Source organism: Myripristis murdjan, chromosome 24, assembly GCF_902150065.1.
Source record: "Myripristis murdjan chromosome 24, fMyrMur1.1, whole genome shotgun sequence".
NCBI lineage: Eukaryota > Metazoa > Chordata > Actinopteri > Holocentriformes > Holocentridae > Myripristis > Myripristis murdjan.
In genome coordinates this window covers 31,689,586-31,811,157 of record NC_044003.1, presented here as the reverse complement: position 1 = coordinate 31,811,157, position 121,572 = coordinate 31,689,586, and the positions used below count along the sequence as shown (strand labels likewise).

The 121,572-nt window shown below is 41.5% G+C and overlaps 3 protein-coding genes across 4 annotated transcripts in view; 2 read left to right on the top strand and 1 right to left on the bottom strand.

Moving 5' to 3' along the window:
- Positions 1–6,603: 6,603 nt before the first annotated feature.
- On the bottom strand, positions 6,604–79,364 carry xkr6b (XK, Kell blood group complex subunit-related family, member 6b). The gene is made up of 3 exons (XM_030047315.1): positions 78,708–79,364; positions 8,506–8,702; positions 6,604–7,574 (listed from the first exon to the last, which is right to left on the bottom strand). The coding sequence occupies exons 1-3, from the start codon at positions 79,274–79,276 to the stop codon at positions 6,604–6,606; spliced, it is 1,737 nt and encodes a 578-aa protein (XP_029903175.1). The 5' UTR covers positions 79,277–79,364.
- A 13,256-nt stretch (positions 79,365–92,620) lies between these two features.
- On the top strand, positions 92,621–114,072 carry mtmr9 (myotubularin related protein 9). Its single transcript, XM_030047547.1, has 11 exons — positions 92,621–92,685; positions 94,587–94,786; positions 95,168–95,276; positions 95,456–95,581; positions 95,848–96,021; positions 96,262–96,479; positions 97,188–97,349; positions 97,923–98,064; positions 99,056–99,276; positions 99,789–99,940; positions 111,317–114,072. The coding sequence occupies exons 2-11, from the start codon at positions 94,605–94,607 to the stop codon at positions 111,478–111,480; spliced, it is 1,650 nt and encodes a 549-aa protein (XP_029903407.1). The 5' UTR covers positions 92,621–92,685; positions 94,587–94,604; the 3' UTR covers positions 111,481–114,072.
- Positions 114,073–118,064: 3,992 nt separating this feature from the next.
- tdh (L-threonine dehydrogenase) overlaps positions 118,065–121,572 on the top strand; it is an 8,708-nt gene continuing 5,200 nt past the window's right edge. Inside the window, exons 1-4 of one of the 2 annotated variants that reach the window (XM_030047514.1) lie at positions 118,065–118,209; positions 120,676–120,870; positions 121,281–121,323; positions 121,530–121,572. The exon at positions 121,530–121,572 is cut by the window's right edge and continues 28 nt beyond it. In XM_030047514.1, the coding sequence (XP_029903374.1) occupies positions 120,684–120,870; positions 121,281–121,323; positions 121,530–121,572 (273 nt within the window). In that variant the 5' untranslated portion in view covers positions 118,065–118,209; positions 120,676–120,683. Of the gene's footprint in view, positions 118,210–119,760; positions 119,781–120,675; positions 120,871–121,280; positions 121,324–121,529 lie in introns of those variants that run through there. The other variant, XM_030047513.1, reaches the window with a different exon arrangement.

Here is a 121,572-nt window from a genome sequence, read left to right as displayed (position 1 = left end):
GGTAACTTGACAGAAATAACTCTCTGTAGAGGATTTGTTTGTGACCTTGTAAGTGGTATAAAGTTTGACAGACTGAGTGCTATACCATACAGTATCGAAACAGCTGCCACCCGCTCTCTCATATAGCTTGAAACCCGTGTATATTCTGAAGTAACAAACTGTAACAGAAAATTTTTCACTCATTACCTGTCTGCTAGCTAATGCTTGTTACTGGATTTGTGGCAAAATGATAACTGCACCATAGAAATGTGTAAAATACTTATATTTGTCATAAAATCAGTTGACAAATTAAGTGACATGGTCAAGACTCAGACTTGCATGAAGAAATGTTAGTTCAGTTGAAATCAATCAATCAGTTAATTATCATTACTAATTTTGTAATGACAGTAAGCTGTAAGCATGAATGCTCTGAATATCATGTGACGTTAAGCACCACTACATGAAACGCAACAGAGTAGTATGTGATTTTTTCATGCTATATAATACCATATAGTACCAAAAATGAATGAATCACAGTGTATCTGCACCTGATTTTGACATGTGTCCATGTCTGGAAAAGGTCGATGGTATTCAGAAAAGGATGCACCGAATGCCAGGCAGCCAACTACCACAAAAAACATGCCTCCCCCCCAAAGAATTCATGTATGTAAGAATGAGTAATATCTCACAGGAAAATAAAATGTGCAAACTATAATTTAGTGGTGCTATCCCAGCCGACAGGTGTGGTCTAGGATGCAGTACGAAAAGGACAAAACGGAGACCCTTGAGGACATGCCTGGGGATGAGAACTGCATTGAGACACCCCTGAGTCAGCTGGTTCAGTGGTCTTATTTGTTGGTCCTGAGGAACCCCTGTATTGGCTGTTTAGTTAAGTTTAAATTTTCTTAGTTTGACAATAGTTATTAATTATTCATTCATTCATTGACTAACTACGAACATGGCTGTTCATTCACTATGATAGAGAGGAACTACTCTGGCTACTATGGTAAACAATGAACAAGTTGGTTGTTTGCATACACGTGTATCTATACAGATGGTGTGTTAAATGTTTGCTCCACTCAAGCTGACCCAACAGTTCTCAATTACTCAGGGCTGAACATCGCTTTAAGCTGAAGGGTGGCGGACCCTGGATGTTGAAGCTCTTGGTTATGGCAGTGTACCTCATTGCATGTTCTCATGTCAGGATCTCCAGTTGTTCAGCCTCAACCCCATTGTTCAGTTACCAGAGAGTGAGTGTTTCACAGGGAATATACCAGAGCCCCAGCACTCTAGAGATGGGCAAGAGGGCGGAGCAGCAACCGGGGATGGAGCGGAACATTCGGCGAGAGAACAGAGCTCTGTGACAGGGTTGAGGAGACAGACACGCAAACAAGCGCAGACAAAAATAAAACACACAAACACACTCCAACATGCACTTAGATCTCCAACCTATACGTACTGCAGGCCGAACCGTACATGCTGATAGGTGAACACGTGTCTTTCTCACACGAGCACATGGGGAAACACACAACTCACGCCCTTTCACAGAATCTGTCCTCGTGTTCTTTTCCAACCCTGGCAAAAACCCCCTCGCCCCTTTAGCCCGGCCCTACGTGGCGTCTGCCTTTTACAGTACGATGTTAGCAGGCACACAGGGCCACAGCTAAGCAGAACGCCAGTGAGCCGGGAAAAGGTACCTCCGTTTCGCGTAGGGCTCTTGGGCATCCCTTGTTGGGCGCATTTGTACTAATGCCTCATACTAAAGTCATGCCAAACACTACAATGTAAAAAACGCACGTTATATATTCAGATGAATCATCGAGTATATAGATAAAATCAGAGTATGAAATGCATTCATTTTTCACATGGATTGTTCAGTAGCCCTCTCTGGAAATTTTAGTCAAGCTCCTTTGACATAGAAGGCATTTTTTTAAATCATGGGTGAATACAGTGGTCAACCCCATGGTGGACAGCTCCCACAGATTCAGCTAGGAGCTATACTGTATGTGTCAATGTATAATTGCTGCACAGCAGGCCGAGAGATGGCACACCTTTTGCATTGCCTCATTCTACTGTTTGAAGGGGGCAAAGAAATAGGAGAGACAGTACTGCAAGACATGTGATTTGGCTTTGTTTAAACTGCACTAGCAGGTGCCAGAACAGTTGCCCCTGTACACCCATGTAAGAGTATAGCCTCTTTGAGGGCACACTAATTTGAAGAAGTATACCTTTTTAACACTGCAACATGTTTTGTTATGTAAAAAAGTATGCTCTGGCAAAATATAGTTATGTAAATGAGTATAAATGTGGGAAACAAATATGTACTGAAGTATAATAGCATATAAATAGCTTCAGATTTGTCATGATTTTGTTTTTTTTTTAAGAAGTTATGACAAGTCTTTGCACCATTAAGCATATATTAATCAACCTAAAACCTTTGTTCTAAAAGAAAGAGGGGGGGGGGAGTATAGGGAAGGTGGAAAAGGGAGTACTTTCTAGGATTCAGAAGGGAATGGTGGAGGATTTCTTAAAGGCCGTCTTTGCACTACACAAAAAATTTGTGCAAGTGTGTTGTTAGCCTCAACACAATCATATCCCTCTCCCCTTTACTAAACTCATACGATCTTACAAAAAAAAGTCTTTGGAATGTTTTTACTGTGATTTCTGTTTGATAATTCATTCCCCTTGCTTAAAAAGGCTGATTTAGAGGGCTTTGTGCTCCTTTAAACTCCATTCTACTTTATGATTTCTTAGTTGTGGGGAGAAAGAACGCTAGAATAGAGTGTTTTGTCACCTCAAGAGGTTATCTGCTGTGCTCTAATCTTTTGTGCTGTCACAACTATGGGTAAAAAAAAAATCCAAACAAGGCATGCTATTAGAACTTGCCACCATCAGAGGGCAGTCTATATTTAAAAAACTGAGTGGTAAATATCTGGGTGGAACTGATTGAAGGTCAGTGAGCATCTTTTTCTTCTAGACATGTATGGGATAAATAAGATGTCATAATTTGAAACAGTAAAACAGGCTTTGAAAGGTTGAAACAGTGTTTCAAAACTTGCAATCTAATAAAAAAAAAAAGGCATTGCAAGATTAAAATTAGGTTTTGAAGGTGTGCATAACATTTTCAAAAAATGAAAAAAAAAAAAAAAAAGTCAGATCTCTGCAAACATGATTTTGTAATTGAGCTTCACAGTGTTCCTCCAACACATTATCAGAGTTAAAAATGTGTCACTGTTCCTCTGGTGCAGTCGTTTGTTTTGCATGTTTGAGACCTTGTAAATGGTTTGTAAATGGTGGATTTGAAATGTAAATGGTGATCAGAAAACTGGTGCACATATGTTAGGGGGAAAAAAGTTTTGAAATGTTGTAGCTTGGGTTTTAAAAATTTAATCTTTGCAGATGTACATTTGCACTGTTCTTTCAGAGCTGAGTTGAAAACAGTCACTTTTCAGAGATCTGCCTGCACAGTTGCACGCTTGTGAATCCCGTGGTTTATCAGAGCTTTGTCACTGGTCTGAAACAAACAAAAAAAAAAAAAAAGGCTGGACCTTGGAGGTAGGAGAATTTGCTCCTCAGCAATTGTTTGTTCTCTGTTGAAGTACATTCCAATCACATGTCTTGTTAACTAGGTAGATTATTAGCCTTTATCAGTCATTAATTAGTCTTTTTTATTTTTTAATCTGTTTTTGTCATTTACATTTTCTTGTCCTTTTTTCTGATTGCCTCAGGCACTCATCTTTGTTATAGAACACTAAATTTTGAGTGATGTCACTGCAAAGTGGCGTAGACCTACTGGCTAAACCACTGGTCTAGGGGAAATACTGTTGGCAGTTAAAAGCCAGCGGCAGAGTGAGTTTTCTTTTATTCTTATGAAATGCCTGTAATATGTGTCATATATATCATATGTCAATGTACAATTGTCCATCTTGTTACAGTAGTCACATTTTAAAATGTCCCTCTCTGAGAAGAGATTCACCTTGCACTGACAAATTGGCATTGTGCCAGCAGTAGTCTTCAGTGGCTCATCTACAACATAAAGCAGACAAAGTGATGTAAGTGATCACGCTTTCATAAACAGTGATTCCCAAAATGATATAAAATAAAATAATAGAATAATAGTAAAATAATAGTCTATACTTTACTTTTCATGAGGGAATATGATGAATTAGCGTGCATTAACACACTGTATTACCTTTAGGCCAACACGTTTTTTCAACACTTTACCTATGGTTCTACATATAAAATTTATGTATTTAGGCTAGATGATACATTTTAGTCAAAGTAGATAGTTATTTAAGCCATCCATCAAATTGTTTGTACATTTAGCATATCCTGTGGCGATGAGATTTATTTCCATTTGGCTGTGTGAGCACAGACAAATATGAAAATACTGAGAAGCCTACAGCAAATATACTGGAAAGGTGTCCACTGTCTCTGCCTAAACTAAGCTCTACAGCATCAGAGGTATTGCATGTAAACGCCCTCTGCTGGCACAATGCAAATTTGTCAGTGTGAGGTGAATGTTAACAGATGTGGCAACTTCGCGGCAGTGAGACGGCAATCTTTCAGTGTGACTACTGCACCATGATGGCAAATTATAACCAGACAGATACACTCAGAGTCCACCTGTACAATCGAATGCAGTTCAGGTAAACAGCTCTGCCATAGATTCTACCTTTTAAGAAAGTATATATATATATATATATATAATGTTCAGCTTTTGTTGACATTGTCAATTCTGTTCTAATTCTCTGTTTATTATTGTGGTTGTAGTTTGCAGAGGTCTTGTACTGGACTACATTATACTGAGAGGTGTTTCTAATTTTTTGTCCTCCCTATTTATATACATGTGGGGGACAGAATATTAGAAACAGCTCTCAGTAAAATGCAGTCCACCACCACTAACTATGACCTAACATAAGATTGAATGAAAACCTCTGTTACTGTGACAAAAAGAAAAGCTGAGCATTACAGGCAGCAGGAAAGTAAACTTTATGGCAGATTTATGGATTGGATTGCATTAGCCTGTGCAGGTGTAATAAAGAGGCCACTGAGAGTATATGATAGGCATTTCATAAGGTTAAAGAAAACATGCTAATGGTGACAGAAAAACAGATAAAACAACAAAAAAGACAAATAAATGACTGATAAAGGCTAATAATCTAGGCCATTGGTGGAGCAGTCTGTCAATCCAGACATGTGACTGGACTGTGCTTCAGCAAAGAGCAAACAATAGGTGAAGAGAAAATGCACCTGACTCCAAGGTCCCAGCTTTTTTCCTTTCTTTTCTTTTCGACTTTGGAGTGTCAGACCAGCGCTGTGAGACGGCACTGCCATGAATCATGTGACTCGCAAGCTTATAACTGCATGGTCAGATCTCTGAAAAGTGGGTGGTATAAACTCAACTCTGAAAAAACAGTCTGCACAACAAGTGTAAATGTACATCTGCAAAGATTCTCAATAAAGATTCGACCTTTTGAAACCCAGCTTTCAACGTTGCAAAAGTTTTTTCCCCAACATATTCAAACCAGTTTTCAGATCAACATTTACAAGGCTTCAAACCTGGAAAACAAACGAATACACCGGGAGTACGGTGACAAAATGGAAACTCTGCTCATATGTTAGAGAAACCATGTAAAAACAGTGCTGCAGTTGTGAAGAATGAAAGCTCAAAATGATGTTTGCAGAGATTTTACTTTTTTCAGGCTATGAAAATGTTATGCACACCTTCAAAACCTAATTTCAATCTTGCAAAACCATTTTTTAAAATTAGATTTCAAATTTTCAAACACTGATTCAACCTTTGTTTCAACTGTTTCAATCATTCAATGCTTTTTTTGCAGTTTCGAATTATGACATCATATGTATCCCATAGACATGACACAATTATGATTTCATATTTTGTACAGAAGTAGTACAGCTAGCATACGCATGCTCACAGAGGGAAAAGCCATTTCAAATTGCTCCTCTTTGCTGACATTTGTGATTTCATAATCTACAGTATGCCCATGTAGTAATTTCAGTGCTCTTTACTCATGGGCTACCGACTTGGTAAACAATGTTGTACATTTCAATGATTTACATAAAGAATGGCAGTAAATGTTGAGATGTGCAAAGACCTGCCCACTCTGGAACTCTCCTCCATCATTCCCATCGGGCTTTCGCCAGTCCCTTGTCACAGGGACATACAATATGCCCTTCACAAGTATTCACAGGTTGAATCACCAATACAGTATAATGCATTAAACACATTTCATAGTGAAACATTCATACGTTATCTACACACTCATACAGAACCATCCTCTAAGAATGTAGAGGGGTTTATATTAGATTCTTGTATATGTCACATAGGATAGATTCATAATTTTTCTCTGTACTGTATGTTTTTTTCCCAAAAATAAATCATGACTGTGTGTTTAGACTGTCTTGACAGATTTTCAGTTGACAAAACACACATCTCCTGCAGGAAAATTGAATGATCATGAGGGAGAGAAAGAGAGAGCGAAGTGTCAAATGGAGAGATATCATATCCACAAGCGAAGAGGGGCAGAATGAAAGACAGAGAAAAGGTGTGTGTATTATTATGTGAAAGAGAGGGTGACAGAGCTGTGGAAGAGAATGCCTTCACAGGGAGGACTCGTACTGCAGGAGTTCATAAAGAAGTGGACCGTCCCTATACCTGATGCCCACCGCATTAGGGCTAATGTACTGCAGCACATTTATGGTCCTGCGCAGGCGCCGATCCACAAAGTGCGCGTCCCAGGCTGGGTAGCGCTTTCTAGGCATGTCTATCTTGATGAGAGGCCCTTCAGGCCGGATGGGCCTGCCTGCCGCATCCACAGGCTCGGTGGACCTCACCTGGAAAACCGGAAGGCAGGTGTCCGTGGCTGTTTCATCTGACTCCACATATTCCCCTGCCAGGCCCCGCGTGGGAGTGGCCTGGGAGCCTCGAGGGCCAGGTGTGGGAGCCATGGGCTCAGCCTCAGGGGGTAACGGAAGGCCCCACAGCAACTCAGCACAGCACGAGCTGGCCAGCACTCTAAGCCGGGGGCCCATGGGGTGTAGCACCCCATAATAAAGAACCATACAGGCCACACCTGAGGCAAAGCACAGGAAGACGCCACAGAGGGCAGAAGAGGCATAGGCGTCAGTGGTAGCCGGGTCACGGTAGGCATACCAAAGGGAGCTGAGGATGGCGTTCTCCAGCAGCACCACTGTGTAATAGGCCACCATTCTGTACCGCGTCCGACCCTCGCGTACGTTGAACCAGCAGAAGACGTAGACCACGCCGACCACCATGTTGAACAGTACCTCTTCCCACTTGGACATGCAGAAGTCGGTGCCGCCATGGATGACCCAGAAAGCCATGGCGCACCAGTGGAGCACCACAAAAATGCCAAAGTAGATGTGGAAAACGGAGGCAAATAGGGCAAAGGAGAGCACCCGTGAGGAGATGGTAAAGAGGCGCCAGAACAAATGCACCAGGGCACCTCGGTAACTCATGCTCTTCTTGTCGTCACGTGAGTCACGCAGGAGTTTGTGGTAAGAAGCTAGCACCCAGGCCAGGGACAGGAGGGAGGACAGAGCAGAAACACCTAGAGATGTGGAGAGAGAGTGTGAGAGAGAGAGAGAGCGAGAGAGAGAGACAGGAAGGAAAGAGAGAAAGCAGTCAAAGTTTAAGTATGGCACAAGTGGAGGGGTTTGTGGAAAGCAAAAAGAGCAATGATAGTTTGTGTTGTTAAAAGGCTAGAGGAACTGGAAAAAAGGATCAAATTTATTTAAAAAGGCTGCAATGCAGTAACTAAAGAGCAAGTTTACTGGCTTTATTTTATTATTATTTTTTTTTACACAAAGGATTGATTTGCAATTGATTTGCTTTCTCACCCCAAAAATATAGGGGTCTTTCCACAACAGTCACATATGTTGTACTTTGGGCAAAGCAACTGATCAAATTCTTGAAAATCACAGTATTATCATCATTATGCCTAAGTGCATTATTCAGTCACAGCAGTCAACATTTACTACACCATTATGGTTTTCTTAACAAATGTATGATTGTAGAGACAACGGTTATGTCAGTGCAGTATCCTGCAGAATGAAAAATGACAGAGCACTATCTGCAGAGCAGCAGCATAGTGCCCCTCAGCAAATGCATTGATGGTATTTCTACAGGCACCCAGATAGACAGGGGTACCACTTATTGTTGTGGAACTGCCTTGGGGGAATTGTATTGCATGGAGGAACTGTAAAAGACAATTCAATACTTGGAGTGATAAATGTCGGATTTTTTTAAGATACTGGCACACAGTGTTATATACAGAGTAAATAAAGAGATATGTGAACCTTAGGAACTTGATGGATAGGTAAAATCCACTCAAAATCCAATACTGACCCATGTCCTGTGTGGTAACAGAAATAAAAGTAGGGGAAATGAATGCGAAAAAAAGACAATGAAATGTGAGATGACCTCAAATACAGGCAAATAAATTCAGTGGTCCCAGTATAGAGCCTTAGGGAACCCCTTACACTGCAGCCACTCAGCCCTGTTGCTCTGGATCATGATGCAGAGCTGCAGCACCAGCTGAGGGGCACTTTCTAAGAAGGTCTCCAGCAGCCGCAGCATGTTGACATCGGCATATTCATACATCATGGCCCAGTAAAAACGTCGCTGATTCTCCTTCTGCCGGTGGCTTTGTATGCCAAGGTACATGGTCCGGATGTACCTGCAAAGAGAGAAATGATGGGTAGTTAGACACTTTGAAGCATTGCTTAAACTGCCTTTTGCTCTTTTATATCACATGCCTTTTTCTGTAATAGACACTTCACTGTGGTGATAAGTAGGCATTGTTGATCATTTGACATCAACAATGCCTCTAACTGGATGGTCTTTGCTATCCACAGACATGCAGGAATTCCCTGTTCAGCACACCTACACATGATTGTGTCTCAACACTAGGGGGCATATTTAGCTTCAGTCTTTCACATACAGTAAAATGTGTCCTCCATTCATAAGTTTATCATAGTGTTCTGAATTGGTGGAAGGGAATTTGTTAAATGTATTTAAATACCTGGTCTTATGATGAAAAAAGTATGTGAAAGTTGGAAGTTCCATGAAATGAACAGCACTTACAAAACAATGCCATTCATTGTTCTATTACAGATGTATGGTCTATGAATGCCAAATCATTATTCGTGAACACGGACAAAACACAGACATGTCATGAGAGATGCTAAAATACATCAGTAGGATCATAAAATACCGTGATAAAAAATATTATAATACAAAATGAAGAGAGAGAAAAAACACAAAGGTATATAGATGAGATTTCTAAGAAAACTTCAAAGATAAAAATGCTTTTTCATCACTTTACGCGCAACTAGCAAAAAGTCAACAACAATCACCACTGAGTGCACAGTAGCTCCCCTGAGGACAGAGCAACAGCAGGCATACCTTTGATGCTTTAGCGTACAGTATAACTGCCTTGTGTAAAGCAACACTGGGAATGACATCACTGGTATGGTGTGATTAAAATATTTTTCAGTCTTCTCTAGGGTCATTGATATTGTGGTCATCACATTCTAGAGTTTATACAGTCATCACCTGTCTATGCATAATGAAAGTTTTTGGGGGAAATGACTATGGTAAAGCCAGGTAGAGCTAAAGGTGTCAGCTGATTGAATCAAGCTCCTCTTGTAATCAAAACTATTCCATTTTGAAAAGGACAAGGCATTGAGGCTCACTCTGTGCTGTTGAGGGAGATGTAACGTGTAGCTCAGGGCTGTGATAATCATCTTTTGGGGTTTGCTGTGAAATGTAATGCTGCAATAAAAGATGCCAATTACCATGTGCAGAAGGCAACAACAAACAATGTCAAAATGATGTTATTTGATGGAAGCCTTGGATGGGAATAACTCACTGCACACTTTTGAAAATGCACCCTAAAACAATCAGTCGCTTCCATAAAAGAAAAACAAGTGAACAAAAGGGAAGTGCGCTGTAGTCTGGTAGAAACATGGTGGTGCTTTCATCCTTTCCTCCTGGTAAACACACTCGAGTTCCTCAAACATACTGTTAACCCAAGTCTGGCTGTAGAGAAAACAATCACTGAAACCACCACAGCAGTTATAGTGGTTTATAGTTGCTTTAACAGTGAGTTCAACCAATGCATATTGGGTAGTAGCTGCAGGGTCTATCTGCCTGAGCTGACAGAGTGGCCAAATAAATCTACCACTTGATGTGAAGGCAGTCAACCGAGGACAATAGCGTAGCAAGGACAGAAATAGAATAGACAGTAGCACTCCCCAAAACAAATTGAGAGGCAATGGATCTAAATTCCATCCTTAAAGGTATGACATCAATTCACTGCAGTTTAACAAACAAAATGAGACGAGTGCTCATAAGTGTTTTTAGGTATAGTTAGCCTTTTAGGAATGAGAAAAAGGATTGCTGTTACGTTTGATATTGAGTTGTGTGCAGTGCCACGTAAAGACTACAAGGACATGTGGGGTCCACTTCCCTGTGGTTATTGCTGTGGCAAATATTCAGACATTTTAAAGCCTCTGTTCTTCATATGATCATCTCTGAACACCTCACTCGGCTAAAACCTGGTCAAACAACATAACAGAACATACATCTGATACAAACCATGATTATGTCTGCAATCTGTTTGAAGCATGGCTATTTCTGTTGAAACAACAAACATCAGTCATTTTAATTGTTGTTTCTTTAGATAAGTTACAGAAATCATTGCCATTCCAAGGGACCTAGTCGCTGGCCAGCTATACACACAGAATATGTGAGAGTGGATGTGGAGAGGATGTGAAGAGTGTGCCGACACCCTTCATGGTCCAGTCAGTCAATTAGCTAAACTGGAAAGACAGCCCAAGATTCCTAAAAGGACGGGTAGGAACTATGAGGGGATGAGACAATGTTTTGCACAAAAACCTCAGAAAACAACAGCTATTGCTATAAAATGACAGTATGGATTCTGAGACACAGGCTGTGCAAGGTAGGTGAAATGTTAGAAGCTGATAGCACATGGAAGAAGACATGGAGAGGGATGTTCATGTGAAGATCTAGGCGGTCGCTGACATAAATGTGCAGTGAAACAATGTCACCCAGGCTCAGATATTTAGACATAGCTGGGCTGGCCGATATATCAATATATCAATACTGTGAATCTGGATATTGTAATATGATATGGTGTAAGTGTTGTCTTTTCCTGGTTTTAAAGGCTGCATTACAGTAAAGAGATGCAATTTTCTGAACTTATTAGACTATTCTAGCTGTTGTGTTATTTGCTTGGTCATCATATCCACATTACTAATGACTGTTCACCAAAAATCTGGTGTGTGTAAATATCTCACAAAAACACCAACAGTCTCCCTACAATATTGTCACCATATCAATATTGATATTGATATTTGATTTTGGTCATATTGCTCAGTCCTCTTTAGAAGATTATTTGTCGCTATGTCATCTGGGGCATGATGATGGTGGCCCCTGAATGAACTGTTAGTCTTGCCACGGACTTGCAGAGGACTGCTGAAGCATGGAGGGATCAAATGTAAAACACATGCGGATAAAGGTCTGCCATCTCAGGGAATGCAGAAGCGGTCTGTCTTAGGACATTGGGCCGGAGAACAGGAAAAAGGGGAAAATGGACAAAAGTTTTTTTTGGGATCAATAGCTCTGGGCTGTGAGAGGCACCATTATATCCAGAGGTAAAGTCTGGCATTCCGTGACATTTCCAGTTGGACTGGTAAATGTCAGATGGAACAAGTCAACCCCCTCCCTCACTAATGACATGCCACAGAGACATACACAGACCCTTTGTCTCTGTCCCCCTATTTCCATTAGCCTGTATTCCACTGTTACTCCTCACTGGTCCGTAGTACCTCTGTCAGAAATTGCACTACTGTGATCTCAGCAGCCGTCTCGCTTAGGAATGCACGGAAAATGTAATTGCTGTGGATGGTATAACATGGCAACTGGTTTGATATTTCAGCAACACTGACTTAATATGCATCAGAAGTGTTCACTCCTATGTAACTGTGTGCCGTTGATAACGCGGATTATCATTCATTTTCTACTGGTATGTTCAATACCCCGCACTTCAATCTTGATAGGCATCCAGAAATAAGAGTTATCAGTGCAGAGATTCACACCCACCCCTTTCCTGTCTGGTAATACTGCTTGTTAGTTCATATTCCCTTGGTTTCAGCAAAAAAACTTGTACAGTTAAACACTTTGGGTTTCACGGCTGTCAGAAAAATCTGAACTCACTCCATCACGTCTCAAACACACACAGAGCTCATGCCTTCACAGGAATCTCACACACATTCCGGAATTGTGATGCACGCTGTTAACACTCCCACTGTGCCTTTTCAGATGTAGTAACACAACAACGCCTTAAATATATGCAGGCACACACACACACACACAGACACATACACACACCCATACACAGTCACAAGCATACTTGTCAGCGTTATAGGTAGTCGGGGATTTCCTTTCTATTCCAGACACATTTGTCAGATATTATGGATTTCACTCCCCGTCTCGCTCCCTCTCTCCCTCTCCTCAGTTACTCTGTGGTCCAGTCCGCTAGGCTTTCCTCTCCCTTGTCCTTTTAGCTCAATAGCGCCTCTACACGGCTCCTCATGAATTATTTGTGTCGAGATCATAGCAATCGCTCATGGCTCGTTAAGCAGCGTACGCGTGGCCTAATAGCTCGACGCTGTGCCGGGTCGTGTTCCAAGCCCAGCCGTCTGCCATTGCTGCAGACACACAGACAGGCAACCATTACTCCCCCCACCTCACCCCCCCCACCCCACCCACCTCACTCCCTCAACCCATTCCACTCCACACACTCACACACACATACACACACACCATCTTAATCACTTAAGAGAGGCAGGGTACACTAGCCTGCATCCCTAATCGACCAACTAGACTGCTGTAAAGCCCAGATAGAGATCTGAAACTGTAATTACAAGGGCTGCATGAGTAAGCTCCATGAGATCTGAGTACAAGCTATTGTGAGGGGCAGGTGGAATGACATGGGCACTATGGGTGGGAATCACCGGGTAACTCACAATACGATACTATCACCGTATTTTACCCACAATAACAATAATCTCATGATACAGGCGACCTTTTCTTGTTATTTTTATTTTCACATTACAATTTTTTTTTACAGTGGATTCAGTGAGTCCAAGAAACAAAACACCAAGCAACAGCAGCATAGGACACTGGTATACACTACATGTCAGCTTAAAATTGTGTGTGCATGTTTGTGTGTGTGAGTGTGCATGTCAGATTAAGTGCAGCTATATTTGGACAGGTGTTGTTCAGTTCATTGAGGGCATATGGCAATATATGCAGAAGAAAAAGACATTTTAGTAATAAATATAAATGAACATAAGTCATCATCATCATCATCAACCTTTATTTGACTAGGCGAGTTAATTAAGAGCAAACTCTTATTTGCAATAACGGCCTAGGTGGGGGTAGTGGCCCCCTGGGGAGGGGTTTGGGGATTCAAATAAAATAAAAATAATAATAACAATAAGTGACAGGATTGGTGATGCCAGCAACGATAATTCAGAAATATGCATTTAATAAAAAATGTAAGCAAATATGTAAATAGTGAACAATAAAAAATATATAATACATAGCCCATAAATGGAAATGGGGAAGAAAAAAATGATGGGGGACAAAATTAATTAATTAATTAATTAATTAATTAATGGGAGAAAAAACAAATATTTTAATACTTTTGCATCATCACACAAAACATTTGTGTGATGAGATTTTTTTCCTTCGTTCCATTATTTTTTCTCTTGTATGTAATTTTTTTTTCTCCTCTATGTCCCTTTAGGGGCTCTGTAATAAAGTCTTACAGGAGGAAATACCGCCATATATGGCATTGTCAATTTATTGTCCTACACCTGATAGGTACACACTCACACACGCACATAAACAATGTGGGGGACTGACTGCTTGGCCATGTTGTTCCTCCCTCTCCTCCAAAATCATTGACCGATGAGTCATCCAGCCACCCTTACACTAATCCCTTAAGTGGGTGGTTGGTAGGATCAGCAACACACACACACACACACACACACACACACACACACACACACACACCTAGCTAAGTTTAACAGCATCTCTCATCAAAGGTAGGCTTGTGGGAGGGCTTAGGTGCTCAGACTGCATTCATGAGCTGATTCATAATAAAGTCACAAATACTATTACAAAGGCTACAGGAATGCATGAACCAGGCCTCACACACTTCCCGTAACAGGTGGAATTCAGCACTAAGCATGGGGGACACATAACATACGCAAGGCCTGGGGGAGGTGGGTGGGCGGGGGGTTGAAAATGTGAGTTGTGCGTATGCGTGTGTGTGTGTGTAAGGTAGAGGCCGTGAGATGCCAGCTGCGATGAGTCACACCCTGAGTCACTCAGAGGACTTTCATAGGGGGCTGCACATCGACTAACAATGAGGTTTAACCCTCCTCTCGTCGGGGAGGTTTTCACTCTCTCCCCAGCTTCCTCTGCTGCTCGGTGCCCCTGTTTCTCCGTCTGCCTCGCTCTCCTCTCACAGGAAGAAACAACTCTTGCTACCACACACCACCTCCCCTGCCAAGAAAGAATCCAATTTGTGTTTGGGGGTTTCATTTCTTTTGCAATGCAGTTTTTTTTTTTTTTTTTTTTGAGAGAGGAAGTGGTGTGGTGTGTATGTGTTGGGGGGTGGGGGGTGTGTGTGTGTGTATGTGGGGGGGTAAGTACAGCAGGTACTGTTTGCCTATTCATATCCTCAGAAGCTTCAAACTCTGTTCTCTCTCTCTCCCGATGTTGTTTTTCCTCTGTCTCCACCCCTTCAGTGTTTTGCATCATCTCCTCTCCCTCCTTATTGCCCTATTTAGAATATAATAGCAACTAAAAAAAGTATCCATCCTGTAATGAATGGAATTTCGCCACAAAGAAAAATACCGCATGACTTTGACTTGAGATTTTTATAACTCCTTTTACTGCGTGTAATTTAGTGGGCGCTTGGTGTCCACTGCTTTTATGGTCTAGTCCTCTATGTTTCCCTTATCTTTCTGTTCTCCTGGTATATTGTTCTTATTGTAAAATGTTGAGAAGTGTCATGTGTTATTTCCTTCCCTGTCATTCGGCTCAGCCCTTTGTGTGCCAAACCCTGTCCGACCACTTCACCCAGTTACTGTGACCCTCAATCTCTGCAAATTTAAGGCCCTCACATTTATTCCAAATTGACAGAATTCATTTGTTGTAGTGATCATCCTCAGTAAATACAGAAAACACACACAGTCCAATCCCTTCTTTCTGTGCAGCTTTGCTCTACTTAGCCACATCTTTTCATGATGCCAACACACATACATTAAATGTGTGTGCACACATAATGTCTTTTTGAGTTCGGCTTTGGCTTCCTATCCAAGTATGACAAGGACAGATTAGAGGAGTCCTCCTCCCCTGGAGTGGTCCAGAAAGTGTGTGTTACATCACTGGGATGGCAGCTGCAGGAAACACAAAAATGCCTCCCACCGGGCCAGATAGCTGTGTTTGTATGGCCAATAAGGGACATTTTTTGTCATACTCTATTGATCCACAAAGGAGAAATTCATCTTTTCACCCCCCCTCACCTTCCACTGGGAGGTCAAAGTGCAGGGTCACCAACAGAACCGCAGCTGTGGAGCTGATGGGGATTTGGTGTCTTTCTCAAGGACACTGCAATGTTTTCTGCTTTCTGTCACAAGGGACTGAAGCCGGCGCCTTCTAGTTGAAAGACGGCCTCCTAAACACCATCCTGCTGTTGTTTACAATAGATGGAGGTACAGAAGGTAGGGAATAGACCTTACAGGGACTGCTCATCCATTTTGAAAAAAATTATAGTATTTCACTTCCCTCCTAGCTGTTATGTAGGACAGTAGTGATGTTATCTTCCTCTCATTGTTACTGAGTGCTGGATACTGGCTGGATGCTCCAAATGCTAACTGTTAGCCTCCTGCCATTGAAGTAGACTCCCCTAGTTAACGTTCTTGAAAATATCCGCCTTAATCCACTCAAAGAAAGTTTAACAAAATTTTACAAGTGCTGCTTTGCCACACTAACATGTACATGCAATTACTGAGTGCTAACAGATGATAGTTTTGTTCATTTAATTTTTATGACTGTATATTTGCCTTTATCAACATCTGGAAAGATATGATAACTTCTGCAATTCCCATATCACTCCATGCCAAAGACTGTTTGTTTTCTTCAATGAACACATGTACACATGTTGGAGGGCAAAAATAACTTTCTCCAGAGTACTAAAAGATGTAATGTTGCGGCTAGCTTCTTCTTTTCCTCCACTTCCCCCTGTCCCACGCATTTCAAGTACCTTTTGGGTACCATTGAATCTGTCGAAAATGTCAAAATTCTGCTACACATCGTCAAACCAACCATTAATTCCAACTTTGTCTATTTAATAATCTAGGCGGATTAAGGCTGTTAGTTTTAAGAATGTTGTTGTGTGCTGAGGGGCACAGGATAAAAAAAAAAAGAAGAGAAGGCGGAGGAGGAAGTATGAAGCAGAACTTAAAACTTTATTGCAGTTTTAACAAGAGCCATTTTCTTAACTGTCCCTGTCCACACGGGGACAACACCAACACACCACCACAACCAGACAGGGCTAGGGGCTTAACACATGACCTCAGAACTCATGGAATATGTGGTCCCAGTCACAATACATCTCCACTTTTTCTTATTAATACACAAAATTCTTCCCCGGAAAACTTTAGAACCTCTCTTAACTCACATAAACCAAATAATTGTGCTTAAAGTCACACATTTGTTGCATTTCTTTACTTTTTTAAATCAACAATAACCACTGAACATTTTTTTTTTTTTTTTTAATTTTCACCTCTTTTTTCCCTAACCTTCCACCATGTTTATCAGTTCTACAGTTTTTTTTTTTTTTTTTTTTTTTTTTATCCATATACTGGTTGAGTCATTCAGGAGCTTGCCTGACACATGTGGTCTGGAGTACTGTGGCTCAGTAACACAGTCATTCAATTCACTTCCTGCCGGCTCAAAACCAGGTACAATCTCAGCTCGGGGTGTGACATACAAGTGTTCAGCAATGTCCACCTTCTCTGAGTTTTTGATTACCTCAACTGTCTGATCAGCCATTAGCTGATCAATGACTTTCTTGCTTATGTGTCCATCTACATTGACCAAATAAGTTACTGGACCTAATACTTGCTCAATTACACCTAGTTTCCATCCATTTCCTCCCCAGAATCCTTAACCAACACTGCCTGATTTGGTTGCAAGGTTCAGAGATGGGGCTGACTGTTTTGTATAGAGGCTTGTTTTTCCTGCATCTGCACAGAGGATTTTGGTGTGACCTGTGACATCCTAGTTCTGACCGACTTGAATTCCCTTCCATACAAGTAATCCCTGAATTTAAGTACACCAAAGTTGATGCCTAATGCTTCTTTCTCAATTTGGGGGTAGTTTAACTCAGTCTTACTTAGTGTACGTGATGCCTAGGCTATCGGTCTTCCACTACTGTGTGGCATCTTGTGTGATATCACCGCTCCAAGTCCATAGGCACTTGCATCACAAGCCAACATGACTGGCATCTGTGGATCAAAGTGAGAAAGAACAGTAGAAGATGACAACTGCACTTTGGCATTCTCAAAGGCTGCTTGACAACTAGCAGGCCAGTTCCATACACTGCCTTTGTAACAATATATAATATAATATATAATAATATACCAGTAATACCAAAAAAGCTTGTGGCTCAGTGACATACTTTGGGACTGGAGCATTTGTGATTGCTTCCACTTTTCCTGGTATTGGGCGTAACCCGTCACAGTCAATTTTATGTCCCAAGTACATTAAACTGGGTTGACAGAAGGCACATTTTTCACCGTTCACTCTAATGCCTCTGTCTTGCAGTCTTTGCAACACCAGTGCAACAATTTTCCAGTGTTCGCTTTCTGATTCCCTGTGATCAGTATGTTATCAAAATAACAGTAACACCCGATCCATAATGCGTTGGAATATGACTGCTGCAATGGCTATGCCATGGGGCAACCTATTCACCCGAATTCAACCTGTTGATAGGCTTGAGTTAGATCTAGTTTTGCAAAGTCTGACTTCACCATTTGTTTTTGGGATGCATGCAAGTGGAGTAGCTCATTCACTGCACTCTACTGGCGTCAAAACTCCTTCCTCTTGTAGCTTCGTCAGTTACCTGTAAACTACTGAATTCAAGGCATAGGGTGCTGATCCAGTCTTGTAAAATGTAGAAGTTGGATCTTTAGCCACCTGGAGCTTTGTTTTATCTACTGAGATAACTCCTCTGTCTGCATTAAACACCTAAGAGTATTTCACACACATCTCAGTCAAAGGATCTGCTATGGGCACATAATTCACTCTATACCAGTATAGGCACAGAGACCTGATCCAATTCCTACCCATTAGCATTGGACCCCTTCCTTTTGACACCTGCAAGCTTAGTTGTTCTGTTTCACTACCACACTGTACTTACCATATATGGCTTTACATACGCACTGGCACCTTTTACGGTAAACAGTCCATAGTCTTTTGCAGTCTCTGCAGTTTCAATGGCTGTACCGTTGGCTGGTGCTGCTGACCTGTGCCTATCCCCCATAGCGCTTGGTCCTTTGTCGGCTGGTTCCCTCATGACGTAGTGGGTCTCTTGCTCAGCTGCGGTGCTTTTCATGGCAGAGCGCGGTCTGCAGTAACTTCCAATGGCGTTGGCCATCTACTTCCAACACGTTTGCACTAGATGTCCTTTCTTCTTGCAGGCTCCCTGGAAGACGTCCCTGTACTTGCATGTGGCAGCGAAATGGCCCTCTCCAAGGCACCTGTAGCACTTGTTCTCCTCCCTGTCGCCTCGCATTTTCTTCTGTTGGCCGCCCTCTCTGCCATCTCATGAGCATGAGCATGTCCTGTGATACTGCTCACCTTGTCTGTTCTCAGCAGGGTTTGCTAAAACATCCTCAAACTTGTAGTTGTGCGCTCGAAATTATTCACAATGTCCATTACTTGTGCCCAGCTCAGTGGCTCTCCATAAGCCGTGCTCAACAGCTTGGCTCTTAGCACCTTACTGCTGATGCCATACACAAGCTGGTCCCTTAACTGTTCTTCTAGCTTTTTCCAAACTCACACGAGGCTGGAAGCCCTTTTAGTGCGGCTACATATTCTGCTAGAGACTCTCCTGTTTGTTGTTTGCATGCACGGAAGATAGAGTGCATTCAGAAAGTAGTCTTTTTTTTTCACTTTTGTTTGTTGCAGTCTGATGCTACAAACGTCTAAATTCATTTTTTCTCTCATTAATCTACACTAAGTACCCTATAATGACAAAGTGAAAACAGAATTTTAGACGTTTTTGTAAATTTATTAAAAGGAAAACCTGAAATATCACATTGACATAAGTATTTAGACCCTTTACTCTGTACTTAGTTGAAGCACCTTTGACAGCAATTACAGCCTTGAGTCTTTTTTGGGTATGACGCAACAAGCTTTGCACACCTGGATTGGGGGATTTTCTGCCATTCTTTTTTGCAAATCCTCTCAAGCTTGGTCAAGTTGGATGTGGACCATCCAGCCATTTTCAGGTCTCTCCAGAGATCTTGGATAGGGTTCAAGTCAGGGCTCTGGCTGGGTCGCTCTAAACCACTCCTTAGGGTTCTTAGGGTCATTGTCATGTTGGACGGTGAACCTTCAGCCCAGTCTGAGGTCCTGAGCACCTCAGACTGTTTTCATTGAGGATATCTCTGTACTTTGTTCCATTTATCTTCCCCTGGTTTCCTCCAGACATAACGTTTGGAACTAAGGCCAAACAGTTCAATCTTGGTTTCATCAGACCAGAGAATCTTGTCTCTCACAGTCTGAAAGTCCTTCAGGTGCTTTTTTGCAAACTCCAAGCAGGCTTTCATGTGTTTTGCACTGAGGAGAGGCTTCCGTCTAGCCACTCTGCCATAAAGCCCATATCAGTGGAGTGCCACAGGGATGGCTGTCCTTCTGGAACTTTGTCCCATCTCCACACAGGATCTCTGGAGCTCAGTCGAGTGACCATCGGCTTCTTGGTAACCTTTCTTACTAAGGCCCTTCTCCCACGATTGCTCAATTTGGCCGGAGGACCAGCTCTTGGAAGAGTCCTGGTTGTGCCAAACTTCTTCCATTTGAGAATTATGGAGGTCACTGTGCTCTTGGGAACCTTCAGTGCAGCAGAATTTTTTTTGTAGCTTTCCCCAGATCTGTGCCTTGCAACAATCCTGTCTCTGAGCTCTGCAGGCAGTTCCTTTGACCTCATGGTTTGGTTTTTGCTCTGATATGCATTGTCAGCTGTGAGGCCTTCTACAGAGAGGTGTGTGCCTTTCCAAATCATGTCCAATCAATTTACCACAGGTGGACTCTAATCAAGGTGTAGAAACATCTCAGCAACGATCAAGAGTAATGGGAGGAACCTGAGCTAAATTTCAAGTCTTGTTGCAAAGGGTCTGAATACTTATGTTAATGTGATATTTCAGTTTTTCTTTTTAAATAAAATTGCAAAAAATTCTAAAATTCTGTTTTCACTTTCAGGTACTGTACTTAGTGTAGATTAATGAGAGAAAAAATAAATTTGTAGCATGAGACTGAAACATAACAAAAGTGAAAAAAAATGAAGGGGGTCTGAATACTTTCTGAATGTACTGTATATCGTTCACTTAGGACATTTTTCTTCCGCGCATTAAAGTGTCTCAACACTTTCAAAATGTTGGCCAGGAGTGTTTCAGATGGTTTTTTCGGTGCTATCAGATCGCTCAGTAATGAGAATGTCTTTGTACCTACCATGGGTTAGGGTTAGGAAAAATAGGAAAAATGCCCATTGTTTTTCCTCTGAAATTCTGTTGGTTTCAGTAAACTGTGCAAAACTTTCTGTGCAAAAAAAGCACAAGCCCAACTCAATGGCTAGCTTTATGTCCATGCTCTCATCTTCTCTCCACTTCCAAAAAATTTTCGTGGTAAACGAATCCACACCTCGTCACCAGTTTGTTGTGTCCTGAGGGGCACAGGGTAAGAAAAAAGAGAAGGGGGAGTAGGAAGTGTGAAGCAGAACTTAAAACTTTATTACAGATTTAACAAGACCCATTTTCATAATTGCCCCTGTCCACACGGGAACAACACCAACACACCACCACAACCAGACAGGGGGAGGGACTCAACACATGACCCCTGAACTCATGGAATATGTAGTCTCACTCACAATACATCTCCACTTTTTCTTATTAATACACAACAAATGTTGGTGAGGGAGGTCCATCTCCAAAGCAGGAGGCTAATAGTTAGCATTTAGAGCATCCAGCCAGTATCCAGCACTCAGCAACGATGAGAGGAAGATAGCACCAGTACTATCCTACAGAACAACTAAAGGGCAAGTGAAATAATTTCAAATTTCTTTATGTGAGCTATTGAGCAGAGTTACGTTAATCACTATTTAACAGAGCAACAATACAGAGATCCTTTTAAATCAAGTTGGGAATAGGTGTTTTACATAGCTTTTAAGTGTTTTAACTCACAGCAATGGTTTTCACATTTTCCAGAAAGACTTTGATACTCATTCAGCCACTGACATTCTATCAGATATCTCTTTATGCTAATTATGGCAACAAACAGCCCTAGATGAAAGCGTGGTTGAGCTGAGGTCTGAGCCCCACAGGTGAGTCAGATATACAAATACAAACACACAACAATGTGTGACCAGTGCCTTTGAGCGATTTGTACACCAGGAGCTGTTGGAAAGTTGAGGGGAGACCAGGTTGACATGATGCAAGCTGAAAGCAATGGGGAGCGGCAAGCCGAGATGAGGGATGCTGTGTCAACTCTGCTCCGCCCTGTCAGTTCCTGGAATGTGCACTAGTCAAGTACAACTGACATCTGGACTAAATATTATCACTGTAATCATAACACTTCATAAATACACACAATTTTATGCGGTTGGTTACAAAGGGCAATTTATGATGTCAAAGGCTGTAAAAAACGGTGAAAAAAAATGTAACATAAGCTCAATGTAAATCTGTTATAATATTATTATGCAGCGCTATTTAACGTTTGTGGTTTTGTGATGCACTGGATATCATCAGGAAGTAAATGATTTAATTTCAAGTGAATTCAGCTCACTTGCTGATTAATCAGTATCGCTTTTACATGTAGTCTCATCAATAAGCTGTCTCTTCCCCCCCCTTTTCATATCTGCACACAGAGCACAAACACTGACCCCCAGCATGTAGAGTAGCTCCCTTCTCTGCTACTCCCTCTCCTCCTCCTCCTCCTGTACAGCCACAGTCATTTGTCACCATTAGCAACAGTCCTCAGGTACCCCAACCCATTGAGCTGCGATCATGTGACCGTGAGCTCACATTAAGACGAGAGGAGAGCAGAGAGGAGAGGGAGAAATGGAAAGGGGGGAAAACAATGGAGGGAAGAGAGGACAGGGATGGATAAGAGAAAGGTCAAGAGAGTTGAAGGGAGAGAGACTGGGGGGAGGGGGAGGAGGAAAGGAGAGGTGTGTGTCATGTGATCTCTCTGCCTTCAGATGGACACAAGCCAGAGATCAAGGCTGATCTAAGATAATTTGGGGTCATTTGGCAATAATGGACTCAAACATGATAAGGATTAAGAGGCACAGATTCCATATCAGTGCTGAAGAGAAGGGCTGCCTCCCTGCCTTCCAGATACAGAATGCTATTAAACACATTAGCAGCTATCAACACCAGTGTGGCTGTGCTATCTGGTATCCACATGGGTTATCATATAAAAGGCAAGCTAAATGAATTTATTGGTTTTATTCAACAATTTAAATTGAAAATACACAATGGTGTGCTGACTAGTGGTAACTTTATCTACTGGATATTACACAGAGGCAGACAGCTCAAATTAGTCGCTCCCACATATCACAAACGTACAGCAACTCTAGAAAGCTGTGAACCAAAAGTGAAGCGGTTCAAGAATAGGAATAGAATGTTTGTTCCTCAAAACCATTTGTGTATGTGTGTGTTTTTTAGATTCATAATTCCATCTAATCCCGTCATCTATGGTTTGTTTCACTGTTAATGGAGTTATTGATGCCACTGATTGGTGAGATACCTCTGCTGCTCACCTAATGAACCTGGGTTCAACAAGATGACAAAGATTCTGGTACTAAAGTACAGATACAACAAAACAAAGAAACAAACAAAAAAAAAACATCACTCCATGTACCCTCACCCCTATACCAGGACTTCCTAGGGCAGGCCAATATGGACAAAATCAAATATTACAATATTTTTTGACAAAATACCTTGATCTTGCAGTGATATTGTGGGATGACTCTTGGTGCTTTCACAAAATGACAAAAGTTTTGACAGTCATTTGTCATGTGGATGTGATGACCAAACAGAAGGCAAATAACAGAGCAGCTACAACAGTCTAATAGGTCCAGAAAATAGCATCCCTTTACTGTGATGCAGTAAAGCAAAAACCAGAAAGATCAGACAAAGACATCACTTCTACCATATCATGATATTACAATATCCAAAGTCCCTGATGATATATAGTCTTCGATCACAATAAGAGTCCAGATTGGGCCGCAAATTTTGTCCAAACACGACCCGGGACAGGAGCATTTATCCCCTGGACGGCCAGTAGGTCCATCATTTTTATGTATTTTACACTAAAATAAAGCCCACACTCTAATCACAGAATCAATATAAAATATATTGATATATTATATCAATATCTATTGATATATACATCGCCCAGGTGGACAACTTCCCCAGCTCTTTGACACCAAACTGCATCCAAGAAATGCATTCAAAACGTCTCAAACCATCCCAAAACCAGCATAACTGCCACCCCAGGATATATGAGGTAATAGTGCTCAGAGGAATGTTGGTATGTTTTCAAAACCATAGCTGTGTCCCAATTCAGGGTCTGCATCCTTCGAAGTCCGCATTTGATGGCCAGTTACGTCACAACACTGCGCGAAGGCCTGTCCCAATTCATCCAAAGCCGAAGGATCCTTCAAATGCGCACTTCAAATGCGGCCTCCTTTTCAGCCGTTGGTAGCCGATTCGGAGGCTGCACCGCGACTATCCTTCTCGGCCTCCCGTATCCCAAAATGCTTTGCGTGCTGCTGCTCAGTCAGAGAAAAGTTCAGATTTCACATTATAAATATTCGTTTTTTACTAATTTGAACATCCAACGCCATATATGTTAAGCCAAAACCCCTGTTCTGTCTTGTCTGACAGAAAGAAACGTTATATTTCGGTCTGCGGAGTTTGTTGTCATGGAAACGGCAGTAACGGCGGTTACGCAACCAGGAAATACTCCGAAGGCTAGACCGTCCCATTTCGTTGCCGTTAGTTGACGGGGGAGGATGCTTCGGTTGAAGTCCGGGTCCTCTGAAGGACCCGGACCATGTAACAGATGTAACAGATAATTCCATGTAAAGAACATCTAAACAACAGGGCTCTAGACTAACTTTTCCACTGGTAGCACTGGTGCAACCAAATTTCTCAGTTGGTCGCACCAGCACATGATTGCACCCTTATTTTAAAAAAAAATAAATCTTTTTTTGGTATAGCCCAGACTGAAGCATGGATTCTCACTGACGGCTTGCTATCTAGTCTATTTTTTCTGTGCCTCGTGGGTGAATTTCACAAGAGAAACGCACCAAAAATACATCATAAATGGTCAAATCTGTATCTCATGCTTGCCAACTCCTCTGATTTTCCTGACCCTATGATTCTAGTCTGAACAGCCAGGCTCTTGTACACGCACGAATTTACGCTTTGCGGTGCATCCGGTCTGAACACGCCATCAGCCCGCCGCCATCAGCCCGCCGCCCCCTGCCCGCGATTTCATCATCGGCGGAGTCATCGTCATGGCCAGTCGGAGCCGCTCGTTGGCTCTCCCTCCCCACCGGCCTCCTGCACACTGTGTTGAATCAGGCTGTGGCTAATTGTGGAGAAATGGCACCACTGCATGCTCGCTTTCCAGCCAATGAGAAGTGTGGCCCGCGTTGCCAAAGACCGCTCCATTTGGGTGGTAAAGGCTGAATGGCGCCAAGGGCAGCTTCTGTTGACCGATTAGCTGCATGAGGGTGATGCATAAACATGTAGCATACAACTTAACTCAGCTTTGTGCCCTATATTCTGCCCTACACTGCAAAAATGCAAAATCTTACCAAGATTATTTGTCTTATTTCAAGTCAAAAATGTCTTATTTCTAGTCAAAATATCTCATTACACTTAAAATAAGATATGATCACCTCAGAAGTAAATTGTTTTTAGACAATTTTTAGACAAAATGTGCTTGTTTCATTGGCAAAATTTGCCAGTGGAAAAAGTGAAACTTCACTTGAAATAAGTGAAAATTAGCTAGAAACAAGAAACAAATTTTGCCAATGAAACAAGCAAATTTTCACTTGTTTCAAGCAAATTTTCACTTGAAACAAGAGACAAATGTCTAAAAACAAGTTACTTCTGAGGTGATCATGTCTTATTTTAAGTGTAATGAGATATTTTGACTAGTAATAAGACATTTTTGACTTGAAATAAGACAAATAATCTTGGTAAGATTTTTGAGTTTTTGCAGTGTATCTACATTCTGTTCAGCTGCGGCCAGCAATATCTTTTACATTTGTTGCTTCTTTTTTTTAAGGGTAAATGTTTCAGCTGGAATGATCTTTCTAAATAACTTTTTCCTGTTCAAACATATATCACAGTTGGTTACACCGCTCTTCGTCTCAAATGTACTGTATTATTTTTACCTTAGGCGCACACGCATGAAATATGTTGTTCTGCTGTACGATCTGGCATGGAGCGGAATTCTACAAGCTCAAGGCGGTGTTGGCTATTTCAAAGAGGCGGAGAGGCGAAAATGTGACTGAAAACATGGCACATATGGAAAATCATAATGCGCCCGTCGGTGCAAGTTACAAGATGGATTCTGTAAGAAATGACGAGCGATATTAGTCGTGATAGAAGACTTGAGAGGAGATGCCGTGCTGATTCCTAAAATGCAAGCAGACCTGAGTTCAGAGCGAGCGGCGTTATCACAGCAACAGCAATTTGTTACTCCATGGCTCTCTGTCGCCTTAAAAGACCTTTAGGCTGCGCTGACTTTGACGGTGCAGTCTCCACTGAAATCCCCCTCTCTCTCTCTCTCTCTCTCTCTCACTCTCACTTGCTCGCCACTTCTCCCTCCCTCCCTCCCTCCCTACTGTGGTGTTTTGAGGCTGCTCTTCAACCAGACGAAGGGCCAGATTATGTACGGATTAAGAAGAAAAGGCTTGACCCACTTGCTTTTCAAAGAGCGCCACACCGAAAAGGGCTGTGCCGAGGCTGCCTTCCATTCAGTGTCAGCACTTCTGTTGTGCTGTGAGAGACACTTGAAGCTGAAGTTTACCGCACTTAAGACTATAATTAGCAGCAGCGGCTTATGGTGTTAAATATTCTTCCCCGACTTCCTGACTGATCGAGAGAGTTCTGTGTGAATCTCCTTGAGCTCTTGCTGCTATCATAACCCCCCTCCAAAAAAAAAAAAAAAAAAAAAAAAAAAGAAAACAACAACAACAACATAATCACTTTACACCACAGGTTTTTTTTTTTTTTTTCTCTCCCCCAGGTTTGATGGGCTCGCTTGCCGGTGAGGTGGCATCACGCGTTTTTCAAGCCCCAAAGATAACACGAGAACGGAGGCGAGAGCCAAGTCAGCACACAAGGAGGAGAGAAAAAAAAAAGAAAAAAGAGGGAGGGAGGGGAAGTGAGACAGAGATAGAGAGGAGAGAGAGGCAGGGGAGATAACCGCCAAGAAAGTGGAGGAGGGCGAGCGAGCAAGAGAGGGGGAGAAAAGAGAGAAGTGACAGTGTGATGTAGTGACAGAGGAAGTGGAAGGAGGGGAGAGAGACAACAGCGAGACAAAGACACGAGGAAAACGATAGGGGAGAGGAGACAGGGGCTACTGGAGAGAGAAAGACCTGGGGAGTGCGAGGAGAGTGAGAGGAGGGGAGTGAGAGAGAATGAGGCCCAGGAGGTAAACTAATCACCGAGCACGCAATGCAATTTTCTGGCTCTGTGCCTCCACTCCGCCACACTCCTCCCTCCCTCGCTCGCTCCGTTCCTCCCACCCTCCACCCCCTCTCCGTCTCGGGGGCTCTTTTTACTATTCCACTCACACACACAGTCTCTCGCTCCTCTATCTATCAGGCTGTACCATTTGAGCACACCCCTCTCCTCCCTGGTGCTACCCGGTAATCTCCCCCCCCTGGCTCCGAAAAATGGATTCAGCCATTCTGGCCATCAGCATCAAAAAACTGGGAGAGTTTTAAAGCAGAGGTATTGGTAATACTGTTTTTTTTTTGTTTTTTTTTTTTGTAGCGGTGGATGATGTTCCTTCAGGGATGCTCTTGTGGACGGCTGAGTGCTGGTGCATATGTGTTTTAGTGTGAGAGAAGGCAAAACAAATGGACAGGAGGAACTATAACAGCGCTCAGCAAAGGGAAAGAAAAAAAATATAATATAACAGCTGTCTGTTCCCTCTGTGTGTGCATATGTGTGTGTGTTTGCACGTGAGCACGCGCGTGTGTGTGTCTCCCCGGAGGTGGAGGCATTTAGGAAACGTTTGATAGCTCTGCGGTAAAGGTTTGAAAGTGTGTTGAGTGTCTCTCTCCCGAGAGCGTCGGCAGTGCCTGGCTGCCTTGGCTGTTTTGCAGAAGCCTTGATGATGATAATAGATGCTCGCTCCAGACATGCAAATAAAGGAGGAGACTCCCCCAGATTCGCACACATGCTCTCGCTCACAAGTGCACACACAAGGCGCCGACGCCGGCACGTGTGGCGCGCGCGCCCACACACACACACACACACAGACACAGCAGAGAAGCATGTTTGAATATGATCAAGTCATCCATTGATATATTAATCCTCCTCTTTAGGGAATATACCCCTGGGAAAAATGCAGAAGGCTCCCACACACAGCAGTCTCAAAACTGCCCTATTTTCACAGGCGCACCGACTGGAGAGGAGGAGTATTCACATAACACACTCATGAACAGACAGGAACCCCTCTCCAGCAGGAGGGCATGCATGCATGAGAGGGAAGGGTGCGAGCTCATTATTGACATGTAGTATATGTCACTCCATCCGTCATAATTGACACACCTGTCACTGGTGAGAGCGGCAGCAGAACACAAATACCACACACATGCAATGGCACAACAACACAGACTAAAAACTGGGATCGATTTCACCACCTTTTTTCATCACACACTCCGTCACACACACACAGCTACACGCGTAAAATGAGAGAAACGAAATCCACAGCGCTATGATGTATAGTTTTTTTTTTTTTTTTTTATTGTGCAATATGACATTACAGAGACAATACAGGAGAGACAAACAAGGTGTGAAAAAAAAAGCGACAGCATGTGTGGTTTTGTGTGTGTGTGTGTGTGTGTGTGTGTGTGTGTGTGAATAGAGAGTATGAAAGTTATATAATAATAATAATAATAATAACAACTATGAAGAACATTAAAAGAAAGTAAAGGCAAAAAACAAAACAAAACAAAGCAGCAACATCCCAATGCAAACTTATAATTTTTGCAATAATAATAATAAGAATAATATCAATAACACTAATATTGAATACTAATAATGATATTAAGTAACAATAATGATAATATGGAGAAAGGGTGGAGGAGAAAGGGTGGAGGGGGGGTGTCTTTAAATTTATATAATACCTCAGGCCCCTACCAACCCGTACGGGACCAGCCTGCGGCCACCAACATCCCCAGATAGGTTGTAGATCAGGGGTCACCAATCATGTGCCATGGAGGGCCGAGAGGCTGCAGGTTTTCATTCCAACCAAGACCTCCACCAGGTGATTTCACTGATCACCTCACCTTGTATCAGAAAGGAGGAGCTAATCAGTGAAATCACCTGGTGGAGGTCTTGGTTGGAATGAAAACCTGCAGCCTCTCGGCCCTCCATGGCACATGATTGGTGACCCCTGTTGTAGATCAACATATTAGAATATCAGAAAGGGATCTATAGCGGGTCTTAAAGCAGGTTTAGGCATAATGTCAAAAATATCGACCCCAAAATAAAATAAACACACTTAAATGACACTTAAATGTGCACACAGAACAACACATGTATCTCTTCCATGTAAAAAAAAAAAAAAAAAAAACATTGGTAACATACACATACAAACATGCACATACACATTTTTTTACACCAGCCTTCACAACATCAGACAGTGTCACTATGGGAAAGCCCCGAGCATCATGCTAACCTGAGGGGGATCCACTGACACAAAGCATATGTGTGAACCCCCCCCCCCAGCCGCAAATCACTGACAAGCCCGCTGAGCAAAACCTGTTGTGACAGATCAAAATATCAGCCTGGCAGGGGCGGGGAGGGGGGAGAAGGGGGCGGCCGAGGGAGAGAGAGAGAGAGAGAGAGAGAGAGATACTGCATTAAGTGGGTACCATAACAACAAATCCAGAGATACTTCAGTCGGGTTTTTTAAGGTCACAGGCACACGCTGTAGTGTAGCAGTGCTATGCAGCATACTAAGAGGGATACAGTTACTGACAATCGGGGGGAAAAATACGTGTCATCATAATTTCATCGTGGGACACACACGCACACACACACACACATAAGAAAACACAGACTCGTCCCCCACCCCCACAAAGCCACGGTGAAACAGTATCTGTCCTGCCCGTTGCAGCGTTTTGCTTCCACGACAGCTTCCTGCTCTCACCCAAACATGGGCTAACACAATATGATCTAACTCCTCAGAGACAGTAGCCTGCATTCATGGAGTCAGCTTTTCCAGCCTTTGCACACACATGCATAAAAAAAAAGAAAGAAAAGAAAGAAAAAAGCAAACAAACACACGCACAGATGAGTAGGCACAAACAGGCTTCGCTGGGAGGAGACCACTAACTTCTGCGTCTGCTACACCTCTCAGGGCTGGGGGATGGTTGGATACAGGACGGAGGGAAAGAAAGATAGAGGGGGATGGGGGCCGAATCGATAGCGGCATCCTGGGAACCCTTCCTATCCTCCATGAATCTATGCGGGGAAGAGCGGATGCTGACAGGGCAAGGCCCCCCGGACACCCGATCTTGCCGAGACACAGAGGCTTCTCACCGTCTTCGGGGACTTCATCAGTGCAGGGAGTAAATGATTGGCTGTTTGAGCCGAGCCGAACATCTCTTGGGCAGCAATACCCGCCATCTATCAATAAAAGCAGTGTGTGTATGATAGCAGCTATATCTCCTTGCATGTGCCTCAGGATGAGTTATAGAAGAAAGGGCTTGGTGATGTGCGATAAGATATACGTTGAGAAGCCCAGTGAAACCACTGTGGTAAGTATGATGTATTGTCAGTGTGACAAGAGTGGTATGTGTTTACTGCAATTTAAAGACAGTGATGCAATCTGAACAGAGGCTCAGCCAAATATTGCCTGACAGGTGAGCGGCTTGTACAGTACATGACATAAAATACAGTCGACTGCAGTTAAGCCGCGACTGCGTTTCAAGCTGACATTCTGCTTGAAATGTTGATCTCACTCGAGCTGCTTGGAGGTACCTCTGCAAGTGAACGTCATTTGCTGTCAGTTTGGCAGCCAATTTTGATCTAAATTTTAGTCTTAGTCTTTTTTTGGGGGAAAAAAGCAGTTTTCTGGCATCATTTCAGTTTTGTCAGTTTTAAGTGTATAAACTGGTTTCAATCAATGAAAACAAGTTTTAATTTAATTCTACTGAATTCCTCAGTACATTATTTGTTGTAACCTTAATACATGGGTTATCTATACTAGGCAAAAAAAGTTCTGCACCGCTTTTTCAGTCTAAAATTTCTCCCCTTTATTTATACCCAATAGTGTTGTATCTTATACCGTTGTAAAGCCTGATTCGTCCTCTTTCCAATGAGATACAACTTGTAAGGATCCTGGATTTCTGGAATGAGTGACAGCGGTAATTGTGTGGGAAGCGACCAATTTTTTTTTTTGAGAAAATCCCCTGCAATATTTTTTCAGTTGATCATTTCTCCCATTTAACAATACCGATTGGTGTTGTCTTTTATACCGTTAGAAAGCCTGATTAGTCCCCTTTTCAATGAGAAATAAGTTGTAACGATTGTCAATCGATTGGTATGACCAACATGGCTAAACATCCCCCCCTTTTTGAGGGGAGCAAAATCCCATTCAATGTGTTTTCAGTCAATCAAAATTCCCTTCAATGTTCTTCGGTTGGTATTTTAAATTGCACTCACAGGTGTACCTAAGTGGCACTTAATTGACAGCATATGGCAAAATGAGGAAATGAATAAAATATTGTGCTTCCCACCTGTTTAGCTGTGCTGCCTCATCCTTACAGTTAAACCCTATTGTAAAGGGGACTGGCATTCCAACAGTATAACTCACAAATCCAACTGGTCTGATCACAGGGGAGAAATGATCAGCTGAAAACACATTGGGCTCTAGTTTCGCAGACCAGGCGAGGCGGGGGCGTAGCGCAGATGCGCTTCGCCAACTGGGTGTGGCCAGGCGGATTTTCCAAGTTTGGCACGCCATTCTCGGTGGTGCAAGTACTCCGCCGTCCCTCCTACCGGCGGAGGGGAGGAGAGAAGGCGTGGAGTGGGTTTGACACAGCCGATTCACATGTAACCAATCAAATGAGCCCCTGTCCTCGCCTTTAAAATGCGCTGCGCGAAGGCGTAATGAAAGTTTACACAGCTGACATGGAGGTCTATTGCCGCGGGCGGAGCGGAGCTCAGGAGACAGGCGCGGAGCGGAGACCGGCGAGCAGTGCGGACACGTCACCAAAACCTCACAGGCAGGCTTCCGGGATGTCAGGCACATGAACGATGCAATAAATACCGAAAAAAACACTATTCAATGCTACGATCACAATCAGCACATACATATATCTCCATATCAACTGTCCCGTCACAGCTGATGTCAGATCAAAGGAGATTGGCACCGTTTGTGCTGATTGTGAGGTTTTGGTGATGTGCGCCAGCCAGCCAAACTTCCACTGCGCCGGCTCCGCTCCGCCTTGCGCTGAAAGTAGACGTGGTTTCAGACGGCGAGCTTTTGGCGCACCTCGGCGAAGCCTTTTGGCACGAAACTGTCACTGCGCCAAGCCGAATCTGTCGGCACCTCCCCCCGCTGCGCCGCCACTCCCATCTCGGCGAACCTCCGCCTGCGAAACTTGGACACTGTCCGCCTCTCCCGCTTCGCCAGTCGAAACTAGCTCTGCGCGGGGTTCGCCTCACTGCGCCACCCCGCGCTGCGCCGGGAAACTAGAGCCCATTGAATGGGGAGGGTGGAGGGGACATGTTAAGCCATGTTGGTCATACCAATCGATTGACAATCCTTACAACTTATTTCTCATTGAAAAGGGGACTAATCAGGCTTTCTAACGGTATAAAAGACAACACCAATCGGTACTATTGTTAAATGGGAGAAATGATCAACTGAAAAAAATATTGCAGGGGATTTTGTCAACACTATTGGGTATAAATAAAGGGGAGAAATTATAGACTGAAAAAGCGGTGCAGAACTTTTTTTGCCTAGTTTATATTCCTTGGTATGGGGTCTCGTATTTTGCTTTTGTTTTTAGACAATGCTTCATATTTCAAAAAGGGGTGAAAAAAGTGTTGTTGACATATATTTTTCGTCATAGTTTTAGTCAATAAAATCCGGTACATTTGTTAGTGTGCAGTGCCTGTTGCAATGGGCAGTGCTTAGCAGAATGACAGTATGTGCTCTTTAGGCTCAGAGGCTTTGCTTAACACCATAAGCAGTGAGCCTCTTCTACTTTTATGTGCAGTACATTCACATTCCAGGAAACAACTCATTGATATTTTATTTAACTGTTGTGGCTAAGTCATCGCATGAATAAAATATTTTGTTTGGTGAATTTATTTATTTATTTATTTTACCACTTCCACCAGTATAATTACATGTGAGAAATTAAACAGCAACAGCTCTTTCCAAAAACATGGACACAGATACCTGGCATAATCCACAACCCACTGGTGCAAAGAACATTTCTGGGAACTATTTATTACCAAAAAGCGCTGACAATATTCCATCTATCTGAATCTAATTTATATTCATTGGAGGCACATAAAAGAATATCAATCTAGCCCCATTATATGGAGGAGATGTGAAAGAGGAAACATTGCAAAAGACTGGAAACGTCACAAAATCACACAGAAACTATCTGGAGGCATCGACTGCACTAAGAGGTTAAATAACTTTTTTATGTGTCTTGGGCGATCAACATTTTATATTGCAACAAATCATTTTGCAAATGATGCGGGGATACTAAGGATTTCAAATCCCTGTTTCTTAAATTTGAATTTCGGTTGAAACAGCCACTTTAGAATGTTCTGCTTCTGTGGCTAACAAAGCTGTCACCATTCATAAACCACAGAACTGATAACTGGCTGTGTATTAATACAGTGATTGGTGTGAAGAAACTTTGAAGTCTCTGAAAGTTCATTTTCATATTGTAGTGGAATGAATGGAAACCAATGGCTGGATGAAAAGAGAGGACAAATGATATCAGAGTCCTAAAATATGACTGCTTGCTTTGGGAAAAAATTAGCAGAATTGAACATTGAATGGTATTGAACATTTTGTAGGTATTAGGCTAAACATGCAAAATCACTGGTAAGGCCCTTTAAGGTCCCTATATGAGGATCTAGGAGGTGTTAGTGCAGTTGTTGTTGCAAAGTCAGGTGGACCTGTTGTTTCTTAAAGCTTGTTCCTCAGAACACGACATGCTAAAATACAAATTGGCCATTACAACAACAGAGCATGTTATTACACAATAGAGGGTGAGAGAGACAGAGGGAAATGTCTGTGGTTGTTTGAATGAGATACATGTTGTGTGTGTGTGTGTGTGCGCCTGTAAATGGGGAGTGAGTGAATGGGAATGAAGCAAGAAGTAAGGTATAGTGAGAGAGAAAGAGCGAGAGCATCAGAGAGAGCAGATGACCCCTGGGAGTTGCTAAGTGATGGTAACCGGACTCCAACATGTTGCAGTCTGGGAAATCTCCTGATGAATAGGGTGGAGAGAGGGCAGCAGAGGAGGGGTGGGAAGGAAGGCAGGAAAAAAAAAAAACCTAGCTGTGTAATGTACAGGCACGGTGCCAAGGCATCCATTTCATTCACAAAACCCCCGAGCATGTCCAGCCTTGGGCTCTACAACCCACTCCGGCTGAGCCCTGGGGAGACAGGCGGCAAATCTCACTCCTCCTTCTCCTTGCTCACTCTCGTCGTCTTCCATCCCTCCTTTGTCTTTCTGTTTTGCTTTAAGCTCACGTTTCCTCTTTCTGTTATTCCCCTCAAGGGTGAAATGAGCCATTTCGCATGGAACAGGTTGAACTAATACATTTTCAATGCAAAAATGTGTATTGTGCCCTATAGCTCAGATTGTCTGTCAGCTAACTCGGGCACAGTTTGTGGTGCTTCCAGTGCTGTTATCCTCTGCAATCTGGACTCATTAACTAGGACAAATTATTGAGGTCTACTTTTTCCAATTTTGTGTCCTATTAAAGTTACAGTACATCATCCAAAAGAAGAAAAACAACATTTTTTTCTTTTTTTTTCCTACATCCATCCACACATTCAAACTGTGTCCCAATTCAGAGTCTGCATTCTTCAATGCAGAATCCTTAAGGCCTCTGAAGGTGTTGTCTTCAGAGAACGTAAGCATAGAACTTCTACCTAACTAACAGTCGCTATAAGACCTTTTTCACAACAGCCGTTCTGGCCTGAAATAGCAGGGTAAACACAGGTATTATTGACATTAATTTAGGCTCCATTCAATTTAAGTGCACCAGAGGCTTTCTGGTAAACCAGCATGAGCAACAGCAGGACCCTGGCTCTGCTAAATGGAACAGACTTTTAATTAAAGTCATTAGCATCACTTGTGTCTACGCTGCTATTCTTGTCAAAATGGCATCTGTAAAAAAGGTGCACTGGAACAGTGTTCTGAGGGTCAGGTCATTGTGGGGGGCCTAGGATGCCTGGGCCTGACCTCTCATAGGACTGGTCCATCCCAATGACTGGGAGAACATCAATTTTCTTAACTTTTATTTTCAATTAAAATTGAAATGAATTACATGTTATATAAAATTAAATATTTGAATGAAGGAGTGACAATTAACATCTGTAATTGCAGAATGCAGACCAGACTGGCAGGAAACATTATTTTAGCAGGTGTTGAAGCTCTTATGCAGTGTCCTGATTGGTGGGAAATGTTGACCCCATGCTAAGCATGAAGATATGGCTTCCATTAATAGAAGATGGGAATTCATTTCAGCCTCACCTTCACTACCGCTATTCAGTGACGACCAGCAAAGCAAGCACAGCTTTGTGAGCACATCAGTGCGCACCATGAAAGTGTGTGAGTGACAGGTGAAGGACCAGTGCAGCACCAAAGCTGCAATGGTGTCATTACCCACTCCCACTAGGCACGGCTCTGCCTATTTACAGTGTTCACAATGACTATTAATTGATCTGTTAATATTAATTGATCACACATATGTCTCTAAATCAGTCCACAATCACATCTGTACTATGTGTGACATATATAACTTACAACAAAACATAAATTGGCTTGCATGCTCATACATGCACAAGGAAAGTGGATATTAAGGACACATAATATATTGAAATAATAAGGCCACATTAATAATAGTGTGTATGCATGGAGGTATGCACCTTCTCATCACACATCACATTTTTTTTTTTATAAACAAACAAAAACAAAAAACAAAAAAAAAAAAACATGCAAAAAAATAAGAAATCAGGAAGGGGGCAAATACTTTTTCACAGCACTGTTATAATACTTCCCCACCATGACAGCACGAGTAGATCTGACTATAGTAACATTTGTGTGTTTCTATGTGTTTATGGAATTTGTGGTTATGGCATGTGATTTTAGCCTTATTATTTCAGATGCAGCCCCAGTGGAGCAAATAAAAAATAATTATAAAAACATATTTCAAAGTGGTCAGTACGCTTACTATATCTTACACATGTAGCATATGCAGGAGGCTGTATAGCCTCCAACATGTACAAGGCTTTACTTCTTCACACTGTCTAATCAAATGGGCAGGCCATTTTCCAAGAGAGCTGATTGGTCAGTAGGTGGGGCTTTTCTACCTGCTGAGCTCTTATCCTGAACTTAACCTGCTCCTGAGCAGGTTAGGTGTTCAGCGTATGTTACCACGGCAACGTACCCCAATAAAAAGTAGACCACCTTCGTGGTAGAGAAAACCCAGGGTTAACCCTGAAGTTACCTCGCTAAGCCCAAATCCAGCTGCATGGTACAGGCCTCAGGTGGCCAGTCCGGGAAGCTTTAGGAAAGGGAGAGCTGTGTTGAGTGTGACGGATGTAGTCTGGAGATGAGACCTTTGAAGGTGCTGGACCCTGAATTGGGACACAGCCAATGCATAGTCTACTTTTGTCTGCAGTCAACAGAAGAACATGCTGTTTCTTCCACACACACACGGTTACCATCAGCTTTTACTGCATTTTGTCTTTGATAATACACCAACTAATCTACCTCAGTCCAGTGTCATTTGTGAAATTTAAGGGGTTTTCAGCAAAATTTCAGTGTTTCTCTTCAGGTTTGCTTATGTGCAAATAAAGATGGATGAACACTCAGCGACTGACTCCAAATGAAAAGGTCCCATAATGACGGCGATGCCTGACTCCACAGCAAATACACGTGAATAGACTGGATATCTATTGGTGGGTAGGAGTCATATCTGCTATAATTCAATGATCACCTATTTAGGGTTCTTGTTTTCATAGTCACCCGTATAACAGATGTGTGTGTGTGCATGTGTGTAGGTGTACCATTTCAGAGAAAAAAAAAATAGATAAATTTCTGCCCTTGTAAACTTAACACCTGCACATGTACATGCTTGTATACAATATAAGTACTGTGTGTGTGTGTGTGTGTGTGTGTGTATGTATGTGTGTGTGTGTGTGAGAGAGAGAGAGAGAGAGAGAGAGAGAGAGAGAGAGAGAGAGAGAGAGAGAGAGAGAGAGAGAGAGAGAGATTATTTACAGGCTAAAATAATGGTGCCAATCTTTTCTAGGATAAGCAGATATGGGTGGGTGGTCAACCAACAGGGGTAAAAAAAAAAAAAAAAAAAAGAGCAGGGGTATCAACAAGAAAAAAAAAATCTTTATCTGTGATTCTCAGCATCTTGCAGCATGACTTTGGGAGGTGTTAGGGAACTGAGGAGAGAGGGAGTAGAGGAAGAGCGAGAGACAGGGAAAGTAGGACAGAAATGTGTGGGCCCCGCTCAGGAAGGACGGTGACTCTAATCAGGACTGAGCAGCTGCTATTACTCCAGCGCTCTCTCAGGGAGGGCAGGCAAAACCCTACTCATGCTTTCAGATCAAGGGGACAATCTGAATCGCAGTGGCTCCTCTTCGTTAGAGGTAGCGGCGGATAGCTTTAGGAAAATCAAAAGTGGAATCAAGGTTCTTCTCCGTACAGCTGTAACACTTTGAAGAGACAGACACTAGACTAGCGTGGGCGATGGCGTGCCATGTGCCAAGAATCTGCAGCTAATCATTTCAACCAAAAGTGTACATCAGCTGATTTCAACAATTAGCACAACTTCAGCCAGAGAGGGGGAACCGATCAGAGTAATAATCTGATGTTGGCTTTGGTGCAGTGAAATCCTGCATTATCTCAGACCACCATGCCACACTGTTGCCTGTCCCCACACAAGGTGGAATAGTGCTATGTTCATGACAAATGCAAACTGGGAAATTTCCATCTTTCGACTAGGAAAAATTCACATGAATGTCTCTTGAGCTCATAATTCCTAATTAGAAACTTTTTCAGGCTTTCTCAGTGCCCCCTATTTATCCGATATGTTGCTCTGTGATCTACACTGGTGTATGAAGTCAGAGGAGCAAATATGTAGAGAAATAGTCTGTATAAATGAATTAAATGGTTGCAAATTATTTAAAGCAAACCCTACCCTCATACACCTTCTTGTCGGGCTTTTGGGAGTGAGGTGTATCCTGTGCTTCCAAGTTTTTGCTGTTGAAAATACAGCAAAAACAAATGCAACTTCACTTCAGTAATCCATTTTCTACCAACCTCAACCATATGAACAGACTGAGTTGGTAAGTAGGAGGATCTAAGTTGGAAATTTCCCAGTTCCCACCTCTCATGAATGCAACATTATTCATGCATTGGTCAATATGGAATTGATATCAAGTCTTGGATGCCCCTGTCCATTTAATGGTGACCATTGGCTGCCAAAGCCAAAGCTGCTACACCAATCACAAAAAAATATTTCATTATAGACAAACATTTTTTTTTTCTCATTTATTCCGAGCAGCAAAGCATCCTGTACAACACAAATACCTGCATACAACAAAACAATTGGAAAATAAGGCAGTAGATGGCGTGCAGGTTCAAAATTTTACTTAAATCGTCAACGCTCGAAAAGGACTGGAGGGAAGAAAACGTATTTAATCCCACCCGTTTCTCATCAAAAGCTTAACAAAAAAATTTCTGGATGCTTCCTCCTGTCTCTTGTCATCAAACCAGAATAATAAACAAATGGCCTATACAAAATAGTAATTAAATATTCCACAGTATATGCCTTATATCACCAAATGTGTGAGCATCGTGTGTGAAGAAAAATACGTTCATGGTGACACAATATATACCAACAATGGTAAGAAAACTACAATACCGGTAATGGTAAAGAACATCACATACCAGAAATGGTAAGAACAACAATACCAGAATGGTAATGGACAGTGCAAACAGTACGAAATTAGTGAGGAGCAACAAACACACACCAACATGACAAGACAGAAAACTGATGAACATCGTGTTAAGATCCGTTCTCTTTATACTGTGACAAGACCATATGTTTGTATAACAGTTTAAACCTGTGGATGTTTTGGCATTCCTTGTGTTGGATATCCAGGCTGTTCCAAAGTTTTACGCCACACACAGACACACAAAAACTTTTGCGAGTGGTGCAAATTTTTGGCAATATGAAATCTCCATATCCTCTCAAATTATGAGCTCTCTCCCGAATTGTGAATAAATGTTGTATGTTACTTGGTAGTAGTTTGTTGAATGCCAACAACATTAATAGTATGTTTTAACTATCACCAAAACCACTTTTTCAGCTCTTTCAACATCAACCCCTCGACATCATTCTCTGGACTTCTCTGGACTGGAAAGTGCATTAAGAGAATTTTTTTCTCATGCAAGTCACCAAAGCCCCAATCCCTGTACCGGACCCTGCAGCAACACCATCCAGAAACACCTCCAACTGAAATATTAAATAGCAAATGGGAAGCGACAGTGTCTCAAAACTCAGCACTTTGTGGGAAAAACAAGCTGTCAACATCGGCACCTTGGAACGCGCACAAAACGTGGAAGAGATGGAGACGGAGAGACACAGGCAGACAATGACGGGGATGGAGAGAGAGAAGGAGAGAGAGGGAGGGAGAGAAAGAGAGAGAGAAGGATAGAAACAGAGGGGGCAAATTGACAGCCTTCTGTCCCACTAAGGTGCTCATCCTTGACAAGAGCATGCCAGTGTGTCTCTAAACTGGACAGCTGGACCACCAGGGCGTGCTGGAATCAGTGCCTGCCATGATCTTATGTGGCACTGGAGCGTTTGCCATGAGATTCCTGTTGTACCTACAGTGCCTCTTCCTTTGCCACCTGTGCCTGCCCCGGCCTCTGCTGCAGGACAGGGCTTGTAATGTGCACATGAGCAGGTAGTGCAGATGGAACGCATATCAGCTTCACTACAAACTCCAAAAAATCCAACAGTTGGTTACACAGGTTCAGATTTTAAGTATCACAATAACCGTTTCTGATAAGCACATTATGCAAGTCATGGTGCACACATACTGTCCAGCTTCAACCACTAAAGTCTTAGAGGACCTATTGTGAAAAAAAAATTAACTATTTCATTTCTTCCCTATCTTTTACAGTATATAGGACAGTAGTGCCAGTGCTATCTTCCTCTCATTGTTACTGAGTGCTGGATACTGGCTGGATGCTCCAAATGCTAACTGTTAGCCTCCTGCCATTGAGCTGGACTTCCCCCCAGCTAACATTCTGAAAAATAACCACCTTAATCCACTCAAAATTTGACTGTTAAATTTGACTGATTAGATAACAGGATTTTTGTAGACCAAAATGGTGTAAAAACAAAAAAAGAAAAGAAAAGAAAAGAAAATGATCGCCTAGACCTATTTTCTTGTGCAGACTAAGCTCTCTGTGCTGGTCCTCAGTTAAGACGGTGGCTGGCAGGTGTCTGTAAGGTTTGTGAAGCGTGTGCGATAGGCAGGCACAGAGGATAAGAAGAAACTAAGAAACTAAGAAGCCATCTTTGCAGAGGCTGCTGCTGCCCGTGTGGAGTGATACAGGAAGCGCAGAAGTTACCGGATCCTTCCAGATGTTGATGACGGGAAAAAAATGTTTCTAAGCAGCAAATCGAGTGTGACTGTCCTCTGTTTGTGCTCGATATCGTGTGAGTCATGGTGTTAATCAGCCATTTTTGTGTGCTTGTGTTGTGTACTTCATATGTTAACATTGTGACATTGTATGACTACTTTATGCAGACAGTTCACAGTGCTGATACCTAGGTGTGATTATTAGTAGAGAATGAGTATTTAACTCTTTCAGTTTTTCATTTTAACAATACTGTGATAATACCAAAAAGCATCATACATCCGTGATAATAGTGAGTGTAATTTTGAATTTTCATATCATCCCCTCTCTAGCTGGTATAGAGATAGATAGATAGATAGATAGATAGATAGATAGATAGATAGATAGATAGATATACTTTATTGATCCCAACCAGGGAAATTCTGGAAAGAGAGAGAGAGAGTGGTTTCATGAAAAGATGATATGCTACCAGCTGCATAAGGGTTGGCTTAGGAGACTTTCAGCTCTTGAACCAACCTTGTGCTGGCCTTGGGTCAAATCCTGCCAGAGCTTCCTTTTACTGTCTAAGAGCAGGGAAAGCAACTGCCTTTACACTGGTTGACTGGGATTAGCTTTTGAAAAAAGCAAGTGCACATGTTGCTGTATAGTATTCTTTGGCTAAATGGTTCTCTGGTGGGAGGGGAGTGTATAGTACAGTCACAAGACACAGAGAAAACACACACACACACTATTTTACTCGTTGAAAGCACTCTCCTTAAAACCGTGTGCCATCATTTGCCATCTCAACACAGCTATCCCAAAACTAAACATCTGGGAGAGGATAATTAGCTAGCATGTGTATGTGTATGAGTGCATGTGTATGTGTATGAGTGCATGTGTGTATGTGTGTGTGTGTGTGTGTGTGTGTGTGTGTGTGTGCGTGCGTGCGTGCGTGCGTGCAGGTGTGAGTGAGTAAATTTGTGTGCACATGCTTGTGTGTGCTTGCACTTGGGTCACCTCCCCAATTCACATCAGACCACATCAAACAGCCCCATCTCAGCCTGTGACACATTTTCATCAAAGGCAGCACACGAGAGAGAGAAATCTCTTCAAAAAGGCTCAATATGTCATGGTCGGGTGGTGCTCCTAAAGCAGGCCAGGCTGTGCAGCACTTTAAGGCACATATACAATGGCAAACAGAGAGACACTGGCACACACACACACACAGAGTTTCACACACAGACGAAAACAAACAAGTGCACAGTGTTGCAAAGACAACCATGCCAGATGGGAAAAGGAAGCGATATTCAACACAGTGTACACACAATCACACAAAACAGTGCAAAAGTACAGTCTGAGGCAAAAATATATGTGGAGATGCATACACATATACACTCAAAATAGAGCTTTCACAAAGGAAAAGCTTTCCAAAACTTCAACTATGACAGGCAAAATACTCTCAAGATTTATGCACGACTCGAGAGGTATGCTGTGTGCTTATTTTTGTGCATTCCACACAGTGTGCGGCTGTATGTCAGAGTGCAAGACAAGGCGGGGGGACTTCAAACAGTCTTGTCCCATCCAGCATCGCATCACAGTACTGCCAGCTCCAGCTTTGAAGCCCCCTGGATGGAGCATGCTCAGTGGCACGCGGTCAATAAGTCATTAGTGGAGGCTTCAATGGCAGCGGCTCACCTTGTGGATTCTGTGCACTGACCCAGAGTCAGACTCAGGACCACCACCGTACCACCCTATACACAGCTTCATCTTACAGTATCAAAGGGCAGCCAAGAACGGGGACGATTTCGAAAGACACGCTGTGAACGACTGGCTGGCTTCTAAATTGTATTCTCTGTCCACTTCTTACAGGGTGTAAACAGCAAGCGGCCTGCACCACTGCATCTGTTAAGCTGAAAAGGAGTTAAATGTTAGCCACACTCGGCTAACCAAGCCATCAATTTTATGCGCCTCCTAAGTGGCAGGAGTATTGCCTTATGGTTCCATTTCACAATTCTCGATCACTAATAAGAATGTCATTTTTATCATGGCCTTTTCAATCATGTGTTTGACCTACATATCTGTTATTGTAGCTACATTATTCTATTTCTGCAACCATTTTTCAAGTTGAAGAAGTTGCTGACAGGTTGCTAAGCTAAACACTGATATAGATAGATAGATAGATAGATAGATAGATAGATAGATAGATAGATAGATAGATAGATACTTTATTCATCCCGAAGGAAATTCACAGTTTTCAGCAGTATCCACAGAGTACAAGATTAAGTAAATAAAAAATAAAGAATAATAAAAAATAAAGAATATAAAAAATAAAGAATAAAAGATGACACTCAAGATCTAAAGATCTAAGTACCCAATGTGCAAAAAACGATGTGCAAAAAAACCAAAAAAACAGTGTGCATCGATGTATACAATGTGCATAGATGTAGGCAATGTGCCTACAATGTGTGATATTTTACATCACTACATGACTCTTCTTTCATGAAACAGCAGCAGGCAAATACTTTCCTGGTTACTAAACTCCAAAGGTGGTCCAATGGCGAAGTCATTTGAGTGGTCATTTTGGCTTGTTGGTTAAGGTTAGAGCTAAAGTTGGAGTAAGGCATAAACTGGTTATGGCTAAGAATAGGAAAGTCAATTAGGTCATAACATCACCATCCTAGCAAAAAACATTATTGCTTCTTTGGTCAACCTTAAAAAAAGTTGATACAACAGCCAACAACACTGACTGAAGAGTTATAAGTCAGCTTGATCGTTGTGAAACGCTCAGCAGGGAAAAGACTGCATCAGGGTGTGGTTACCACGCCACACAGATCAGATGTTATCTCGGACCTGCCGCTGCTTTTTAGCTTGGCTTTAGCTGAATAAGTGCTTTGACTTGAAAACAGTTACATGAAACAAAAGGACTCAGTAACCCCAGAGTTACATACAGTACAGGCCAAAAGTTCTTTATTTTTTCATGACTATTTACATTGTAGATTCTCACTGAAGGAATCAAAACTATGAATGAACACATGTGGAGTTATGTACTTAACAAAAAAAGGTGAAATAACTGAAAACATGTTTTATATTCTAGTTTCTTCAAAATAGCCACCCTTTGCTCTGATTACTGCTTTGCACACTCTTGGCATTCTCTCCATGAGCTTCAAGAGGTAGTCACCTGAAATGGTTTTCACTTCACAGGTGTGCCTTATCAGGGTTAATTAGTGGAATTTCTTGCTTTATCAATGGGGTTGGGACCATCAGTTGTGTTGTGCAGAAGTCAGGTTACTGCACAGCCGACAGCCCTATTGGACAACTGTTAAAATTCATATTATGGCAAGAACCAATCAGCTAACTAAAGAAAAACCAGTGGCCATCATTACTTTAAGAAATGAAGGTCAGTCAGTCCGGAAAATTGCAAAAACTTTAAATGTGTCCCCAAGTGGAGTCGCAAAAACCATCTAGCGCTACAACGAAACTGGCACACATGAGGACCGACCCAGGAAAGGAAGACCAAGAGTCACCTCTGCTTCTCAGGACAAGTTCATCCGAGTCACCAGCCTCAGAAATGGCAAGTTAACAGCAGCTCAGATCAGAGACCAGATAAATGCCACACAGAGTTCTAGCAGCCGACCCATCTCTAGAACAACTGTTAAGAGGAGACTGCGCCAATCAGGCCTTCATGGTCAAATAGCTGCTAGGAAACCACTGCTAAGGAGAGGCAACAAGCAGAAGAGATTTGTTTGGGCCAAGAAACACAAGGAATGGACATTAGACCAGTGGAAATCTGTGCTTTGGTCTGATGAGTCCAAATTTGAGATCTTTGGTTCCAACTGCCGTGTCTTTGTGAGACGCAGAAAAGGTGAACGGATGGATTCCACATGCCTGGTTCCCACTGTGAAGCATGGAGGAGGAGGTGTGATGGTGTGGGGGTGTTTTGCTGGTGACACTGTTGGGGATTTATTCAAAATTGAAGGCACACTGAACCAGCATGGCTACCACAGCATCCTGCAGCGACATGCCATCCCATCCGGTTTGCGTTTCGTTGGACCATCATTTATTTTTCAACAGGACAATGACCCCAAACACACCTCCAGGCTGTGTAAGGGCTATTTGACCAAGAAGGAGAGTGATGGAGGGCTGCGGCAGATGACCTGGCCTCCACAGTCACCGGACCTGAACCCAATCGAGATGGTTTGGGGTGAGCTGGACCGCAGAGTGAAGGCAAAGGGGCCAACAAGTGCTAAACACCTCTGGGAACTCCTTCAAGACTGTTGGAAAACCATTTCAGGTGACTACCTCTTGAAGCTCATCGAGAGAATGCCAAGAGTGTGCAAAGCAGTAATCAGAGCAAAGGGTGGCTATTTTGAAGAAACTAGAATATAAAACATGTTTTCAGTTATTTCACCTTTTTTTGTTAAGTACATAACTCCACATGTGTTCATTCATAGTTTTGATTCCTTCAGTGAGAATCTACAATGTAAATAGTCATGAAAATAAAGAAAACGCATTGAATGAGAAGGTGTGTCCAAACTTTTGGCCTGTACTGTATGTAACTCCTACAACTGTCTTAATTCTTCGAAAGCCTACGCTGAATGCAGACGGTGAAAATGTATTAATCTTCCCATCTAGAAATCGCATGTGGAATCATAAGGACAAGGGCATATCATAATCTATTACATCACTTACAAGGTCTGTTTTAGCAACAGGTCAAAAAATAGAAATGTCTAACATTGGCAGTACAGTGTGTATAGTCATGAACACTAAAAGTCACTTTGAGAGCAATCAAGATTTCCATAACAGGAAAGAAAGAGTGAGCTAATGCAGTCAGATAATATAGAGGGGACACTTCTGTTACGAATAATCGTGATTTATAGAGGGATGCTTTAAACAATAAGAAGAAGAAGAAGAAAAGTGAAAAACAACTACAATGGACTGCACATTATGTAGAGTGACTCACTTTCCTTAAAGTAACACATGTATGAGAATGTCTGAACAGACTAGAAAATTAAGTGAGACAGGGCCTGAGAAGCGGAGGGATGCCTTACAAGGTTACATAATCATTCAGAATTCATATCATGGATGTACAGCACGTTTCTCCTGCACAGGTCAGGCCTAAACATCACACCCGTGGACACAAATTTGTCTTGGTATTCTCCCTCAAATCCACAGAGGAACTCATGGGAAAAGCACTGATATGTCCATAACTAAAATGGCTATATAATATGACGCGCTGCAAAATTAAATTTGTCCCAGAGAAATCCTCATTATATTGAAAACACGGTATCAATGGAAGTCCACCAATGTTAGAAAAAAGAAAAAGAAAAAAAAAAATCATCACACTACAACCGAGACAGAAATATCTTTAACCAGGTCAAGTCAAGCTGTGTAGACACTGCAAAAAGATGTGATGGGAAGGTTTAAAAGTAAAAACTCACAGCAAGATCAGTAGGCATTCATGAGGCCTGGAGACTGAGATCAAACCCCCTATGCATAGTGCATGGGCTGAGAATCTTCAGAAAGTCTCCTTCATGGCTCCTCTCTTTGTGGCGCACTCTGAGCCTGTCTGTGTTTTTACCTTCTGTTCCCTATTTCTTTGCTTCCATCTCTCAATCCTCTTATCCAATTTTGTCAAGGCTCTTTTCATGAAAGACGATGAAAATAACTTCCAGTGCAATGAAAAACAGCTCCTTTGTTGTTATTCTTTCCTTGATGGTTTCTTAACGCTGGGAAAAATGATGTAATGACATGCAAATTTGTGCAGAATAAAGGAATAAACATAAATATTGCATCTAATTGTGGAAATAGTAACATTAATTGCAAATGATTCAAGCCCTCAACCATCACTTAGATGTCTTATTGGCCTGAGAAATGATGAATGTATAAAAACATTCTTGACAAAGGTATAGAGGCGGCAGGGTGATGTAATGTGCATTTAAACCCCCCTTGAGAGTAAAACATCTGCCCTGCTGAAGTGTCCTTGAACAATTTCTGTTTCCATCCCTGCACTCTGACCTCCCTGTGGAAGAGGGTGAAGTAAAAACAGAATTTACCTTCAGGGCTCAAAAGAGTACCACAAAGCCAAACACTTTGGCACTAAAGTTTTTAACAAGTATTCTCCCCTCTGATTTTCCCTGAAAATATTACTCTCATGTCTCCTTTTCTGTATGAGAAGTTTTTGTTGTTGTTGTTGTTTTTGCATAACCTGTCCTGTGTCATTTAGTTTTTGGTCCTGTGTAATGACGTTATGACAGTCTTGTACCAATAGATGGCTATTGTGTCCTGTGGCAATGCATATGGTAAATATGGATCAATGTTTTTTTTACAGGAAAATATGTATATTTTTCAGGTTATGTGAGTGGAAAATGAGTATGCAGATACAGCTCACTCATTTTATGCCCTGTCCTGAGTAATTTTGTTTGATTTTTGTCAAATGTAATGACCATCTTGTAGCATGAGGTGCACACTGTGCTCTGAAACATTGCCTATGTTGTGGACAAATTCATAGGTAAATCTGTGAATTTAGTAAATCAAGTACATGTGAAAATTTCCATTCATTTTATTTTCTCACAACATTTTGTTGCAGGTACAGTGCACGACCAGGTGACCAAATTACCTCATTGGACTGGCTTTTGTAATAATCTAGCACATGTGAAAGGAACTAATTACATTCACTAAAGTTACTGTAACATGAGTGAATGTAGTGATTGAGTAGATGAGTACATAAATACACATCTTTTCTTATACTTTCTGAGTATTTTTCTCTAGTTGGTAATCCTGCTTCTGCCTAAGGACATTTTTGCTTAGAAATAGCACTTAGCTACATTATAAATCACACCTGTTACCAAGTAGAAATTTTATCTGATCTCTATAAATATCAGAAACTGGAGCATTATAAATAAACAATTTGAAGAGGAATCTGGCTTTATGTTTTTGGTGCAGGTTTCTGTCATTTCCAATCTTCCAACTAAATTTGCATTTAATAAACACTTATTGTTTCTAAAAGTAACTCAGTAACTTTACTCAGAGAACATGTTAAATAAGTTATAATATACTTTTACTCAAGAGGATTTTTATAGTAGTACTTGAACTTAAGTAAAATATCAGCAATGTAACAATACCTCCGCATGAGTAGCAATTTCTAAGGCTTTCTGTACGGCTGTAGATTAGATCTGAGGTAAGGTGTGGGAAATTCAACCATTTAATGCTAAAACATCAGAAAATTAGATATGGCAGTGTGCATTGTGTGCGTGCTTCTTTACTTTTGCTAGACAGATAAGATATAATTGTTGTGTTGATAGCGCAGGTATTCAAAGTAGATGTAGTCTAGCCATGAAACTAAAGCCTGATTGATTTTATATTTTAGTCTTATAGTGGATGCATTAGCCTACACTACTCATCTCTCAAGTAAATTATTTAATTGCTGCTTAATTTCTTTCCTCAAGTAATTGCTGATGTTACTCTACATGCTCACACAAAACACCAGAAGGCCTACAGAGAACATGGAGCCACTTGACCAAGAGGCTCGGGAGCATCTGTGTTAACTCCTAATCCTTCTCAGACTAGAAATTATCAAACTGTAAAGCACATCCCTGCATAATTGTGAGGATTTACCCACAAGGATATGAACCCACAGTAAACACCAATCACATAGTTCATTGAATTAGGGTTTACAGATGCAGTAATGCAATGGTCAATACAAAGGCAAGTTGTAGGGAAAATCCAGCGTAAAACACATTAAAGGGATAGTTCGCCCATTTTGAAAAATTGAAACAATTTGATTTACCCCCGAGCTGTATGTAGTACAGTAGTGGTTAGCATTTGGAGCACCACTACTGTTCCACATAACAGCTAGGTGGGAAGTGAAATAATATCTTATTTTTAAAAATCCTCCCGCACCCCCCACCCCTCATTAAAGGCCACTGTAGTTGTGCTGAGAATATCTCTCACTTAACTGGATTCACTGTTGGCTAGTTGGCTGCATGATAACAAAAATGCAACATCAAAAGAATACCAGGGACACCGTGTAAATCACCAATCCTAATTTCAAGTAGTGTTGAGATGTTTTAGGCTGGACTAGGAACTACAGCATGTGATGACTATGAAGTAGTGAAGACTATATGCTATTTTTTTCTATATGCTATTTTTTACAAGTATCACCACTAACATCAGTGTGACTACTTACCTCAGGACATATACTTTATAGTCCCACTATAATATTGCATATCACCTTCAAAATTTGTAAATGCATGGATGTACTGGTTCTAAAGCTTGTGAGTTAGACCCACATTGTGCAGTGTTATTTGCCCTTACAGTGTCTTCCAAGTCCATTATCATCCCTCTAACCCCAGATCCCTCTGTCCCTTGTCATTTTACTCTGTCTCCACCAAGCTCTGTGTGTGTGTGTGAGACAGAGAGATAGAAAAAGAGAGAGTGAAAAGAGAGAGAGAAAGAGAGACACAGAGAGAGAGAGGAGAGGAGAGAGAGAGAAGAGAGAGGAGAGAGAGAGAGAGGAGAAAGGAGAGGATAGGAGAGAAGAGAGAGGAGAGGAGAGAGAGAAGAGAGAGAGGAGAGAGGAGAGGAGAGGAGAGAGGAGAGAGAGAGCGAGAGAGAGAGAGGAGAGAGGAGAGGAGAGAGAGAGAGAGAGAGAGAGAGAGAGAGAGAGAGCAAGTGAGTGTGAGGGAAACTGTAATTTCCAGGGAGAAGCAGAGAACTGGTTCAGTAGTGGCACAGCCTCAGGCCTTACACACAACTCCTTTGCCCAAATCTCTGTGGGGCTGCCTGTAACCAGAACGATAACTGACAGCGGAAAAAGAAAAAAAGAGAGGGGCATGTAATGCAGGGGAGGAGCGAAAAAATAAGTGCCAAGTCACAAGATATTCACCCATATTTAAGTTTATTCCTAGTTTGACACTATGACAACCCAGTACACACAATGCTGAGATGTCTGCCCTGGGAAGTAAAACAAGTCTGAACTGCTAAATTGTGTTATAGAGATGATAATACATCCCATCATCCACTGTTCTTTCATGCAAGGAAACACATTAAGAGGCTGTCTTCTGTGGTTAAAATGTCAGAAATTACACAGAGCCCACTTGCACTTCCATGACCCATGTTTTTAAAAATTCGCTCACCCTGCCATCCTCGCCGCACTTTAAAAATTCAGTGGGTCTTGAAGGGACGGGATTACATTTGGCTTAAGAATTAACATATTTTAGTAAAGCGTTAATCTAATCAGTATTTGATACATTGAATTACCCTTTCCTAAAGCTAGGAGCCAATGAACAAACATCTAATCTGTGATGTCAGATTAGAGTCTAGAGCAGCTCAACAGATAAAGAATGACACCATAGCAAGCTGTTAGTGATATAGTTAGTGAATATACTCCAATTGTCAAAAAATCATCCTAGATATGATTACAGTAACATGTGTAATCCTCTCCCATCCATACTCTATTTCCCCTTTTCCACCAAAAAGTTCCTGGGCCAAAGTTCCTTGGTATTTCTCTTAGAAAAGGGATGTGGGCGGGCTGCAGTGGTATGTGTGTGTGTGTGTGTGTGTGTGTGTGTGTGTACACCCTTTGCTCTGATTACTGCTTTGCACACTCTTGGCATTCTCTCGATGAGCTTCAAGAGGTAGTCACCTGAAATGGTTTTCCAACAGTCTTGAAGGAGTTCCCAGAGGTGTTTAGCACTTGTTGGCCCCTTTGCCTTCACTCTGCGGTCCAGCTCACCCCAAACCATCTCGATTGGGTTCAGGTCCGGTGACTGTGGAGGCCAGGTCATCTGCCGCAGCACTCCATCACTCTCCTTCTTGGTCAAATAGCCCTTACACAGCCTGGAGGTGTGTTTGGGCTCATTGTCCTGTTGAAAAATAAATGATCGTCCAACTAAACGCAAACCGGATGGGATGGCATGTCGCTGCAGGATGCTGTGGTAGCCATGCTGGTTCAGTGTGCCTTCAATTTTGAATAAATCCCCAACAGTGTCAGCAGCAAAACACCCCCACACCATCACACTTCCTCCTCCATGCTTCACAGTGGGAACCAGGCATGTGGAATCCATCCGTTCACCTTTTCTGCATCTCACAAAGACACGGCGGTTGGAACCAAAGATCTCAAATTTGGACTCATCAGACCAAAGCACAGATTTCCACTGGTCTAATGTCCATTCCTTGTGTTTCTTGGCCCAAACAAATCTCTTCTGCTTGTTGCCTCTCCTTAGCAGTGGTTTCCTAGCAGCTATTTGACCATGAAGGCCTGATTGGCGCAGTCTCCTCTTAACAGTTGTTCTAGAGATGGGTCTGCTGCTAGAACTCTGTGTGGCATTTATCTGGTCTCTGATCTGAGCTGCTGTTAACTTGTGATTTCTGAGGCTGGTGACTCGGATGAACTTGTCCTCAGAAGCAGAGGTGACTCTTGGTCTTCCTTTCCTGGGTCGGTCCTCATGTGTGCCAGTTTCGTTGTAGCGCTTGATGGTTTTTGCGACTCCACTTGGGGACACATTTAAGTTTTTGCAATTTTCCGGACTGACTGACCTTCATTTCTTAAAGTAATGATGGCCACTTGTTTTTCTTAAGTTAGCTGATTGGTTCTTGCCATAATATGAATTTTAACAGTTGTCCAATAGGGCTGTCGGCTGTGTAGTAACCTGACTTCTGCACAACACAAGTGATGGTCCCAACCCCATTGATAAAGCAAGAAATTCCACTAATTAACCCTGATAAGGCACACCTGTGAAGTGAAAACCATTTCAGGTGTCTACCTCTTGAAGCTCATGGAGAGAATGCCAAGAGTGTGCAAAGCAGCAAAGGGTGGCTATTTTGAAGAAACTAGAATATAAAACATGTTTTCAGTTATTTCACCTTTTTTTGTTAAGTACATAACTCCACATGTGTTCATTCATAGTTTTGATTCCTTCAGTGAGAATCTACAATGTAAGCAGTCATGAAAATAAAGAAAACGCATTGAATGAGAAGGTGTGTCCAAACTTTTGGCCTGTACTGTACATACACACATACACACACACACACATAAATATATATATATATATATATATATATATATATATACACACACACACACACACACACATATATATATATATATACACTATTCGCTCACCTGCCTTTACTCATACTATGAACTGAAGTGCCATCCCTTCCTAACCCATAGAGTTCAATATGATGTCGGTCCACCTTTTGCAGCTATTACAGCTTCAACTCTTCTGGGAAGACTGTCCACAAGGTTGAGGAGAGTGTTTATAGGAATTTTTGACCATTCTTCCAAAAGCGCATTGGTGAGGTCACACACTGATGTTGGTCGAGAAGGCCTGGCTCTCAGTCTCCGCTCTAATTCATCCCAAAGGTGTTCTATCGGGTTCAGGTCAGGACTCTGTGCAGGCCAGTCAAGTTCATCCACACCAGACTCTGTCATCCATGTCTTTATGGACCTTGCTTTGTGCACTGGTGCACAGTCATGTTGGAAGAGGAAGGGGCCCGCTCCAAACTGTTCCCACAAGGTTGGGAGCATGGAATTGTCCAAAATGTTTTGGTATCCTGAAGCATTCAAAGTTCCTTTCACTGGAACTAAGGGGCCAAGCCCAGCTCCTGAAAAACAACCCCACACCATAATTCCTCCTCCACCAAATTTCACAGTCGGCACAATGCAGTCTGAAATGTACCGTTCTCCTGGCAACCCTCCAAACCCAGACTCGTCCATCAGATTGCCAGATGGAAAAGTGTGATTCATCACTCCAGAGAACGCGTCTCCACTGCTCTAGAGGCCAGTGGCGGCGTGCTTTACACCATTGCATCCGACGCTTTGCATTGCACTTGGTGATGTGTGGCTTGGCTGCAGCTGCTTGGCCATGGAAACCCATTCCATGAAGCTCTCTGCGTACTGTACTTGGGCTAATCTGAAGGTCACATGAAGTTTGTAGCTCTGTAGCAATTGACTGTGCAGAAAGTCGGCGACCTCTTTGCACTATGCGCTTCAGCATCCGCTGACCCCTCTCCGTCACTTTACGTGGCCTACCACTTCGTGGCTGAGTTGCTGTTGTTCCCAAACGCTTCCATTTTGTTATAATAGAGCTGACAGTTGACTGTGGAATATTTAGGAGCGAGGAAATTTCACGACTGGATTTGTTGCACAGGTGGCATCCTATGACAGTTCCACGCTGGAATTCACTGAGTTCCTGAGAGCGGCCCATTCTTTCACAAATGTCTTGTTTCACAGTCTGCATGCCTGAGTGCTTGATTTTATACACCTGTGGCCAGGCCAAGTGATTAGGACACCTGATTCTGATCATTTGAATGGGTGAGCAAATACTTTTGGTAATATAGTGTATATATATATATAAAATTTCGACTGCGCTGTTGTGATGTCTCAGTCTTGGAGAAATAATGTGCAACAGTCAAAAATGAGATTGAGGATGCTTGAAAAGCAAGAGCTGAGCAGAAAAAATGGTGTGCATTCGCAAATGAAGATAAATGCTCTTCTCTCAGTTATTACCCAATGATGACATTATCTCTTAAACATTTCTTTGTGATCGCTCACTCTCTTTTTTAAAAACGGTGCCAGTGCAATACTTTCACACTGCTTGCGTCATACAGTGGCAGTCAGGGATGTTCAGCACAAAAACTCAACTCAGAAAATCTCACTTACAGGGCCTCCAGGGTTTTGGGGTCCAAGACCTCACCCCCTGGGGGCAAAGACAGCGTTGCTGATTCCTCAAAAGAGTTCCTATGGTCTCGGGACAGTTCCTGCAGTGGTAAAGGGGTGTATGAGCTATTTGGTGTGGGACTGATCCAGGGATAAAATAAACTTGTCCTAGGCATGAATATTCACTTTTACATATCACGTACTGTCTAACCACGGAGGAAAGTTTCACTCACCTTTTATTTCACTCTATTCTAGATTCTGTCAATGCAGGTGTTGTCTCTATTTTCAACTGTCTTCTCCTCGTCCTGTCTCTCCTCTGCACTAGGCCTATATCTAATCAGTCCCTCTCCCCTCTGTGTGAGTGGTCAATGCCTGTGTTGTTCTGTGTGAGTGCCTGGGTCCCTCCTTTCCCTTAAGCCAGGTATACACTGTGAGATTTTGGGCTGTCCCAGACAAAAGATGACCAACGTGAAAGGAACACGGCGACAGCTTTGATCATGAGCTCCAAAATGGCGCTCCAATGCCGCACTGTGAGACAGGTGCAAAAATAGCCATTACCACGGTCTTGCAACCAAAGATAGCTTGGGACAAAATTCTGGTAGTGTCTGAAATTTAGGATAACCATCTCACAATGTGACTGCTGCTATGACCTATGACCTATGTCTACTAACCAACCAATAGGAATGCAGAATAAAATGACGCACATCGACACAAAACTGGCGCTAAACCCAACAATGGAGGTAAAACGAGCCAAATGAAATGTCTGGGATTCCAACAAAGAAAACCAGGTCCACATTCGCTTCATTATTTTGTCCAAACATAAATACCACTATTGCAATTGCTCAATTCTTGTTTAGTTTCATTGTTTAGCACTATAGCAGTGCAGATGGATGGTGTATGCCAAAGTCGTTTTCTTGAACACTGACTTGCATCATAGCCTATACGATTCAGTGGGTGTGATCGTACAGTCTACATACCCAAGTTCATCAGATCCATGTGCGGTTTGCAACAAACTTGCAAGTTCGCTGAAATCTCACAGTCTTTAGGTACCACTGAACTGTCTCTCTGCCTTCTGCCTGCCAATGCATTAAATGTGCTTTTCCACTGTCATTCACCCTTGCACGCCTATAGTTTTACGTCGTGCTTCTCTCCTTTCCCTGGGTGTTTTTAAGTGTGTGAGTGCGTGGATTTGAGTGTCCTGAATGAGCATGAGGGAGTAATTGTGTCCAGCCCTTCCTAGGTGGTTCCCTCCTCTCTCTGGTCCTAGCTGTCGCTGCAGCTCGGCGGCCAATCATCATCTGTGGCGTCGGCCTGATTTGTTTGTTTTGCTGAACTGTTTTGCCAATGTGATTGGAGCTAATAATTTGATATGACTTGATTAGCGCTAATAATTGCCCACTCAGCACCCACTGCACTCCAGCCTGGAAGGGGCTTCCCTCTCTGTTATCCTTCCTAAGATTTCTTCCATTTTTGGCTTCTGTGGGTTTTCCTTGCCTGTGAGGGTTCAGGTCATTTTGTTTTCTCCACATTGTGGGCCTGTAAAGCTCTTTGAGACTGTAAGTGTGATTAAGGCCTTTAAATGAACTTCAAAATGTCAAAAGGCATTCAAACAAGACAGCTGAAATTCAGTTGCGTTCCCCCTCAAACTCTGTTGGAAATTTGTCCACAAGTTAATGCCTTTCAGTAAAAATAAACTAAGTACTGACATAACGTGTAGTCTATGGAAACAGCATGATTTCAGTCTATTATAAAGTACTGCACAGCAGATCAAATTTTTACCCTCAAGCAGAGGATGGAGCCGCTCTGCAGGAGGCCTCTGCCTTTAATCATCCTGTAGGATAAACAAGTGAAGACAAAATGCTTTGCGCACCGACCCAAGTATCCGCCCACCTCTGCACTCTAATAGCTTGACTGGACCCCTGCTGGGTGTCGTGTTGTTATGACACCATCTTCTGCAGAGGGACGCAACCGCCCTGAAACTGAGACCTCAACAGGGGGTGTTTCCTAGAGGGTGCCATGGTAACTAACTAGACGTGCCTCACTTCTGAATCCCACTCTGACAGGTCTTGAGTTTTTCAACACCCTGCAATGCAATGATACCTGGAGATGAAAGGAAACTGGGAATGGGATAATGACAGAGAGAGCAAGAGAGAGAGGGGAAATAATAAACAAACATGCATTACACTCAAAGGACCCCCTTCAGGTTTTCAGGGACCCCCCCCCCACCCACCCATAAGCAATTCAGTGTTTGCACAGCAGCTCACACTCATCCCAGAATCAGCCTAAGCTTGCAAGGGGGACGCACAGGACAGAGAGCAAGACAGAGATGGTAACAGAGGGGAGGCAGAGGTACGGGCATTGGGAGCGGCACCAGGCGTTGATGAGTCAATGGTGTGTAGAGCCAGATCACACTGTACAGACAAACACCATCTGGAAGCCAGAGAGTGTCACTGTCATCATGTTGTTGCTCTGAACTAGCAATGTACCACAGAAACTGTAATCAACACAATGCCCAACTGCTGATGCCCAACTGAGAGGGACAACAGTAAGCAGTGGTGCCTAACAGCATAAACAGTGCAGCAGCCAGGCGGTCACAAGGCAACAAGTGTGTGCTGACTGGCTCCTGACACTGACTCATGACTTGCTGCTACATTTGAATAGCGGGTCAAGAGCTGCTTGGGAGGTGGTGACGGTGCACCTGTAAAGGGGTGAGTTTAGAGAGTGGAGGAGGTTTGAGGTTTTTTTTTTGTTTGTTTGTTTGTTTGTTTCATTTTTGGTGCAGAAAGCTGAAAAAGCTGCAGCGCAAAACAGCGTGAGAGCTCTATTAGAAAGTCCTCAATCTCCCTCTTTCTTGCAACCTTGTGACTAAAAGCTCTCAGGGGAGCAGTCACTCTCATCCCACTTGTTTCCATGGTGATTAAATGTCAATCAAGGCATGGCGGGTCTTTCTACATTCGATTTTACACCCACATGCATGGGCACGTAGTCTCACACTCCCCGTATGCAATCTAAAAAGACGACAGCAAACAAACATAAACATATGTAGGTGGAGTTCGCCGATCGTGTCAGGAAAAGTGTCCAGGCCTGATGGGTAAAGGCATAAATTATTTAATTTTAAGGAATCAATGATGAAATACACGTGATGATATAGTGTGTTCATCCCTGCCTACTTCAGATTTTTGGTATTTTTTTTTGCTCCATCTCTCCTCATAGCTGACTTCTTTGCCACTCTCCTTCTGTTGTTTCTCAATATTTTCCATTTGCTTCCCCCTCATCTCTCTCTCTCTCTCTTTCTCTCTCTCTCTCACTCTCACTCTCTCTCGCCATGGCTCAGGCAGTGCCATTGAGTCTCCGAGGAGCTGAGCGAAAGTGACCTCGCAATCGACTGCTAATACAACTGTCATCGCCTGCCTGCCTCGGTCCGCCAACATCAGCCTGGGAGAGGAAGCAGTGGAACAATGGGGGAGGGGGGGAGAGGAAAGAGAAAGCAGGCCAAAGAAACTCTGTGTGCACAAATAAGGAAAAAGGCAAAGCTGACAAAAGGGGAAAAATAGAGACTGGGGGGGGGGGGATAAACAGTGAAGGACAAGACACGTGCGGGGAGGTAGGACTTATGTCACAGGGTGCACGAGAGCAGAGTGGGTTGCAGAGGCAGACTGCTCAGACCGTGGTGAGTCACCGAGGTCATCCCGTGACAAGGCTGCACTCTGTAGCATCGTGGTCACCAGGTCAGACAGGTGGATGGCTGTGAGTAGACAATGTTTTCTGGCTCACTGGACACAGTCGTGCACACATGGGTGCCCCTGCCACAGCTTACAGCAAAAAAATCATGTGAATAAATCATTTAATCATATCTTTAGTCTTAAAGAGATAGTTCACCCATTTTGAAAAAAAGTGATATTATTTAATTTCCCCTCCTAGCTGTTCTGTAGGACTGTAGTGGTGCTCTCTTCCTCTCAGTGTTACTGAGTGCTGGATACTGGCTGGATGCTCCAAATGCTAACTGTTAGCCTCCCGCCATTGACTTCCACCTGGCTAACACTCTTAAAAATTAACCACCTTTTTTCCCCCCCAAGTATGATTATTTTTTTAAGTAGGCTATAGAAGCCTGCTATGTTTAAACAAATTCAAAGATGTTATCAACATTACACAAAGCACTTTCAAAGCATTATCAGTGTCTTCATGTGTCATTTCAAGCAATTCATAGAGTACAAAAAATTTATGTAAATGACTACGTTTAAATGCACACCATATTCCGGTTCGGGACAATATTCCGGCTAAGGTAACTGCGCCGCGGCAACTGGAATATTCCGTTTACATGTTACTTGGCATGCCCCCGTGTTTCGGTGTATTCCACTCTCTGACGTAATGCGACACTTCTTCTGTCGCTATTTCTATGTTTTCTCCCATCAATATCCTCCATGATATTTAAGTCTTTCATTAGCTGAAGGTGGACTGCAGTCTCCTGGCTCTTGCTGCTGTTCGCCCTGCCGTTTTCCCCGCTTGCAGGTAACCATAGCAACAAAGACGCCACAGAATTCCTTGCAGGTCGAGCATGCGCAGTCGTGACTGAATATTCCGGTTCGGGGCATTTTCCGACTAAGGTGTTTACATGCCCCAATATTCCGGTTGGAACAGGCATATGCCAGGAGTCTTATTCGGAATTCTCTCCAACCGGAATATGACCTTAATCGGGTTCAGTGCGTGTTTACATGACACGTGCGCAACCGGAATATTCGCAATATTCCGGTTGCTCATGTGTCATGTAAACACCTTATTCCTGTATTAACCGGAATATCGTGAATATTCCGGTCAATGCAGGAATAAGGTGTGCATGTAAATGTGCTCAATGTGACTGCGCTAATAAGCTGAAATAGTTGGGCGAAAGACAAAGAACCACAAAGAAAGGAATGGCCACAAAGCGAAATGCGGAAAGCGAATACACAGCAAAGGAATCGCTTAATACTTCCTTAAAATTTTGCCAAATCAAGAATAACTAGGATGTGTCCTACGCTCCCTACTGTAATGACTGTAATGGCTATACTGCAAATGAGACAGACCTATATGTTTTACTGTCACATCACTTGTCCCCATCATGAGGGAGAACAGGGAACAAGGTCAGATAAAGAACTGGTGGCAACTCAGTGACTCGCATGCACCGGCACCTGAACACAGGTCGACCGATGGATTAAATGTCTTAAGACAGACTTGTTTTTTGCAATAAGGGCTGACATGGGCAAGGTTGAGTAGATTTGTGGTGCTAAGCTGCGGTACCTGATTGCTACATGCACACTACAGAGGTTTAACTCTGAATTAGGGGTGTGTGATATGACCATATTAGATCATTAATTTTTAAAAAGTCTCCATAATCGGCCTTTACTGAGAGTGCTAGAGTGATACTGCACACTCAACACTGCTCAACACACATTCATAGTTGCTTCCTCAGTCCAACCTCAAATACCACTATGTGCTAGTCAGTTTTAACCTTCCCTGACAGCCACACCAGTTAACTAATGATGCTTTAGGCACAGACCTCATTGGTGAGTGAAATGAAACAAAATGAAATAAAATAAAATAAAATAGAGTCACTCTTATTCTTTTCTTTAAGGCTTTGTCTCCTTGTGGGGCTATATTTTCTTAAATAGGGAAATTATCAATATCAATATCAATATATATCTTTATTTGTCCCCAATGGGGCAATTAGTTCCGCAACAAAGGGAGCACACACAACAAAAAATACAAACACGCATGACATAGGGAAAAAAAAAAAAAAAAAAAAAGAATAAATAAATGGTCACTTGAATTTGAGAGATCATTATTAAAAAAAAAAAGAATAAATAAATGGTCACTTGAATTTGAGAGATCATCATTAAAAAAAAAAAAAAGAATAAATAAATGGTCACTTGAATTTGAGAGATCATCCTAAAAAAAAAAAAAAAAAAAGAATAAATAAATGGTCACTTGAATTTGAGAGATCATCATTACGAATTTGCGAGACTATTCCACCCATCTACCTTTTCCTCCTGGTTGTACTGCTCAGCAACTTGTAAAAGAATTGTAATTATATCATGTATCTTAAATAAAATCAAGATACATTTTTTGCCATATCACCTCAGCCCTGTTCTGGATGATGGAAACACGGGTGTTTGTAGATGAAGTGCCACATTTAGTTTCGGGATGAAAACAGAGGGGCTTATTGGAGGGGTGGAGCAATACACAGTTCTGTCCTACATCTGTCCTCCATCTTCTCAAGATGAACAGCTCTGTACTGTGAGAACCCACCACTCACAGAAATCACACAGCCATATATTTTTGGATCCATACATTTTAATTTGGTAGACGGAGGAGGTGAGGCTTTATCAGTGTCACATTTCTTGTTGGCTTGACTCCGTCTGTCTTTGGTTTGTCAAGAGTGGAATAGTTTGATGATAAACGGAATACTGGCAAAAGTGGACAAACAGTAAGAAAGAGAGAAAGTGAGACAGAGAGAGATTGTGCTTTGGGCTCTTTTTGCTATGCATGGCTGGAGCTGAGTGCGTACTGTGCTTCAGAGCAAAGCTGAGTGCTCCCACTGTAAAGCAGTATTGGTCTGACTGGTCAGTGCTGGGCTCCACTATAAATCTAGGTCACAGTTGGCACTGGGGCATTACCTCATTAACGATTCTCAATGCACAGATCTAAATTTCAGCCCCTCACAACGCACACTGCCTGTGTGGATGGCACACACAAAAAAGGAGGGGGGAGGATTTTCTGTGAGAGGAGTTTGAATTCTAAACTGGAGGGTTAAAGTCTGTCTTGGTAATGGGCTCTTAAACATTTTCACATGGCTGATTTGTGGAGAGATTTGCACTAAACCTAAAGTTGCAGCTAGGGCTGTAAAGGGAGGTAATGCTCCCATTCATTGTTGGAGACCTTCTTTTGTAATTTAAATTTTGAGAATTTAAGGAAATGTGGGAAACACACAAAAGAACAAAAGAAAAAAAAAAACACCTTGATTATTAAATTATACATACTTATAGCGAGCATAGGATCAACGCCAGATTGTCATCCACTCTAAGGCTCAAAGCAGAGAAGGCAGAGAGGAATGTTTTTTTTTTTTATTCTGAAACCTCACGGCTTTTGCATCTAACCAATTCATGCAAGCAAAACCCAAAGTGCTCAGAAGACATATGGCCTGTCTGTTGTCACTTTCATGTTGATGAGGAGAAGATTCTAGGAAGTTTGGATAAATTCATCACCAAGGATGGCCTGTGGAAGGTTGATGCCACACGGGACACTTCCAGGCAACATCACAGCAAAGGGGCTGTGTGGTTGTAAAGCCTAACCACCCCTCAGATCCCGTCATCAATGGCAGCCTCTGAATGCAACTGGCCTCTCTTTGGGAATACCTGCACCAAGGTATTCCCAAACAGACTAACGAATGCAACACCACAGGGAGAGGACTGCAGTGACAAGACATACAATGTGAAATTGTCACACTGCATACTGAATAATGGATACTGGCATAAACTTGTGTAAGGAGCTGAGTTTTTTTTTTTTTTTTTTTTCCCATGGCACAAGATGTGTTCATCAGCAGCCAAATTCAGGTCAGTCAGTCTATCAGTCAGTCTGTGGCTGCTAATCTATGTGTGACAAAAGATATTTTTGCTGGTGACTATTCTAGCTGCAACTAGAGTGAGCCAGCAGCACAATCTAGCCATTTGGTTTCTAGATAATGGGGTTTGGGCAGCTAAAATAACTGGGCAACAGACCTCAGTGATACTGACAGACAGCTAGCGGAGCTACCAGAGAGTAGCAGTGTAGTCTTCTTGACAGTACACTGAGTTAATGATGTGGTTACCACCACACTGTCTGGTGGACACCCGAATTCTAACAGCTACTTAGATTTTTTTTTTTTTTTTTTTACCACTTTTTCTTCCTGATATTTACATTTACAACGGTCATTTTATGTGGTGTCATTTTCAAAGGGTTAACTGCTTCCAGAAGTTTTTTTTGTCTCTATGACCAATTCATTTAACTGGCCCTTATGTGAGACATAAATTCAGAAATGCAGACGCTACATTGTTATGTTTTGTTCTTTTCCCTTCTCTTTTTTTTTTGCCACCTTTCATTAAATAATCCTCTTTTCTACTTTGTTTTCAGTGTTTGCTGTCTTTGTAGTTTCAGCAGACCTTTTCACACTTGCTCTGTGTCATCACACAACTGCAGACTTATTTAACCTGCCACTGTGTCTGGTGGACTGCAGGAGTCTGCAAATATTTACCGACATTTGGCAGGTGATGGGTGCTATTTTGCTGTTTGGCAACTCAAAATTTTGGAGTATTCCTTTAAAGTTGGAAAAGTCCCTCCAAAAGCTATTATTCTCATTGAGTCTCTTTTCTCCAATTGTGTCTCACATTCAAATATGAGTATAAAAAGTGAATTAAAATATATGTATCTACAAATACCTTAAAAAAAAAAAAAAATAACAGCATAAATTCTGCAAGTGTCCATATATTCTCAGATTAATCTCAAAATTTGCTTCCAATGTCACTGAAATTTCCAAACTTTTTCAATCCCAGTTGCAGATTATAAGCATGGTCCTACATATGTCTCCATCTCTTCCATAAAGACACATTCCCGGGCATTTATTGCACTGTTATTGTAATTCTGATGGGCAGATGCTGTGTAAAAACCTAATTAAAATTGTACAGGGAATTCAGCGGTAAACAAATAATTGCATCATTGCTGTATTTGCCAGATGATCTACTTAATAAGCCTTGCAGCAGAGCCTTCTGCAGTCTGCAGGCTCTCACAAGAAGCACAAGGCAAAGCTGTTTGCATTTTTACAACTCCATCAACATACAGTGCACTGCAACACTTCTCTATGATCTCTCTCTCTCTCTCTCTCTCTCTCTCTCTCTCTCTCTCTCTCTCTCTCTCTCTCTCTCTCTCTCTCTCTCTCTCTCTCTCTCTCTCTCTCTCTCTCTCTCTCTCTCTCTCTCACTATCTCTGTTTCACACACCCACCCACACACACACTCACATACAGGAATTCAGCTCCACATCCTATAGTATCCTCTCTCAAGTGCACATGGATTAAAAAAAAAAAAAAAACATGAGCCTAGATGAGAGGCATGCTAATAGCTGGTTGGACATTTTGAGAAACCTTAAGCAAATTAATGTTTTAGCTGAATTAATTTCACACTGTCTCTGACAAGGATAGGTGTAAATGAGGCCTGACACCTCAAATCACCATCAACAGGTCAAATCCATGTCTAGAGCACACAAACACACAAGCAATCATGCATGCACAATTACCTAGATGCTTAGACACACACACACACACACACACACACACACACACACACACACACACACACACACACACACACACAGACGGTATAGCAAGAAATATGCTAGTAACAGGTATAGGCAACTATGATCATTTTTGGTCACATCATTAATGATTGGTGACAGTTACATTTTAAAATGAACATTTAAAAGTCAAAGTGATTCACTGCTGAAGGGGTATTGTAGACTTAAAGACCCCCAAAAAAACCTTGTTGGAAGCCTAAAAGGATTATTTTCATATATTTTTGAAATGGTAATAACCTTCAAAGCCACATTTAAATGTTCTTGGCTTTGACACTTGCTACATCCAGAAGTCTGAGGTGAGAGCAGGGGCCAGTGCGGGAGTGGGGGGTGGGGGTGGAGGGGATACTCTAAAAAGAGAAAGGTCACTTTCAGAAAGGTCACTTTCAGGAGCAAAACTGACTTCAAGAGTTTAAAAGAAGACTCCAAAATAAATTCATAATGTGCATTATTGGGAGAGATGAAGAGGCGGAGGAAGGTGGATGCTGCCCACTGGAACAGTGAGAGGCTCCCAATTAACCCACTCCCCATGTCTGTCTCTGTTCCAGTGGCTGCTGGGAGATGAGCCTTTGGACTCAGGCCTTGATGAGAAGCTGCCTGAAAAGCCTGTTTGTATGTTTTGTTTTTTTCCTTTAGTGCCAAGGGAAAAATTCATCCAAAACGGTCCAGAAGCCTGCACATATTTGTTAATGTGAAAATAATCATTAATAACGTTCCAGGTGCAAGCCCTTACAATCGCACACGATCACAGGGCAGATTCTAGGTGTGCTGGGGGCCGAAGGTGGTTGCCCAACAGTAACGCGTGACAATGCCACATATTGCTGCGCATTTTGTCGCCTCCACTTGACTTCAAAGTGTAGAGATGGACTCACTGCCCAGTGGGGGAGTGAGACAGATGAGAGCGTGCCAAAAAAGACAAGGACCAGTCTGGGATCCCTTGTGGCAGTGAGGGAAGAATGCCAAAGGCAAAAAAAAAAAAAAGACAAAACCTTGTCTCTGTTGGACATAAATGGTTTAGGAAAAGACTCAAAGTCCAACTCATGAAACAAAAATCAAAAAGTCCCAAATAAATCAATAAATAGACATTTAAACATTTGACAGTGCTGCCTGATTTTGTATTCCCAAGGACCTTTCCCCTCAGTGCCGACAAAAAGGACTCCCGCACTGTATTTTGCCTAGTGCCCGGATAAATGTTAAGCTTATTTCAAAAGGCTCCGTGATTAAACAACCCGCTAATCTTGGCGCGTTCTACATAAAACTCCACAGAGCATAAATCCATTTATTGCCAAATGTGAGGGGAGGCAAAAACAGAAAGTGGAGTTGCCGTCAATTTTCAAGTTGAAAATGGCAACTTCATAAGGACGAGAAACTGTTTGCCTGTCACTACTTAGTGAGGTTAAAAATGTGTAAATTACACAAATGGCTAATCAGGAAACAGGCGCCCGGGCCTGCATGCTGCATGTGTGTGTGGGTGCGAGACAGACAGAGAGACTGTGCATCTGAATTTGTCAAAGTGTGAAAAGTTTAAGAAAAAACCTAAGTAAACTGAAATAACCACAAGTTGCTCTACTTCTGAATAACACTGAATCAGTCACAAACAAATGGATCCATTAGCACTCAATACATAATTGATAACAGCTATAGGTATTACAGTATGGTAAATAAGAGCTCTAGCCCTAGCTTTAAATGGGATACTTAAATGTCTGCACTTTATTTGTCTCTTCCAAACCTGTAATCCATATGGAGGCAAGGGAGTCAGAATAGCAGTTTTAAACTGGTATGTCCCTTAAAGGAACACTGGACTAATCCACTCAGACACGGTGGCTGAAAATATCTCTCTGACTCCATATCATCCTGCAACCACTGCAGAGGAAATGTGAAGTAGAACATTGTTCATCCAAATCTCTCCCTGAAACTGACCGGTCATGTATAGCTGAGGTGCTGTATATATGTCCTACATGCAAACAGATGGTCATCATGCTTATTGAGCTTTTTAAAGCATCATTTGATGACTTTCAAGGGAGTATGTGGATATGTGTGTATGTGTATACATCTTTTATTTATTGGAATTTCTTTGGCATACAGATTACTATGTGATTGCAGATTTTTTTTCTGTGGACTTAATTTAGACTTTCAAAAAGAATTATAACATTCCACACATTCCACTTTACTGAATGCTCTTTACTAAGGCTGGACAGTTAATCAGAATATTATCAAAATATGTCCAAGTGTGATACTCATTTTTGTTTGTTTGATAAAGGTAAACTGTGTGATAAAATATCATTATAAATTAAGTATTGTGATGCTGTAAAGATGCCCTGGTTAACAACCTGTACTCTCCAGATGTAAGAAAACATGTGTGACCCCAGCAAAAATCACACACATGAATCATTTTCAAATGAATCATTTTCATTTGTGTTCAAGTGAAAATGAAAAGTGTGATGATAAAACAATAAAATCGTAGTTTAAAAATGATAAAATCATAGATCTTAACCTAATCACAATACCTGTCAAAATAAATAATGAATGATCCCTCACCCCATATCATTCAGCCCAACTCTCCACTAACAAAAGGGTTTGATAAACTGTCTGTCTGTGGTGCCTAATTACACAGAAACACATCAGATGTCATGCACTATATGTGATGAGTCAACTGAATCTCCCATTCTCGCAGCTTAATGCAAAAGAACATTCACACCTCTTCTGCACAAACACACACACACACACACACACACACACACACATACATAAGAGAGACAGGTGGCGGCAGTTGAATGTGACAAGGTTTTTGTTGTTGCATGTGTTTGTGCATGTATGTGTGTGTTTGTGACAGAGGAGTGACAGAGCAGTGAATCAGTGAGCACTCTCTCCTACACACACACACACACACACACACACACACACACACACTAAGCACACTGTCAGTATATTTTATTACCTCCAGGGCCTGGAGCCTACAGCCTGCACAAAGCTGCAATCACCAGCCATTACCATGTAATTCACACTGGGGGATGGGGAGAAAACAAAACAACAGAAAAAGGAAGGACTAGAGTGACAGAGAGAGGCGAAGAGGGAAGAGAAGCCTGGGAAATAAAGTAAGGAAAAGGCAAATACAAATAGAAACAAAGACGGTGACAGACAGGAAGAGAGGAGGGAACAAAAACCCAAGTGAACAAACAATATGGCTTAATGAGGAAGGAAGGGTGAAAATAAAAAAGAAGCAGGAAGCAAAGAGGCTGAAGCTTCTACATGTGAAGCATGCTTAACGTAGAGCCATTCCCACGGAGAGCTGCAGGGCTGGTCATGTGTGACAGCTAATGGAGCACTGCCGTTCTGCCCAACTGATGACCATGCCCAGGACCCCTGCAGGGCCCCCGCGGGACCATTGAAGGACCCCCACAGGACCCCCACAGGACCACCGCACGACCCCCGCAGAACCCAGCTCAGCTGTCCTGCTACTGCCTGTACTGGGCTGACGAGACCATAATCCATGGACTAGGCCATGGAAAGAAAGAAAGAAAGAAAGAAAGAAAGAAAAAAGAAAGAAAGAAAGAAAGAAAGAAAGAAAGAAAAAGAAAGAAAGAAAGAAAGAAAGAAAGAAAGAAAGAAAGAAAGAAAGAAAGAAAGAATGAATGAATGAATGAATGAATGAATGAATGAAAGAAAGAAAGAAAGAGAGAAAGAAAAAAACTGGCTGTTCTGAATTGGAGTATGTTATTTTGGGTTGAATCACATTTGCCTCACAGAAAAATTCACATATGAATGCCCAAATGAGTTCAAAACACATGTCTTTTTGGACACCATTTCCACATGTGACACAATTCTTGCCAAAAAAAAAAAAGTATAAAACATAAAAAATATAATAAATAAATAAATGCATACATACATAAAATTGTGGAAAAGAAGAAGTAATTTTTCACCTCAAATTTTAAATTTTGTCTAATTTCAATTTAAATTTCAGTTTTAAAATGATAATAATAATAAAAAAAAATCACATGAATTTTTAAATTTCCAGTTATGAATGATAATTTTCCAGCTTTAGGAATAATATTTTCTGGTCATTAAGCGACTGTCACACACAGGTGAATGAGTGACTGACCACAGAGGTGCTGGGACCTGTAAAGCATCAAATGAAAAATGAAAGTACATCCATCACATTAAATTGGAAGAAACATCACACTGACTCATTCCTGTCACAATCTTGTCTGACACATTCTGGTGACTACAATCAGAAATGGTGTATGCACACATCCCCCCACACACACACGCACACACACACACACACACACACACTATCTGTTGGCTCAAGCAGTTCCTTTCAGTATCTGATCAACATCAGATATTGATCATCATCAAAATAACAGATAGCGGGACCAAAGCCATGAAGCTGGTAAAGCATTAACATACAGTACTTTCCCTCTATAATATCAATAGGATCTTTCCCATTAACACAGTTGTAAGATCATCTAATATTTTTACCTGCTATCTGTTCTTTCAGTTCAGTGAGGACTTCCCCTTAATTAGCTTTCATTGTATTTTCAAGCAAAAACCATAGCATTTTTACACAGAAACAGAACACTGAATGTAAAACTTCCCAAGATCTGAAATTGAGCCAAGATGTTTCCTTCCTTTAAACTAGGTCTTGGTTTTCTTTTTACACTGAACATCCCAAACACATCCCATTGATCCATTTGCTGGATTTCTGAAAAAAAAAAATCAGCTTTCACACTCCTTGTTTTTGACTAAAGTATGTCAGTGGTAGTGGGGTGGTGTGTGTTTATGTATGTTTGGATATGGACGACTGAATTTCTGAAGAGGCTGCATATTCGCAAACAGGCATCGAGGCAAAATTTCATCTTTTTGTTTTTGGTAGGAGCATGTCTTTTTCAACGTTAGTTTGCTGCACACAGCACATCTTCATACTCCTCATTTTTCTGGAGTGCAACAGCTCCCTAAGCAGGGTACCACCATGCTAATATGAGAATGAGAAGAAATGACTGCGCAACCCTGCGAGTGTGACACTGTGAGAGTGAGAGAACTAAAGGGGCTGTTCAATTATTTATAAGGAGAGATTGTCTGTTTATCAAACTGACGCCTGGAGCGTCGACCATGATTAGACTCAAACAATGGTGGTCTTCTCTGAGCTCTGCCGCTGCAGCTTCCAAGACACTGCCTACATATGAATAAAACACAGACACCATCAAAAAGCACAGGGAAAAATGTGTGCATTTCTTTGTGTCTGTGTGTGTGTTCCCACCCACAGTGTAGCCTATATTAATTTTTTGAAAGAGGTTTTGAATGAGGACAAGTGAACTAACAACTGCACAGTGGGGAGCCTTCTTGTGTGCAATTAAGTGCATATCACATCAGTAAAAATACCAGTATAAATAATCATTTCATCTAATCAAGAAGACATCACTCCCAATTTTCCAGCTTTTGGAAAGTTTAATGGAAGCCTAATCCCAAGCTAAAGAGCACTTTGAACCAGGAGTGTAATGATCCACTCGTTGCTTTGATACACTGATTATAAACTCAGCAAAAGGAAATAAACAGAATGAATGGCTCTGAGTTTGAATTTCTATTAAGCCAAAAAAAAAGGGAAAGGAAAAAAGACGATGAGCAAATTAGCAAGAATTGACCTGATACTTTTAAAGAACCTACTAAAAAGTTACAAGAAAAAGAGAAGAAAATATTCCCAAAAATTGTAAAAAAAAAAAAAAAAAAAAAAAATCATAAAATTTCCAAAATAACTGAAAAGAAAAAAAAAATTTTTCATTTTCTAATTTCTAGTTAATTTATTTTTTTTCTAATTTTCACGCACAAACACACACACACACACACACACATGATTACAAGAAAATTACCATACAAATACAACAAAATTTCTAAAATTACATAATGAATGACATGAAAAATGAACAAATATATAAATAAAATTAATTTTGTTAAGAGAGTGAAATGAAAGCTGGGCCCCTGAGTTTCAAAGGGTTAAAGGTCCATCGGTGATTTGCTTTCATCTTTCTTTTTGGTAGCATTTTGTATTGACTGAGCCTTTTGTGAGCATTCACTACAATAAACCGTAATTAAGTTTCCATTAAAAAAAAAAAAAAAAAAAAATTAAAATTAAAATTAACTGGGAAGCCAAAGAAATGGCACGAAGGTGAGAGCAGAGCCATTAAGCCACAGGTTGACTCATGAGCCGAGGTTTAACAGTTTCCTACAGAAGTGGGACGTGTTGTCAGAACAAGGGAGAGAGAACGTGAGGAAAGAAGGCAACGACAGAAAGCAGGAGATTTGAAAATGGGATCTGTAGGGAGTAAAAGAAAAAAGAAGAAAAGGGTATGGCAAGATGAAGGGAGAGAGGGAGGAGGGTGCTCCGTTGTAATGGGGCAGGAGCCAGATGCTCCAGTTTCCTTGACAGAAATGGAGGTCAAGTGCAGCTTTATGTGAAGGGAACACAGGGAGAGGCATGGAGGGAAAGAGTAGGATGGAGGAGAGGGAGGGGAGGGCAGAGAGGCACCAAGATGACTTTAACTAGTGGTAAGGGACACAGCGTATGACGGCCAGAGAGACTGATCACTCTAACTAGCAAATAGGGAGAGGATAAGATAGGCTAGAAGAACACAGTGCATAGTGTCTCCTTCTACAACGGATAGTGGGGATAAAAAGCTTTATGAGGAGCCAAAGAATATTAATAGCTTAAGTGATAGGGAGGGCATGGGATGGGATAAAAGAACATATGGCAACTTACTAGGGAGGATAGATGTAAATGTGGTGACGAGCATAGGAAGAACATTAATAAAAGGTGTAGGGGGAGAAGACATGATGATCATAAATAGTACATCTGGGAGTGCAGGGCTCACCTAGTTTGAGTAGAAAGAAAAGCATAAGTATATATCAGGACTCCAACTATTAGGCCGGGGACTCCAGATGAAAAATAGCTTCTATGAGAGCATCTCAACAAGAACTGGATATCCTCTGGGTCCAAGTAATGATTTTCTTCTGAGTATCATATGCAATAGACTAATGTGGAAAAAATAAATCACACGTTGTGAGAGCTTGTGCGTGGGACTTGGAGGAAAAGAGGCAACAGGGCGGATTTAGATTTTTGATAAGAACGGTATGGGAGGAAGACACTCTGGGAAGGAGAACTGATGTAACCAATATAGTTGCCAAAGAGCAAAAAATCATTAATATACACAGAAAATAGTGAAAATTACATCTTAATCTGCATCCTTTGTATATCTGTCCACAGAAAGTGAATGATCCCAGAGTCTGAAGTCATCCTGGTTTGTGTAATTTTTTTTTTTTTTTTTTAATCTGTAGCTCTGGGCTGTACAGTTAGGAGGTTAGAGTGTGGATGGAATGATATTGTTTTTTCAAGCCGATATCAATATTGATATGTTTTTTGTTTGTTGTTTGCTTATTTTTATGTAAAAATACAAATACAGGAGGTGCCCCGGTGGCTCACCGGTTAAGAGCACGTGTGCCAGGGCTTAGTCCTGATTGCAGCAACCAGGGTTCGAATCCGGCCTCAGGCAATTTGCTACATGTCATCCCCTCTCTCTCCCCTGCCTTTCCTGTCTATCTCCACTGTAACTATCAAATAAAGCAGAAATGCCCAAAAAGTACAAATACAATATACAAATGCAGGTTCAGCTTTCAAACAGGCCTGTACTGAAATAATATGTGTTTCGTTTAAAAAAAAAGACCACAGTTAAGTTGTGTTGCTAATTAGACAGTGACTCGGTCCTAGAAGAAAGGTTACCAAAATGGCAAATTTCACAGGATGGATTCATCATCAGTGTGTGGCCAGAATTTATTCAAACCCACAGAAATTTGAAATTTGAAAACTTTTGAAATTCTAGTGGAGATCTCTAGGTTTTCAAATACGCCACCCAAATATGTCCTGCTGAATCACAAGGAAATGTGTCTAAAATGATGCACAAGACATGTATATATGTTTTATCTGATGGAATGCTGCAGCCATTAAACAGTAGCATCTTGGGTTTGATTATTGCCCTCAGTGTAAGCCTCATATAGCTTCGGTGAAGCGATTCAACCAGCAGATACAGAACATATATGTGACATTGTTCCACAATTTGCAGGTGTTCTAGAATTATTTGTCAATTAAATTCCAAAACTTCTCCCAAACTTTTCCATACAGCATACCAACTTTCCAGGACTGTATTTATGCGGTGTGATGACTAGGCAACCTTTAAAAGTAGGAGGTGGAATCGAAAGACAAATAAAATACATCTCATAGCAGCCGCCACATCTCTTGACTCTGACTGGCTGGTTTCAGAGTAAGATACAAAAGCACATTTTGAGGAAACAAAATATCTGAATTGTTTGCTCTTCATTGGTTCTAGCTTGACTTGTCTGGATTACAATCATCATCATTATTTTCCAAAACTGTACGAATATTTCATCTTTTTCCTGAACATTTCCAGGCCTGGATATTACATTTTCCAATTCCATGACTTCTACAGTTTTTTCCATGGCTGTAAAAACCCTGTTTTGTCTAACTTGTCTTAACTACTTACTGCGATATCTAGGGCATCACAGTTTAAGGGGTTAAATCTGCAATTATACACACACTGACGAAAACACTGTCACCTTCTCTAATGTCTACTGTGCTAAGCTATGCAATGTCCATAAGCAATTCAGTGGTGGAAAGCCTAAAATAAGTAGGAGACTGCTTCCTCTGACGGGGCAGAGGATAGGAGATGGCTCTCATAATGAGTGGGATGGGGGGGTGAGGGGGGCCTTCACAGTCCACTGGCTGCACTATCTCTCGCTGATCAAAGTGCCTAAAGAAACAGGACGGCAAAAACCATAACCGCTCCCCTAAGGTGTGTATGTGTGTGTTTCTGTATGTGAGAGACTGAGGCTGTGTGATGTTAGGCTGCATATAAGGAGGTGTGTAACAAAGAGCTACACTCTATTCCCCTGAGGTGTGCTTTGTGTGTGTGTGTGTGTGTGTGTGTGTGTGTGTGTGTGTGTGACCTGCATACAAATATCTGTCTGCTGGCTTGTCTGCTTGCTTGCTTAATATTCCTTCATGTCTGCCTAGCTGTCTCTGTCTATTTGTTGACCAGCGCTGAGAAGTAGCAACTATGTAACATCAGGGCCTTCAGGCTTACTCCATAATATTGTTTTGCTCAGGAGGTGCACCTCAGGCAGCCAAATCAAGCATCATCATAGACTCTTTATTCTCTCTCATTCAGGCTGCACTGAACTTAAAAGCCTTCGGCAACAACAGTGGGTGTTATTGCAGGTGGAAATGGGAATGCAATCAACTGACATCTTAGCCATTCATTTACATATATGTAAAAAAAAAAAAAAAAAAAAAAAAAGTGTTACACTTGTCCAACAACAAATTCTGTTTTGACTATCTATCTATCTATCTATCTATCTATCTATCTATCTATCTATCTATCTATCTATCTATCTATCTATCTATGTGTCTGTCTATCTGTCTGTCTGAGGAACTAAATTTGTTTATCAATCAAATAAACACACAGAATCAACAGTTTTCCCTGCGATTCCCACTGATTCAACAACCCAGCTGAATTCAAAACCTGAAAAACAGCAATCTGCAACAGTAATCAAATCCCTTTTCACATCCCTCTGCTCCCCTGTCACTTCTGCCACAAGTGAAAGACTGAGGCACATATTTCTGTCTCATTTCTGCCGTTCTGTTTCTTTACCCCCCAGCTGGAAAGTATTCCCAAGAAAGCAGGCTTTTTCCTGCATTTTGATAGGCTCCTCTGTCTCATAATTGGGGGTTTTCTCAGAGCACTAGCTTTAAAGGTTTGTCCCCTGTTATCAGTGCTAATGAGAAAATGAGCACCATTGCACTGATACATTCTATTGCAGCAATGGAAGTTTAATATGCTGTCTGTAAAGAACGTACATAGAGGTCTAGAGTCACATAATCACTTACTAAACATAAGTGTGCTTTAATTGTTAGTTCTCTGCTGAATAAAGTGTATTTGAATTTGTTTCTGCTCATAAAGTTAAGCACATTAACATCAACTCAAACAGGAACATTTTCATTCAATTTAAAATGATAAGAAATAACATATTTGTTTGTGGGTTTTTTTTGTTGTTGTTGTTTTTAAGGAGCTTCCCAGGGTGATTCACTGAGCCAGTCAACAGGATAGGGAAGCCAACAAACCAAGCCGTCTCTCAGTTTTTTTTCTTGACTGATAAAACTCCAATGCTTCGACAGCAGCAGGAACGAGATGTTCCCATCTTTCGCCATTTTAAATTCTCAATACATAATCATATGGATTGTCACCAATTCAACTAAGCCTTCATCTCCCTCTCTGTCTCTCACCCTCTCTATCCCTCTCAGCTTTTTCTTTTTACTTGACGGGGCAGCTGGTTGCATTGTATCGTCTCAATGTCTCGCTTCGCCGCGCGTACAAACCTTTTTTGGCAACTACAAGCAGCCCAGCCAGCCAAGAGAGGCTTTGTCGACTCCTTCTTAGTCTGTATTAATATTTACCAGGCTCGGAAACAGAGGCAGATGTCAACCATGAGCCGATTCCCTCATGTTGCTCTGTGGCAAGCCCACTGTTGTACTGGATTAAAGCATAATCCAAACATCAGATTTGTGGTGTTAAAACATTGGGAACCCTTGTAAGGGGGGGGCATACTGTGATGGCTACAGAGTTGGAGATGCTACAGTAGCCAACAATAATGGACTTGAGGAATAAGGTGGCGGGGACTAAGATGCAGTTTTACTAAGCTGAGAATAAATATGTCTGATTGCTGTTTACCAGCTTATTTAACAGTGATCATGACCTCATTTGATCCTCATGAATATTCAAAGCCTTTCCATTTTCAAGTCTGAATATTTCCAGATCTCAAGTTTGCATACACCATCAAATGATGGAGTTAACAATAACACTTTTCCTTTTTATAAGGTTACTGATCAATACTTAAGCCCAAACATTCTTTTAAAATGAAGTCACATTTTACAACTATCTGACGTCATGAGAAACTGCAGAAATAAATGTACCAGGTAAAAGTCCATATTTATCCACCCGTTCATGAGAAATTACATAATTTGTCCACTGGAATTTGTCTATTCACTCTGTTAGATATGGTTAAAAATCATATATACTTGAACTGACAACCAGCATTTTAGCATCAGTGACTGCAGCTGACAACTACCTTGCTATGAATGGAATGCATAAAAGATATCTACCACCTATTAGGAGTAAGATAAATCCACAAAAGCCTGTCCCATCCTTTGTCGCGGACAGTAGGAGTCAAAAATGGTGCACTGAGCATGGTATCTTTCACAGTGCCCACAATAACACAATAAATATCAAACACATCAAAATGTGATATCTTCTAACTATCTTCTTCTCTGTGGTCAGGATGCTGTGCGATGCACTGTTGTGTATGTCTGCTGGACTGTGTGACACCCAGTGAGACAGTACAGATCAATACACAATCTAATGTATATATACTGCATAATACACATACGTCTACACACAAGGTCTAATTTTTCACCCAGTTTGCATTTTCTTCCACCTAGTACTGCACAATTTTGGAAAACTGAATAAAGCTGGTGTGAAGAACAGGGAGAGAAGTGGGGTTGGGTCAGGTTGGTGAGAAGACAAATGGGGTGGAGTGCCTCAAATTTACCTTTATACTAGGGGGGGAAACATTTTTAACAAGTGTTAAAACTTAAGACAACTGTCCTTGTACATGCAGACATCTCACTGCCTGCTATGTTTAACCACTCAAAGGCAAAATGAACCAGGTTTAGTTAAATAAATAAAGGTTTTAAGGGCTTTACAGAATAAAACGATACAATTAAATTAAAGATATTTGGAACAAAATGCAAGAGCACAGGTGTTTCATTAAAAGGCAGAATAGGCAGTGAAAAACATAAATGTTTTAAGTTTAGATTTAAAAGTAGCCTGAGTTTTGGCTTGTTTAATATCATCTGGGAGGTTATTCCAAGTCTGTGCAGCATAACAAAACACTTCTTCACCGTGTTTTCTTCTAACTCTTGGGACAGCCAGCAGATCAGTCTCAGATGACCTAAGAGTCTTTGAAGTTTCATATGGCATAAGCATGTCAGAGCGCCTAAAACCACTAAGTGAGTTGTAGACAAATAGCAGATTTTTTAAGTCAGTTCTCTGATTGTTTGGCAACTAGTGTATATATTTTAAGACTAGTGTAATGTGGTTATATTTATTAGTTTATGTTAGAACTCTGGCAAAGGCATTTTTAATAGGTTGTAGTTGCCGAAGAATAAATTTGTGCTCAAATGTTGACAAATATGACCAGGAACATTGTATTTTATTCGTAAATAAAACTACTACCAGTTTACAAATCAAATAGAGGTGTTTTACTGTGGAGTTACTCTTTAAAACTAGCCCAAATGACCAAAGCAAAAAATTCAGCACTGGACAGCTCCTACACTGAATGCAACAGGACACGAATGGAGTAGTTGCTTTCAGAACTGGACAGCTCCTAAGCCTTTGTAGAGTGCACTGTATCTCAGTAAATAATTACCATAATGTGTTGAATATGTAAATATTGTTATCAAAAGTGTCAGGCAGAATTGGGAAAACCAAAGCTGAGCAGGACAAAAAGGCCCCTGTAAAGCTGACCTACAATCCTATCAGCACTGAATAGCTCCTAATTAGCATTAGGCCTTAACTTTTACTAAATCTGTGCATTCCAAGTTCTGAGACTACCAAATATACAACGTTTTCACCAAGTGTGATGAACCAGCAATAAAACAGATTTTAAAAATCTATTTTCTCCTTTGCATTTCCTGAAACTGAACCCCCCCTCAAACCTTTTAAAATGGATTTTCTCAGGGGTTGGAGCTAGATGCAGTTCTTGTTCAGTCAGACACTGATTTGGGCTTACACTGATTAAGCTGTCCATCTTACCATCAGGAGACCTCTCTCTCTCTGTATGACTGTGTATGTGTGTGCGTGTGTGTGTATGTGTGTGTGTGTGTGTGTGTGTGTGTGTGTGTGTGTGTGCGTGCGTGTGTGTGTGTGTGTGTGTGCGTGTGTGTGTGTGAGCTCATATGTGACTGTGTGTACAAGTGGAATCTCTGAGCTTAAGGAGACACCATCAGCAGTGGCAGTGATTCACAGAGAGGAAGACATGAAAAAGCAGCGGCCAGCCAATGATGGAGCGGGATCTCAGATGGGAGAGGAATCCTCCCCATTCTGTTGACACTTAACAAGGAGCTAGCTGCAAAACAAGCCTGGTGATTCTGTCATCTGCTTGGTCCTCAGGTGCACACAGAGAAAGTGGCTAATTGAATCTAGAACTGAAAATAGAATTGAGAAATGAGACATGATGAGGCTGTGTTTTTGACTCCTGTCACCACTTCATCTTGTTTTCTGATCTTAATGAATGGAAAACATTCCACAAAATGATGGCATCTTGTTAAGAATGCCTGAAGAGCTGCTTTTAAAACCATTTATGGGAAGTGATCATGTATATCCCCATACTGTACTGAAATATATGATACCAAAGCTTCACACATGTACACTGTCATGGAATTAAAATACCAAATGAATAGATCCATACGGAAGTTACCGACATACACATTGTAATATGATAACATATATCAGCTATTGGCAATATGGCCCTGTGCAGTGGCTAATCATCTCCATATCCACTGCTAGCCCTCTAGGTCCTAGGTTATGAACTTTTACTAAGCTGACAAGAGCAGCTTTTGACCTTCGACCCCCAGCCAGCAGCCCAGCAGATCACGTCCAAAGGGAGACAGTGCCCTGACAATGATCTCTCCCCCCAGGTTCTGTGCTGTCACAACATGCAGACCACTAGATTACATTTCCTTCAGTTCCCTATAGGCACGTTTCAGTGCTCCGCAGTTCATCTTCTAGCTCAGTTCTGTTCATCAGGTCATCTCAGTTCAAGTTTCACTATCATTGATAAAACACCTGTATCACTGCATTAGTTATGTATCTGCAACTCTAAACTACAAGCCACAGTTGTACCATAACACTTCTTTGCAATATGAATGTTAACTTGTTATTAACTTTGTGAGGTATTCATTTTCACTGACTACACATCTGTAACTAGTAAACACATACTCTCTACACATGGTCCCACACTAATTAACATCAAAGCTGCTGACAAACTTGCAGAAGTTAGAATCTGGTCAAAATCTTGTAATGTGGCCAAAAACAATCTTCCAAGCTCCTCTTTTCAAGCTTCTCTTTTTGCCATTCTTCTCACATCAGCAACAAATTGACTTAATCAAATATATGCAGGGGAAACTGTATTTTAATTGCTTGTTCCTACCACCATCACTGCTATGTCCTGACCGGTGACTGCACATTAAGCTGCCTTGCACTTAGAAACAGGCACTTGGTCTCCTGGATCAGGGATGATTTAACTCAAAGGTGTGCTTAATGTACGTATGTATCACAACCACCAGCAAATCTATGACTGTTCACCAGTTCAACCAGCACTTTCCAATTTTACCACACCGCACCAGTAGTTATAAGTGAATAATCAATGAACCACAGTGGAGTAAATAAACCTGGTCCAAAACAAATGCAGTCAGTCAATATAGTAGCCTTCAGGTGCAGCTTAAAAGAGTCTGGTGATGAATGCAAAGTGGACTGTTTCATTCTGGGAAAAACTATCTTGACAGGGGATGCACCCACGAGCACTAAAATTAGCTTGAATGGAAGAGCAAAGATGTTTTTTTTTTTGTTTTTTGTTTTTTTTTTTTTTCAATCACCAGGGAAGGAATTTATAAGCTTTTCAGAAGAAACTATGTGAGCGAGTAAGCGGAACTGGATGAGGCTGCTTTAAATGTATAAAAAGGCATCCTACTTTAGGGACAGGGACGTTGTAATGAAAAGACAATGGGTTTGAGTTTGTGTTTTATACCCTTAATTTCAACATATGATCAGTTTAGCTTATATCAAAGATATTGTCATTAAATGGACTTACACAGAATAGCGAAAAGTACATTTGTCAACTAATACTCCTTAAATAGTCAGCCAGTCTCAGTCTCTCTCACACACACAGGCACACACATGCAAACATGAAAGGAAGGATGGAATGATTTGACCCCTTCCACTACGTCTCACAGTGGGCTAATTTACATTCCCCCCGCTGGCAGTCCTCTCATATCAGCCGTCAAGCTTTACGTTTTTTCCCCATTAAATGCCAGCCACTGCGTCTGTCTGCACCAAAAACAACTCGCTGCTGAGCAGAATTGCTTGCAATGTGGATAAGCTGTGCGCACCAGGGTCACATTTTACTACTACAGTCGCCGCTGCATGTCACAGATTACGCTCAGAGACGTAGACCTTGAGTAGATGCCCACGGTCCCTCAAGGCATCAGTTTACGTGCTAAAAGCGGATTTTATGACCAAAGATGTCGAGCGTCGCAGAGGAATCGATGACATCATGTCTGTGGGGAAGATGTCGTTTTCTGAGCCGTGAAAACAGATGCTCGTCTGGCCCCTACTTGCAGAGTTGGAGTATTTGATGCGGGGAGGGAGGGGGAGGGGGGTGAATCGAGGTGTCTGAATGCACTGTGATGCACTGTGAACGGCGCGCCTGACTCCTCTCTCTCCCTCTCTCTCTCTCTCTCTCTCTCACACACACACACACACACACACACACACACACACACACACACACACACACACACACACACACACACACACACAGACAAACACACAGTCTTTCGGCTACTACCTGTCCCTCTTTGAACAAATAGCCCTCTTCCCTCCCCACACAAGCGCAATGGCGCACTGTGATGAAATAATCACAATGGTGCAATTTATGAGCAGCTGTGGCATTTTGATCTCTAAACACATTTGGCTGAGAGCATGTCGAAAATGTATAGCCAAGCGATAAAGCTATTCGTTCCGTTAAATGGAAACGCAAATATGTGCCTTTTACATCAAATAGCGGACACAGCGAGGCGAGCAGAATGGCAATCACTGTGGTGCTGCTTTTCACCCCAGTCATGCACACTCCGACGGGTTATACCAGGTGACAGTCAAGAGGAGGTGAGAAAGCAGAGTGAATGGGTAAGGCGAGGGCAGCTGCAAGGGCTGTGCTTCAGGGGTTTTAACTGGTCTTAATAAAGGCTATACTTAAAGTTTGGCTTACCTCCACGCCTGTCCCATCTGAAAGATGTGTATGACTGTCTGCCAGATCCAGACAGAGAGGAGGCAGCACCTGTCTCTTTGCAGACTGACTGTAGCTCTCCGACTACTCAGCCCCTCCACGGAGCCCAGTCCGCCCCCAGTGTAATCCTGCACAAACCACCTGAAGCTCAGGATCTGGACCAGAACCGAGGGCACCAACACGAAGAACAGGGTCAGGCCCGACCAGAGGAAGTCCTGCTTGTGGTAATAGTCGATGGCCAGCCACAAGTCGGTCCCCACATCCCAGAAGAACACCAGAAGTGCCAGGATGATCCACAGGCAGTCCAGCCAGAGGCGCTCCTCCTGCGGTGGCCGCCCCGCATCTCTCTCCTTCCCCTTCCCCTTCCCCCGGAGGTAATGCAGGCAGGCGCTCCGGCAGCCCCAGTAGCACGACGAGGTGTTGCAGCAGTGGCAGATGTGGAAGGAGCTGCCGTTCCGCGTGTCGTCCTCGCCCGTCCCCACCACCTCGTCCAGGTTGTGCAGCTGGGCGAAACCGGTGACGACCCCGCGACCATCGGATTTCGCTGCCATCTTTCCCTCTGATGTTTCCACCTCCTCCGGCTTCCGGGGTTCGTGACGACACTTCCCTGACACCTGTTTTCCGAGTGCACCCCAAATGTGGGAGCCATCTAGAAGCGGGGTGTCAGCGCGGCGCCGTCGCCCACTCTGTCCCCAGATAGCGCTCTAGTGGCGCCGTGGACGCAGCACATCTTTTCTTGCTCTTTCTCTCTCTCTCTCTCTCTCCCCACTGCAGAGCTGCTCTCACCTGGCAACAATAACCTCCCCTAATCTACAGGTTCAAACGAATAATTTGTAAGTCATGCATCCAACTGTGGCCGACCAGTCTTTACCTGTGCATAATCTAATTCCCCGCTGCTCAGTTTTTCTCCCCTCTCTGCAGCGCACTTCTCCAGCTGCAGGCTGAGTGCCATTAGCAGACCGTCTCTCCACTGTCCCACGACGACGTAATTCATCTCCCACCTCCCCCACCCTCCCCCTTCTCTCTCTCTCTCTCTCTCTCTCTCTCTCTCTCCCTCTCTCTCTCACACACTCACTCTCTCTCATTCTTAACGTGGTTGCCATCTAGTGTCTCGTTTGAAGCCCCCAAAATACAATAGGCTCCAGGAAAGGACTGCATGATGTAATGCTGCATGCCTGTTTCTACACCAAACACACTCATGCGTTCCTGCGGCCGGAGACTTTGAGTGAATTAGCGGCGCGGTGACTCACACCGTGGTCACTTTGTGGAGGAGAAAAAGACACAGGGCTTGTCGAAACGAACGCTCTCCTCAAATACTGACGAAAAAGAGACCTACTGGGATTTATAGGCAACTCAATTTTGAGTCCATCGTGACCTTATCATACTGATAAGGTCACATTGATGCTTAATAATATTTACATCTGAAGGTACTGATTCCTGTAAGACAATGCGTCTGTTTATTATATGCATGTATTTCTAAAAATGCGTTCTTTTTGGTAAGGAAAGCAAAGATTTACCTACCAGCATCAACAAACAATGAGGAGAGTCTGCAAATATTTTTTAGCAGGTTATAACTTACGCATTATATCCTCCGGGAAAGAAATTATAGATCTACTACAGTATGGTTGCTAAGAAACATGTTATAGGCGCTATAGGTTGTCCTTTCTGCCGCATTTTGCAGCTGCAACAGCACTCAAGGGGTTAAGGGTTTGCTGAAAAGTGACGCTTTCCCTCTGGTAGCATGTGCTAGAAAAGAGCTGGTGTGTCAGCTTCAGGTTCAACACTATGATTAGACTGTGTGCCCACAGAGCTGGGGTCATACAGTCCGACGTGAGATTAGATCGTGTCTGATTTTCCCCCCGGCAGCCTGCGCGCGTTTGATTTCCGGATTTGATGGGAGCTGTCCGGTGAAATTGTGCTGAAGACGACTGTGACAAGGCGCTACGCAATTCTCTCTCTCTCTCTCTCTCTCTCTCTCTCTCTCTCTCACACACACACACACACACACACACACACACGCAAAGCTCCGTCATCTACCTCTGACCTGACACACCTGGTATATGGCCAGTCTGCCATGCTATTGGACTATTGAAATGGACTTGACTTTAAAAGCCCACAGCAAAGTTAATTAACTTGGTTCTACCTCAGACTAGGGCTGATTGGAATGGGCCCTTTCTGGCATTCTCACAATCAATATAACTTTACATTACCGGAAACGCATGTGTCATCTGCCCATTTCATGCTCTTATTTTCATATTGAACATAAAATGTTGTTAAACATATTCACCCCTCTAGCCATTTCAAAGATCCCGAGAAGTCATAAGCAAAGTTTGTAGTGTGGCGGATGGGGGAAACTGGTCACGCTCATGTATCAAGAATTAACCTAAGTGACACCACAACCCTGACCAGCAACACTGCCTAATTACTTCTGACAAGCGACTGAATGTGTGAACGTACTAACTCCAACAGGACAATGGTCCATTGCTTTAAGTCATTATAGCATTGTGTATAGTTTAACAAAAATGACCAAAGCAGCTGAAGACTGGGTAGCTGGTTATAAGGCTGTTTTAGGTGATATGGACAAAATCAAAAATCAAATACTTTTGGCCAAATTCCTCAATTCTGATATTGTGATGCTATTGTACAAATGGTGCTTTCTAGAATATGTACCCAGTATTTTGATAATCCCTTCGCTGTAATTCAGTCTTTACAGTCTTTCAGTCTTTCCTCCTCCTCACGAGGAGGAAGACAAGGAGGAAGAGGAGGACGAGCAGGTGAAGAGGTAAGATGAAGACTTATGGCCAGACTCAAAAAGATTTTTATTTGTTTTTTGATTTCTTCAACAATTTTGTTGGTTGTGTGTGTGTGTGTGTGTGTGTGTGTGTGTGTGTGTGTGTGTGTGTGTGTGTTTGCTACATGTAAGACAAAACTTTATTGTGAACTGCTGCTCTGCATACAGAAAAGAAAAAGCCACAAGTGTTTTTCTCTCATCAGTGCATAGTTTGTGTGTGTATGTGTGTGTGTGTGTGTGTGTGTGTGTGTGTGCTTATTCAAATGATGGTTTGTGTCACAAGTCTTGAAAAGAGTTTGAGGAGTTTTGCAAGAATTGTTTGCTTTTGCAAGAGATATATAATGCTTTGCTAGTTTGGTGCAAGGTTTTGTGGTTAGTGTGTAGAGTTTTGCAAAAATAGCCTGTAGTTTCAATCAGAGAAAAACTGTAAAACCAGGAGTAGACAACAGCGATGCTGTATCATGATTTTAATATATCCACAATTCCAAACAATATCCAGTCTCATATCACAGTACTGGTGTGATATTGATATATTGCCCAGCTCTAGACTATTTGATTTCTCGTGAGTTAATAATTAAAGTTTTACTGCAAAATTGTGTCATGTTTAAACATGTCCAGTGCAAATAAACTTTGCATGTTACATGTTGGATTTGCTAAAATAAATACCTATCTCCATGCTCTACAAGCATGTGCTTGCCACGCTGAATGGCTGGATCTTTATACAACGATAGTGCAGCAAAGAGAGCCGGAAGTCTTTTATTTTAGAGTGGCAAGGGGATTTCACAGAATGGTTTGATGAAGAGAATCAGGGCATAGCCGTCCCTTCAGACCAGATCACTGTGAAAAAAAGAGATATTTTTAATGTGACTGAATACATGCATGAGTGTGGTTGTGTGCAAGGTACATCATGAAACCTGTTTGATCTGAGTAGCCTCTATTTTCTCTTCTTCCTCAGGGTTGTCAGACCTCCACAATGTCTTCTGAGCTAGATGCACACTCAACTCTTGTGTTCACCAGAGATGGGAGGCTGCAACACAGTCTAGCACAAAAAAGGGTCTTACAGCAATAACAGTAATCCAATCAGCTCAGATCAGTTCAAATCATAAAGCACTTCAATAAAAAAAAAAAAATTGTCACAATCTGCTTTACAAGACAACAAAAGGACATAAGTAAATTTAGACCAGAGAAAAACAAACAAATCACAAATCTAAGATATGAGGCTTGCATGTGGGTGTGAGAGGGCATAAATATAGAGCAAACAAAAAGAATAAACGGCAGACATAGCAAGAGGCACTCGAGGAAGAATTCAGGATGCAGGCTGGCAGGGGGCATAAGCTAAATAAATCAGCCTGGACTTATTCTGTGTTGAAGACACCTGGAAAAGGTCCCAGCTGGAATTTCTGACTTCCGACCACAGAACATTCAAGTGGTTGAGGTGGGAACAACATAGATATTGAAAAAAAAGTTGTTGATGACAGGGCAAAAGGGTTCTTGTGCATTTTCAAGAATAAGGTTTCATGGAAAAAGTTAACCTTACAATTTCAGAGGTATTTGACTGTATTTATTGGTTTTAAAAGTAACGTTTTGCAGTTTCTTCTGACTGCTTAGGCACTACCTTTGAAACTACAGGCTATTTTTGCAAAACTCTACACACCAGCCACAAAACCTTACACCAAGCCAGGAAAACAAAATACAAACAAACAATTATTGAAAACTTCTTCAATGTATTTTTAAAAAAGCTGTGTTTTTGCATCAATACACAATACACACACTATCATTTGAGTAGGCACATAAAGCAGCATGAAGAGCACTCATAACTTTTGCTTTTTCTTTATGCAGGGAGGCAGTTTGCAATAAAGTTTTGTCGCGCATGTAAACAGAAATGTTCTCTTGTAACTCTTCTCAAACAACAAAGCAAAGAAGAAGAAAACATTTGTGTTAGAAAAAATAACCCCCCAAAAAAAGGCAAAATCCGCGACCCTTGTGAGGATAAGCAGTTTAGAAGATGAATGAATGAAAAAGGCAAAATCTTGCTTTCTTTGTGGGTCTGGCCATAGACTTCATCTTACTTCTTCACCTCTTCATCCTCTTCCTCCTCCTCTTTCTCCTCTATTTCTCACCCGTCTTACTCTCTTTCCAACATTGGCCTCAATTGCTGTCCAAGCCAAATGTTTACCGGTGGCCTATTTATCGAACTCAAGCTTTAATTTGTAAGTGAACTCATTTACATAAAAGTGTTTTCACAATTCTAAACGTGGAAAGGCAATTGGCAAAATAGTGTAGCAACATAGAGATCAGTGTTTACAGTTTTGCTAGAAGTGTGTTATAAAATTACAAACTGAGTGTAAAGCAGAGAGTGTGCATTCAGTTTGACTCACTTGGTAAATACATCGGCTACAGGTGTTCATGGTTTCAGAGACAGTGCTTGAACAATCATTGTTAGTGTTTAAGCATTCAGAAAAAAAAAAAAAAAAATCTCACACTTGTTTTTCCAATCCTCGATTAACTATGATATCTGCCATGTAGAATTAAATTTACGTGATGTTACTGAATTACATGTTGGTAAACCACCAGATGGGTGCCCTGCTCTGTGGACATGGTCTTCAGAATGTACCATTAGCCTGGTAGCCAGCTATCAGAGCTTAAGTCCAGAACATTTTCCTCTACTGCACAAGAATGAAAACACTAGAAACTACTAGAAAATCCCAGAAAACACAAGCGCCTACACAAGCGAGATAAACACTTCCACTTTGAGTTTGTACACCCACAATCCAAAACCCCTGTACTGCAAAAAGCATGAAAGTTTGATGAAGGCAAATAGGGAAGCATATTGCCCAGGCATACAGGGCGCATAGCAGCATACATGTAGCATGTGCTAAATAATGCAAAGGATGTAATCGGTGATGGATCCCTGGAGAGCTTGGATGGCTTCTCCTTGTTTTTCCCATTGGGGGGTGCAAGGGAGTTGCAGCAGTTGTATTGGATGGTGTGTCTGGTTGCAAGATTTCCTCATGTGACATGAGTGAGCAAATGGCCGAACAAACCTTGCCAAGCAATAACTTGAATAATCTAATATTTTAAAAAAAACAAAAGTTTCACCACTACGAGTACTCTTGACCAGTACCAGAAGCAATCTGTATTTTTTTTTCAACAAACACTGAATAAAAACTAACAATCTGGCCAGATTTTCTTATTGTAGTTCACACATTTAAATTATATTTATTCAGAGTTTTCATACAAATCAAAATATTGCCTGAGCTCAGCTAGAGATTACATAGCCTTTCAAACTCCCTGAGGCTACTACACTACTACATGCATATTTAATTGTAGCAATAGTCTATTATCTTCAATCGGAGAGAAAGAAGAGCAGGCTGTATCACAGAACTTACTCACGACATTCTGTACCCTAACAGACTGCACTGACTCACCACACACGCCAAAAAAACCCAACACAACATCATTCAACAGCCATTCAGAGCAGAAGATTAATGTAAAAAGAATGAATCACGAGTGAGATGCAGCCTGGCATCATAAATTGAATGCTGACTGGCATGGGTGAGCAGTCTCCAAAATCCTCAAATCAGGCAATTTCCCAAAATCTTTTAAAACTTAACAATATAGAGTATATGAAAAGGCGTCTGCACAACCAAATAATGCGCAATATAAAACAAACCAATATGAAAGGTGCAGCAATTAATAGTCCTTTTTCCACAAGCAGCCATTTTGAAACAAATAGCAGGGTAAACACAGGTGTTACTTATAGCATTAATGAAGGTTCTGCTCCATTTAGGTTGAGCAGAGCCAGGGTCCCGCTGTCGCTCATACTGGCTCAGGAGTCACTGGCACACAGAATTGGAACAGAACCTTCATTAATGTCATTAGAAACACTCGTGTTTACCCAGCTCTTTCATGTCAAAATGGCTGCTGTGAAAAGGATGTATTACCCAAATGCAAAACATGTGTCATGATAGTATATTAGACCCTCCAGAAAAACACGATTATGCGATCGCATGAATTCCCGCATAAATCACCCAAATGTTGCTGATTATGCAGGGGTCAGTTATTTTCCAAAAGGGCACATAATCCCTGTAATAATCGCAAATCCACGCGGAAAATATGCGAAATATGTGGATCTTGCTTGATTTCACAATTTCCGTATTTTTTCGCATAAAATGAGAAAAATATAACTAAAATAAATAAATGGAGTTCTGATGTTAATTTATATGCGATGCCCAGCCCGGCGTCATCAGCTCGCACATTCACAACACAACACAACACAACCACGAGCTAATGGAAGAATGGCGCCCACAGGAGAGAGAAAACAAAAATGAAGAAAGCTAATCGATCTCATTTGCACATTATATTATTGCATAGCAATATAGTATTCAATGGTTCTAAAATATGATATTGCACTGAACAGGGTTCCCACAAATGGTGCAATAAGGCTCTTAAACTATTTAGACCTATAGGTTTGGCTCACTGAAAGCTGTTATTTTTAGAGTTTAGAGTTGATGTTCAACAGTTGAGTCTAAACTGTTTTTGAAAACATTGTAGCAGATGGTTTGTTCTACCGCAATTTATGCCTCAGCTGGAAGCATGTTTTATTTTTGACAAATTTGTGATTGAGGAATGTTTAAGCCATGCTTAAGTTGATAAAATAAAATAAATTAAACATTACCAGCACTTTCTGTGATGTAGCTTGCTTCTAGTATGCCTGTCTATCATAGGATATCTTTAACTATCTTCATCTTTAACTCACCTTTTATTTCCAGTTCCCGCATATTTCGCATCTTTTCGCATATTTCACAACTATTTGCATACTTCGCAACTTCCCACAATTTCACTGCATAAAATGACATAAAACCCCGCATATTTAATCGCATAATCAAGGATTTTCTTAACACCTAGGCCACGGGTTGTAGTGCTCCAAAAGAACTTCTTTCTTTGGCATTTCACGCCTTCCATGCAGACTGATGTGAAACTAGTGTTGACAGACTGCAGGGCAGTGAAACTAGTGTTGTTCTGTCTTTCAAATGTACAGATTCTCTGTGTGAATGGGTTGTTTTGCCAACTTGGAATTACCAGGGCATTTCCACCTATCTTTGTTCACAACGGGAGGTGGAACATAGGGATAGGGAACTAAAATATAGAATTTTTTCATGAAGATGTCCTCATCTTAATTGTTGTCTTTGGGTGTAGAATAAGAATCTGAAGTCCTCTCTATGAAGAGAGAGGCCTATCACTTGATTTGTTGGTGATTAAAAGTTACTTTCACACTTAAAAGTGGAGCTAATTACAGAGCAAGACTTCAGTTTTCATTCCTCCCACCTACACTATATTACCAAAAGTATTCGCTCACCTGCCTTTACTCATACTATGAACTGAAGTGCCATCCCATTCCTAACCCATAGAGTTCAATATGATGTCGGTCCACCTTTTGCAGCTATTACAGCTTCAACTCTTCTGGGAAGACTGTCCACAAGGTTGAGGAGAGTGTTTATAGGAATTTTTGACCATTCTTCCAAAAGCGCATTGGTGAGGTCACACACTGATGTTGGTCGAGAAGGCCTGGCTCTCAGTCTCCGCTCTAATTCATCCCAAAGGTGTTCTATCGGGTTCAGGTCAGGACTCTGTGCAGGCCAGTCAAGTTCATCCACACCAGACTCTGTCATCCATGTCTTTATGGACCTTGCTTTGTGCACTGGTGCACAGTCATGTTGGAAGAGGAAGGGGCCCGCTCCAAACTGTTCCCACAAGGTTGGGAGCATGGAATTGTCCAAAATGTTTTGGTATCCTGAAGCATTCAAAGTTCCTTTCACTGGAACTAAGGGGCCAAGCCCAGCTCCTGAAAAACAACCCCACACCATAATTCCTCCTCCACCAAATTTCACAGTCGGCACAATGCAGTCTGAAATGTACCGTTCTCCTGGCAACCTTCAAACCCAAACTCGTCCATCAGATTGCCAGATGGAAAAGCGTGATTCATCACTCCAGAGAACGCGTCTCCACTGCTCTAGAGGCCAGTGGCGGCGTGCTTTACACCATTGCATCCGACGCTTTGCATTGCACTTGGTGATGTGTGGCTTGGCTGCAGCTGCTCGGCCATGGAAACCCATTCCATGAAGCTCTCTGCGTACTGTACTTGGGCTAATCTGAAGTTCACATGAAGTTTGTAGCTCTGTAGCAATTGACTGTGCAGAAAGTCGGCAACCTCTTTGCACTATGCGCTTCAGCATCCGCTGACCCCTCTCCGTCACTTTACGTGGCCTACCACTTCGTGGCTGAGTTGCTGTTGTTCCCAAACGCTTCCATTTTGTTATAATAGAGCTGACAGTTGACTGTGGAATATTTAGGAGCGAGGAAATTTCACGACTGGATTTGTTGCACAGGTGGCATCCTATGACAGTTCCACGCTGGAATTCACTGAGCTCCTGAGAGCGGCCCATTCTTTCACAAATGTCTTGTTTCACAGTCTGCATGCCTGAGTGCTTGATTTTATACACCTGTGGCCAGGCCAAGTGATTAGGACACCTGATTCTGATCATTTGAATGGGTGAGCGAATACTTTTGGTAATATAGTGTATGTTTGATATGTTCTTCAGCTGCACCTCTATCATCTACTAGCCTCATTAAATTGCAACTGTTTGCTTGTTAGCATGGTGTGATTTTGTGCTGCTCCAGATTATAAATCCACCATTTTACTCAGGAATATTTTACCATTCCAACATTATTCACCTTAATTATATCAACATTAAGGGCTAGCAAAATGTTTCAGTTCATTGCAGAAAAAAATGGTGTCAGTCATGGACTCTCTCATATCATTTAGGAGGACCTGTAGTTATTTCAGCTCTAACAAGTGAGACACTGTCGCTTTGCTGAACAGTTGGCTGGTTTTACCAGGGTCCAGACAATGTTGTTACCCTACAAGAAAGGGATAAACCATGATGAGTTGGTCTTTTATTGAAAAATTATGGCCGACTCAAAGGCAAAGAATCATTATTTTTCAATATAAGCCCTTGGAGTGGATTATCCCACTTATGATTTATGATGGATTGCAGGGCCACCTCCACAATGTCAGTAGTACAAGCAAAGAAAGAAAGAAAAGAAGAAATTACAATTATAAAGAAATTACAATTTTAAAAAAATTAGGGTGGGTGGTGCTGTCATGCCTCAAGGATGCCAAGTGACTAAGGGCAGGCAGGCAGCTAGCTGGGAGAGGCACTCTGTCATCTGGACTGGAGGAAAGTATCTTCCTCCACTTTCCCCTGTCTGCAGTGGCTGGAGCCCAGTAACACAATGAATGGAGGTTATGTGGCAATGTCTTTTTAACACTTGGGGTCCTATCTTATACCCAGTGCAAAGCAGCGACAAGCGCAACACGTCTTGCTAGTGTTTAAATGATGCAGTTGTCATTTTCCTGTCCAGCACCCACATTGTGCAAATAGCAGAGTCTCTTGTGCACATCTGTGCACCCATGGGCGTGTTGCTCTTAAAATGAGGTGTGGTCAGGCACATTGTCAGTGCACGCTATCTTGAGGCAGTTGCCCAAATGACCAACAAAAAACAGCTCTGAAGTCAGTGGCAGAGTTTTCACTGCTATGTTAAGGTCACATCATCAAGATAGTAATGTGCATGGGTGGGTGCCAACACGAGTCCACTCTGCTTGTTCCACACACAGGGACGCCTGCTTCACCTCAGGGAGCGTCCATGGAGTCCTGCTGTCGCCGTAGATGATCCGTTTGCTATGCAGAGAAGCCTTCCTTCTTAACTGGCAAATGCGTCATTATAATCTGCCAGGGTGCAGGAGCACCAGGCTTTTAAAGGAGATAGCGCTCTGATTGGTTTACTGCATGTTACACCTAAAACACACCCATGATTAATTGATTAATGAAGAGACTCAGTACAACCATTTTATACCATGTCCCTGGCACAAAGACCCTTTTTTCCACTGTTTAAAACGGCAGAAGTGGACTTGGACATGCCCTAAATGCACTTGCGCCATGCTCTTCAGTTGTTGTGCTCAGATCATTAAAATAGAGCCCTGGGTGTCACAGGTCAGCTGCTGGACTGACTTCTCTCTGTACTACAGCACACATAGCAAAAAAAGCTTTTTTGGTGTAGTACAGTTAATTTGGAACATACAGGTATAGTGATGAGGTTGCAACCTGACAACAGCCTTGACATTAGTCTGTTAATCAGAAATAACCAACTACAGATGCTTTAATTGATCAATTAAAATCAAGTATTCAGTATGGCTGTGGAATAAGAGGACTAAAGCCCATCCAGTGCTGTTAATGGATTACTGTAAAAATGTATCACCATAAAAATCCATTTTCCTACAATTATTGATTTTTTTTTTTTTTTTTTTGACCTCTCAGATCTTGCTGGATGCTCCAGAATAATACTAAATAAGAAAATCCCAGTTTGAGCTAGGTTTACGGCTTTTTTAAATATTTGGATGAGAGCAGATTTCCTCTATCACCCTTCACCTCTAGCACTTGTACCAAGACTTAGGCCAGATGTACTGTGTTTTTCTTTTCTTTTTTCCTGTGATTAAAACATAAAAATATACAAAGCTCTTTGGTAATGTGTCATGCACCATAAACATTCAGTTCAAGGTAAATGAGGCGGCTCAAAAACCACTTGTGCCAGCTAGGTTTTTAGGTTCCTAGACATGACTATCATGTTGTAGAGCAAGTGGTAGATTAGAGGTGCACATTCAGATGGATCTATGAAGTGTGCTGAAGGTTTTGTGCATGAACTGACTATGAGTAGCTCTCTGCATCACCTCAAGAGAAATCTGACAAAGTGAGCGAAGTGTGTTTTATACAGTTCTATCTCTTTAAACATTTTTCACCCAGCTGCTGTCAGATATTTTTTTCCCTTCTTTTCTTCTTGCTGAGCTTTTATTACCTGATTTTAAAGTAAATCATCCCCTCCTGCACTAATACATCTGTCTTAGCATTCCTTTGAATAAAACATACAGGTTACTGTACTGTGTCTTGTGCAGGGCTGTGATGTGCGTATTTGCTTTGAAAGCTTTTTTTCTCAAGCCATCTTTAAAAACTGGGGAAAAAGCCATAGCAAAGCATATTTTCCTCAGAATAAGGGCAGTTATTTGGTTTGTAAAGCAATCCTGGGTTTCACATTCAATAGAGTCCTGGTGTCTTTAAAGCATTCTCTATGATGTGGGCTGGAAAGGCCCTGAGCAAACCATCTATTGTGAAGCCCAGACAGTCTGCAACTGAAGCAAATATTGGGGTGATTTGTAATACATCACACACACACACACACACACACACACACACACACACACACACACACACACAAACGTGTCTGGTAACGAACAAACAAACAGGTCAGCTGCAGCTTCTGCCAAGCCATCTGCTCTTCTTCTCTCTCCAAAAGTGTTCACCTCTTCAGGGATTTTCCCATTCAAGGTTTGTGTATCTTTGTGTGTGTGTGTGTGTTTGTGTGTGTGTGTGTGTGTGTTTGTGTGTGTGTGTGTGTGTGAGAGAGAGAGAGAGAGAGAGAGAGATATTAAGGACATAAGAAGAATATTAGTATACTGAGTGGTGTCTTTTACTTTTACACAGCAAAAATAGATAGATAGATAGATAGATATACTTTATTGATCCCAACCAGGGAAATTCTGGAAAAACATCTGTCCTCACAAGTCATTGAGACTCATTTTCAGCCATAAATTCTTGTTTTGCTGAAAACAAGTGAAAAAACCTGCCAATGGAATGAGACAGTTCCACTTGTTTCCACTAGCTGCTAAACAACCTCTTTCAAGAATTTTCTTGAATCACATGTCATTTTCTTGATCCCAGGGAGCTGATCTACATTATTCTGCCACATTTATACTCGTGCTGATAAAAATTCCTGAAAAAAGTGAAACTGGATTGGAAATGAGTGGGTTTAGAACTTCACACTGGAGCAAACAGGAACAATAAAGCTGTACAAACAAATTACTGATGCCAAATAGACCTACAGTGAAATCCTTTTTAGAGCTAGTTTCAGTTTTGACAGTCACAGTTAAGGATGTGTATCTTAGTGACATGAGACAAACCTCAAACAACCTCTAATTAAATCCTGAACTGGCTCATTAATGATAGTGCATTGTGTAGTGGAGGTGACTCTGTCTAACAGCAGACTCAAAACTGTGATCTGAGAACAAATCTTTACGGTTTGCAACAAGCAGGAAGCCCCCCCATCCTTCCAAATGGGCATACAGGACTGAATGACATCCTTTAAACAGAAACAAGACAGTAATGAACACTCATGTGTCAGTACAAATTTAGAAGCTTGACTGTTAAACTGTAAAATGATACCAAGCAATGATACAAAAGTAATGTGACATTCAGTAAGGTGCTGACAACCCCTCATCCACTGCTGACCAATACGTTGATCTCCTTCACAGCATCTATGCCAGGTCCTTACCTTCCAGGCATTTTTGCACAAGTTAAACTGGAATTATGGATCCAAGAGGGAATCCCTTTAAGGCACTGATCTCTGCAATAAATGTGTCATTGTCACCACCTAGAGTTGCTTTTTGATATCACTGCAGCTGCCTGACAGAATTCAGAAAGTGCTGATTTCTAAGAATTTGGCAGCTACTGAATTAAAACTAACAAATAATTGAGTGGGTCCCCAGATCGTTCTCTCGGGAGATTAGAGAACTCCTCACAGTGGGTCCAAGCCGGCGTTATGGATGAAGGACAAAAAATAGAGAAGGACAGAGAGAAGGAAAGCTGTAGCCTTCACCAGTTAAATTACCTGGTGCAGTGTTTGAGTTAAATGCAACATATTCTTGGTCCGTGATAAAGTCATTGTAAGTGTTTGATCTGGTTGAAAGGCAAAGCCAACAAATAGCTCAGTGACTAATATCAAGAAAGAATCTAACTTAATCTACGGAGAGTCATAAGCCAACGTGTTGATGGACATGCTCATTGATGAGTAGCATAAAAAGACGTGTAGAGCTCAGTTTTGCTGCTATCGATAGAGCCTTTTTCGAGGCTTTTTTTCCCCCCCTCAAAACGGAATTCAAAATTTAGTGTGCAATTCCATGCGGAACCAATGTTAAGAAGACAATTTCTTCCAACCGGCTTGTTTTTGTAAACGTACCAGAGTCTCGCCCAACACCCAAATAAAAGGAGAACTGATCAGGTAAGTGTAGCATCGATGTGTACCACTGACCATTTAAAAACGTATCGGTTTGTGTCTGTTAAATTACCTTAATAGTATGCGTGACAACATTTTTTTTCCAAATAATTTTGAATGACTTTGAGACTTCCTGCAGCCAGCCGTTCTTGTTTCTGTCAGCAGCGGCTAGCTAGCGTTAGCCACTTCATTTCCTGAATCGAGCTAAGTCAGCTGTGGCTAGCTGGCTGATAATTTCGGCATGTAGCTTACACTAATGTTGATTTGCTTTTACCCGCATAGTGCTTACAAGCCTGGTAATGCACAGTATTTCCTCCGACCAGGTCTTCAGTCAGATAAACTGAGCTATCAGTAACAGTTAGCTATTGAATATCATTTGAAATATGGATTTGGACACAGTGAGTGGAGCCCTCAGTGTGCTGACTTCACTTTAATAAAAATCAACCAGAGAGAGAGAGCCCACTTGTCCTCTGAGCTGAGAAACGCCAGTACTCTGAATCCTGTCATGAGCCTGTCAGAATGTAAAGTTAGTGTAACACAGGGCTGATACACTCTGCAGCATGTCCATGTGTTTACATTCCTGGCAGTAGTAATGGATTAATTCTGATAACTAACTTCATAGCTGAGAGAAAGATGCATTGCCGTGTAGACACATGTTGGAACAGGTGAGCTGAGGACTGGCATGTGTGATGATGGCCAGCAGAAGCAGTCCAATACAAACTGGGCTTTCTGCCCCATGGGATTCACACAGTAGATGAGCAATATGAGATGAGGAAGTTTAGATGAACTTAGCCAGTATCAAAGATTAAACAGTGATGTGGGAAGGCCAGGGTCTGCCCGGGGTTTTGTGGTCAGGGACAACTTCTGAAGCAGACAAAGGGAATGGTTAGTGCCTCTGGCTCAGGATGTCGGTAAGGGTCTAAAATATGGAAATCTAGCAGTCTTGTGACTAAAGCAGGAGTTATTTATCATATGAGGCAAAGCTATGATAGCAAGAGTGAGTGGTTGTAATGTATACTGTTCTCAACCCTTGCTGAATTTATGCTGCCATGCTGCAGTTCAGTAGGGTTGGGAATCAGCAGGGACTTGGGTGCCGATTCAATATATATTGCAGTTTTGTAAACACTGCAGTTTTGGTATTATTATAACTGAGATGGTGAGGACAGTTATAATTCCCTTCTCAAGCCTGTGCCAGTCTGATGTGAACCTGGAGGTGAATCTCATCTGGTAGTTGTCATAATAATCCAGGATGAGGTTGATGATTTTGCTGGGCACATGGTGTCTTTGAGGGGCCTTTTCCACCAACTTGTGTGGTATGGAACCTGTAGGTGTTTTCGAGGTCCAGCCATAGGATCACCAAGTCACCCTTCCCCTCCTTTGCCTCTCACAATATAAAGCCAATATAAAGAGGTGCAACCCAGCTCCATCAGAGTCTGAAACAACAACCTGATACTGATGATATTTTGTTGTTTTTGTTTTTGCTTCTTTTTCACTTTTCTCCCCTTGTTTTCAGCTGTATCACTGCCACATGTCAACCCCCAATCCATTTCCATTTCTTGATTTTTGTCTGGCTTCTCAATCATAGTGAACAAACATCCTTGCTTGATGACTTTATATTTTATTATAAACTTATTATATCATAGGCAATTTATTGTAGGAATTATGCATGAATCATATTCTTTAGATTAATATTAAAAAGCATCTCATGTACCCCCTGCAGTACTCCAATGTACCTCTAGGGGTACGTGTAACCCCATTTGAGAACCACAGGTATAGATGACTTCAGTTCTATTTTGTGTTGGGAGTGGGTGAATGTGTTATGCATGTGTCAGGTTTTAGGATTTGCATACCATCCTTGCTAGCAATCACTAATTCTTACCTGTATCTGGGCCATCTGCACCTCTTAGGCTACCTCAAGTCAGGTCATGGAGTTTGCAGAGCTGATAAAGACACCGAGGGTGGATGGTGTTGTCCTCCATCGGCCCTTCATGCCCACTGTGGAGGGGACCCTGTGCCTGACTGGTCATCACCTCATTCTCTCCTCCAGACAGGACAACACAGAAGAGCTGTGGCTCCTTCACTCCAACATTGACTCCATAGAGAAGAGGTAATGTTCTGATGGCTGCTTTTGGAGTTGTATAGCTTTTTTCCTTGATTGCTTTTCATGGCATGTCTACAACAAAATGGGTGTCTTGTCTCTTGATACATCAATAAGAAGAGCCATAGTACATGTGTGTCCACATTGTGTGACCTCCATTTGAAACTCTTTAACTTTGTATAGTAATGTAGAGTAGTTCTTAATAGAATTAATTAAAATTCTTAATAGAATAGCTGGTCAGTTGGGTGTGTAAAAATCACTTAGAGAAACAAAGGGAAGAAGCAGATGGATGGAAGCGTAGAGTTGCAGATCAAAGCAGCATCGTCTTCACTCATTGACAGATGTATTTGAAAAGTTCCCTTTTGGATCAGATCCCAACATGTCTTTCAGATTTGTGGGGTGTCTGGGAAGCATTATAGTGAAATGCAAAGATCTGAGGGTGATACAGCTGGACATCCCTGGGATGGAAGAGTGTCTCAACATCGCCAGCTCTATTGAGGTAAGAAGGAGTCCAATGCACCATACTATACGCATGTATTCTGTCTTTTTTTCAACTATTGTTCAAATGCAAAATGTTTACTATTAGTATTTGAAAATTGCCTATATTGAATGCCAGTTTAAATTCTACATTTGACTTAAAAGCGTATAACTAATAGGTATTTGCTTATGTCTCTCTAGGCTCTGTCCACTCTTGATTCAATCTCCCTGATGTACCCTTTCTTCTACCGGCCCATGTTTGAGGTCATAGATGATGGCTGGAACTCTTTCCTCCCTGAGGATGCCTTTAAAGACCTGGAGTCTATGGTATGGACATGATCAATGATATTAACTCTTTATTAGTCATTTGTAGGCTTTGATATTGTAGAGTTTACTCTCTCAAAATTTAAGAGGTCGAATTATGTCCCCTTTCCAGCCAAAAACAGCACCAGCTAATTTTACTGATCAGCACACCTGCAAGACCAGTGCTGAGGAACTAATCATTAGCTTTAGCTGGAATGAAAACCTGCACACTCCTCTGTGACATATGGTTTGACACCTGTGTTTTAGCCCCAACCCATCTCCTCTCTCAGACAGATGAATGGAGACTGAGTGAAGTCAACAAGGACTTCAGTGTGTGCCCATCATACGCCCCTCTGGTGGCAGTGCCCAAAGGCATTGATGATGACACGCTCAGGAAAGTAGCTACGTTCCGTCACGGCGGCCGCTTCCCAGTGCTTAGCTACTACCACAAGAAGAATGGCATGGTGAGTGCATTAGGGGAAGTTCATACTGTATGTTTGTGATTGTTTCTGTTACTGCTTGTGGATTTAAACACAGGCTTGTGTTCAAAGTCTTGTGTGACGAACTGCAATATGAAGCAATGCTTTTAGCAGGTATGGGTTAGTCTTGGACTGGATGTTGTACTGAATGTGCATGTGTCAGAAATATTGCATGATAATAAAATGCCACATCTTGAAAAGCCCTCAAATCACATCTGTCCTCAGGTGATGATGCGAGCAGGGCAGCCTCTGACCGGGACTAATGGACGGCGATGCAAAGAGGATGAAAAACTTATCAACGCCACTCTAAGGCCAGGCAAACGCGGCTACATCATTGACACGCGCACCATCAATGTGGCTCAGCAGGCTAAAGCACGTGGTGGAGGATTTGAGTCTGAGGCTAACTACCCCCAGTGGAGAAGGATCCACAAGGCCATCGAAAGGTGGACAAGCACTATTAACTGTGACTGCTCTGTTAATTAATAACTGATCTCTGCACAGATGTTTCATTCATATTTGTTTTTGTCAAATGTAAGAATGCTGCACACTTCTCTCCATATACAGTATATTATTTATTTCAATCACCCACCAACTCGATTTGGCCCCCCCGACGCCACCACCAAAATCTCACTCTGAACTCAGTTCAAAACTTGAGAGCCCTGATGCAGGCACGCTATATTATTATTAGTGCATATATATACTACTAATAATAATATAGCAATAATATTACTTGAAATAATATTTGTTTAGAAGAGATGCAGCTTTTTGTAGTTTGACTTTGCCGTTTTGTTTGCAAAAGATTCAAGCTATAATAATCGGTAATAATCGTACATTAATCGTAATCGAGGTAAAATGTTCAATTAATCGTGATTTTGATTTCTGCCATAATCGCCCAGCCCTAGTTTGAACCTTGTTTGGGGTTTGCGCTCTGTCTGAACTACTTTCGTTCATATGTCTTATCATTACTATAAGCAACTGGGTACTTTGGTCAAAGTGGACCCTCTGTGCCTCGAATGCAGTGACTTATTACAAGAGTGATGCATACAATTTCTTCATACAAGTGAAAAACAAATTAACATGCATCTTTTCCCATAACTATTGTTTACCATTATTTGCCTCTTGTGTTGCATCAACTCTTCTGTCACTTTCAGGTCTAATGTCCTCCAGGACAGCCTGATTAAGCTGGTGGAGGCATGCAACGACCAGTCCCACAACATGGACCGCTGGCTGAGCAAGCTAGAGGCTTCCAACTGGCAGACCCACGTCAAGGAGATCCTCACCACTGCCTGCCTGGCTGCACAGTGTATCGACAGGTCTGAGCAACTTAGTTGAATCCATTTTAACATTAAAATAAACTTGTCCATCACCTGTAATCTGTCTGTTACTAGTCCATCAGATTTTGATACAGAGCATGCTGTGTTAATGCCTCAGAAGCTGTGTATACAGGCTCTCTCATGAGTGCAACGATGATACTGAATGCAACTGTTGTTTTTGTGTGTAAGACACAGAGAGACCTAAAAGGGGGAGAAAATAATAATTGGAAAATAAGTGATTTTAACAGCTCTTATTATGTATTCTAGGATCCTAGAATTCAATGTTGTTGTTTTTTGTTTTTTTTTTTTTATTGAAAATTGATATCTACACTGTACCTGTGACAAACCTCTCTGGCCTTCTTGAAGACACATTCACATAGCTAAAGCAACAGTAAATATTGCAGAGGCTATGGGTCTATAGGCAAAAGGCGCATCACACAGTAGTCTGCATTATTGTACAATTGCAAGCACAGTGTGTCTGATAGAAGTTCCCTGTTGAACTATCTTTTCTTGAAAAGAAACTGAACAGTAGGTGGCACTTTGACACGTTGTAAGCATGTACTCTTGTCTCAGGGAGGGAGCATCAGTGCTTGTTCATGGCACAGAGGGGGCAGACTCCACCCTGCAGGTGACCTCTCTGGCTCAGATCATCCTGGATCCAGCCTGCAGGACCATCAGGGGCTTTCAGGGTCTGATTGAACGAGAATGGCTCCAGGTGAGCTCCTCTGAACTTTGAAGTGCAGCTTCACTCAAAAGCCTCAAAAGCCAGGCTTCTGAATGATTACATCTTCTTTTTCCATCTGTCGTGCTGCACAAATCAGGACTAGGAAGTGCCAAAGAAAAACTACACTGATGACAAAAGTGGCACAGCTGGTCAGAGATGGAATCTTGTGCATGTAATGCGTCAGTTGTTGCGCTGGTTGTGTTTTATTCTGTTGGCTGATGAACTATGTTGTAAAATTGAGTGTAGGTTTTCATAGAAAACTGACCTGCAGCTCTCTCTGAGCAAAAGACCAGCAAAAACATTACTGAGGTGGTGTGTTTGATTCCACTGTGGACGTATGTAAATTAAAGATCATTAATGCATCCCCCCAGAACTATACCACTGCCCAGAATATAGTTAGCTAACCATGCTGAGAATAGTGTGTGTGGCATGGTTCATAAGCGCACCACAGCATGCTGGGCCCACGTCTCCATGCTCAGAGCCATGCAGCACAACTATTGAAAAACAGCAAAAGATTTTACTTTTTTTCTTTAATCTTTTAGTATTATTGATTGCTCACCTATTTAGTGCCTCTGAAGGAACATCTGCTATTAGCTGAGAACTGTCTTTTTTTAATATATATTTCATATACGTTATATAAATGCATTTTCATATTTATGACAAGGTCCCACAAGGGAGATGACTGCCGCAAGACTCATAAGTCATGACACATGACTCCAGTAACACAAAAACATAATAGGTGTGCATGAGATTAATTATGTGGGCATAGCCTGTTTTATAGGAGACACAGTAAATTTCTCATTTCACCTGGTCTCATGTTCAACAAGCTTCTATGTGTAGGTGTAGTGATGTAGGACCAAGTCCAGTGACCATGGTAAAATCATTATGACATAAGAAACCACCTGGTTTCATTAGTGTTTTTGGACAGACGTGGCTTCTGGCATTCTCTTGATCCCTGCCATCTCTTTGGCCTCGTTTCCAGGCAGGCCACCCGTTCCAGCAGCGCTGCGCTCAGTCGGCCTACTCCAACAGCAAACCTCGCCAAGAGGCTCCGGTCTTCCTGCTCTTCTTGGACTGTGTGTGGCAGATCCTACGTCAGTTTCCGTGCTCCTTTGAATTCAATGAGAACTTCCTTGTGCAACTCTTTGAACATGCCTATGCTTCCCAGTTTGGCACCTTCATGGGCAACAGTGCAGCTGAGAGGTCAGTCTGAGCCTGTTCTGGTTGCTGTCAATCATATGCTCATTATATCTACACTATTGTAATATATTATAGTAGACCTATACTGAGCCTGTATAAGTTGATAAGTTTCTATTTTACTGGTTTACATGCTACCTATTTGTATTGTATTGTATATGTGATCTATTTTATTTAAACATTTTATCTATTTTTTTTTTTTTATTTAAGTTAGGTCTACCACTCTCTGTAATCTCATAGCTAAGGTCACGACCCCAGTGAGTTTAGTTGCACCATGGAGGACTTCCTAGAAATGAATCATGACTGCTTTTTGAAGTATAAGGTCCACTCCTAGTTTCACTCCCCATGTTCCCCATCAGTCTTAACTGGAAAAATGATTCATATTTTTGCACTGCATGCTAACACAGTGGTTTGAGAAGTTTTGTCACTGGAGTGATGTCCAATTGTGATGTGTCAGATTTTAGGTAACCATTAACTTTTTGTTCTCGTTAACTAATAACGTCATTCTTCTGTTGTAGGGCAAAACTGTCTCTGCCTGAGAAGACAGTGTCGCTTTGGTCGTGGGTGAATCGCCCCCAGGAACTAGAGCGTCTGTCCAACCCACTCTATGAGGCCAACAGTCTTGTTATCTGGCCCTCCGTAGCCCCTCAGAGCCTCCTGCTATGGGAAGGTAAGAATCAGAAACAAAAAAGACATCTATTGGTTTGTTCTCATGGGAAGAAGTTGTCAGAATGTTACTTAACTTCAGTTTGTAACACACTGTGATAAGTAGGGCTTTCTCATGGCGACTATATTTGGTTTACATCATAGTCAGTTTAGGAATCCCTGTCCAAATACAATAAATCATATCTAGCTCAACCAGGTTTTGGACAAAGAATGGATAATACTATCATTCAGTACCACGGATATCATAGAAAGATGAACAAAGCCAGAGGCCATGTTGCCCTTAAAGGTACAAGTCAAAGGCTAGAGCAATTGGGTTTGGATTTTCGCTGTTAAAAAATATTTATAGCTTTGACATAAAATAAGCCAAGTGTAATCACACAATTTCTGCTGCAAGCAAAATATTAAAAATTTCAGTTTTGGAGATATTTTTACATCATAATCTGAGCAATTAAAAAATGAGAGAAAAACTTTTTTTCTCTTGAGTTCTGCAGTTTTTCTTTATAAGTACATGTGAAAGAGTGGGTACTGTTACTGTAATCAGCGTTTTTCTTGATCTAGTTGTTCGAGTTGTTGATACAATTCAGTATTCAATATATATTTTATTTGTCCCCAATGGGGCAATTAGTTCCGCAGCAAAGGGAGCACACACAACAAAAAATACAAACACGCATGACATAGAAAAAAAAAAGAATAAATAAATGGTCGTTACAAATTTGGGAGACTATTCCACCCATCTACCTTTTCCTCCTGGCATTTAAAAGAGAAACCGCGGAGGGTACAAAGGAGTGCTTATATCTGTTCGTTTCTAAGTAGTGAACCTGATGGTAAAAACATCAGCCATAAAGTCATGACCGTATCTTTGCAACATGTACATAATCAGGACTGCGGGGATTTTGTGTAATATTTCCTTGTTCCTCTTTCATGTTCCAGTAATCGTTGGGAGAACATGTGTCTCAGATATGACCTGTGTCTCACCTCTCATCATTTTTGATTGTGTCTTTCATCTGTTTCTTTCCTAGCTTACCAACATTTAGATAAAAATAAAATAAAAATAAAATATTTTTGGTTGATACAGTTCAGGCAAATAGAAATAAAGACACATATGTTACATGCATACATATAGTACTTAACTTACTCTTTATCTTCAGGGGAAATTTAATTGTGACAGTGTCAGTACATATCAGCCACAAGAAATAACTCAATGCTTCAGGTAATAAGGCTAATAAAATATCATCCCTCCCCCAAGAATATGGTGCAGTAATTGTAATAAACACCATCCTTCATGCAAATGAGCTTTAGGCATAGTAAACAATAATAGCTTTTTATTTTATTTCATTTTTTAAGCACCATCTAGTTTTGAACACCAGTATATTTTAAGCATTGCTCAGATTGCACCTATGGCATGTCAGTGATAGTAGTTTTCAACAGGCTCTGTGCATGCAGTGCTTTCGTAGCCATCTTCCATGCAAAAAAATAAAAATAAAAACAAAATGCCGTTTAACAGGCAACAGACATTTAACAAAAGGAGACATCATTGCTCACTTCAGTCTCATTGTAATGCACAGTAGGAAAAACAAGTCTTGGGTAGACAGTGGTTTTATTCATTACATGACTTTATAGACGACCTGCACTTTAGTTTGCATTTGGCCCATCAGCTGACAGTTCAGCTGCACTGAGCAGAATCAGGTAGGATATTTTTTTTCTGCTGGAAAAGTGATGGTTTGGTGGATGTTGGGGGTGTTTGGCTGGACCAGTGCTTAAGACAGAGGAGGTTTGTTTTGGGATGCCGTGTCTGCATTCAGACATTTTAAAGTCCAAGCCTGGGAACTGGAAGGGTGTAGTTGTTCCACTGGAAAAGCACTGGCACAGCTCCGTTTTTCAAGTCTGTGCCCAGCTGGAGTTGAAGGCTCGATCAGATTGTCACTTTGAAAACTGTCAGTTGTGGGGGTGCCCAGGTAGCTCACTGGATAAGAGCACATACCATGTGTTAAGGCTGAGTCCTGGTCACAGAGTCCTGGGTTCGATTCCAACCTCAGGCCATTTGCTGCATGTCATCCCCTCTCTATCCCCTGCCTTTCATGTTTCTTTCCACTGTGACTGCCAAATAAAACAGAAATGCCAAAAAAAAAAAAAAAAAAAAATCTTTAAAAAGAAAATGTCAGCCGCATCTTGTGTGATCTGTGATGGTGAAATATTCTCTACCAATATTTATTTCACACTTGTCTGCAGTTCTTTGTCTTTTTTGAATGTGTTGAAACTGTTCATGCGCTTTGAGCTCATGATCAACAACAACAAAAAAAAGACACGATGAAAATCAACATAACATGACAGTTGAGATACAGTTTATACTGGTTGTGATAGTCAGCTAACTGTAGAACTGCACCGTCCATACGGCTGTTAGTAGTGCTATGCATGCTGTGGATGAGAATGGAGACAATTCAGAACCGATTCTCAACTGGAACCAGTTGCAAATTTTCTGATCCATCAGAATTGTATGCCTCCAAACTTATCAGTTCCTTTTACCGTTGCTGGCGTGTTTTTCTGATAGTTGTGCGTTGCAAAACAGTGACATCACGCTCATGCAGCTACGCTGCTGGAAACTTGCAACAAGAACGAATCATGGCTGAGAGGAAGAAACGGTCCAAAGCATGGCTTTATTTCACAAAGAAAGATGTCAACAGCTCTACTTGTAATGTTTGTAAAATGATCATTTGAAGTAAGGGTAAAGAGACCAGAAATATTCTGAAACATCTTTCTTCACAACACTGGCTTAAAATCCAGGAATGCCATGTATTTGACAACCAAGCAGCACATCTGTTGCCAAGGGTAAATATCCAATGTTAACATAACATTAATATCACACAAGCAAGCTTAGCATATTTTTTGACTAAACCTAACTGGAAAGGAATACTGTACATATATTCTCACATTTCATACATTTTAAAAGATGACAGACCACAGCTAGCTCTCAGGCTACAGCTTGCCTGACTCACCCTTTAGCTCTGAGCCAGCCACACTTGCTGCAGAGAGGAAAAATGAGCTAGGAACGGGTGAACAAGTGTCACCGTGCAGTCACAAAATTTGTAGTGAAAGGTTTGCACCCTTTCTCAACAGCAGAAGAACCAGAGAGGTATAAACCCCTGTCGAGGAGAGAGTCTAACCAACTGCTTGATGCCTGCCAAGTATGTTTCAAAGGCAGCCATCACAGCAGATGGATGGACAAGTCTAACTCAGCAACAATACCTAACAGTGACACTGCATTATGTCAGACAGGGAAGGATCATAGAAAGGTCCTAAAACACAAGTGTATATGAAGTGCAGACAGAAGCAGCTATGGCCGAGGAAATTCACAGCATCCTCGATGAGTTCAGTACTAGAGAGAGGGTTGTGGCAGGCCACTGTAAACAATGCAAGCAACATGGATGTGGCTGTGAAAAAGAGGCTGCAGACTGTCAATATTGGATGCTTTGCATATATGTTGAATCTCGACGTGCAGAAGATTCACAAGTGTAACACTGACGCCAACTGAGCCGCAAGACTACACATCAGGGTTGTACGGATGAAGAGATCCTGCATCACAGAAATTGTCCTCATGGAGAAGCAGCGACCCCTCAGTAAGAATACATTCCAAACTTTTTTCATCAAATTCTAATATACAGTTAATACATGGTGATAAATGAACATATTATGGCCAATATAAATGATAGCAAACTAATGATGATTATATAATGTTTATTTTATGTTTGATGTGCTCATATAGATGTGCGTTTTAACTTTGCTTTTCAGACCAGACCTGCCCCGGCACACTCTCATTCTACATGTGAAGACACAGTGAAATGCCCTCTGTCTGATGATGGAGAGATTCCTCAAGCAGTTCCCCACCATTCAGGCTGTAGTCATGGATCACAGCTAAGGAAGCTGCTGACTGAGAAGGACAAGGATAGGGAGGTTTTTTGACTATTTCAATATGGCTTATTTAAAAGTTGGTGGATTAATAAGTCATCCCTTGGAATGATTGTGTTAATTTGCTTATAAAATATAATTATTTACAATTACAGACTAGTGGAAAAAATTGACACTTCACGGATGACTTCAGGAAAGCAGAGGTGTTGGTGAGCTAATGTATGTGCCGTACACACCTACCCTCTGTCTCAAGTGACATGAGTCCAACCAGTGGTCAGATTCTGTTTTGTGGTCAGAACAGAATCTGACAATGGTCAGATTTGGTCATATTTGTTGGGTATCGCTAGCTGATGACAGATATTGTTGAATGAACTGACAGTAGAGGGCAGTATTGGGTTACTTGGGTAACTTGGGGATGATCTCCACACAACCCCTTATCAGAGAGGTATCATTTGTTCCAACTTGCTGGAACGGGAATTTAGAACTGGTTCCACACTGTTTAGATTAAAATAAAACAGTTGCATTGATCCTGAAAACCTGTGTAAGCCTACTTTTTTCCAAATAAAGAATCAGACCAATAAGCAGAATCAGTAAAAATCTAGCAATTTCCATACCTAAGGCATGCTAGTGTTAGCCTTTACATTTGTCTGTAGTAAGCTGACTTACACAACAGGAATGTTTTTGCTCCTCGGGCAAAATTTTGTTTTATTTTTGGATGACATATATTAAGAAATATATTTTAAGGCTACACCCAAGAAAGATGAGAGATGACAGACATTAACATATTGTATTGAAAGTCCTACTTGTTCATTATTCAAATAAATTGAGAGACTGATACAATCCAGAAATTTGAGTCTTTGACTTCTATATCATTTTAAGGATTTTGCCACCTTATTCCCTTGAATACAGGCTTGTGACAGCCAAGCCTGCTGTTAGAATACCCTGGTGTATGAGAAAATCTGTGTGTGAGCTTATTCACTTACTTACTTACTCATTCATTCACTCACTCATGGGATCATGGTTAGCAGTTTTTTTTTGTTGTTTTGTTTTTTTTTTTTTTTTTTTTTTTTTGCTGGGTGCAAATAAAAAGTGGTGCTTTGCATCTATATTGTTTGCTTTTTTATACACCAGACTGTACTTGGCCTATGCATTGCCTTGGCCTCAAGCATCCACTTAAAATACTTGAATTGCTTTATAAATAACATGAAAAGGTTAGAATGAATTGTGCTTAATTTATCACAATGCACAATGCCAGAATAACAAATAAATCTGAATTACTATTGTTTATCATTGCTTTCAAATGGATACATTGCAGAAATCTAAGTTTGGAAGGTCCTAGGAAAGGACCTTCAGCTCACATTCTGTGATAGTGGGAAAAAATCTAAGAGGGCATCCTAAAGCATTTGTCTTGGAGACAGTTTAAATAAGGCTGATGGGCTTCATTTCTTAGATGTTCTAGGAAGCTTTCTTCTTGGAGGTTCAAGGGGAAGTGTTGCCTTAACTGCAACTGCGGTTTCTTGCATCAGCTCAATGTAAAGACTGTGCACCAAGACAGCAGTCTGGACAGATTAGGGTATTTTATGCTCAGACATGCCTGTATGAGGGAGCCTCTTAAAGCCCAAGAGCCCTTAAGAGCCACACCCTCATTCCATATGCACTGGACCCTATGAGGCTGTTAAAAACACCCTGCCTGTACTACTCTTTAACGGCAATAACATACACCTCTGGACCAACTTGAAAATGCATATGAAAGAGTCCAGATGTCTAGCTCTTGTAATTGACCCTTAAGCGGTCTGTGATTGTATACCAACTCTTGAAAAAACAACACATCTTAAATTGTGGTGCAGTGTTAGGGGCATGACTGTTGTACTATTAACTAGTCAGTTTTCTCCATTGTTAAGACATGCTGCTCTTTTATTAGTCCCATATTTAGAAGAGGAGTAGTACCATGAAATGCCATAGTTGGCTGTGTCATTTCCTTAAATATTATGCACAAAAACTAGAGCAGCTTTTTAAAGGCTGCATGGAAATGTAATCTGTAATTTTCTATGCCCTAATAGTAGAGCCTAGAGGCATGCAGAAGCTTTGATGCTGTCAGTAGTAGCTCTGCCATCCTGGAACACATGAAAATGTGTTGTTTCTACTTAGCTGGAATCAAATATGCTATTTTTCTGTACACACACACACACACACACACACATATATATATATATATATATATATACACACACACACACACACACACACACACACACACACACATATATATATGAAGAAAAACTGTAGACATATTATCTCTAGTGTTCTAGAGTTATACAGTGAGAGACCTTAACACTAATTAACACTGTATAACTCTAGAACACTAGAGTTATTCAAAAGGTCAGACATCTCAACTACAACAAAGCTACTACCAAAAGTGAGCTAGCTCCAACTAAACTGCCTCAATTTTTTGTCTGATGTAAGTCTTCCTCCTCTTAAGACGCCTTATTCATATGCACAATAACATCAACCTCAATTCATGGTTCTACTTCAGTACAAGACCATATCTCCCCACCACTATCAGGCATACCAGCACCTCTTTGACCCCAGGGCTGATGGGCTTTTCATCATTCCAGTCATGGCTGCTGGTCCCAACCCCAACAATAGTGGGCCTAGAGCATTGGTTCTCACAAATTTTCTCAGAGAAGCCACCCAAGAGCAGGACCATCACTCAAAGATCCACAAGTCTTTTGAGTTGTCACTTTTAACAGTAAATTTGAAACAACTATGCAGTTATTTATTCATTAATTTATTTGGTAAAAGTGTTAACACTTTCATTTTCATTTGTTAACATTCTGTCTCTTAACAAACAAACTCTTAACAAAAAACTATAATTTCTTTTGAATGTATGTTATCAATCATTTCTCAGTATATTCCACTGTCTTAAATGGAAAAAAAAAATATATAGATATTTATTATATGAAATCAAATATTTGTGATATTTGGCTGAAAGACAAATGCAGGAGACATGATTTTTAGTGCAAAGAAACAAAAAGTGTGTCAAATTTAATAAGTGGTGGAGAGGGGAGGGGAAGGAAGGGGTGAAATGCAGTGTAGATTCTTCCTGGTATCAGGCATTAGCCACAGGGGTAGTTATTGACGAAGCCTTTCACTCATGCCTGGAGAACAGTCTATTCTTTGACAATCCTGAGACAAAACCTTGTTGTTCCAGGTCCTTTTGTCTTGCACAACCCAGAATACCTCTGAATATGCTCTTACACAAAGTCGCAAAATTAGTATCTACCTCTTAACTGCATCAGAGCGATTCATGTCACCAGACTGCATCCACCTTCCTTTCTGGCTTAGGAGGTTATAAAGCTGGTCACTGTGCTGGTTGTGCTGATTAGAGAAATTCAGGTGGGCTGTCTCTCCATTGCTTGCATCAGTTGCACATTGTAAAACTGGCCCTTCCACAGTCCTCAGCTTGCCCAAGGCCACTGTCCATAGTGTTGACCTTTCTTACCTGGATCTCAGGAACAACCTGAACTCCTCAGAGTGCCACATATCCGACACGCCCCCAGCTCTGGGCCTGGGCAGGGAACAGCTGATCAGAGGCACTTGAGATGGTGGAACAGGTTTTGCATACTTATGGACTCTCCTGTAGTGATGTTCCACCTCATATGAGAAGGCCTGTAGCTGAGGCCATCACTCAGGACTTGAACCAGGTGTCCTGGTTTGTCAGAATCTCATTGGCTATACCTGCACACACAACAAGAGCAGTACCTCCAGGGCCACAGCCCATGTGTGGGTGGATGGTAGGACGCTTCAGGAATAATATAACCCAGTCTCCTCCATGAGAACACTGGCTTATATACAGCCATGGCCAAAAATATCAGCACCCCTGCTCTTCTTACAGGTATTTCACCACTTCTCCTAGAAAATTGTTGCAATTAAAAATGCTTTGGTATTCACATTTATTTATTTTGTTTTGCATTGGAACAACACAAAAAGCAGAGAAAAATGCCAAATCTGATATCATTCCACAAAGAACTCCAAAAAAGGACTGGCACACCTCTTTACTGGAATTTTGGACCCCTCTTCTTTTGCCACCTGCTCAAGGTCTCTCAGATTTGAAGGGTGCCTTCTCCCAACTGCTGTTTTAAGATCTCTTCACAGGGTGTTTTATGGGATTTAGATCTGGACTCATTGCTGGCCACTTCAGAACTCTCCAGCAATTGTCTTAAACCATTTCTGGGTGCTTTTTGAAGTATGCTTTGGGTCATTGTCTTGCCGGAACACACATGACCTCTGACGGAGACCCAGCTTTATGAGGCTGGGCCCATTGCGTTCTAAAATTCTTTGATAGTCTTGAGATTTCATTATGCCATGCACACAGTCAAGGCAGCTGGTGTCAGAAGCAGCAAAGCAACCCCAAAATATCTTTGACCTTCCACCATGTTTGACCATGGAGACCATGTTCTTTTCTTTGAAGGCCTCATTTCTTTTTCTGTCAACACAATAATGATGTGCTTTACCAAGAGCTCTATTTTGGTCTCATCCTACGGGATGGTCTCCCAGAAGGACTTTGGCTTCCTCAGGTATGTTTTGGTAATCTCCAGTCTGGGTTTTTTATGTCTCTATTACTATAGCGTCCCATTTCATTCAGATGAGGACGGATAGTGCAAGCTGACACTGTTGTACCCTGTGTCTGTAGGTCAGCTTGAATTTGTTTTGAAGTTGATTGAGGTTCTTTATCCACCATTCGAACAATCCTTCATTGCAGTCTTTCATCAGTTTTTCTCTTCTGTCCACATCAAGTGAGGTTAGCTACAGTGCCAGGGGCTCTAAACATCTTGATTATGTTGCACACAGTGGACACAGAGACTCTAAGATTTCTGGAGATGGACTTGGAGCCTTGAGATTGTCCATGCTTTTACACAATTGTGGTTCTCTAATCCTCAGACAATTCTTTGCTCTTTCTCCTTTTCTCCATGCCCAGTATGCAACACACAGACACACAACACAAAGGTTTAGTCAACTTTTCTCCATTTAAACTGGTTGCAAGTGTGATTTCTATATTGCTAGCAACTGCCAGTTACTTACCAGAGATGAGTTTAAATACAAAGGACCATCACATGCTTGAAATCAAATTATTTCTTACAGTTTTGAAATGGTGCCAAAATTTTTGTCCAATTGATTTTTGGAGTTATGTGTGAATGATTTCAGATTTGGCTTTTTTTCTCTGCTTTTTTGTGTTGTTCCAATGCAAACTAAAGAAATAAAAATGTGCATACCAAAGAATTTTTAATTTTCTAGGAGAAGTGGTTCATTATCTGAAAGAAGTGCAGGGGTACCAATATTTTTGGCCATGACTATATGGCAGTTGTCCCATTATGTCCACTTCTATAAAGTTGCATGGCATTTCAACGTTATTAACACACTGTGATTTAGCATCATCCGCTGGCAGTCGGAACCCTGTCTGCAGTAGTCTCTGACCACAAGGAAACACCCCAGCCTTGTAGAATCTGGATAAAATCATTTTCTGAGTCTTCTTTGTTCATGCACAGGCCCCCAGGTGGTATGAGTAAGATACTGTATTTTGGCAAACACAACTTTTCAATACATTCCCCTCTTTGTTATCCGATATGGTAAACCATTTTAATTGCAAAAATCACTAATTCCGTGCTGGTAATACTCTACGACCTTAATGTCTCTCAAGATCTTGCTCTTTGTTTGACTGTTACTGATGCACGGAACTGCAATGGCCCTCTAGCATTACTCTGTTTGTTTTCTTTTATGAATTTTGTGGAAATTCAGAGAAGACTTCTCCACCAGACACTTCTAATACTGCTTATCTCCATTTCACTATTTTGCAGGGTGTTGTTATTTTTTCTCCAGCTGGATTTCTCTCTTACTGGCCACTGTGAAGAGGCTTACAAATACATGGATTTATCTTTAATGTTTATCTTCCTCCTCCCTTTAGTATTCCCTGTAGATTTCTGCAGTCCAATATTTCAACACCTAGAGATCAGATGGCAGTTTCTCCCTCCTAGTATTGGCCTCAGTGTCTCTCCTTCAAAACTTGAATGGAATATGGGATGCCTCCAGTTCCTCTTGGCCTAGCATGACATCACATAGAGACAGGGACATGCTATAGAGTCGGCATAGGCAGCTATCTGCATAGAAATGTTCCAGTCTGGACAGTCCCAACCCAAATGTCAACCAGATCCCCATATATTCTCACTTAGTGATCATGGTCATATCAACTGTGAACTAGTTCACAGTAGTTCAGTGAGGGACTCTACAGTAGGTGGACATTAGGTGGCAGTTGTGTTGCTGAAATTGGAAGCTTCCACAGCAGGCAGATCCTAGTAGGCATTCTGGATTTCCCTATGTATGGAGACAGGATTCTCCCAGATTCTTAGCTAGGCTGTTGCTCTTGGGTTGGTGTCATGGGACCGTGTGCTTTCCATCATCTCTGGTCAGCATTGGTGTCCCAGTCCTGGCCAGTATTACCTGTCCTCCCTCAAACACCACACCTATTTGCATTTTTCAAATATGCAAAAAGAAGCTTCTTTCATGAGTTTACAGTGTTTATTCCCCTCATACATGTTTCTTGTTCCATTTACTGCATGCTCATTTAATATACCATTGATCCTTGATGTTAGAAGGTTTATATTCCAAGTGTGTTGCCCAGTGTTGCGCCTAATAATCTGAAATATCTTTATCTTGTATGACAAGTTGTGTAGAGTGGTTTGAAGAGCTGTAACACGTTAAAATTAAAAAGATGTTTTATTGAGTCACATTTTGAAAAACAGCATCAGAGTAACCAGTCAGCCACCATTTCTAAATTCGCAACATAAAACACATCATCATCTATGGGTGTTATGCTGTTTTGTTTGTTGTTTTGTTTTGTGTGTAGTAAGTTTGTGACATTACCCCACTTGCTGCTATATGAAATGGCACGTACAGTTGTGTTGTGCATTCCACTCATGGAGATCATGTCTTGGGTCACACTTGTGCGTTTGTCATAGCAGTCTAGCATGCACATCTGCTGCCAACACCTTACCACATACCACAACAGTCACTGCAGGAAAGGTGTTTTGCTGTTAGTTCATGACTTGGCAGATGCTGGGACATCTACCATGTCACATGTAGGTATGATAATAGACTGGATGTGTTTAGCAACTTTTTAAATGTGTACTTTTATTAACATTGTTGCAGCATTTTGTCAGGGTGTTATCTCAAGTGGCCATTGCTGCTTTGACAGTTGAATTTCCTGGGATAAGTGTTGTACCTATCCATATAGTCTAGATTTTCTGTACCACCATGCCTGATTTATTTTCAGCTGCTTTTTTCAGATGCGGTGTGTAGTGCAGAACAGAAATGAGAGGAACTGCTTTATTGTAATAGGTGTTTCTCTTCAAGGTTCTTACTATATACGATCAGTGCATTGAAAGCTTTTCCAATTCAGTTTACTTTATGCCTTACATCACAGGAGTTTTCCTTCGCTGGAACCGCTCCTCCAAGTGCTTGGACGAGGCCTACGAGGAAATGGTTCACATCATTGAGTACAACAAAGAGCTGCAAAACAAAGTCAACAGCTTGCGCAGGCAGTTGGCCCAGCTGGAAACCGAAGACCCTCTACTGCAGACTCCCTAAAAAGAGACCTGTAAATGGAGGCAAGATGGGAAAGAGAGGTAGAAAATAACTAAATAAGAAAAAAGATAAATGTTTCGGCTTGTTTTGGTTTTGCAGTTGGGGTTGAGTTTATTTGTTTTTTCAGTTCTGTCATTGAAGAATACCGCAAGTAATGAAACTGAAAAATGAAAAAGTTTTTGTTTATTTTCATCGCAATAGTCCTAACATGTTTGTTTGTTGCCTTTACTAAAGAAAATGAAATAGATTTGACCCTAAGCCTTGAATGACAACTCTCATCTTCCCCCATTTTATTTTCATGGAGATTTTGAGCAATCATTCCACACACAGCTTGTATGACTGCACCAACTGAAACTGCCCTGAAACTTTATGTATGAACAGAGAAAATGTTCTCGCACACACACACAGGCAGAGCCAGTCACTCCTCGGAGCACCGCTAAAAGTGACACGCCCTTCCTCTCATACAGCCCCTAACATCAGTTTGCATGTTTGCATGCACAGACATATAGTGTGAAGGTTTTGCAATCATGCTTCGCCAAGTCAGCTATAGTCACAGCAGCTAAGCCTTGTTAAGCCCATGCACCTCACACTGACCAACTCTCATTTAGTGACATAACAGATGGGTATACATTCACAGAAAATATTAACATTTTCACAGAATGCTGTAACACTACGTTTTGTTCTTTCCCATCTGTGAGCATTGAATTTGCTCAAACATGAACAGGCTATTGTTATCTAAGGCTATAGGAGGCCATCATTCACAGAGAACCATTACAGAACTGTTGACATACTCCATAGTATGCATAATACTACACATTCTGCTCAATCTCTATGATACTGGAGTGCTGCAGAGTAACTATGGCAACATATAGGGCACCAGTTTAGTGAACATGTGACTTTGGTGCATGGTGAGATTGTATCATGATTAAGTGTGGGGAGCAGCATCGACCTCAGACTAAGCACTTTATATTGAGAGGGAGGACTCAATATGGTTCAATATGGCTCTGAACAAAATATCTTAAATTGCATTCCAAAAACAATCATTACCAGAGATATGAGGACTTTTTTCAATGCAGTCTTTAAAGTGGTTTTCATATGTTTAGTACATATACTTAATAGTTAATCCTAAAACTATTAATGTTGTATCAGCTGCCCTGAGAATGTTTAGTTATTACTGCTAATATTAAAGAAGTCATATAATACATAGTAATACACAACTTATTTTGTCAAGACATTGTATTATCATTTTTGTGGGATATCCTTTTTTTCTGTTTTGTTTTTTCTTTTCTAAATGAACGCAAGGGTTGCCAAAATTATGAGCAAGTGAGGTTTGCGTTAAAAAGTTGAAAGTTGTACTAAAAGGTTGTATTTTTTTGGGACTTGAATTTGTTGTGTTATAGCTGTTTTGAGTACATTGCTGAACAAAATACATATCTGTTGTTTGATTGATTTAATTTAAAAATAAGGCACTTTGTGTGGAGGGTACTTCATTTACTATATGTGTCTTATTCTTAAACTGCATTATATAAAAAAAAAATGTTTATTTCTTGTATTTAGCATTATTGTTGTTTAGGCATCGGCCAAAAAACATAATCTCTTGAATGTGAAGACACACCAATATACAATATCCTACATATGTAAATTTAAACACGTTTCATTGTTGCAACACAGATGGAATTCATGATATGTGTCATAGGAACATGGAAAGGGCAAATTATTAATTTGCATCATCATAACAAAAGAGTCAAGTAATGTTTACACTCTTAAATTCTGTTAGAATGAATGAAAGTGATGTTGAAACACTTGTTTCAGCACTATCCATAGGGATTAGCTTTCAGTAGCACGGTATTATCAAGAAAGCATTATGTCGCCCTTGAAATCCTGAAAACTGAGATTCTTAAGGTAAACTTCAGTTCATAAAGTGTTCATCCTGTGGCAAAAATTAGTTGTTTTGTTGCCAATAAGAAAGAGAATGCATTTTTTATGATTAATACGTGTCTGTGATTTCTCTTTGTCGTCTTAGCCAAACACATGACAGAACATTTGATCGACACCGCTTTATGAGTGATGTAAAAAACACACTAGGCTGAGGATTACGCTGTCATTGGTTTTGCCACAGCATTTAACTGCTTTGTAAAGGAAAACATTTCCATGTAATTTGTGTGTGCACTATGTACTTGCACATTGTTTCCTATAGGCCAGAATGCCACACTATCTTGTTGCTTTGTGCATGCATGAATGGAGCTCAGATGATCACTCCAACTTCAACCATATTGTGATTTATAAATAAAGGTAATATCGCATTGTGCATAATGTTCATGTACAATATTATGATTAATTTATCAATGTCATCGCGGCTTTTAGAGATCAACAGCACTTCAGCTAATAAGTTGTCTTTGTTGCATCTTCAAAACTTATTGAACTCTTTAAATCAGTGCAATGCCTTACAAGAAAATCATAATTCAACATGAATTTCTTTTATCATTGCTAACAAGCCTTTCTTTTCTGGAGAGCATATTGTTCAGATTATTCAGATTATTTTAAATGTGTATGTGTTTTTTGTTTATTTACATTTTCTAAGCCATTAAAAGATTATTGCACAAAAGATGCTTGATTTTGTGCTTTTTGTATGTTATTGTAAGTTCTTCAATACTCAGTACTGTCTGATTATATAAGAAATTATTTGGAAATTACTTTTATATATAATGTGTTTCTATAGATGCCAGTGTATCAGTGCAAAGTTCTCAGTTACTTTGTAAATACATTATTAAAAATGGCTTTATTTTTACTTATATGTACTTACCCTTTAAAAGGTTAGAATCACAGAGAATTTTTAATGATTTTGAGAGAGAGCAATTATTTTACTCGTTAATGCAGCACTAAATTGATTACCAGTGTTACGAATTACTAAACATTGTTTGAAATAACATTTCTAAATAAATTTTGAAAACTTTTTTTTTTTTTTTTAAATTTGATCTTCCCATATGATTGCTAAGCTCCATTTTTCAGCAGGCATTCAAGTGTTACCTCAGTGAGGAATCATGCCAACATGCTAATTTGATACTAGAGAAACCAGTTCAATCTTAAATGCAAATGAAAACAACCGTGCTGTTTATTTTATTTGGTCAATTTTTACAGGTTTAAAAATGGCCAAAAGAAAGATTTTCTAGAAATACATCAGTAAATTATTGTTTGAGAGATGAAGGTTGCTGTGTGAAACTGAAGATCTCATATACAAGTGTGCACTTCTGTCCTGAAAGAGGAGACTGAACTGGCTCTGACGCGGACAGAAAGATACAAACGAGAATTGGTGGATGAATCTCTAGTGAAAGCTGTTTCTTTTTGTCCATGCTGGTGTGCTAAATACTGTGGCAACTGAATGAAAAATATGTTTTGCCGTAATAAGCAGTTTTCATTGGGATTTTCTTGTTAGCACATTGGGAAATGGGGTTAAGTACAGAGACTGAATGAAGAGAGTTATTTCAAATAGTAACAGTAATTTGCAATATTAGCAACATTGCTGTCATGGATCTGGGTTTTCCCATGCACTTCTCTGTTTTTTGACTGTGTTTTTTGGATATGTTTCGTGACTTTATGTTTGGACGCTGCTCCTTTCAGTTTCTCTCAGTGTTTCCTTGTGTTTTTGGTGGCTTGGTTTCCCGTGTCCTCTCTGTGTCAGTCTCGTTTGCCCTGCCCAGCTTTAGTTTCCACACCCACCCGGTGTTCAGCTTACAATCCCTGACTGTCCTCTTAGCTCCCCAGTGTTTCCCTCACCCAATTCTCTGTTCTCTCCAGTCTTGTGTTCCTGCCCCGTCCCCAGGTGGCTCATGTCTGTCAGCTCTGTCTTTGTCGGTTCGTTGTGTGTACTCGCTATGTGAAATGCATGTGTTCCTAGTGTTCCCAGTGTTCCTTGTTCCAAGTATTTCTTAGTTATAGCATTAATTATTTAATTAGCCAAACACTGCTCCTAGTGTTCTTGTACACCTAGCATTCCTTGAGTTTTAGCTTTCTAAATAACTATATAATATAAATATATTGCATTCTTGAATGCAACCTTCCTCTGGTGCTGCATTTTGGTCCACTTTCCAGCCTACATTTTTTTTTTCATCAATTCAGTCCTACCTTTGAAGAAATTTTTATTTTTCAAAAAGTTTCTCAGTGGTTCCAAATCTTTGAACAATAGGCACAAAAAGATTTTTGTGTGATGTTTATATGTAAACTTGCTAAAAATACTTTGTGTTCCTGCTGACACGTCTGCTCACTGCCTGGTGGCGTAGGTTTCAGGTCAGTAGGACAAGCTTCGCACCACTGATGGCAGGCAGCAGGGAATTTTCTTGTACCATGCCCAATGTGATCACTTTCCAAGGATACCAGGATTGCAACATGTCCCCCACCCATTTCACAGAAATGTTGCTGTCATTATGAGAAATGGATCATCTGATGAAGTGATTAAGGAATAAATAGCAATGGGTCAGCTGTTGTTTGGAAACATGTGATGGTGGTGTTTACAGAGCATCAGGCATGGCTTTAGAGCTGCCATGACTGGTCTGTCCATGTTAATTTGATCTCATCACTGCTATGATTGTATAGTTGACTGACTTGCTGTACTTAATCACACAAGGTTGCCTTGACAGCCTCCTTGAACAATGGAGAACTGTTTACACCCTCATTCATTTGTCAAGAGGAAATGAGGATTTTGTGTTGCTCCATGCCTCACACCCACAGCCTTAGGGTGAGCAGAGAAGACAAATAATTGTCAGTACTGATGGGTTTTCTGACTCTTTTGTGTAGTACACTTGACAGTTTCACCTTGATGGTATTTGTTAAGAATGGGGAGAGTGTTTTGCTCACGTCCCTGCCCAGATGTTCTCAGCTGGGGTTCAAAGCTTGCCTTCCTATCGGTCAGTCTGCTGTCGTCCCACTGTGACATGTCACAGTATCACATGTCCTTTCCTTCCATGTTGCCTAGATGAAGACTGGACTCTCAGGGCTACTGGAGTTCATCAACATAAAACTGTCTCAGAAACAAAATCCTGTCTTTGATTTTGTGAAAATAAACGGGCTCGACAAAATTGAAGCTTTGCCACCACGATATCCTTGGCTTATTTGGCTTCTGTAAAAAGTATGTTACAACACTGATTAACTTGGCTTGTTTTTAAGAGAGGGACTTCCAGTGATGACAAGGTTGGGGGTGTGCATCAGTCCACCACTCACATGCCAGCATATATCTTGAGCCTGCCTTCTGCGACCTCAACCAAGCGCTACGGTCAACTTCTTTGGCCAAGCTCTATCTACTGCAAACAAACCTCAAAGTCAAACAGAGGGTGCAGAAACGCATGCTTCATACCTTTCCCTTGATAAACATGAGCGGATACACATAAATTGCAACAACGCAGTGAAAGAGAGGCAATGACATGCTCACCTCTGAGTCATTTTCATTGCACAAAACTTCCAGTTCAGACACTGCTGACTGTTTTTTCCTCCAATATTTGATGAGGTAATTGTGGAAATAATGTCTCATCACTCTGCAGCCACATATCTTCCTTCTTTCTCTCCTACATTAGCTGGAGAGCACCCTCTAATTTCTGTTATGAATGTGCTCATCTTGTTATTCGCTCCCATTATTTGAGTAAACCTGTCTAAACATGTGAGGTTATTTGGTTCAGGTGGTGGCACCTGTTGTTACTGTTGGGTTTCCGTCAGCAGTGAATAACAGCATCAACTGTGTTTTTCCCATATTCGTATCCCATGTAAAAATGATTGTAATCCTATTAAATTTTAGAATGGTAGGCTACTGTTTCAGGGCACGGCCACTTCTGAACTATGATATGCAGTACTAATTATAGAGATACTGTAGTGATGTCATAAGAGATTAAAAAAAAATACCATTAACAACAGTATCAAAGGTAGCAAAATTATATATTTCGGCAGAGTAAGGAAGGGGGCAGATACATTAGTGTTAAATCAGCCTGTTTACACACCCGTATACATACATTATATATATATATATATATATATGTGTGTGTGTGTGTGTGTGTGTGTGTGTGTGTGTATGTATACATAGATAGATAGAGAGAGAGATACATATATATACATACATACATTACATATATATATATAGAGAGAGAGAGGGAGAGAGAGAGAGAGAGAGAGAGAGAGAGAGAGAGATGTACACAGATAGATAGATAGATAGATAGATAGATAGATAGATAGATAGATAGATGGATAGATAGATAGTGATGGTAGCCTGACATTGATCAACTGGTGGCTTATCATACATTAGGGCCATAGACATTGATCAATGAACAGTGATCACGTATTAATCAGTGGACAGTTTTGGAGTCGGTTTTGGAGACAACGCGTCCTTGTCACAGAATTTTCCAGCAGTGCGAGGTGGTCCGTAGCCCTCTGGCCAAACATTGCGCAGGCCGCTGCGTGTCGGTGACGCCTGATGGGAGGGGCCTCTTTAGGGATGACCGCACCTCCGAGGCTCCTCCAATCCGAGAGAAAGCCGGCTTCTCGTTACAGCAGATGGTCACTGATATATAACTTGAGGACGCAGCTGATGCAATACTGGACGGAGATAACACACGTGTCACGTCAGAGAAGCTCAGCCTAGCAGTGACAGGACCAACAGGGGAGGAGGACTCATCGTATTATCCAGCAAGGCAAAGAGGATAAAGGGACGCTCACTTTTTTGGCACAAATAACCTCACTTTTGTTCAGTCATTGGTGAGTAAACTCTCTGTTTTCTCTCTATCAAATAATTAATGCATCAAATATCTAGTTAGTTAAGTCGAGCGCATGCTCACTTTATGGGACTATTTTACATTCTGCATTCGTTTTCCCTTAGGCGTTTTCCACTTTCTGTACGGAATACGTGCAGAGGACGCGCACGCAGAGCAGTATTTTATTTAAGAGATGCTTTCCTGTTGTTTCTGGGCACGGCCACCTCTCAGTTTTAGTGAGGCACTGAATTGTGCCGAAACTATCGGAGCACTGATGGAGTTAGCACTGTGCCAAGACAACTTCACCATGCCCCACTGCTCATCATCTCATCAGTCTGCATGCATGCTGTTGTATCTGAGCGACAATTAAGTTGGTTTTTACAGGCTTAACGTCAGACTGGCATATTTTGTGCATGAAATAAATATAGAATATATGGAGGAGACATAATGTGTCAAACTTTGGGTCATTTTTCATGATGCTGGCTGTTGTATCTCCATACTCTCTACTTCATATACTCAGTTTTGTGCATTATGTCAGTGCCTCCTCGACCAGCTCTACGAGCACTAGGAAGAAACGTGAGTCAGTCTAGCAGCCGGTCTAAATATAGGTCAACGACCTTATGACCCATTCAGGAAACTTAATTAAAAGTGTCGACAGCATTGAAGTTGAATGAGCCAATGCGGTATGTGCCAAGACAAGACCAATATATATGGTTTGAGCGCATTATTACACAATGGGCCCACGTGATGTGCGCGTAAACCATGATGGGCAGCAGAGTGCATACAGATCACATCATTTTGGGTGATGGGGGTCGGTGCGCACTCTGGGCTGCTTGAATCTCAGGCAAGAGTTTTCTCTTTTTTTCTTTTTTGCCCCCCTACAGCCCTGAAGCCTGTTTCCAATTACAGTAGGCTATAATTTAGTAAAATATAGTTTACACTGGGCCAAATTTTAATGTTAGTGTTTTAATGTTGAGTTGTCAACAAAATAGGGGAGTCGCTTCTCTAACGCCCACGGCACTGTGGCATGGATCATATCAATATCATTTGCCACCAAAACTTTAAAGTATATATTTCTGGGGACAAGTGGGGATTATTATTATTATTATTATTATTATTATTATTATTATTATTATTATTATCATTATTATTATTTTAATCTGGTCAATGTGTTATATATAAAAAGCAGGTCACCACTGTATCTTGAACAGATGCAAAGTTTCAGGGAAACTGCTCTTGAATTCTCCCCTGGTGTGATTTTCTATGGCCTCCCTAGAGACCATTTGGTGCCAGGTGCCTTGCCACAGAGCCAAGTGACGCACAAAGAGGAAACGTTCCCTCTTGTCAGTATTAAAGTCTACATCCAGCCAAATCAATAATGTATCGTACCCTGAGTGCAACTTATCAAGCCTTTTTGCTCCCAGCCTCAACTTGGCACTGTTTGTGGCACTGTTGTCTCATACTGAATCACTCTATCCGCCCTCCCTCCCTGATTGGCTGACACTGAAGGCAGGGCAGTATAAATACTCTCAGGTTCATCTTATCCTTCCTCTTTGGAAGCTCCCCGTACCTACGGTAAGTGACTTCTGGAATAATTCTCGAAGCAGAAGTGAAGTCCGCGTACCAAAAACTGCTTGCAAAGTGATTCATCTAGGCCGGCTGCTCTTTATAAGATTAGCACCGAGGCTGCCATTTGTCTAAATGATGAATTTATTCAAATTATATGTTCCTTGATACATTTCCAGTGTGCACAGTTTTGCTCCTCTAAAAGATGAAGAATTTAAAATGCACATGTATCCAGAAAATTGAGATTTAAAAAAAAAATGCAGGTGTTCTATCTGCAAACGTTATCGATGCGAATAAAGCGCAGTTTGTCATTTGCGTCGGTTGCGCTCCAGTCAACTGTCTGCGTTTGTCTGGCAACGGCACGCGTGACTGTGTAAAACTAGTGCAGCATTTGTGAGCTGAAACCGTTTTCTTGCACTTCAGCAACATCTGTATGGATGTTTTTTTTTTCCATGCAAGTATCACTTTTGCGCGATCTGCTTCTGTTTCACCACATTGCATCTGCTTTTGAAATCTTGCAAAATTATAACATATTGTAACTGTTTGTGAGAGCTTTCTCATTTTTAACTGTGTACATGCGCTGATGTTGTCTTGGTTAAAAATGACAGAAGAAAATGGGGTACTGTCTGTGGCTTGGCGCCTGAGGTTTGGAAAGACTCCTACATCCCTGAAACCCAGTCCCATGCTCTGTGCCTTGAAGTGCTGTATTGCAATAAGGCAACCAGAGGATGGCAGTCAACGTACATGTTTTTTAGAGTTGTGTTGTCCATTTACAAAATGGTCAGATATTTGTATTGTAGAATAAGTTGCCAGTAAAATCAATTCCTTACAATAATTAAAAAGTCTTATCAGATTGAATTTCACAGATAAATAGTTAACCTTAACCTCTGTGTTTCTTCCACAGTTAACAGTATGCCTGTCGTCAGAACCCTCAGCAAGGTGGCCAAGCAGGCCCTGCTCAGCACCCCAGGGTGCGGTTGCCAGCCCCTCACAGTGGCGGTACGCAACATCAGCTTCTCCCCCCGTCAGGTGACGTCTGACGCCAGCTTCCACTCCGTGTCCTTCTCAGAGACAGACCATCCCAAGGTGCTCATTACAGGTGAGCAACATCTGGGTGGGCAATTAGCAGTTAAGACTTGTTTTACATTATAAAGTGCAGCGCTTATAAACCAAACAGTTGACACCAGTGGACATATTATCATGCACACCATCTTAGATAGATGGATTATTCTGTACCTGGTTGAAATGTGCTCTTACCGGGGTTTAATACCAGCAGCATTTATTGTCAACAAAATCAGCGGGGATGAAATTTAAAAAAAAAAAAAAAAAAAAATCTGTAGGCGTCAGCTGCCTTGACCTTTTTCATATAGCCCACTCTATTCCTTCATTACTCAAGTCTCCATGGAAACTAGTACTGATTATTAGCTGCTGATTTAAAGTCTTGAATGTCCTCTGATGACCTAGATTTCATCACCTCTCATTATCTGTCTCTGTCTCGGTCTATTGCAGGTGGCCTTGGACAGCTTGGCGTCGGTCTTGCCAAATTGTTGCGGTAAGAGATTCTCCTAGTGTGATTGACACCGTGTGTTTATCTTCACACAAATTATTGTTTCAGCCAACAGCTGGAGAAGTGCAAGTGCAAGTCTAAGAATGTTGTTTTTTTTGTGGTTGTTGGTTTGGCTTTAAAACATTTAGGCTTTGAAGACACGTTCAGACATACCTCTTCAGTTGTATAACACTAACTTCCTTCCTTTACAGAAAGAGGTTTGGAAACAACAATGTTATTCTGTCTGACATCAGA

Excerpts from the sequence above, each read along its gene's own strand:
- mtmr9 (XM_030047547.1), top strand. The coding sequence starts at position 94,605 with ATGGAGTTTGCAGAGCTGATAAAGACACCGAGGGTGGATGGTGTTGTC. Across the intron at positions 98,065-99,055 it reads TTGAACGAGAATGGCTCCAG|GCAGGCCACCCGTTCCAGCA; the intron begins GTGAGCTCCTCT and ends CCTCGTTTCCAG. Across the intron at positions 99,277-99,788 it reads GGCAACAGTGCAGCTGAGAG|GGCAAAACTGTCTCTGCCTG; the intron begins GTCAGTCTGAGC and ends CTTCTGTTGTAG.
- xkr6b (XM_030047315.1), bottom strand. The coding sequence starts at position 79,276 with ATGGCAGCGAAATCCGATGGTCGCGGGGTCGTCACCGGTTTCGCCCAG. Across the intron at positions 8,703-78,707 it reads CAGATGGGACAGGCGTGGAG|GTACATCCGGACCATGTACC; the intron begins GTAAGCCAAACT and ends CTCTCTTTGCAG. Across the intron at positions 7,575-8,505 it reads CAGGGCTGAGTGGCTGCAGT|GTGTTTCTGCTCTGTCCTCC; the intron begins GTAAGGGGTTCC and ends CCACATCTCTAG.